This window comes from Arachis hypogaea, chromosome 16 (assembly GCF_003086295.3).
Source record: "Arachis hypogaea cultivar Tifrunner chromosome 16, arahy.Tifrunner.gnm2.J5K5, whole genome shotgun sequence".
In the NCBI taxonomy this organism is placed as follows: domain Eukaryota; kingdom Viridiplantae; phylum Streptophyta; class Magnoliopsida; order Fabales; family Fabaceae; genus Arachis; species Arachis hypogaea.
The window spans coordinates 66,031,689-66,165,326 of NC_092051.1; the positions used below are offsets into that span (position 1 = coordinate 66,031,689).

General features: G+C 40.6%; 63 non-coding genes and 32 pseudogenes across 63 annotated transcripts; 94 read left to right on the forward strand and 1 right to left on the reverse strand.

Moving 5' to 3' along the window:
* Window positions 1-13,003: 13,003 nt before the first annotated feature.
* Window positions 13,004-13,107, reverse strand: LOC112761389 (small nucleolar RNA R71). The gene has a single exon (XR_003181786.1). It is a non-coding gene; the product is annotated as a small nucleolar RNA R71 (small nucleolar RNA).
* An 8,372-nt stretch (window positions 13,108-21,479) lies between these two features.
* LOC112759748 (5S ribosomal RNA) lies at window positions 21,480-21,598 on the forward strand (annotated as a pseudogene).
* Window positions 21,599-21,775: 177 nt separating this feature from the next.
* LOC112759812 (5S ribosomal RNA) lies at window positions 21,776-21,899 on the forward strand (annotated as a pseudogene).
* Window positions 21,900-23,655: 1,756 nt separating this feature from the next.
* Window positions 23,656-23,774, forward strand: LOC112762067 (5S ribosomal RNA). The gene has a single exon (XR_003182425.1). It is a non-coding gene; the product is annotated as a 5S ribosomal RNA (ribosomal RNA).
* A 1,047-nt stretch (window positions 23,775-24,821) lies between these two features.
* Window positions 24,822-24,940, forward strand: LOC112759439 (5S ribosomal RNA). Its single transcript, XR_003180190.1, has one exon. It is a non-coding gene; the product is annotated as a 5S ribosomal RNA (ribosomal RNA).
* Window positions 24,941-25,120: 180 nt separating this feature from the next.
* On the forward strand, window positions 25,121-25,239 carry LOC112762172 (5S ribosomal RNA). The gene has a single exon (XR_003182522.1). It is a non-coding gene; the product is annotated as a 5S ribosomal RNA (ribosomal RNA).
* Window positions 25,240-25,421: 182 nt separating this feature from the next.
* LOC112762030 (5S ribosomal RNA) lies at window positions 25,422-25,540 on the forward strand. The gene has a single exon (XR_003182392.1). It is a non-coding gene; the product is annotated as a 5S ribosomal RNA (ribosomal RNA).
* Window positions 25,541-25,720: 180 nt separating this feature from the next.
* On the forward strand, window positions 25,721-25,839 carry LOC112761674 (5S ribosomal RNA). Its single transcript, XR_003182058.1, has one exon. It is a non-coding gene; the product is annotated as a 5S ribosomal RNA (ribosomal RNA).
* Window positions 25,840-26,021: 182 nt separating this feature from the next.
* On the forward strand, window positions 26,022-26,140 carry LOC112759416 (5S ribosomal RNA). Its single transcript, XR_003180171.1, has one exon. It is a non-coding gene; the product is annotated as a 5S ribosomal RNA (ribosomal RNA).
* Window positions 26,141-26,321: 181 nt separating this feature from the next.
* LOC112759572 (5S ribosomal RNA) lies at window positions 26,322-26,440 on the forward strand (annotated as a pseudogene).
* Window positions 26,441-26,619: 179 nt separating this feature from the next.
* Window positions 26,620-26,738, forward strand: LOC112762208 (5S ribosomal RNA). The gene has a single exon (XR_003182555.1). It is a non-coding gene; the product is annotated as a 5S ribosomal RNA (ribosomal RNA).
* A 152-nt stretch (window positions 26,739-26,890) lies between these two features.
* On the forward strand, window positions 26,891-27,009 carry LOC112759529 (5S ribosomal RNA). Its single transcript, XR_003180264.1, has one exon. It is a non-coding gene; the product is annotated as a 5S ribosomal RNA (ribosomal RNA).
* A 184-nt stretch (window positions 27,010-27,193) lies between these two features.
* LOC112759519 (5S ribosomal RNA) lies at window positions 27,194-27,312 on the forward strand. Its single transcript, XR_003180255.1, has one exon. It is a non-coding gene; the product is annotated as a 5S ribosomal RNA (ribosomal RNA).
* Window positions 27,313-27,490: 178 nt separating this feature from the next.
* LOC112759490 (5S ribosomal RNA) lies at window positions 27,491-27,609 on the forward strand. Its single transcript, XR_003180231.1, has one exon. It is a non-coding gene; the product is annotated as a 5S ribosomal RNA (ribosomal RNA).
* A 181-nt stretch (window positions 27,610-27,790) lies between these two features.
* LOC112759794 (5S ribosomal RNA) lies at window positions 27,791-27,909 on the forward strand (annotated as a pseudogene).
* Window positions 27,910-28,087: 178 nt separating this feature from the next.
* LOC112759789 (5S ribosomal RNA) lies at window positions 28,088-28,206 on the forward strand (annotated as a pseudogene).
* Window positions 28,207-41,436: 13,230 nt separating this feature from the next.
* Window positions 41,437-41,555, forward strand: LOC112759542 (5S ribosomal RNA; annotated as a pseudogene).
* A 180-nt stretch (window positions 41,556-41,735) lies between these two features.
* Window positions 41,736-41,854, forward strand: LOC112759801 (5S ribosomal RNA; annotated as a pseudogene).
* A 178-nt stretch (window positions 41,855-42,032) lies between these two features.
* On the forward strand, window positions 42,033-42,151 carry LOC112759364 (5S ribosomal RNA). Its single transcript, XR_003180129.1, has one exon. It is a non-coding gene; the product is annotated as a 5S ribosomal RNA (ribosomal RNA).
* Window positions 42,152-42,330: 179 nt separating this feature from the next.
* Window positions 42,331-42,449, forward strand: LOC112762302 (5S ribosomal RNA). Its single transcript, XR_003182642.1, has one exon. It is a non-coding gene; the product is annotated as a 5S ribosomal RNA (ribosomal RNA).
* A 181-nt stretch (window positions 42,450-42,630) lies between these two features.
* On the forward strand, window positions 42,631-42,749 carry LOC112759579 (5S ribosomal RNA; annotated as a pseudogene).
* A 160-nt stretch (window positions 42,750-42,909) lies between these two features.
* LOC112760575 (5S ribosomal RNA) lies at window positions 42,910-43,028 on the forward strand. The gene has a single exon (XR_003181008.1). It is a non-coding gene; the product is annotated as a 5S ribosomal RNA (ribosomal RNA).
* A 7,944-nt stretch (window positions 43,029-50,972) lies between these two features.
* Window positions 50,973-51,091, forward strand: LOC112762113 (5S ribosomal RNA). Its single transcript, XR_003182466.1, has one exon. It is a non-coding gene; the product is annotated as a 5S ribosomal RNA (ribosomal RNA).
* A 3,044-nt stretch (window positions 51,092-54,135) lies between these two features.
* On the forward strand, window positions 54,136-54,253 carry LOC112759511 (5S ribosomal RNA). Its single transcript, XR_003180248.1, has one exon. It is a non-coding gene; the product is annotated as a 5S ribosomal RNA (ribosomal RNA).
* Window positions 54,254-54,434: 181 nt separating this feature from the next.
* Window positions 54,435-54,553, forward strand: LOC112759525 (5S ribosomal RNA). Its single transcript, XR_003180261.1, has one exon. It is a non-coding gene; the product is annotated as a 5S ribosomal RNA (ribosomal RNA).
* A 178-nt stretch (window positions 54,554-54,731) lies between these two features.
* Window positions 54,732-54,850, forward strand: LOC112762236 (5S ribosomal RNA). The gene has a single exon (XR_003182582.1). It is a non-coding gene; the product is annotated as a 5S ribosomal RNA (ribosomal RNA).
* A 181-nt stretch (window positions 54,851-55,031) lies between these two features.
* LOC112762298 (5S ribosomal RNA) lies at window positions 55,032-55,150 on the forward strand. Its single transcript, XR_003182638.1, has one exon. It is a non-coding gene; the product is annotated as a 5S ribosomal RNA (ribosomal RNA).
* Window positions 55,151-55,333: 183 nt separating this feature from the next.
* On the forward strand, window positions 55,334-55,452 carry LOC112762124 (5S ribosomal RNA). Its single transcript, XR_003182477.1, has one exon. It is a non-coding gene; the product is annotated as a 5S ribosomal RNA (ribosomal RNA).
* A 181-nt stretch (window positions 55,453-55,633) lies between these two features.
* LOC112762316 (5S ribosomal RNA) lies at window positions 55,634-55,752 on the forward strand. Its single transcript, XR_003182656.1, has one exon. It is a non-coding gene; the product is annotated as a 5S ribosomal RNA (ribosomal RNA).
* Window positions 55,753-55,931: 179 nt separating this feature from the next.
* LOC112759636 (5S ribosomal RNA) lies at window positions 55,932-56,050 on the forward strand (annotated as a pseudogene).
* Window positions 56,051-56,229: 179 nt separating this feature from the next.
* Window positions 56,230-56,348, forward strand: LOC112759279 (5S ribosomal RNA). Its single transcript, XR_003180052.1, has one exon. It is a non-coding gene; the product is annotated as a 5S ribosomal RNA (ribosomal RNA).
* A 180-nt stretch (window positions 56,349-56,528) lies between these two features.
* On the forward strand, window positions 56,529-56,647 carry LOC112759624 (5S ribosomal RNA; annotated as a pseudogene).
* A 177-nt stretch (window positions 56,648-56,824) lies between these two features.
* On the forward strand, window positions 56,825-56,943 carry LOC112759816 (5S ribosomal RNA; annotated as a pseudogene).
* Window positions 56,944-57,123: 180 nt separating this feature from the next.
* Window positions 57,124-57,241, forward strand: LOC112759581 (5S ribosomal RNA; annotated as a pseudogene).
* A 186-nt stretch (window positions 57,242-57,427) lies between these two features.
* On the forward strand, window positions 57,428-57,545 carry LOC112759706 (5S ribosomal RNA; annotated as a pseudogene).
* Window positions 57,546-57,730: 185 nt separating this feature from the next.
* On the forward strand, window positions 57,731-57,849 carry LOC112759539 (5S ribosomal RNA). Its single transcript, XR_003180273.1, has one exon. It is a non-coding gene; the product is annotated as a 5S ribosomal RNA (ribosomal RNA).
* A 183-nt stretch (window positions 57,850-58,032) lies between these two features.
* LOC112759793 (5S ribosomal RNA) lies at window positions 58,033-58,151 on the forward strand (annotated as a pseudogene).
* Window positions 58,152-58,330: 179 nt separating this feature from the next.
* LOC112762103 (5S ribosomal RNA) lies at window positions 58,331-58,449 on the forward strand. The gene has a single exon (XR_003182457.1). It is a non-coding gene; the product is annotated as a 5S ribosomal RNA (ribosomal RNA).
* Window positions 58,450-58,632: 183 nt separating this feature from the next.
* Window positions 58,633-58,751, forward strand: LOC112759677 (5S ribosomal RNA; annotated as a pseudogene).
* A 176-nt stretch (window positions 58,752-58,927) lies between these two features.
* Window positions 58,928-59,046, forward strand: LOC112759813 (5S ribosomal RNA; annotated as a pseudogene).
* A 178-nt stretch (window positions 59,047-59,224) lies between these two features.
* Window positions 59,225-59,343, forward strand: LOC112759696 (5S ribosomal RNA; annotated as a pseudogene).
* A 182-nt stretch (window positions 59,344-59,525) lies between these two features.
* Window positions 59,526-59,644, forward strand: LOC112762187 (5S ribosomal RNA). Its single transcript, XR_003182536.1, has one exon. It is a non-coding gene; the product is annotated as a 5S ribosomal RNA (ribosomal RNA).
* A 181-nt stretch (window positions 59,645-59,825) lies between these two features.
* Window positions 59,826-59,944, forward strand: LOC112759780 (5S ribosomal RNA; annotated as a pseudogene).
* Window positions 59,945-60,123: 179 nt separating this feature from the next.
* On the forward strand, window positions 60,124-60,242 carry LOC112762218 (5S ribosomal RNA). Its single transcript, XR_003182565.1, has one exon. It is a non-coding gene; the product is annotated as a 5S ribosomal RNA (ribosomal RNA).
* Window positions 60,243-60,406: 164 nt separating this feature from the next.
* Window positions 60,407-60,524, forward strand: LOC112759818 (5S ribosomal RNA; annotated as a pseudogene).
* Window positions 60,525-60,706: 182 nt separating this feature from the next.
* LOC112759536 (5S ribosomal RNA) lies at window positions 60,707-60,825 on the forward strand. Its single transcript, XR_003180270.1, has one exon. It is a non-coding gene; the product is annotated as a 5S ribosomal RNA (ribosomal RNA).
* Window positions 60,826-61,010: 185 nt separating this feature from the next.
* LOC112759253 (5S ribosomal RNA) lies at window positions 61,011-61,129 on the forward strand. The gene has a single exon (XR_003180032.1). It is a non-coding gene; the product is annotated as a 5S ribosomal RNA (ribosomal RNA).
* Window positions 61,130-61,308: 179 nt separating this feature from the next.
* On the forward strand, window positions 61,309-61,427 carry LOC112762291 (5S ribosomal RNA). The gene has a single exon (XR_003182631.1). It is a non-coding gene; the product is annotated as a 5S ribosomal RNA (ribosomal RNA).
* Window positions 61,428-61,609: 182 nt separating this feature from the next.
* Window positions 61,610-61,728, forward strand: LOC112759419 (5S ribosomal RNA). Its single transcript, XR_003180174.1, has one exon. It is a non-coding gene; the product is annotated as a 5S ribosomal RNA (ribosomal RNA).
* A 174-nt stretch (window positions 61,729-61,902) lies between these two features.
* Window positions 61,903-62,021, forward strand: LOC112759478 (5S ribosomal RNA). The gene has a single exon (XR_003180221.1). It is a non-coding gene; the product is annotated as a 5S ribosomal RNA (ribosomal RNA).
* A 178-nt stretch (window positions 62,022-62,199) lies between these two features.
* On the forward strand, window positions 62,200-62,318 carry LOC112759471 (5S ribosomal RNA). The gene has a single exon (XR_003180214.1). It is a non-coding gene; the product is annotated as a 5S ribosomal RNA (ribosomal RNA).
* A 181-nt stretch (window positions 62,319-62,499) lies between these two features.
* On the forward strand, window positions 62,500-62,618 carry LOC112759756 (5S ribosomal RNA; annotated as a pseudogene).
* A 132-nt stretch (window positions 62,619-62,750) lies between these two features.
* Window positions 62,751-62,868, forward strand: LOC112759458 (5S ribosomal RNA). Its single transcript, XR_003180206.1, has one exon. It is a non-coding gene; the product is annotated as a 5S ribosomal RNA (ribosomal RNA).
* A 181-nt stretch (window positions 62,869-63,049) lies between these two features.
* On the forward strand, window positions 63,050-63,168 carry LOC112762142 (5S ribosomal RNA). Its single transcript, XR_003182494.1, has one exon. It is a non-coding gene; the product is annotated as a 5S ribosomal RNA (ribosomal RNA).
* Window positions 63,169-63,360: 192 nt separating this feature from the next.
* LOC112759412 (5S ribosomal RNA) lies at window positions 63,361-63,479 on the forward strand. Its single transcript, XR_003180167.1, has one exon. It is a non-coding gene; the product is annotated as a 5S ribosomal RNA (ribosomal RNA).
* Window positions 63,480-63,658: 179 nt separating this feature from the next.
* On the forward strand, window positions 63,659-63,777 carry LOC112759208 (5S ribosomal RNA). The gene has a single exon (XR_003179987.1). It is a non-coding gene; the product is annotated as a 5S ribosomal RNA (ribosomal RNA).
* A 181-nt stretch (window positions 63,778-63,958) lies between these two features.
* LOC112762233 (5S ribosomal RNA) lies at window positions 63,959-64,077 on the forward strand. Its single transcript, XR_003182579.1, has one exon. It is a non-coding gene; the product is annotated as a 5S ribosomal RNA (ribosomal RNA).
* Window positions 64,078-64,243: 166 nt separating this feature from the next.
* Window positions 64,244-64,362, forward strand: LOC112759740 (5S ribosomal RNA; annotated as a pseudogene).
* Window positions 64,363-64,540: 178 nt separating this feature from the next.
* LOC112761972 (5S ribosomal RNA) lies at window positions 64,541-64,659 on the forward strand. The gene has a single exon (XR_003182337.1). It is a non-coding gene; the product is annotated as a 5S ribosomal RNA (ribosomal RNA).
* Window positions 64,660-64,840: 181 nt separating this feature from the next.
* On the forward strand, window positions 64,841-64,959 carry LOC112762164 (5S ribosomal RNA). The gene has a single exon (XR_003182514.1). It is a non-coding gene; the product is annotated as a 5S ribosomal RNA (ribosomal RNA).
* Window positions 64,960-65,140: 181 nt separating this feature from the next.
* LOC112759724 (5S ribosomal RNA) lies at window positions 65,141-65,259 on the forward strand (annotated as a pseudogene).
* A 179-nt stretch (window positions 65,260-65,438) lies between these two features.
* LOC112759341 (5S ribosomal RNA) lies at window positions 65,439-65,557 on the forward strand. Its single transcript, XR_003180110.1, has one exon. It is a non-coding gene; the product is annotated as a 5S ribosomal RNA (ribosomal RNA).
* Window positions 65,558-65,739: 182 nt separating this feature from the next.
* Window positions 65,740-65,858, forward strand: LOC112759675 (5S ribosomal RNA; annotated as a pseudogene).
* Window positions 65,859-66,036: 178 nt separating this feature from the next.
* LOC112760748 (5S ribosomal RNA) lies at window positions 66,037-66,155 on the forward strand. Its single transcript, XR_003181173.1, has one exon. It is a non-coding gene; the product is annotated as a 5S ribosomal RNA (ribosomal RNA).
* A 181-nt stretch (window positions 66,156-66,336) lies between these two features.
* LOC112759236 (5S ribosomal RNA) lies at window positions 66,337-66,455 on the forward strand. Its single transcript, XR_003180015.1, has one exon. It is a non-coding gene; the product is annotated as a 5S ribosomal RNA (ribosomal RNA).
* Window positions 66,456-66,630: 175 nt separating this feature from the next.
* Window positions 66,631-66,749, forward strand: LOC112759627 (5S ribosomal RNA; annotated as a pseudogene).
* A 183-nt stretch (window positions 66,750-66,932) lies between these two features.
* Window positions 66,933-67,051, forward strand: LOC112759604 (5S ribosomal RNA; annotated as a pseudogene).
* Window positions 67,052-67,222: 171 nt separating this feature from the next.
* On the forward strand, window positions 67,223-67,341 carry LOC112759563 (5S ribosomal RNA; annotated as a pseudogene).
* A 180-nt stretch (window positions 67,342-67,521) lies between these two features.
* LOC112759652 (5S ribosomal RNA) lies at window positions 67,522-67,640 on the forward strand (annotated as a pseudogene).
* Window positions 67,641-67,818: 178 nt separating this feature from the next.
* Window positions 67,819-67,937, forward strand: LOC112761310 (5S ribosomal RNA). The gene has a single exon (XR_003181710.1). It is a non-coding gene; the product is annotated as a 5S ribosomal RNA (ribosomal RNA).
* A 180-nt stretch (window positions 67,938-68,117) lies between these two features.
* On the forward strand, window positions 68,118-68,236 carry LOC112759237 (5S ribosomal RNA). The gene has a single exon (XR_003180016.1). It is a non-coding gene; the product is annotated as a 5S ribosomal RNA (ribosomal RNA).
* Window positions 68,237-68,411: 175 nt separating this feature from the next.
* LOC112759532 (5S ribosomal RNA) lies at window positions 68,412-68,530 on the forward strand. Its single transcript, XR_003180267.1, has one exon. It is a non-coding gene; the product is annotated as a 5S ribosomal RNA (ribosomal RNA).
* Window positions 68,531-68,713: 183 nt separating this feature from the next.
* LOC112759605 (5S ribosomal RNA) lies at window positions 68,714-68,832 on the forward strand (annotated as a pseudogene).
* A 178-nt stretch (window positions 68,833-69,010) lies between these two features.
* On the forward strand, window positions 69,011-69,129 carry LOC112762224 (5S ribosomal RNA). Its single transcript, XR_003182570.1, has one exon. It is a non-coding gene; the product is annotated as a 5S ribosomal RNA (ribosomal RNA).
* A 180-nt stretch (window positions 69,130-69,309) lies between these two features.
* On the forward strand, window positions 69,310-69,428 carry LOC112759367 (5S ribosomal RNA). The gene has a single exon (XR_003180132.1). It is a non-coding gene; the product is annotated as a 5S ribosomal RNA (ribosomal RNA).
* Window positions 69,429-69,583: 155 nt separating this feature from the next.
* On the forward strand, window positions 69,584-69,702 carry LOC112759376 (5S ribosomal RNA). The gene has a single exon (XR_003180140.1). It is a non-coding gene; the product is annotated as a 5S ribosomal RNA (ribosomal RNA).
* Window positions 69,703-69,881: 179 nt separating this feature from the next.
* On the forward strand, window positions 69,882-70,000 carry LOC112762324 (5S ribosomal RNA). Its single transcript, XR_003182664.1, has one exon. It is a non-coding gene; the product is annotated as a 5S ribosomal RNA (ribosomal RNA).
* A 183-nt stretch (window positions 70,001-70,183) lies between these two features.
* On the forward strand, window positions 70,184-70,302 carry LOC112759261 (5S ribosomal RNA). Its single transcript, XR_003180040.1, has one exon. It is a non-coding gene; the product is annotated as a 5S ribosomal RNA (ribosomal RNA).
* Window positions 70,303-70,478: 176 nt separating this feature from the next.
* On the forward strand, window positions 70,479-70,597 carry LOC112759669 (5S ribosomal RNA; annotated as a pseudogene).
* A 178-nt stretch (window positions 70,598-70,775) lies between these two features.
* LOC112759273 (5S ribosomal RNA) lies at window positions 70,776-70,894 on the forward strand. Its single transcript, XR_003180047.1, has one exon. It is a non-coding gene; the product is annotated as a 5S ribosomal RNA (ribosomal RNA).
* A 181-nt stretch (window positions 70,895-71,075) lies between these two features.
* On the forward strand, window positions 71,076-71,194 carry LOC112759779 (5S ribosomal RNA; annotated as a pseudogene).
* Window positions 71,195-71,372: 178 nt separating this feature from the next.
* Window positions 71,373-71,491, forward strand: LOC112762261 (5S ribosomal RNA). Its single transcript, XR_003182604.1, has one exon. It is a non-coding gene; the product is annotated as a 5S ribosomal RNA (ribosomal RNA).
* Window positions 71,492-71,671: 180 nt separating this feature from the next.
* LOC112760656 (5S ribosomal RNA) lies at window positions 71,672-71,790 on the forward strand. Its single transcript, XR_003181086.1, has one exon. It is a non-coding gene; the product is annotated as a 5S ribosomal RNA (ribosomal RNA).
* Window positions 71,791-71,971: 181 nt separating this feature from the next.
* LOC112759403 (5S ribosomal RNA) lies at window positions 71,972-72,090 on the forward strand. Its single transcript, XR_003180160.1, has one exon. It is a non-coding gene; the product is annotated as a 5S ribosomal RNA (ribosomal RNA).
* Window positions 72,091-72,268: 178 nt separating this feature from the next.
* Window positions 72,269-72,387, forward strand: LOC112759606 (5S ribosomal RNA; annotated as a pseudogene).
* Window positions 72,388-72,573: 186 nt separating this feature from the next.
* On the forward strand, window positions 72,574-72,692 carry LOC112761699 (5S ribosomal RNA). Its single transcript, XR_003182081.1, has one exon. It is a non-coding gene; the product is annotated as a 5S ribosomal RNA (ribosomal RNA).
* A 183-nt stretch (window positions 72,693-72,875) lies between these two features.
* LOC112759238 (5S ribosomal RNA) lies at window positions 72,876-72,994 on the forward strand. The gene has a single exon (XR_003180017.1). It is a non-coding gene; the product is annotated as a 5S ribosomal RNA (ribosomal RNA).
* A 176-nt stretch (window positions 72,995-73,170) lies between these two features.
* LOC112759567 (5S ribosomal RNA) lies at window positions 73,171-73,289 on the forward strand (annotated as a pseudogene).
* A 181-nt stretch (window positions 73,290-73,470) lies between these two features.
* LOC112761948 (5S ribosomal RNA) lies at window positions 73,471-73,589 on the forward strand. The gene has a single exon (XR_003182315.1). It is a non-coding gene; the product is annotated as a 5S ribosomal RNA (ribosomal RNA).
* Window positions 73,590-73,769: 180 nt separating this feature from the next.
* On the forward strand, window positions 73,770-73,888 carry LOC112759240 (5S ribosomal RNA). The gene has a single exon (XR_003180019.1). It is a non-coding gene; the product is annotated as a 5S ribosomal RNA (ribosomal RNA).
* Window positions 73,889-74,075: 187 nt separating this feature from the next.
* Window positions 74,076-74,194, forward strand: LOC112762284 (5S ribosomal RNA). The gene has a single exon (XR_003182626.1). It is a non-coding gene; the product is annotated as a 5S ribosomal RNA (ribosomal RNA).
* A 176-nt stretch (window positions 74,195-74,370) lies between these two features.
* LOC112759474 (5S ribosomal RNA) lies at window positions 74,371-74,489 on the forward strand. Its single transcript, XR_003180217.1, has one exon. It is a non-coding gene; the product is annotated as a 5S ribosomal RNA (ribosomal RNA).
* A 6,945-nt stretch (window positions 74,490-81,434) lies between these two features.
* Window positions 81,435-81,553, forward strand: LOC112761662 (5S ribosomal RNA). The gene has a single exon (XR_003182047.1). It is a non-coding gene; the product is annotated as a 5S ribosomal RNA (ribosomal RNA).
* A 190-nt stretch (window positions 81,554-81,743) lies between these two features.
* LOC112762133 (5S ribosomal RNA) lies at window positions 81,744-81,862 on the forward strand. The gene has a single exon (XR_003182485.1). It is a non-coding gene; the product is annotated as a 5S ribosomal RNA (ribosomal RNA).
* A 178-nt stretch (window positions 81,863-82,040) lies between these two features.
* LOC112759214 (5S ribosomal RNA) lies at window positions 82,041-82,159 on the forward strand. Its single transcript, XR_003179993.1, has one exon. It is a non-coding gene; the product is annotated as a 5S ribosomal RNA (ribosomal RNA).
* The last annotated feature ends 51,479 nt before the right edge of the window (window positions 82,160-133,638 follow it).

Here is a 133,638-nt window from a genome sequence, read left to right on the forward strand (position 1 = left end):
AAAGTTTCTAAAAGATTTATGTATACATAAAGACAAAATTAATGAATTAGAAACTATTCCTTTAGGTAGTTCCATATCTGCTTTAATGGGAGTTTTACCTGAAAAGTGTAGTGACCCAGGTCCTTGTATAGTTAATTGTACTATTGGTGGTGTGATAATTTCTGATTGCATGTGTGATTTAGGAGCATGTGTGAGTATAATACGTTTGTCTATATATGATATTTTGAGGCTCCCTCCCTTAAAAAGGTCGGCAGCTCGTTTTGTGTTAGCAGATAAGAGCATTATTACAGTGGTTGGAGTTGCTGAAGATGTATTAGTGGGCATTAAGGGACTCACATTCCCCACTGATTTTTATATTCTGGAGATGCCCCAAATTGACTCAGAGAAGCCATCATCAATCCTACATGGAAGACCTTTCCTGAAGACAACAAAGTTCAAATTGGATGCTTTTTCAGGAACATACTCTTTTGAAATAGATGGCCGATTAGTAAGTTTCAACCTGAATGGAGTTATGAAGCACCCTCCAGAAGATCATTCTATCTTCCAGTGTGACATCATAGATGAAACTGTAGCTAAAGTTCACCAGGAGGAATTAGAGGAGAAGCACACAGGACAAGGTCCAAGTGTGGGGACATTCTCAGAGGACAATGACAGTTCTTTACCATTGTTACCAGCTCCAGACAACCCAGAGCCTGACCATGACCAGAAGTTAGAATTAAAATCCCTTCCTCCACACCTCAAATATGCTTACCTTGAGGACAAGCAAAAGTGTCCAGTTATCATTGCAAAGGAACTTACTTCTCAACAAGAAGAGCAGTTACTAAGTGTGCTGAGGAGGCACAAGAAGGCAATTGGGTGGAGTTTGGCAGATATAGTAGGCATCAACCCTCAAGTATGTGAGCACAGCATATTTTTAAAAGAGGGAGCAAGGCCCGTTCGTCAACCCCAAAGAAGACTGAACCCCACTATCTTAAAGGTTGTCAAAAAGGAAGTGACCAGATTACTGGAAGCAGATATCATCTATCCCATCTCAGACAGTGAATGGGTAAGTGATGAGTGGATAATTTATATGTTTTTTTTTGGCATTGTTTTTAGTATGTTTTTAGTATGATCTAATTAATTTTCATTATATTTTTATTAGTTTTTAATTAAAAATCACATTTCTGGACTTTACTATGAGTTCGTGTGTTTTTCTATGATTTCAGGTAATTTCTGGCTGAAATTGAGGGACTTGAGCAAAAATCTGATTCAGGCTGAAAAAGGACTGCTGATGATGTTGGATTCTGACCTCTCTACACTCGGAATGCATTTTCTGGAGCTACAGAACTCCAAATGGCGCGCTCTCAACTACGTTGGAAAGTAGATATCCAGAGCTTTCCAGCAATATATAATAGTCCATACTTTGAATAAGGATAGACGACGTAAACTGGCATTCAACGCCAGTTTCATGCTGCATTCTGGAGTCAAATGCCAGAAACATGTTGCAAAGTGGAGTTCAACGCCAGAAACAGGCTACAAACTGGCGTTCAACTCCAAGAGAAGCCTCTACACGTGTAAAGCTCAATGCTCAGCCCAAGCACACACCAAGTGGGCTCAAAAAGTGGATTTCTGCATCATTTACTCAATTCTGCAAACCCTAGTAACTAGTTTAGTATAAATTGGATATTTTACTATTATGTTTATATCTTTGGATCATCTTTGATTAGTTTTTATGCTATATTAGACTTTCATGGGGGCTGTCCATTTGGCCATGCCTGGACCATTATCACTTGTGTATTTTCAACGGTAGAGTTTCTACACATCATAGATTAAGGTGTGGAACTCTGCTGTTCCTCAAAGATTAATGCAAAGTACTACTGTTTTTCTATTCAATTCAACTTATTCCGCTTCTAAGATATTCATTCGTACTTCAATATGATGGATGTGATGATCGTGACAGTCATCATCATTCTCAACTTAGGAACGCGTGCCTGACAACCACTTCCGTTCTACCTTAGATTGAATGGATATCTCTTGGATATCTAATACAGGGGACCGAGTCCGAGTTATTAGTGTCTTCGTGGTATAAGTTAGAACCCATGGACGGCCATTCTTGAGAATCCGAAAAGTCGAAACCTTGTCTGTGGTATTCCGAGTAGGATTCAGGGATTGAATGACTGTGACGAGCTTCACACTCGCGAGTGCTGGGCGTAGTGACAGACGCAAAAGGATCAATGGATCCTATTCCAGTATGATCGAGAACCGACAAATGATTAGCCATGCAGTGACAGCGCATTGGACCATTTTCACTGAGAGGACAGGTGGCCATTGACAACGGTGATGCCTAACATACAGCTTGCCATGGAAAGGAATAGGAAGGATTGGATGAAGACAGCAGGAAAGCAGAGGTTCAGAGGGATGAAAGCATCTCTATACGCTTATCTGAAATTCTCACCAATGAATTATATAAGTACCACTATCCTATTTTATATTTTATTTATCTTTTACTTATCAATTCATAAAATCAGTTGAATCCGCCTGACTGAGATTTACAAGGTGACCATAGCTTGCTTCAAGCTGACAATCTCCATGGGATCGACCCTTACTCACGTAAGGTGATGCACATAAACGTGTTATGCTACGATTTAGGAAATTGCACGATCGGCAAAATTCCTTCCGGCAAGTGCACCGGTTATCGTCGTCAAGTAAAAACTCACAATAGAGTGAGGTCGAATCCCACAAGGATTGGTTGAGTGAGCAATTCGGATTAGAAGTGTGTTCTAGTTGAGCGGAATCAAGATTTGAGATGAGAATTGCGGAATGTAAAATTGGCGGGAAAAGTAAATGACAAGGAAATTAAATGGCTGAATCTTAAATTGCATGAATTAAAGAGCAGAATGTAAATTGCTGAAATAAAAAGGGAATGGGGATGATTGCAAGAATTAAATTGCAGAATGTAAAGAGAAAGTGGAAATCAGAAATGGGGAATTCATTGGGTTTAGGAGATATTGAAATCTCCGAATCAAAACATGTATATCTCTTCCTCAACCAATGCATTCATTGAATTTTGCTTGGCAATTTTATATGATTGGATCCCAATTCCTTGGTTCACCAATGCTCTCTAAAAACAAACAAATTCCCAATCCCTTGGTTTAAATGTTCATAAGAAGAGATGATGCTTGATCACTGATTATACCACACAATTTCATGAACCACAATTTGGTAGGATTACATGTCACAATATCCATCCAAACCCCAATCCAATCCACTGTGAGAAAGCTTCTCTAGCATGAATCCTCCATTCCTTTCCCAAGGCTCCGAAGGATTCCAAGTATGAGTAGTTTCTTTCCCAAGACAACTACTCAATGGAATTAGATCGAGAAGCTTTCTAACAAAATTCAAGAGAAAAGATTGAAGAAGAAGATAAACTATTATTGATTCATTGAATTACAATAGAGCTCCCTAACCCAATGAAAGGGGGTTTAGTGAATCATAGCTCTGAATTCAATTACAAAGAAAAGGAAAACTAGCTAAAAGTGAAGTAAAAGTTCCCATCAGGGGCTGGATTCCCCTTCAATCCCCCCCTCACTAAATGCAGAAACTAAGGCCTTTAAATAGGCTCCCTAAATTACAAAATGAAAATGAAATTCAAAGCAAATTACAATCAAATGAAAATAAACTATTCTAGATGATTCTTGTGGCCTTGATTTGGTGTTGTTGATGGGCCTTGCTTGCTTGAAGGGCTGAGTGACATAATTGATCCAAAAAGGATAATGATCCATTAAACTACACTCAAATGTTGCACCCCCTTTCTTGAGTCGTCACTTTGTTCTCTTGTCAACCTTGCCAATTTGATGCCAAATATATACTATTATACCTCGTTGGAAAGCTATGGATGTCAGCTTTCTAACGCAACTGGAAGCACCTCAATTGGATCTCTACAACTCGAGTTATACTCCATGGAAGGTGAAGAGGTCAGCTGGCCTGATTGCATGTTGGTACTATGCTCTTCTATGCACATTACGGGGCTGTTTTCTCCCTCAATTTTTAGTATCCACCATGCATGCCATATATGCTTGGAAAGCTCTAGATGTCTTCTTTCCAATGCATTTTGAATCACCTCATTTGGAGTTTTGTAGCTCAAGTTATTTATGTTTGAAGAAGGCATGGTCAAGCTGTTCCATATAACACGTTTAAGCTTCAGTTTAAGGTTAAACTGAAGCTTAAACGTGGATAAAGGAAGGGCAGCCCTGGAGGTCGAACACGTTTAACCTCCAGTTTGAGGTCAAACTGGAGGTTAAACGTGGAAGCTTAGAATGGTAGCCCTGGAGGTGTCGAACACGTTTAACCTCCAGTTTGAGGTCAAACTGGAGGTTAAACGTGGAAATGGAGAGAGCAACCCTGGAGGAGAAAGGCTGTCGAACACGTTTAAGCTCCAGTTTGAGGTCAAACTGGAGCTTAAACGTGGAAATGGCTCCCTGGTGCTATTCCCACTTCTGGCGTTTAACCTCCAGTTTGAGGTGAAACTGGAGGTTAAACGTGGAAATGCTTCTTTGGTGAGACCTTCCATTCTGGCGTTTAACCTCCAGTTTGAGGTCAAACTGGTGGTTAAACTTCATTTCCAGCATTTCTTATCCTTCATGATTTTTGGCGTTTAAGCTCCAGTTTAGGCTTAAACTGGAACTTAAACTCCACATGTGATATTCAAGCTTCCTTTATTGATTTTGTTGCTTCCTTGCCTAGCCTCTTCTTCCCTGAAATCATCCAAACAGTTGCATCAAAGTCTTGCTAAAATTCATGAGAATTCTTCCATTCATAGCATTCAAGGAATATAACTAAAAACTCATGGAATTTGCATAAAAATCTTCATGTTTGAATTATTTAAGACAAGCATGACTATTTGGCCCAAATGATTACTTAAGGCTCAAGAAAATGCATAAAACAACTAAAAATAAAAGAAAAAGGCTAGTGAAACTAGCCTAAGATGCCTTGGCATCACAACACCAAACTTAATCCTTGCTTGTCCCCAAGCAAGTTCTGAATTATTGAGAAGAAAGAATGAAACAGAAAGTAAATTCATTAGCCATATCAGTAAGTAATTGACATTGATTAATGGGGTGTTCATGCAGAAAGTTGTTGCAGCATCACTTTATTGTTTCTTAGGTAAGAATGTCACTTTTTATGTTTCCACTAAAACACTGCTATGGCCTCTTGTTATTCACATATCCTTGGCAAGTTTCTTTTCTTTGTTTTTTCTTTTTCTTTGAGCTTATTTGCTCCTTGTTGCTCAGTGTCATGTGTTGCACAAGCCTTTGGCATTTTCTTTTCTTATCAGTGCACTACACATATCCACTACAGGCATTTTAGTTCACATTTCTTCTTGAGACATTGGTACCCAGCACCTCTTTGTGTGACTAAATGTTTTGTATTTAGGTTGCTCTTGATAATGGACTTTTGGTTGATAATCCCGGGTTAGTTAACCCAAGTTACCAAGTGTTGAAACACTCCTCAGAACCTATTCATCCAAGCATATCCTTAATACATAAACACCACAGGCATTTGTCTCAGAAGTTCAAACCATTGGTGCCTAGCTTATTTTCTCAATTTTTTTTTTGCTTTTTGGTTGCCCTTTTTCAGTGGCTTTTTCTTCTTCTTCTTCTTTCTTTTTCATGGCCAAAGACATTTATTCATCAAGATCCATAGACAGCATCCTAATTTCCACTAAAAGTGACAATTCTAACTTTATTTCTTAGTGAGCTGACTATTCAATCAAACATGCATACCACCACTTAATCTTATTTGATTTCTTACCAAATGGAATTGAGTTACTTTTGTTCAAACATTTCTTTTATTTTATGGAAACAGAACAAGCATGGCAAGCATACATTTAAGAAGATGAAGTTTATCCAGACACTTAGACTATCACTTATTTGGAAATTAAACAAACAGACAAACAAAAACTGCAATGACTCAAACTTAAAGCAGGGGTGCATGCAAACTTCCAATATCAGCAATTCAAAGTACAAGCAATTAAGTGACAATACAACCTTTTAGCATCTTCTTTGTTGTTCATCATCCTTCCTAGCCTTGGTGTTCTCTTTGATGATGATGTATATTCCTTCCATGAGATTGATTGTCTTCCTGCAAAGCTATTAGAAGTTGCTTGTTCCCCAAGCACTTTGAGAATTGGTTAGCATGCATGTATGTTTGTAGGCCTCTGAACTTAGATTGGTGTGTGAACACCAAACTTAGTTCCTTGCCATATGCAGCAATTTGGATCATATGCAGAAAACCTCATGTGCTTTTATTAAGAAAATAACTATGAACTAGAAAAAGAAACTATGAACTAGAAATTAAACTATTGGTTAAGTAGTTTCCCTGATTGGTTGGAGCTAGTGACTAGTCATGCTGAGGTAGAAATGTGCTTTTAATGAAGTTTTTGGTGGAACACCAAACTTAGAATCTCACATTCACCCTTGAATTGTTTTGGTGTGCAACACCAAACTTAGCTCCTTGCAATACAGATAAATCTACTTAACTCTTTTATTGAAATAACTAGAAAAGAAAAACTACCTTTGGTTGGGTTGCCTCCCAACAAGCGCTTCTTTAACGTCATTAGCTTGACATGCTGTTCCTGACTTTCTTCCTCTTCCTCCAGTTTGTTAAGAGGAATGACTTCAAGTGGATAAAGGAGCTAGTTAGTGCCCCTTGTTGTGAATGCTTCTTTCCAGCAAGCTTTCCCTTGTGATTGGCTTGAGTGAACTTGCTTGTTGGCTCAGGAGTTGGATTGTTCTTCGACCTTCTCTTCTTCATGGATATGGTCCTTTGTTTCTCGGTCACAATCCTCATTTTGGTGCTTGTTTCTACTGCCTTCACATCCTTGATCTCAGAACTTGGTTGTTGTTGGACAGTTGGAGTATCCTGTTCATCAAAATCTTCCTGAATTTGTGGTTCAATAAACCCTTCCTCTTTGCAACTCTCTGTTTCATTGGAGTGTGATCTCCCTTGATTAACCTTCTCCATTTCTTGTTCTTCTGATTCCTCCCTTGGGTTTGCCATGGTCTCACTAGAAGAATTGTGGGTAGGGATTTGCTTTGATAGATATCCAATTTGTGCTTCTAGCTTTTGAATGGCAGCACCTTGATTTTGTAAGTTGGATATCAATTCTTCCTTAAAGCCTTTCAAATCGGTTATGTCTTGACTCATGGTTGCAAGCATTCCTTCTATCCTGTTTAATTGATCTTGAAATTGTTGGTTCGGATTAGGTTGATGAGGTTGATTATCTTGGCTGTGATATGGTGGCTGGGAGTATGTGTTTTGTGTGGGCTGATAGAGTCTTTGGTTGGAGTGTTGGTAGTGGTATGACTCTTGTGTGTAGTGGAATGAGTCTTGTGGATAGTGAAATGAATTGTATGAATTTGAGAAGAAATTTTGTGCTGAGAAATGCTCAAGTGATGAAGAATTTGGATATGTAAAACTAGGAGGTGAGGTTGGATAATTCAGAGGTGATGGCTCTTGATGAATGGGGTGTGAATAAGTGAAATCTCTTTGGTTTTGATCTTCCCAGCCACAACTTGAGTAGTGATCAAATTCACTAAAACATGGACCATTTTGTGGCTCTGGGAAGTACCCCTTTTCCTGTTCCTGATACTCCCACCCACCATGAGCATAATAACATGAATCATTCTGTGGTGGTGGAGAGTTTCTCATGAATTTTGATTGACCAAAAGATAATGGATACTCCTTTCTTTTTTGCAATGTGCCCAGTCTCAAACAATACTCATCCAAAGATAGTGGAAATCCCATAGTGAGGCAATATCACAAACAGCTAGTGGTTAGTATGCTAACAAGTGAATAGGCAAAGAAAACAAATTAAAATTTGCAGAAATTAGCAGTAATAAACTGAAACAAAAACTATTAACAAAAGCAAAGAAAAATTGCTCAATCTAGTTAACTTCCAATTTGAGAATTGTCAATCGAAAACCAATCCCCGGCAACGGCGCCATAAACTTGATGCACATAAACGTGTTATGCTACGATTTAGGAAATTGCACGATCGGCAAAATTCCTTCCGGCAAGTGCACCGGTTATCGTCGTCAAGTAAAAACTCACAATAGAGTGAGGTCGAATCCCACAAGGATTGGTTGAGTGAGCAATTCGGATTAGAAGTGTGTTCTAGTTGAGCGGAATCAAGATTTGAGATGAGAATTGCGGAATGTAAAATTGGCGGGAAAAGTAAATGACAAGGAAATTAAATGGCTGAATCTTAAATTGCATGAATTAAAGAGCAGAATGTAAATTGCTGAAATAAAAAGGGAATGGGGATGATTGCAAGAATTAAATTGCAGAATGTAAAGAGAAAGTGGAAATCAGAAATGGGGAATTCATTGGGTTTAGGAGATATTGAAATCTCCGAATCAAAACATGTATATCTTTTCCTCAACCAATGCATTCATTGAATTTTGCTTGGCAATCTTATATGATTGGATCCCAATTCCTTGGTTCACCAATGCTCTCTAAAAACAAACAAATTCCCAATCCCTTGGTTTAAATGTTCATAAGAAGAGATGATGCTTGATCACTGATTATACCACACAATTTCATGAACCACAATTTGGTAGGATTACATGTCACAATATCCATCCAAACCCCAATCCAATCCACTGTGAGAAAGCTTCTCTAGCATGAATCCTCCATTCCTTTCCCAAGGCTCCGAAGGATTCCAAGTATGAGTAGTTTCTTTCCCAAGACAACTACTCAATGGAATTAGATCGAGAAGCTTTCTAACAAAATTCAAGAGAAAAGATTGAAGAAGAAGATAAACTATTATTGATTCATTGAATTACAATAGAGCTCCCTAACCCAATGAAAGGGGGTTTAGTGAATCATAGCTCTGAATTCAATTACAAAGAAAAGGAAAACTAGCTAAAAGTGAAGTAAAAGTTCCCATCAGGGGCTGGATTCCCCTTCAATCCCCCCCTCACTAAATGCAGAAACTAAGGCCTTTAAATAGGCTCCCTAAATTACAAAATGAAAATGAAATTCAAAGCAAATTACAATCAAATGAAAATAAACTATTCTAGATGATTCTTGTGGCCTTGATTTGGTGTTGTTGATGGGCCTTGCTTGCTTGAAGGGCTGAGTGACATAATTGATCCAAAAAGGATAATGATCCATTAAACTACACTCAAATGTTGCACCCCCTTTCTTGAGTCGTCACTTTGTTCTCTTGTCAACCTTGCCAATTTGATGCCAAATATATACTATTATACCTCGTTGGAAAGCTATGGATGTCAGCTTTCTAACGCAACTGGAAGCACCTCAATTGGATCTCTACAACTCGAGTTATACTCCATGGAAGGTGAAGAGGTCAGCTGGCCTGATTGCATGTTGGTACTATGCTCTTCTATGCACATTACGGGGCTGTTTTCTCCCTCAATTTTTAGTATCCACCATGCATGCCATATATGCTTGGAAAGCTCTAGATGTCTTCTTTCCAATGCATTTTGAATCACCTCATTTGGAGTTTTGTAGCTCAAGTTATTTATGTTTGAAGAAGGCATGGTCAAGCTGTTCCATATAACACGTTTAAGCTTCAGTTTAAGGTTAAACTGAAGCTTAAACGTGGATAAAGGAAGGGCAGCCCTGGAGGTCGAACACGTTTAACCTCCAGTTTGAGGTCAAACTGGAGGTTAAACGTGGAAGCTTAGAATGGTAGCCCTGGAGGTGTCGAACACGTTTAACCTCCAGTTTGAGGTCAAACTGGAGGTTAAACGTGGAAATGGAGAGAGCAACCCTGGAGGAGAAAGGCTGTCGAACACGTTTAAGCTCCAGTTTGAGGTCAAACTGGAGCTTAAACGTGGAAATGGCTCCCTGGTGCTATTCCCACTTCTGGCGTTTAACCTCCAGTTTGAGGTCAAACTGGAGGTTAAACGTGGAACTCCTTCCTGAGTGGCATTATCATTCTGGCGTTTAACCTCCAGTTTGAGGTCAAACTGGAGGTTAAACGTGGAAATGCTTCTTTGGTGAGACCTTCCATTCTGGCGTTTAACCTCCAGTTTGAGGTCAAACTGGTGGTTAAACTTCATTTCCAGCATTTCTTATCCTTCATGATTTTTGGCGTTTAAGCTCCAGTTTAGGCTTAAACTGGAACTTAAACTCCACATGTGATATTCAAGCTTCCTTTATTGATTTTGTTGCTTCCTTGCCTAGCCTCTTCTTCCCTGAAATCATCCAAACAGTTGCATCAAAGTCTTGCTAAAATTCATGAGAATTCTTCCATTCATAGCATTCAAGGAATATAACTAAAAACTCATGGAATTTGCATAAAAATCTTCATGTTTGAATGATTTAAGACAAGCATGACTATTTGGCCCAAATGATTACTTAAGGCTCAAGAAAATGCATAAAACAACTAAAAATAAAAGAAAAAGGCTAGTGAAACTAGCCTAAGATGCCTTGGCATCATAAGGTTTATTACTTGGACGACCCAGTGCACTTGCTGGTTAGTTGTATGAAGTTGTGAAACAGAATTAAGAACATGAACGTGCGTATTGAGTTTTTAGCGCCGTTACCAAGGAAGGAATGATCACGATTTCGCACACCAAGTTTTTGGCGCCGTTGCCGGGGATTGTTCGAGTTTGGACAACTGACGGTTCATCTTGTTGTTCAGATTAGGTAACTTTATTTTAATTTTAACCTTTTTGTTTTTATTATTCTTATTTTCGAAAAAATAAAAAAATATATTTTTTTATTCAAAATTTTTAAGAATGAATTCTAGAGTTTCATGAAGCACGTTGAAGCCTGGCTGGCTGTAAAGCCTTGTCTAATTCATTTGGACTGAGGCTTCCACTTATCAGCATATGAAGTTGGATGAAGTATGAGCTGTTGTATGTCTGATTTGTATCTGCTGAAGCTTGGCTGGCCGTTGGCCATGTCTAGTGTTTTGGACCAGAGCTTTCACTGAAAGTTTGGCTGGCTAGTAAGCCATGTCTAATTCCTGGACTGGAGCTTTAGACTAACAGTGCAAGATTCCTGGAATTCCTATTAAAAATTTTGAAATCCTTATTTTTCTTTTTCCAATTAAATTTTTGAAAAAATATACAAAAAAAAATATTTAATAAAATCATAAAATCAAAAATATTTTTATGTTTCTTGATTGAGTATAGAGTCAATTTTTAAGTTTGGTGTCAATTGCATGTTTATCTCTTTCTTGCATTTTTCGAAAAATCATGCATGGTGTTCTTCATGATCTTCAAGTTGTTCTTGGTAAGTCTTCTTGCTTGATCTTTAAAATTTCTTGTTTGGTGTTGCTTCTTATTTTTCATATGCATTCTTGAATTATTAATGTCTAAAGAATAAAAAAAATTTTAAGTTTGGTGTCTTGCATGTTTTTCTTTTCTTAAAAATTTTCAAAAATAAGTCTTGATGTTCATCTTGATCTTCAAAGTGTTCTTGGTGTTCATCTTGACATTCAAAGTGTTCTTGCATATTTTTCTTGTCTTGATCCAAAATTTTCATGCATTGAGTCTTTGTGATGTTTTTCTCTTTCATCATTAAAAATTCAAAAATCAAAAAAATATCTTTCCCTTTTTCACTCATAAATTTTCAAAAATTTGAGTTGACTTTTTCAAAACTTTTTAAAATTTAGTTGTTTCTTATGAGTCAAATCAAATTTTCAATTTAAAAATTCTATCTCTTTCAAATCTTTTTCACTTTTTCTTTTATATTTTCGAACATTTCAATTTGATTCTCAAAAATCTTTTTCTTATTTTGTTTCATAATTTCAAAATCTTTACTAACAATTAATATGATTGATTCAAAAATTTTTCAAGTTGTTACTTGCCTATTAAGAAAGGTTCAATCTTTAAATTTCAAAATGATATCTTTTTGTTTCTTGTTAGTCAAGTAATCAACTTTAATTTTCAAAATAAAATCTTTTTAAATTTCTTTTTCAAATCTTTTTTCAAAATAAGTTTCAATCACATCTTTTTCAAAATCAATTTCAAAATCTTTTCTAACTTCTTATCTTTTCAAAAATTGATTTTCAAATCTTTTTCAATTAACTACTTGACTTTTTGTTTGATTTTAAAAGTTTACTATTTCAATCATATCTTTTTCAAAACTATCTAACTATCTCTTTCTTTCTAATTTTCGAAAATCCCTTCCCTCTTTTTCAAAATTCCTTTTTAATTAACTAATTGTTTTAACTTTTAATTTAATTTCATTTTTTTAAATTTTTCGAATTTTAATTTTAATTTTAAATTAAAAACAAAAATATTTTTCTTTTCTTTTCAATTATTTTCGAAAATTCCCTCTCTCATCTCCTTCTAATTATTTATTTATCTACTAACACTTCTCTTCTTCTTAAAAATTCGAACCCTCTCCCTCTTTCTGTGTTCGAATTTCTTTTCTTCTTCTACTCACATAAAAGAATCTCTATACTGTGACATAGAGGATTCCATATTTTCTTTTCTGTTTTCTTCTTTTTCATATGAGCAGGAACAAGGATAAGAACATTCTTATTGAAGCTGATCCTGAACCTGAAAGGACTCTGAAGAGGAAGCTAAGGGAAGCTAAAGCACAACTCTCTGGAGAAAATCTGACAGAAATTTTTGCAAAAGAAGGAGACATGGCCGAAAATAATAACAATGCAAGGAAGATGCTTGGTGACTTTACTGCACCTAATTCCAATTTACATGGAAGAAGCATCTCAATCCCTGCCATTGGAGCAAACAATTTTGAGCTGAAACCTCAACTAGTTTCTCTGATGCAACAGAATTGTAAGTTTTATGGACTTCCGTCCGAAGATCCCTTTCAATTCTTAACTGAATTCTTGCAGATCTGTGATACTGTTAAGACCAATAGGGTTGATCCCGAGGTCTATAGGCTTATGCTTTTCCCGTTTGCTGTAAGAGACAGAGCTAGAGTATGGTTTGAATCTCAACCTAAGGATAGCCTGAACTCTTGGGATAAGCTGGTCACGGCTTTCTTAGCCAAGTTCTTTCCTCCTCAAAAGCTTAGTAAGCTTAGAGTGGATGTTCAAACCTTCAAACAGAAAGAAGGTGAATCCCTCTATGAAGCTTGGGAGAGATGTAAGCAACTGACCAAAAAGTGTCCTTCTGACATGTTTTCAGAATGGACCATTCTGGATATATTCTATGATGGTCTATCTGAACTACCAAAGATGTCATTGGACCATTCTGCAGGTGGATCCATTCACCTAAAGAAAACGCCTGCAGAAGCTCAAGAACTCATTGACATGGTTGCTAATAACCAGTTCATGTACACTTCTGAGAGGAATCCTGTAAGTAATGGGATGCCTCAGAAGAAGGGAGTTCTTGAAATTGATACTCTGAATGCCATATTGGCTCATAACAAAATATTGACTTAGCAAGTCAATATGATTTCTCAGAGTCTGAATGGAATGCAAGTTGCATCCAACAGTACTCAAGAGGCATCTTCTGAGGAAGAAGCTTATGATCTTGAGAACCATGCAATAGCAGAGGTGAATTACATGGGTGAACCCTATGGAAACACCTATAATCCCTCATGGAGAAATCAACCAAATCTCTCATGGAAGGATCAACAAAAGCCTCAACAAGGCTTTAATAATGGTGGAAGAAACAGGTTTAGCAATAGCTAACCTTTTCCATCATCCACTCAGCAACAGACAGAGAATTCTGAGCAGAATCCATCTAGCTTAGCAAATATAGTCTCTGATCTATCTAAGGCCACTGTGAGTTTCAAGAATGAAACAAGGTCCTCCATTAGAAATTTGGAGGCACAAGTAGGCCAGCTGAGTAAAAGGGTCACTGAAACTCCTCCTAGTACTCTTCCAAGCAATACAGAAGAGAATCCAAAAAGAGAGTGCAAGGCCATTAATTTAACCATCATGGCCGAACCTACAAGGGAGGGAGAGGACGTGAATCCCAGTGAGGAAGACCTCCTGGGACGTCCAGTGATCAACAAGGAGTTTCCCTCTGAGGAACCAAAGGAATCTGAGGCTCATCTGGAGACCATAGAGATTCCATTAAACCTCCTTATGCCATTTATGAGCTCTGATGAGAATTCTTCTTTTAAAGAGAATGAAGATGTTACTGGACAGCAAGTTGCCAAGTACATTGGTGCAATCATGAAGTTGAATGCCAAATTATTTGGTAATGAGACTTGGGAAGATGAACCTCCCTTGCTCACCAATGAACTGAGTGATCTGAATCAACTGACATTGCCTCAGAAGAAACAGGATCCTGGAAAGTTCTTAATACCTTGTACCATAGGCACTATGACCTTTGAAAAGGCTCTATGTGACCTTGGGTCAGGGATAAACCTAATGCCACTCTCTGTAATGAAGAAACTGGGAATCTTTGAGGTGCAAGCTGCTAGAATCTCATTAGAGATGGCAGACAACTCAAGAAAACAGACTTATGGCCAAGTAGAGGACGTGTTAGTAAAGGTTGAAGGCCTTTACATCCCTGCTGATTTCATAATCCTAGACACTGGGAAGGATGAGGATGAATCCATCATCCTTGGAAGATCCTTCCTAGCCATAGCAAAAGCTGTGATTGATGTGGACAGAGGAGAGTTGATCCTTCAACTGAATGAGGACAACCTTGTGTTTGAAACTCAAGGATCTCCTTCTGTAATCATGGAGAGGAAGCATGAAAAGCTTCTCTCACTGCAGAGTCAACCAAAGCCCCCACAGCCAAACTCTAAGTTTGGTGTTGGAAGGCCACAACCAAATTCTAAGTTTGGTGTTGAACCCCCACAACCAAACTCTAAGTTTGGTGTTGGGAGGTCCCAACCTTGCTCTGATTATCTGTGAGGCTCCATGAGAGCTCACTGTCAAGCTATTGACATTAGATAACTACTTGTTGGGAGGCAACCCAATGTTATTTAATCATTTTTATTTTATTTTCTCTTTGTTATTTCATGTTTTATTAGGTTGATGATCATGTGGAGTCATAAAAACTACTTAAAAATCGAAAACAGAATGAAAAACAGCATTGAAAATAGCATAACCTGGAGGAAAGTAGTCTGGTGTTTAAACGCCAGAAACAAGCAACTGTCTGGTGTTTAACGCCAGAAATAGGCACCAAGCTGGCGTTTAACGCCAGAAACAAGCATCTACCTGGAATTAAACGCCAGAAACAAGCTACATTTAGGCATTTAACGCCAAAAACTGGAAGCAGTCTGGCGTTAAACGCCAGGATTACACAGCAAGGGCATTTTACACGCCTAATTGGAGCAGGGATGTTAAGTCCTTGACCCCAGTTGATCTGTGAACCCCACAGGATCCCCACCACTTCTTCTCTCCTCTTCACACCTTTTCATAACTCTCTTCCCCAAAATAACCTCCACCAATCACCTCCAATTCCCCTCCAAAACCATCATATACCCACCTACACCCATCCACTCAAATCCAAACCATCACTCCTTCCTTTTCACACATCATAACCACCTTAAACCCCCAGTGGCCAAACCATTCACACACCACCATCTCCTCCATCTCTTCGTCTTCTCATCCTTTCTTTCTTCTTTTGCTCGAGGATGAGCAAACATTTTAAGTTTGGTGTGGAAAAAGCATTGCTTTTTTGTTTTTCCATAACTACTAATGCCTCAAGGGATACACTTCCCTCCACAAAACTATTTGGAGAAAATCAACACCTCCCTAAGAGAATTAAGTTCCAACATGGGACAACTAAGGGTGGAGCACCAAGAGCATTCCATCATCCTCCATAAAATTAGAGAAGATCAAAGAGCTATGAGGGAGGAGCAACAAAGACAAGGAAGAGACATAGAGGAGCTCAAGAGCACCATTGGTTCTTCAAGAAGAGGAAGACGCCATCCTCACTAAGGTGGACTCATTCCTTAATCTCCTTGTCTATTTATTTTACCGTTTTTCAATTTTTGAGCTTTATGTTTTATTTATGTTTGTGTCTTCACTATATGATCATTAGTGTCTAAATGTCTATGCCTTAAAGTTATGAATATGAATCCATCACCTCTCTTAAATGAAAACTGTTCTAAAAACAAAAGAACAAGAAGTACATGGTTTCGAATTCATCCTTGAAACTAGTTTGATTATTTTGATGTGGTGACAATACTTTTTGTTTTCTGAATGAATGCTTGAACAGTGCATATGTCTTTTGAAGTTGATGTTTATGAATGTTAAATATGTTGGCTCTTGAAGAATAAGGAAAAAGGAGACATGTTATTTGAGCAAGGGTAATAAAAAGGGTCCAAGGCTTTGAGCATCAGTGGATAGGAGGGCCTAAAGGAATAAAATCCTGGCCTAAGCGGCTAAACCAAGCTGTCCCTAACCATGTGCTTGTGGCGTGAAGGTGTCAAGTGAAAACTTGAGACTGAGCGGTTAAAGTCGAGGTCCAAAGCAAAAGAAAGAGTGTGCTTAAGAACCCTGGATACCTCTAATTGGGGACTTTAGCAAAGCTGAGTCACAATCTGAAAAGGTTCACCCAGTTATGTGTCTGTGGCATTTATGTATCCGGTGGTAATACTGGAAAACAAAGTGCTTAGGGCCACGGCCAAGACTCATAAAGTAGCTGTGTTCAAGAATCAACATACTGAACTAGGAGAATCAATAACACTATCTGAATTCTAAGTTCCTATAGATGCCAATCATTCTGAACCTCAATGGATAAAGCGAGATGCCAAAACTATTCAAGAGGCAAAAAGCTACAAGTCCCGCTCATCTGATTGGAGCTAAGCTTCATTGATATTTTGGAATTTATAGTATATTCTCTTATTTTTATCCTATTTAATTTTCAGTTGCTTGGGGACAAGCAACAATTTAAGTTTGGTGTTGTGATGAGCGGATAATTTATACGCTTTTTGGCATTGTTTTTAGTATGTTTTTAGTATGATTTAATTAATTTTCATTATATTTTTACTAGTTCTTAATTAAAAATCACATTTCTAGACTTTACTATGAGTTTGTGTGTTTTTCTATGATTTCAGGTAATTTCTGGCTGAAATTGAGGTACTTGAGCAAAAATCTGATTCAAGTTGAAAAAGGACTGCTGATGCTGTTAGATTCTGACCTCTCTGCACTCGGAATGGATTTTCTGGAGCTACAGAACTCCAAATGGTGCGCTCTGAATTGTGTTGGAAAGTAGACATCCAGATATTTCCAGTAATATATAATAGTCCATACTTTGAATAAGGATAGACGACGTGAACTGGCATTCAAAGCCAGTTCCATGCTGCATTCTGGAGTCAAACGCCAGAAACAGGTTGCAAAGTGGAGTTCAACGCTAGAAACAGGCTACAAACTGGCGTTCAACTCCAAGAGAAGCCTCTACACGTGTAAAGCTCAATGCTCAGCCCAAGCACACACCAAGTGGGCCCTATAAGTGGATTTCTGCATCATTTACTCAATTCTGCAAACCCTAGTAACTAGTTTAGTATAAATAGGACTTTTTACTATTATGTTTATATCTTTGGACTCAATTCTGCATCATTTTTATCTGTTCTTACTACATGAGAATTGAATTAGTAGAATTTGATTTGTAATTATTTTGAAGAGCTTATTTATTATTGATCAAGTGGACAAAAAAAATCATATAGTTGCATTCATATATATAGGTTGCATTGCATTGCATGAGTTTTACATGTTCTTACTCATTTATTTTATCTCCTTCAACTAAGAATGAGGACATGCTAATGTTTAAGTGTGGGGAGGTTGATAAACCACTATTTTATGGTTAGCATGCTATTGTTTACCCACTTATTCATATGATTAGCATGCATTTATATTTCCTTCCTAAAATTATTACATGATTGAAAACTTGCTTCCTAGAGACTTTTAATTATGTATTTTAATTCTCCTTTATTCCATTTGATGCCGTGATCTGTGTGTTAAGTGTTTCAGGCTTTATAGGGCATGAATGAGTTGGAGATTGGAAAGGAAGCTTGCAAAAATGGAAGGAACACAATAAATTAAGGAGATGACCAGCGAGAAGTGACGCGGCCGCATGGCTCATGCGACCGCGCGGAAGAGAGGAAATCGCAGTGACGCGGTCGCATGGCCCACGCGACCGCGCGGATTGGAATAGCACAAGTGACATGGAGGCGTGGACGACGCGCCCGCATGGCAAAGCAAAACGCCGCATGACGCGTCCGCATAAATGACGCGATCACGTGACATGCGTGATCTGCATAATCTGCAGAATTCGCTGGGGGCGATTTTGGGCCCTGTTTTGACCCAGTTTTCGGCCCGGAAAAGCAGACTAGAGCCAGAGGACATACAGAAACCAAAAACAACATTCATTCTACACAATTTTAGTTTTTAGATCTAGTTTTACTCCTCCTCTAGGTTTTCTCTCTACACACTCATAGTTCTTAGGATTTTTATTTTCTATTGTTCTTTGCATTGGGATATCGAGAAGAGTTATTACCTCATCAAGACTTCGTCATTCTAGTTCATTTTCTTTACTTGGCTTTACTCTTCCATGTCCTTTAATTTACTCAATTTTACTATTGGATTATTTTAGAATTTATTAATACAAGAGTTACTTTTATTTTTAATTGATTCCTTTGAGTTTTATTTATCATGTCTTTCTTTAATTCCCTTTCCTATGTTATGAGTTCTACATTCACAATGAGCGAGTAGTTCCCTGACTTGATGGGGAGTTGATTGAAAGGAACCCTTGAGTTGGAATGTTCAAAGGAGAAATTGTTATTGGGTTTATTGTTGGATGGCTCTCTAGTCACTAACGCCAATCCTTCCAAGTAAGCGGATTGGGACTTGTGAGTAAAAACATCATTCCAACTTGTTTGACTTTCCCTTATTTAGTAAGGGATAACTAAACAGAACGACCTTCAATTATCAATTAATCTTGAGAGTACTGCAACAAGAATAGGGCTTCCAACTAATCTACTCCCAGTCAAGGATTTTATTTAAATTACTTGATTTCCCCAATTTAATTTCCTGTTTATTCAACTCAAACTCTTTCTGAAAATATCTGATTAATAAAATAGCACACCTTTCTGCAACTCGTTGGGAGACGACCTGGGATTCATACTCCTAGTATTTTAATTTTAATTTTTGTGACAACCTTTCTAAATTGATAAGCGGATTTCTGGTTAGTTAAAAACTATACTTGCAACGCACAACTTATATCAATTCTTAATTAGCCAATTTCCGCCACGTCAATCCACCTCTATTCCCTTGTTCGAAATTTTGTACCCAAGGACAATTCCTTCAGTCACCATAAAGTGACATTTCTCCCAGTTTAAAACCAGGTTAGTCTTTTGGCACCTTTTTAGAACAAGTGATAGATGGTCAAGACAGGAGCTGAATGAGTCACCAAATACTGAGAAGTCATCCATGAAGACTTTCAAAAATTTCTCTACCATATTAGAGAAAATAGAGAGCATGCACCTCTGAAAGGTTGCAGGTGCATTGTACAGGCCAAATGGCATCCTTCTGTAAGCAAATACCCCAGATGGACAAGTGAATGCTGTTTTCTTTTGGTCTTGAGGATCTACTGCAATTTGGTTGTAACCTAAATAGCCATCCAAAAAGCAGTAGTATTCATGGCCTGCAAGTATCTCTAGCATCTGGTCTATGAATGGTAAAGAAAAATGATCCTTCCTGGTGGCTGTATTGAGCCTTCTGTAGTCAATACACATACGCCATCCTGTAACTGTTCTTGTAGGAACCAGTTCATTCTTTTCATTATGAACCACTGTCATGCCTCCCTTCTTGGGGACAACTTGAACAGGGCTCACCCAGGGGCTATCAGAAATAGGATAAATAATCTCAGCCTCTAGTAACTTAGTGACCTCTTTTTGCACCACCTCCTTCATGGCTGGATTTAGCCGCCTCTGTGGTTGAACCACTGGCTTAGCATCATCCTCCAATAGGATCTTGTGCATGCATTTGGCTAGGCTAATGCCCTTAAGATCACTTATAGACCACCCAAGAGCTGTCTTGTGTGTCGTTAGCACCTGAATTAGTGCTTTCTCTTCCTGTGGCTCTAAACCAGAGCTTATGATCACTAGAAAAGTGTCCTCTTCTTCCACAAATACATATTTCAGGGAGGGTGACAGTGGTTTGAGCTCAGGTTTATGAGGCTTTTCCTCTTCTTGAGGAATTTTTAGAGGTTCTTCTGTTTTCTCTGGTTCCTCCAGATCAGGATGAATATCTTTAAAAATGTCCTCAAGCTCTGATTTGAGAATCTCAGTCATATTGACCTTTTTCACCAGGGAGTCAATAATTTCAGTGCTCATGTAGTCTTTTGATGTGTCTGGATGCTGCATAACTTTGACAGCATTCAACTTAAACTCATCCTTAACAAGAAAATACCAAACTTAAAATTTTTCAATCAAAATAATAAAATAGGACAAGTAATTCGAAAATTATAATTAAAAGGAAAAAGATTTGGAAAAATTTTATAAAAGATTTTCGAAAAAAAGAAAATTGAAAAAGAATTTGTTTTGAAAAATATTTGAAAAGATAAATTTTTAAAATTGAAATTTTAACTTGACTAACAAGAATCTACCAAATTTTAAAATTTTGACTAAGTCAACCTAAGGAATTCGAAAATGATGAGTAAATAAAGGAAAAGATATTTTTTTTATTTTAATGAGGAAAGATAAAAACAAGTAAAGGACACCAAACTTAGAATTTTTAGATCAAAACAAAGGAAACAAACAAGAAAACTTTGAATGTCAAGATGAACACCAAGGACACTTTGAAGATCAAGATGAACACCAAGAACAAATTTTGGAAAATCTTTAGGAAAATAAAGACACAAAGGACACCAAACTTAAAGATTTTTTTTTATACTTTAGACACTAATAATTCAAAAAATTGAAAGAAAAATAAAAATAAATAATAAAAAAGACGTGCAATTGACACGAAACTTGAAACATGAAACTAAACTCAAACAAAAGACTTCAAAGGAAAATTAAAGATTAATAAAGAAAAATAAAATTTTTGAAAAGAAAATAAAAGACTCAAATTTAGTGACTCTAAACCAAAAAGATAAATTTTTCCTAATCTAAGCAACAAGATGAACCGTCAGTTGTCCAAACTCGAACAATCCCCGGCAACGGTGCCAAAAACTTGGTGCACGGAATTGTGATCACACTTTTCACAACTCCGCACAACTAACCAGCAAGTACACTGAGTCGTCCAAGTAATACCTTAAGTGAGTAAGGGTCGATCCCACGGAGATTGTCGGCTTGAAGCAAGCTATAGTTATCTTATAAATCCTAGTCAGGAGATTAATGATAAAAATGATTTTTTTTTGTTTATGAAAAGTAAATAACATGAAATAAATGATACTTGTGATTCAGTAATGAGGAACAGGTTGAGGTTCTGGAGATGCTCTGTCTTCTGAATCTCTGCTTTCCTATTGTCTTCTTCTCCAAACACGCATGGTTTCCTTCCATGGCAAGCTGTATGATCCTCTCGGATGAAAAATACCAGGCACAGTTTCCGCACGGCTAATCAACTATCGGATCACTCGTCTTGGATGAAAAATACCAGCATTAATGCACCGGATCCCACCAGAACTCCGTAGTTAAACGTGCTTAGGCGAGAGTAGTATTAGGATGGGTTACCTCTTGGGAATTCCTCGTGTTGTACCTTTTTTTTACGTCGTGCTTACCCTCGTTCTTTAACCGATGCTATCTCGAATATTTAACCTAAAGCAAGCCTTAATGAACTGATTCTCGGCAGGCTCCCACGGGCCCAGCAGGGCTTCCCAGCTAGACTTACCCTATGTCGTGACACATGCTTATGGTAATTGTGTGTGTATACTTTAATAGGCGCAATCATACTAGCACTAATGCACCGGATCTCATCAGAACTCCACAGTTAAGCGTGCATGGGCGAGAGCGGTACTAGGATGGGTGACCTTCTGGGAAGTGATAAACCCCGATTGCGTGGTTTATCTTGTGCTTATTTTAGGGGGGTTTTATCACTTTTTTCCACATTAATTCAATGAAAAAGCATGGTTTTGTAATTCTCCCTTGAATTATGCTTAAGTGTAAAAACATGCTTTTTAGGCCTTTAAATTGGTGATTTTAATTCACTTTAATTCCATTCGATGCCTTGATGTGTTTGTTGAGTCATTTCAGGTTCATAAGGCAAGTATTGGATGGAAGAAATGAGGAGAAAGGCATACAAAGTGGAGAATGCATGAAGAAACAAAGACTAGGAATTCATCGATACACGAGCACGCGTACAAGGCGCGCACGCGCGAAAGTGGTTTTACATAGAGATGTGCACGCGTACATGCCGCAGCCGCGTGGATGAAGAAACAGCCAATCGACGCGCACGCGCACATGGCGCGTACGCGCCGATACTCTCACGTGACCCACTTAAAGGCAAAATGCTGGGGGCGATTTTTGAGCTGCCTAGGCCCAAATCCAACTTGTTTATGAGTGTATTTCATGCAGAATTGAAGTCCAAGCAAAGGAGGGGGCAATTAGTTAGTCAACACGAGCCTTTAGTTAGTTTTCTAGAGAGAGAAGCTCCCTATTCTCTCTAGAATTAGGTTAGGATTAGGGTAGATTATTATAGATCCATGTTTAATTCCTTGCTTTCATCTTGCTTCTTTTATAATTTCTCATGTCTATGTCTTGATCTCTTTAGTTGTAATGTTAATTCCTCATTTTGTCTTCTTTTGTGATGATGAACTCATGTTGGATTTGGTTTAAAATTAATGCAACTTGATGTTGATATTTCTTTCATGATTGATCTTTCTTGCCATTGTTAAGTTCTTGCTTATAATAGTCATGGTTCTCCTTAATTTTAGCAATTTGTGATGTTTACTTTTCTTGCCTACTAGGTGTTTGATAAAATGCTCCCTATAGTTTCTGAGTAGTTCTCTTGACCCTTGGCCTAGGCTAAGGAGATTGAATGATCTTGAGTCCTTGGGTTTTGTTGAATTGGTAATTTTAGAACCCTTGTGGATCAATTTGATAACCATTGACTCTAGCCTACTACTAAGTCAATTAGTAGCCAGGTTGGGACTTATGGATTGATGTTGATCAAGCCATTTGACGTACTCCAAGCCTAGGAGTAAACATTACGTACTTAAGGCTTTAGTGAGTAGACCTAATGAGCTCGGTTCCGCATGATTATCAATGTTTGAATTGTTGGCAAGGATAGTGATCTCAATTACCTAAGTCTTAGCCAAGAGCCCTTTATCCCGCTCATTTTAATTGCTTGTTTATTCTACACGTCTTGCTCATTTTATTGCTCCTTTTATCAACCAAAACCCCCCTTTTACCCCTTCATAGCTAATAATTGACCACTTCATTGCTATCCTCGTGAGACGACACTGAGTCTAAATACTTCGGTAACTTTTCATTGGGGTTTGTACTTGTGACAAAACCATATTCTTAATTTGATTTGAGGATTGACTATTGGTTTGGACTATACTAACAACGGAATTATTTTGTGGAATTCTGAACTGGTATAAATCCTTGTATCAGGAAGTCCTCGTGTTGCACCTTTTTTTTTTCTTTACGTTGTGCTTACCCTCGTTCTTTAAATGACGCTATCTCGAATCAGTTAGCTAAAGCGAGCCTTAATGACTTGACTTTCGACAGCCTCCTACGAGGCCCGTAGGGCTTCGCAGCTCAACTTACCCTTTGTCGCGATACATGCTTATGACGACTGTATGCACATACTTTAATAGGTATGATCATACCAGCACTAATGCACCGGATCCCACCAGAACTCCGTAGTTAAGCGTGCTTGGGCGAGAGTAGTACTAGGATGGGTGACCTCCTTGGAAGTCCTCGTGTTGCACCTCTCTTTTTTTTTTTACGTCGTGCTTACCCTCGTTCTTTAAACGATGCTATCTTGAATAGTTTAGCTAAACCGAGCCTTAATGACCTGATTTTCGGTAGGCTCCCATGGGCCCCACAAGGTTTCGTAGCTCGACTTACCCTATGTCGCGACACATGCTTATGATAATTGTGTGCAAATACTTTAATAGGTGCGATCATACCAGCAGTAATGCACCAGATCCCATCATAAATCCGCAGTTAACCGTGCTTGGGCGAGAGTAGTACTTGGATGGGTGACCTCCTCGGAAATGGGTTGGATTGGGCCCAAAATTAGCTGCAAAATTGCTGGGGGCGATTTAATTAAAGTGGACCCATGGACAGCATCGGCGCGCACGCATACATGGAGCGTGCGCGCCCATGAGCGCAAAGAAACATATGGAAAAATATATATCATTTTGAGCCCCGGATGTTAGCTTTCCAACGCAACTGAAACCGTCTCATTTGGACCTCTGTAGCTCAAGTTATGGTCGTTTGAGTGCAAAGAGGTCAAGCTTGACAGCTTTACGGTACCTTTATTTCTTCATGAGTTCTCCTACTTTGCAAGCTTTTTCTTCATTCCTTCCATCCAATACTTGCGTTATAAATCTGAAATCACTCAACAAATACATCAAGGCATCGAATGGAATTAAAGTGAATTAAAATCACCAATTTTAGGGCCTAAAAAGCATGTTTTCACATTTATGCACAAATCAAGGGAGAATTGAAAAACCATGCTATTTCATTGAATAAGTGTGGGAAAAGGTGATAAAATCCCCTAAAATAAGCATAAGATAAACCACAAAATCGGGATTTATCAGTGACCTCCTGGGAAGTCCTCGTGTTGTACCTTTTTTTTTTTTACGTCGTGCTTACCCTCGTTCTTTAAACGACGCTATCTCAAATAGTTTAGCTATAGTGAGCCTTAATGAACTGATTTTCGGCAAGCTCCCACGGGACCTGCAGGGCTTCGCAACTCGACTTACCCTACGTCGCAATACATGCTTATGATAATTGTGTGCACATACTTTAATAGGTGCGATCATACCAACACTAATGCACCGGATTCCACCAGAACTCTATAGTTAAGCGTGCTTGGGCGAGAGTGGTACTAGGATGGGTAACCTCCTTGGAAGTCCTCGTGTTGCACCTCTTTTTTTTTATGTCGTGCTTACCCTCGTTCTTTAAACGACGCTATCTCGAATATTTTAGCTAAAGCAAGGCTTAATGACCTGACTTCCGGCAGGCTCTTACGGGGTCCGCAGGGCTTCGCAGCTCAACTTACCCTATGTAGCGATACATGCTTATGACAATTGCATGCGCATACTTTAATAGGTGCGATCATACTAGCACTAATGCACCGGATCCCAGTAGAACTCTGCAGTTAAGCGTGCTTGGGCGAGAGTAGTACTACGATAGGTGACCTCCTGGGAAGTCCTCGTGTTGCACCTCTTTTTTTTCTTACGTGGTTCTTACCCTCGTTCTTTAAACGACACTATCTCGAATAGTTTAGCTAAAGCGAGCCTTAATGGCCTGACTTTCGGCAGGCTCTTACGGGGCCCACAGGGTTTCGCAGCTCGACTTACCCTATGTAGCGATACATGCTTATGATAATTTTGTGCACATACTTTAATAGGTGTGATCATACCAGCACTAATGCACCGGATCCCACCAGAACTCCGTAGTTAAGCGTGCTTGGGCTAGAGTAGTACTAGGATGGGTGACCTCCTGGGAAGTCCTCGTGTTGTACCTTTTTTTTTTACGTCGGGCTTACCTTAGTTTTTTAAACGGCGCTATCTCGAATAGTTTAGCTACAGTGAGCCTTAATGAACTGATTTTCGGCAAGCTCCCACGGGCCCTGCAGGGCGTCGCAGCTCGACATACCCTACGTCGCGATACATGCTTATGATAATTGTGTGCACATACTTTTACTAGGTGCGATCATACCAACACTAATGCACCGGATCCCACCAGAACTCCGTAGTTAAGCGTGCTTGGGCGAGAGTGGTACTAGGATGGGTGACCTCTTGGGAAGTCCTCGTGTTGCACCTCTTTTTTTTTTTATGTCGTGCTTACCCTCGTTCTTTAAACGACGATATCTCGAATATTTTAGTTAAAGCGAGGCTTAACGACCTGACTTCCGGTAGGCTCCTACGGGGCTCGCAAGGCTTCGCAGCTCGACTTACCCTATGTAGCGATACATGCTTACCACAATTGCATGCGCATACTTTAATAGGTGCGATCATACTAGCACTAATGCACTGGATCCCAGTAGAACTCTGCAGTTAAGCATGCTTGGGAGAGAGTAGTACTATGATGGGAGACCTCCTGGGAAGTCCTCGTGTTGCACCTCTTTTTTTTTTTCGTGGTTCTTACCCTCGTTCTTTAAACGACACTATCTCGAATAGTTTAGCTAAAGCGAGCCTTAATGACCTGACTTTCGGCAGGCTCTTACGGGGCCCGTAGGGTTTCGCAGCTCGACATACCCTATGTAGCGATACATGCTTATGATAATTGTGTGCACATATTTTCATAGGTGTGATCATACCAGCAGTAATGCACCGGATCCCACCAGAACTCCGTAGTTAAGCGTGCTTGGACTAGAGTAGTACTAGAATGGGTGACCTCCTGGGAAGTCCTCATGTTGTGCCTTTTTTTTTTACGTCTTGCTTACCCTCGTTCTTTAAATGATGCTATCTCGAATAGTTTAGCTATAGTGAGCCTTAATGAACTGATTTTCAGCAAGCTCCCACGGGCACTGCAGGGCTTCGCAGCTCGACTTACCCTACGCCGCGATACATGCATATGGTAACTGTGTGCACATACTTTAATAGGTGCGATCATACCAACACTAATGCACCGGATCCCATCAGAACTCTGTAGTTAAGCGCGCTTGGGCGAGAGTGGTACTAGGATGGGTGACCTCCTAGGAAGTCCTCGTGTTGCACCTCTTTTTTTTACGTCGTGCTTACCCTCGTTCTTTAAACGACGCTATCTCGAATAGTTTAGCTAAAGCGAGCCTTAATGACCTGACTTTCGGCAGGCTCCTACGGGGCCTGCAGGGCTTCACAGCTCGACTTACCCTATGTAGCGATACTTTAATAGGTGCGATCATACCTGCACTAATGCATCGGATCCCATCAGAACTCTGCAGCTAAGCGTGCTTTCGCGAGAGTAGTACTACGATCGGTGACCTCCTGGGAAGTCCTCGTGTTGCACCTCTTTCTTTTTTTTTACGTCGTGCTTATCCTAGTTCTTTAAACGACGCTATCTCAAATTGTTTAGCTAAAGCGAGCCTTAATGACCTGGCTTTCGGCAGGGACCTACGAGGCCCGCAGGGCTTCGCAGCTCGATTTACCCTATGTAGCGATACATGCTTATGATAATTGTGTGCACATACATTAATTGGTGTGATCATACCAGCACTAATGCACCGGATCCCACCAGAACTCTGTAGTTAAACGTGCTTAGGCGAGAGTAGTACTAGGATGGGTTACCTCCAGCGAAGTCCTCGTGTTGTACCTTTTTTTTTACGTTGTGCTTACCCTCGTTCTTTAAACGACGCTATCTCGAATAGTTTAGCTAAAGAGAGCCTTAATGACCTGACTTTCGGTAAGGTCCTACGAGACCCGCAGGGTTTCGCAGCTCGACTTACCCTATGTAGCGATACATGCTTATGATAATTGTGTGCACATACATTAATTGGTGTGATCATACCAGCACTAATGCACCGGATCCCACCAGAACTCCATAGTTAAATGTGCTTAGGCGAGAGTAGTACTAGGATGGGTTACCTCCAGGGAAGTCCTCGTGTTGTACCCTATTTTTTTTTATGTCATGCTTACCCTCGTTCTTTAAACGACGCTATCTCGAATAGTTTAGCTAAAGAGAGCCTTAATGACCTGACTTTCGGCAAGGTCCTACGAGACCCGCAGGGTTTCGCAGCTCGACTTACCCTATGTAGCGATACATGCTTATGATAATTGTGTGCACATACATTAATTGGTGTGATCATACCAGCACTAATGCACCAGATCCCACCAGAACTCCGTAGTTAAATGTGCTTAGGCGAGAGTAGAACTAGGATTGGTTACCTCCAGGGAATTCTTCGTGTTGTACCTTTTTTTTTACGTCGTGCTTACCCTCGTTCTTTAAACGACGCTATCTCGAATAGTTTAGCTAAAGCGAGCCTTAATGACCTGATTTTCTGCAGGGTCCTACGAGGCCCGCAGGGTTTCGCAGCTCGACTTACCCTATGTAGCGATACATGCTTATGATAATTGTGTGCACATACATTAATTGGTGTGATCATACCAGCACTAATGCACCGGATCCTACCAGAACGCCGTAGTTAAACGTGCTTAGGCGAGAGTAGTACTAGGATGGGTTACCTCCAGGGAAGTCCTCGTGTTTGATGAGCGGATATTTTATACGCTTTTTGGGGTTAATTTCATATAGTTTTTAGTATGATTTGGTTAGTTTTTAGTATATTTTCATTAGTTTTTAGGTAAAATTCATATTTCTGGACTTTACTATGAGTTTGTGTGTTTTTCTGTAAAAGGACTGCTGATGCTGTTGGATTCTGACCTCTCAACACTTGGAATGGATTTTCTGGACCTACAAGAGTCCAATTGGCGCGCTTCAAATTGCGTTGGAAAGTAGACATTCAGGGCTTTCCAAAAATATATAATAGTCCATACTTTGCTCAAGGATAGATGACATAAACTGGCGTTCAACGCCAGTTCCATGTTGCAGTCTGGCGTCCAGCGCCAGAAACAGATTACAAGTTGGAGTTCAACGCCAGAAACAGCTTACAACCTGGCGTTGAACGCCCAAAACAGCCCAGTAACATGAGAAGCTTAAGTCTTAGCCCCAGCAAACACCAAGTGGGCCCCAGAAGTGGATTTCTGCACTATCTATCATAGTTCACTCATTTTCTGTAAACCTAGGTTACTAGTTTAGTATTTAAACAACTTTTATAGATTTATTTTGTACCTCATGACATTTTAGATCTGAACTTTGTAATCTCTGACGACATGAGTCTCTAAACTCCATTGTTGAGGGTGAGGAGCTCTGCTGTGTTTCGATGAATTAATGCAATTATTTCTGTTTTCCATTCAAACATGCGTGTTCCAATCTAAGATATTCATTCACGCTTAATTATAGAGAAGGTGATGATCCGTGACACTCATCACCTTCCTCAATCCATGAACGTGTGTCTGACAACCACCTATGTTCTACATCAGATTGAATGAGTATCTCTTAGATTCCTTAATCAAAATCTTTGTGGTATAAGCTAGATTGATGGCAACATCCATGAGAATCTGGAAAGTCTAAACCTTGTCTGTGGTATTCTGAGTAGGATTCTGGGATTAGATGGCTGTGACGAGCTTCAAACTCGCGAGTGTTGGGCATAACGACAGACGCAAAAGGATCAATGGATCCTATTCCAGCATGAGTGGGAACCGACAGATGATTAGCCGTGTAGTGACAGCGCACGTGGACCCTTTTCACTGAGAGGACGGATGGTAGCAATTGACAACGGTGATCCACCAACACACAGCTTGCCATGGAAGGAACTTTGCACTTTTGCATGCATGAGGGAAGAGGAATACAAGAGAAAAGTTGAAATTCAGAAGATAAAGCATCTCCAAAACCCCAACATATTCTCCATTACTGCATAACAAGTAACCAAAAACTTCATGCTCTCTTTTTCATTTGCAAGTCAACTGATAACCACAAATTAATATCCTGACTAAGAGTTGCAAGATAACCATAGCTTGCTTCAAACCAACAATCTCCGTGGGATCGACCCTTACTCACATAAGGTATTACTTGGACGACCCAGTGCACTTGCTGGTTAGTGGTACGAGTTGTGAAAAGTGTGATTCACAATTCGTGCACCAAGTTTTTGGCGCCGTTGCCGGGGATTGTTCGAGTTTGGACAACTGACGGTTTATTTTTTTGCTTAGATTAGGAAAAATTTTTTCTTTTAAAATCCTTATTTTCTCTTTTTAAATTTTTTCGAAAATTTTATAAACTGATAATTGAGTTTTTCTGTTTGATCTTTAGTTTTTCTTGTTCTGTTTCTTTTCTTTTTTTTCTTGTGCCTTTTCAAAACTTTAGTTTTCGAAAAAAATTTTTATTCTTATTTATTTAAAACTACTTCTTCAAAACAAGTGTTACATTTACTGCCCAATTGGCTAGAGCGTTGGTCTATGTTCTTGGTAATTGGGTATCTTCTTTTTAAATTATTTTTTTTTTCAAAAATAATTTTTCTATTAAATCTTGTGCCAAACTTTAAGTTTGGTCTTTTCTTGTTGATTTTTCTTTGGTTTTCAAAAATTTTATTTTGGTTTTCAAAAAATTTTAAGTTTGGTGTTCTACCTTCATGTTCTTGTTATTCTTGTGACTCTTCGAGGTGTTCTTGAGTCTTCCTTGTGTTTTAATCTTAAAATTTTTAAGTTTGGTGTCCCTTGGTGTTTTCCCTCCAAAATTTTCGAAAACAAGGAGCATTAGATCTAAAAATTTTAAGTTGTGTGTCTTTTATGTATTTTTCTCTTTCATCATAAAATTCAAAAATAAAAAAAAAATCTTTTCTTCATTCCACTCATAATTTTCGAAAAATTAGCATTAAATTAGTCATCAAATTTAAAAATCATTTCTTTTTCAAATCATATCTTTTCCAATCAAATCCTGTCAATCATATCTTTTTCAAAACTTCCTAACAATATTTTTTTTCTTTTTCTCTCTCTTCATTTTTCGAAAATCTTTACCCATTTTTATTTATTTTATTTTAATTTATTTTCTAAATAAATAAATAAATAAATATGTTTTTTTCTCTATTTTACATCATCTCCCTTTCTCCATCATGGATCTAAGTGGAAATGAACAGTCCAGAAGGACTCTGGGGTCATATGCTAACCCCACTACTGCTTTATATAGGAGTAGTATCAGTATACCCTCCATTGGCCGAATTCAAAGAGAGACTACAAGATACAAGAATGGCTAATATAAATATGGAAGTACAATTAAAGCAAACAAAGCAGCAGCTGTCAAAACAAATAACAGAATAGTGCCAAGCAGTTCAAATGAGAAGTGGAAAAACATTAGATGCCCCACCTCAAGGTAGCAGCAATCCAAGAAATGAGCAAACCACCCAAAATCCATCTGAGGACAGTAAGATCCCAGAGAGGAATAATTCTGGCAATCAAACGCCAGAAATTGGGTGAAAAGCTGGCGTTAAACGCCCAAATCATGCTCAATCCTGGCGTTCAACGCCAGAAATAAGCAAGGAATTAGCGTTGAACACCCAAAAGAAGCACAGTTCTGGCGTTCAAACACCAGGAACAAGTAAGGAGTTGGCGTCCAACGCCCCTCCAGCTTCTGACTCTGGCAATCAAAGTCCTGTGAGGGATCAGACACACACCAGTGCTGATAACAACCCCTCTAAAAAGGCTTCTCCAACCACCTCTGTAGGGAGTAAACCTGCAGGAACTAAGGTTGAGGAATACAAAGCCAAGATGCCTTATCCTCAAAAACTCCACAAAGAGGAGCAGGATAAGCAATTTGCTCGCTTTGCAGACTATCTTCGGACTCTTGAAATAAAGATTCCGTTTGTAGAGGCACTTGAGCAAATACCTTCTTATGCCAAGTTCATGAAAGAGATCTTGAGTCATAAGAAGGATTGGAGAGAAACTGAAAGAGTTTTCCTCACTGAAGAATGTAGTGCAGTCATTTTGAAAAGCTTCCCAGAAAAGCTTAAGGATCCCGAGAGCTTTCTAATACCATGCACACTAGAGGGTAATTGCACCAAGACAACTTTATGTGATCTTGGAGCAAGCATCAATCTAATACCTGCATCCACTATCAGAAAGCTTGGTTTAACTGAAGAAGTCAAACCAACCCGGATATGTATCCAACTTGCTGATGGCTCCATTAAATGCCCATCAGGCGTGATTGAGGACATGATTGTCAGGGTTGGGCCATTCGCCTTTCCCACTGACTTTGTAGTGCTGGAAATGGAGGAACACAAGAGTGCTACTCTCATCCTAAGAAGACCTTTCCTAGCAACTGGACGAACTCTCATTGATGTCCAAAAGGGGGAAGTCACCCTGAGAGTCAATGAAGATGAGTTTAAGTTGAATGCTGTCAATGCCATGCAGCATCCAGACACACCAAAAGATTGCATGAAAGTTGATCTTATTGACTCTTATCGAAGATATCTTTAAAGATGTTCAGTCTGATCTTGAGGATTCAGAGGAATTGAAAGGGCCTCCAAAATTTCCTCAGGACGCGTAAAAACCTCCTAAACCCGAGCTCAAACCATTACCACAATCCCTGAAATATGCATTTCTGGGAGAAGGTGACACTTTTCCAGTGATCATAAGCTCTGCTTTAAATCCACAGGAAGAGGAAGCACTAATTCAAGTGCTAAGGACACACAAGACAGCTCTTGGGTGGTCCATAGGTGACCTTAAGGGCATAAGCCCAGCTAGATGCATGCACAAGATCTTATTGGAGGACAATGATAAGCCAGTGGTTCAACCACAGAGGCGGTTAAATCCAGCCATGAAGGAAGTGGTGCAGAAAGAGGTCACCAAATTACTGGAGGCTGGGATTATTTATCCTATTTCTGATAGCCCCTGGGTGAGCCCTGTCCAAGTTGTCCCCAAAAAGGGAGGCATGACAGTGGTTCATAATGAAAAAAATGAACTGGTTCCTACAAGAACAGTTACAGGGTGGTGCATGTGTATTGACTATAGAAGGCTGAATACAGCCACCAGAAAGGATCATTTTCCTTTACCATTCATAGACCAGATGCTAGAAAGACTAGCAGGTCATGATTATTACTGTTTTTTGGATGGCTATTCAGGCTACAACCAAATTGCAGTAGATCCCCAGGATCAAGAGAAAATAGCATTCACATGTCCATCTGGAGTGTTTGCTTACAAAAGGATGCCATTTGGGCTGTGTAATGCGCCTGCAACCTTTCAGAGATGCATGCTCTCTATTTTCTCTGATATGGTGGAAAAATTTCTGGAAGTCTTCATGGATGACTTCTCAGTATATGGAGACTCATTCAGCTCCTGTCTTGATCACCTGACATTGGTTTTGAAAAGATGCCAAGAGACCAACCTGGTTTTAAACTGGGAAAGATGTCACTTTATGGTGACTGAAGGGATAGTCCTTGGACATAAAATTTCAAACAAGGGAATAGAAGTGGATCAAGCTAAAATAGAAGTAATTGAAAAATTACCACCACCTGCCAATGTTAAGGCAATCAGAAGCTTTTTGGGGCATGCAGGATTCTATAGGAGGTTTATAAAGGATTTTTCAAAAATCGCAAAACCTCTAAGCAACCTGCTAGTTGCTGACACGCCATTTGTGTTTGACACAGAGTGCCTGCAGGCGTTTGAAACTCTGAAAGCTAAGCTGGTCACAGCACCAGTTATCTCTGCACCAGACTGGACATTACCATTCGAATTAATGTGTGATGCCAGTGATCATGCCATTGGTGCAGTACTGGGGCAGAGGCATGAAAAGCTTCTGCATGTCATTTATTATGCTATCCGTGTTTTAAATGATGCCCAGAAAAATTACACAACCACAGAAAAGGAATTACTTGCAGTGGTCTATGCCATTGACAAGTTTAGATCATACTTAGTAGGATCAAAAGTGATTGTGTACACTGACCATGCTGCTCTTAAACATCTACTCACAAAGCAGGATTCAAAACCCAGGCTCATAAGATGGGTGTTGCTTCTGCAAGAGTTTGATATAGAAATAAGAGACAGAAAAGGAACAGAGAACCAAGTGGCTGATCATCTGTCCCGGATAGAGCCAGTAGAAGGGACGTCCTTCCCCTCTCTTGAAATCTCTGAGACCTTTTCGGATGAGCATTTGTTTGCCATTCAGGAAACACCATGGTTTGCAGACTGATGAGAGAACTTTTGCGTGGTCTAGAAATTTACGGATAAATCCTTGTTGCAAGTATAGTTTCTAAACCTTCAAAAGTCCTTTCATACAAATATTTTGGTTGTCACAAGTAACAAACCCCTTTGAAATTGATAACCGAGTATTCAAACCTCGGGTCATCTTCTCAAAGAATTGCAGGGAGGTATGTTCTTATTATTGGTTATGAGTTTGTAAATTGGGGTTTTGGAAGTAAGGAGGGAATATGTTATATGACAAGTAAAATGAAATAATAATAATAAAATCTCTTGGCAAGGTATAAGAATTGGAATTCCTATCCTAGTTATCGTTATCAAGTGTGAAGAGAATTGGGTTTTAATCCCACTTGGTCAGCCTTTATTAAACAAAGGAATGTTAAGTGGACTGATTAGCTTGATTCTCAAGTCCTAGTCAACTCCTGTGGAGAGACTAGTGTTAGAGCAATCCTAGCTAAAGCAAAATCTGCCAATTTCAATCACTTGCTGTGTTTGATAACTCAAGTACTACCAATCACTTGACCAAAGCCAAAAGGGAGAAAAATATCTAAATTAAATTAAAAGCATCAATATAAGCAAAGCAATCTTAAATCTGAAAATACCTCGAATTGCATTAACAAAAGGAATTAAATCTGGCATAGATGTTCATAAATTAAATTGAGAAAATAAATAAAAATAAAAAACCTGGGATTGAGAGTCACTCCTAAAACTAAGAAATCCTAAATCCTAATCCTAAGAGACAGGAGAGAACCTCTCTCTCTAAAAACTACATCTACTCCTAAAATTGTGAATATGAGAGCCTCCTCATGAATGGATGTATTCCCCCACTTTATAACCTCTAATCTGTGTTTTCTGGGCTGCAAACTGGGTCAAAAACAGCCCAGAAATCGCTGGAGAAGAATTCAAACACGCTGATTTCCGTCACTGCGACGCAGCCGCATGGATCACGCGGTCGCGTCACCTAGCGTGAGGGAAATTATATAATATTATATATCAAATCGAAGCTCCGGACGTTAGCTTTCTAATGCAACTGGAACCGCGTCATTTGGACCTTTGTAGCTAAAGTTATAGCCATTTGAGTGCGAAGAGGTCAGTCTGGACAGCTTAGCAGTTTCTCCAATCTTCTTGTATTCCTTCCACTTTTGCATGCTTCCTTTCTATCCTCTGAGCCATTCCTGCCCTGTAATCTCTGAAATCACTTAACACACATATCAAGGCATCTAATGGTGATAAGAGAGGATTAATAATGAGCAAATATAAGATCAAAGAAGCATGTTTTCAATCAAAGCACATAATTAGGAAGGCAAATGTAAAACCATGCAAATAGTATGAATAAGTGGGTAAAGAGTAGATAAAAACCACTCAATTGAGCACAAGATAAACCATAAAATAGTGGTTTATCACAGACATTGCAAACTATAAAGCTGCAAGGTTCATACCCAAGGAGTACAGCAGGCAACAAAAGAAAAAATTAATTACTGATGCAAAGTACTACTTGTGGGATGAACCCTATCTCTTTAAGAGATGTGCAGACGGAATAATCCATAGGTGTGTGCCTAGAGAAGAAGCACAGAGGATCCTATGGCATTTCCATGAATCACAATATGGAGGCCATTTCGGAGGTGAGCGAACAGCCACCAAGGTCCTCCAATGTGGCTTCTACTGGCCTACCCTATATAGAGATTCCCGAGAGTTTGTACGTAACTGTGACAGCTGCCAAAGAGCTGGTAATCTGCCTCATGGTTATGCCATGCCTCAACAAGGGATCTTGGAGATTGAGTTGTTTGATGTATGGGGAATCGACTTCATGGGACATTTCCCACCATCATACTCAAACACTTATATTCTGGTGGCAGTTGATTATGTATCAAAATGGGTAGAGGCCATTACCACACCCACTAATGATACTAAGATAGTGCTGAAGTTCCTCCAGAAACATATCTTCATCAGGTTTGGTGTCCATGGAGTACCAATCAGTGATGGGGGCACTCACTTCTGCAACAAACAGCTTTACTCTGCCATGGTCCGGTATGGGATTAGCCACAAGGTGCCACTCCATATCATCTACAGACAAATGGGCAAGCTGAAGTTTCTAATAGAGAACTAAAAAGAATCCTGGAACGGACTGTAAGTACCTGTAGAAAGGATTGGGCAAGAGGCTTGGATGATGCTCTGTGGGCTTACAGAACAGAATTCAAAACTCCTATAGGGACCTCTCCATACCAGCTTGTATATGGTAAGGCCTGTCATCTGCCCGTGGAACTGGAACATAAGGCCTACTGGGCAACCAAATTCCTGAACTTTGATGCCAAATTAGCTGGAGAAAAAAGATTGCTCCAGCTAAATGAGCTAGAGGAATTTAGACTCACTGCTTTCGAAAATGCCAAGCTTTATAAGGAAAAATCAAAAAGATGGCATGACAGAAAGTTGTCATCAAGAGTCTTTGAACCCGGACAAAAGGTTTTGCTGTTTAACTCTAGGCTCAGGCTATTTCCTGGGAAACTGAAATCCCGGTGGAGGGGACCATATGTGATTACAAGTGTATCACCATATGGTTATGTGGAACTTCAAGACATTGATTCTGATAAGAAGTTCATTGTTAATGGATAGAGAATCAAACACTATCTTGAAGGTAATGTTGAGCAAGAGTGCTCAAGGCTGAGGCTAGATTAAAAGCTCAGCAAGGTCCAGCTAAAGACAATAAAGAAGTGCTTGCTGGGAGGCAACCCAGCCATTGAGAAAACTTTTTCTGTTGTTTTGCCCTATTCGTGATTTTATTTGTTTATATAAAGTTCACTATTAATAAGGCAAGAAGTCAATTGCATAGGTTCACAGGGTTACAGAAGGATTCAGCAATCAAAACAGAGAAAAAGAGCTCACTGGCAAGAAAACGCCAGTAAGAGGCACAACTGGGCATTAAACGCCCAAAAGGAGCATCTACTGGGCGTTTAACGCCAGTAATGATAGCCATCTGGGCGTTAAACGCCAGAAAGAAGCAGCTTCTGGGTGTTTAACACCAGATTGACAGCATCCTGGGCGTTCAAAAAAACGCCCAGTGACAAAGGAGTTCCTGGCATTCAACGCCAGAAAGAAGCAACAGCTGGGCGATGAACGCCCAGGAGAAGCAGCATTCGGGTGTTAAACGCCCAAAACATGCAGCATTTGGCCGTTTAACACTAGGATGGTGGGGAGGAGGTAAATTCGTTTTTATTTCACATTTTTTTTAATTTTCATGTTTCAATTCATGATTTCTTACATAAACATGTTACAAACCCTAATTTCTAAAAACCCTAATTTCTAAGAACCCTACTTTAAAAATATCAAATGTATCTTAATCCATAAACCCAAATTCTTTTTCAATCCAATCCAACTCTTTTTCAAATTTTCCAAAACAAATCTATCTCTTTTCCTTCTAAAATCTTTTCAACTTATCAATATCTTTTTCAAATCTCCACATTATCTTTTTCAAAATCCAAATTTATCCTTTTCAAATATCTTTCATATCTTTTCAATTTTAAATCACATCTTTTCATATCATACCTATTTTTTATAAATCATATCTTCTATCTTATCTTTTTTTTTATAAAAAAAATTTGAAAACCCACCCCCCCATCCCTTTTAAATCCACATTCGGCCTCCCTCCTCTCATCCACCATTCGACACTAGATCTCCTTCTATCCCTCTCCTTTCTTTTCTTTTGCTTGAGGACAAGCAAACCTCTAAGTTTGGTGTGTTTATCCGTGATCACTAAACTATACCCACTAAGATCATGGCTCCTAAAGGAAAACAACCCACTCCAAGAGGCAAGAAAGAGAGTATTCCAAAACCACTTTGGAATCAAGGGAAGTTCTTAACAAAAGAACATTCAGACCATTACTACAAAATAATGGGTCTAAGATCATCCTGGAAGTCAGGTTCGATCTGAAAGAAGATGAATATCTGGAGATCCAATAGCAGATTCGAAACAGGAACTGGAAAGTCCTAGCTAATCCTGAAACAAAAGTGGGAAGGATTATGGTTCAGGAGTTCTACGCTAATCTGTGGCAAACAGACAGGCAGAGAATATCTAGAACTGCCCTCTATGACTATCAGACTGTGGTCAGAGGAAAAGTTGTTCACATCCACCTTGACAAAATCAGGGAGATCTTTAAGCTACCTCAGCTGAAAGATGACCCAGACTCCTTCAATAGGAGAATGATGAGAACAAACAAGGGTCCGGATAAGATTCTAGAGGATATATGCATCCCTGGAGCTAGGTGGACCACCAGCAGCAAGGGTGTCCCAAATCAACTCAAAAGAGAATATCTCAAACCAGTCGCCAGAGGATGGCTGGACTTCATTGGGCGTTCTATATTGCCCACTAGCAACCGTTCTGAAGTCACCGTTAAAAGAGCAATGATGATCCATTGCATTATGTTGGGAAAAGAAGTGGAAGTTCATCAACTGATTCCATCTGAATTTTACATACTTGCAAACAAGAACTCCAAAGATGTCAGGTTGGCTTATCCAAGCCTAATCTCTATGCTCTGCAAAGATGCTGGAGTAAGGATGGGAATAACGGAATACATCTCAGTGGAGCTACCAATCACTAAAACCACAATAGAAAAACAACAAGTGCAGGATGACCCCATCAAGAGGAGGGCGCAAGAATTTCTCTCGGAAGTCCCTCAATTTGAATATTGGGAATAGTTGGAAGCATCTGTTACCAAGTTGCAAGAATCTATGGACCAAATAAAGGAAGAACAGCAAAATCAAAATAGTATGCTCTGCAAACTGCTCAGGGAACAAGAAGAGCAAGGGCGTGAATTAAAGGAATTGAAACGTCAGAAGTTATCTCTTGAAGGACCAAGCACCCCACAGACTAGAGGAACATCCACATCCCAAACTCAAGGTTGTTGAGTTCTAATCATAGCCTTAACTCTGTGATAATTGCTCTTATTTGAGTTTTACCTTAGAAGTTATAGTAGTAATTAGTAGTTATTTTATCTCCAATTAAGCTATAATTTATTTTTCTCATCATCATTAAACATGAATAAAATAGAAGATTTTCTTTAGAATAAGGAGGCAATAGTTTTCGAATTTTTATAAAACAAATTCTAATTGTTTACATGTGGTGGCAATGCTTTCTGCCTTCTGAATGAATGCCTGAACAGAGCATATGTCTTTCGAATTTGATGTTCTTGAATGTTAAATATGTTGGCTCTTGAGAGAATGATGAACATGAGACATGTTATTGATAATCTGAAAAATCATAAAAATGATTCTTGAAGCAAGAAAAAGCAGTGAATACAAAGCTTGCAAAAAAAAAAAGCAAGCAGAAAAAGCCAATAGCCCTTAAAACCAAAAGGCAAGGGTAATGAAAAGGACCCAAGGCTTTGAGCATCAGTGGATAGGAGGACCTAAGGGAATCAAATCCTGGTCTAAGCGGCTAAACCAAGCTGTCCCTAACCATGTGCTTGTGGCGTGAAGGTGTCAAGTGAAAACTTGAGACTGAGCGGTTAAAGTCAAGGTCCAAAGCAAAAAGAAGAGTGTGCTTAAGAACTCTGGACACCTCTAATTAGGGACTTTAGCAAAGCTGAGTCACAATCTGAAAAGGTTCACCCAATTATGTGTCTGTGGCATTTATGTATCCGGTGGTAATACTGGAAAACAAAGTGCTTAGGGCCACGGCCAAGACTCATAAAGTAGCTGTGTTCAAGAATCAACATACTGAACTAGGAGAATCAATAACATTATCTGAATTCTGAGTTCCTATAGATGCCAATCATTCTGAGCTTCAATGGATAAAGTGAAATGCCAAAATTGTTCGGAAGCAAAAAGCTACTAGTCCCGCTCATCTAATTAGAATCTGAGCTTCACTCAAGAACTCTGAGATATTATTACTTTGTGACTTATTTGTATTCTATTTTATTTGTCTAGTTTCTTGGGGACAAGCAACCGTTTAAGTTTGGTGTTGTGATGAGCGGATATTTTATACGCTTTTTGGGGTTAATTTCATATAATTTTTAGTATTATTTGGTTAGGTTTTAGTATATTTTCATTAGTTTTTAGGCAAAATTCATATTTCTGGACTTTACTATGAGTTTGTGTGTTTTTCTATAATTTCAGGTATTTTCTGGCTGAAATTGAGGGAGCTAAGCAAAAATCTGATTCAGGCTTAAAAAGGACTGCTGATACTGTTGGATTCTGACCTCTCAACACACGGAATGAATTTTCTGGAGCTACAAGAGTCCAATTGGCGCACTTCCAATTGCGTTGGAAAGTAGACATCCAGGGATTTCTAGCAATATATAATAGTCCATACTTTGCTCCAGGATAGACGACATAAACTGACGTTCAACGCCAGTTCCATGTTGCAGTCTGGCGTCCAGCGCCAGAAACAGGTTACAAGTTGGAGCTCAACGCCAGAAACAGGTTACAACCTGGCGTTGAACGCCGAAAACAGCCCAGGCACGTGAGAAGCTTAAGTTTCAGTCGTAGCACACACCAAGTGGACCCTAGAAGTGGATTTCTGCACTATCTATCATAGTTCACTCATTTTCTGTAAACCTAGGTTACTAGTTTAGTATTTAAACAACTTTTAGAGATTTATTTTGTACCTCATGACATTTTAGATCTGAACTTTGTAATCTCTGACGGCATGAGTCTCTAAACTCCATTGTTGGGGGTGAGGAGCTCTGCTGTGTTTCGATGAATTAATGCAACTATTTCTGTTTTCCATTCAAACATGCGTGTTCCTATCTAAGATATTCATTCGTGCTTAATTATAGAGAAGGTGATGATCCGTGACACTCATCACCTTCCTCAATCCATGAACGTGTGTCTGACAACCACCTCAGTTCTACATCAGATTGAATGAGTATCTCTTAGATTCCTTAATCAGAATCTTTGTGGTATAAGCTAGATTGATGGCAGCATCCATGAGAATCCGGAAAGTCTAAACCTTGTCTGTGGTATCCCGAGTAGGATTCTGGCATTGGATGGCTGTGACGAGCTTCAAACTCGCGAGTGTTGGGCGTAGTGACAAACACAAAAGGATCAATGGATCCTATTCCAGCATGAGTGGGAACCGACATATGATTAGCCGTGTAGTGACAACGCACGTGGACCCTTTACACTGAGAAGACGGATGGTAGTCATTGGCAACGGTGATCCACCAACACACAGCTTGCCATGGAAGGAACTTTGCACTTTTGCATGCACGAGGGAAGAGGAATACAAGAGAAAAATTGAAATTTAGAAGACAAAGCATCTCCAAAACCCCAACATATTCTCCATTACTGCATAACAAGTAACCAAAAACTTCATGCTCTCTTGTTCATTTGCAAGTCAACTGATAACCACAAATTAATATCCTGACTAAGAGTTGCAAGATAACCATAGCTTGCTTCAAACCAACAATCTCCGTGGGATCGACCGTTACTCACGTAAGGTATTACTTGGATGACCGAGTGCACTTGCTGGTTAGTGGTACGAGTTGTGAAAAGTGTGATTCACAATTCGTGCACCAGTGTTGTACCTTTTTTTTACGTCGTGCTTACCCTCGTTCTTTTAACGACGCTATCTCGAATAGTTTAGCTAAAGCGAGCCTTAATGACCTGACTTTCGGTAGGGTCCTACGAGGCCTGCAGGGCTTCGCAGCTCGACTTACCCTATGTAGCGATACATGCTTATGATAATTGTGTGCACATACATTAATTGGTGTGATCATACCAGCACTAATGCACCGGATCCCACCAGAACTCCATAGTTAAACGTGCTTAGGCGAGAGTAGTACTAGGATGGGTTACCTCCAGGGAAGTCCTCGTGTTGTAACTTTTTTTTTTTACGTCGTGCTTACCCTCGTTCTTTAAACGATGCTATCTCGAATAGTTTAGCTAAAGCGAGCCTTAATGACCTGACTTTCGGCAGGGTCCTACGAGACCCGCAGGGTTTCGCAGCTCGACTTACCCTGTGTAGCGATACATGCTTATGATAATTGTGTGCACATACATTAATTGGTGTGATCATACCAGCACTAATGCACCGGATCCCACCAGAACTCCGTAGTTAAACGTGCTTAAGCGAGAGTAGTACTAGGATTAGTTACCTCCAAGGAAGTCTTCGTGTTGTACCTTTTTTTTTACATCGTGCTTACCCTCGTTCTTTAAACGATGCAATCTCGAATAGTTTAGCTAAAGCGAGCCTTAATGACCTGACTTTCGGCAGGGTCCTACGAGGCCCGCAGGGTTTCGCAGCTCGACTTACCCTATGTAGCGATACATGCTTATGATAATTGTGTGCACATACATTAATTGGTGTGATCATACCAGCACAAATGCACCGGATCCCACCAGAACTCCGTAGTTAAACGTGCTTAGGCGAGAGTAGTACTAGGATGGGTTACCTCCAGGGAAGTCCTCGTGTTGTACCTTTGTTTTTCACGTCGTGCTTACCCTTGTTCTTTAAACGACGCTATCTTGAATAGTTTAGCTATAGTGAGCCTTAATGAACTGATTTTCGGCAAGCTCCCACGGGCCTTGTAGGGCTTCGCAACTCGACTTACCGTACGTCGCGATACACACTTATGATAATTGTGTGCACATACTTTAATAGGTGCGATCATACCAGCACTAATGCACCGGATCCCACCAGAACTACGTAGTTAAGCGTGCTTGGGCGAGAGTGGTACTAGGATAGGTGACCTCCTGGGAAGTCCTTGTGTTGCACCTCTTTTTTTTTTACGTCGTGCTTACCCTCATTCTTTAAACGACGCTATCTCGAATAGTTTAGCTGAAGAGAGCCTTAATGACCTGACTTTCGGCAGGGTCTTATGAGGCATGCAGGGTTTCGCAGCTCGACTTACCCTATGTAGCGATACATGCTTATGATAATTGTGTGCACATACATTAATTGGTGTGATCATACCAGCACTAATGCACCGGATCCCACCAGAACTCCGTAGGTAAACATGCTTAGGCGAGAGTAGTACTAGGATGGGTTACCTCCAGGGAAGTCCTCGTGTTGTACCTTTTTTTTTTACGTCGTACTTACCCTTGTTCTTTAAACGACGCTATCTCGAATAGTTTAGCTATAGTGAGCCTTAATGAACTGATTTTCGGCAAGCTCCCACGGGCCTTGCAGGGCTTCGCAACTCGACTTACCCCACGTCGCGATACATGCTTATTTTAATAGGTGCGATCATACCAGCACTAATGCACTGGATCCCACCAGAACTCCGTAGTTAAGCGTGCTTGGGCGAGAGTGGTACTAGGATGGGTGACCTCCTGGGAAGTCCTCGTGTTGCACCTTTTTTTTTTTTTTACGTCGTGCTTACCCTCTTTCTTTAAACGACTGACGTTAGGATTTTTGCCAGTAAAGAATGTCATAAAAACAGTCACGTTGTAGATATAGTCTCTAAACCGACAAAAATCCCTTCGTACAAACGTTTTGGTTGTCACAAGTAACAAACCCCTTTTAAAATTGATAACCGAGTATTTGAACCTCGGATCGTCTTCTCAAGGAATTGCAGGGAGGTATGTTCTTATTATTGGTTATAAGTTTGTAAATTGGGGGTTAGGAAGTAAGGTGGGAATATGTTGAATGATAAATAAATTAAAATAATAATAATAAAATAAACTCTTGGCAAGGTATGAAGAACTGGAAGTCCTATCCTTGTCAATTGCGATGAGAATTGGGTTTTAATCCCACTTTGTTAACCTCTAACTATGAAGGTAGATCAAGTGGATTAATTAGCTTAATCCTCAGGTCCTAGTCAATTCCTACGGAAAGACTAGAGTTATTGGAGCAACTCCCAATTTCAACCACTGCTTTATTTGACAGCTCAAGCGTTACCAATAAATCAACCAAAGCCAAAAGAGAAAAATCCAAATTATTTATATAATAAAAAGGAGCAATCATAAGTCTGAAATACCTCAAGATATATATTAAATAGAAAATCAATCTAAACATAGAGAGTCATAAACAAAATTGAGAAAAGAAATAAAAAGAACATTGAACCTGGGAAGAAGTTGAAATAATAAAGTTGAAATAATAATACATCTTAATTCCTTTAAGAGGAATCCTAATCCTAAATCCCAAGAGAGAGGAGAGAACCTCTCCCTCTAAAAACTACATGAAAAGTGAATTATGGAAGCGCTCTTATTAATGGATGCATTCCTCCACTTTATAGACTCTAATCTATGTTTTCTGGGCCGAGAACTGGGTCAAAAACAGCCCAGAATTCGCTGGTCTCGAATTCAAATGCGCTAATTTCCGTCGCTGCGACGCGGCCGCATGGATCACGCGGTTGCGTCGTCTAGCATCAGGGGAACTATATCATATTATATATAAAATCGAAGCCCCGGACGTTAGCTTTCCAACGCAACTAGAACCGCGTCATTTGAACCTCTGTAGCTAAAGTTATAGCTGTTTGAGTGCAGAGAGGTCAGGCTGGACAGCTTAGCAATTTCTCCAACTTCTTGCATTCCTTCCACTTTTGCATGCTTTCTTCCCATCCTCCAAGCCATTCCTACCTTATAATATCTGAAAACACTTAACACATATATCAAGGCATCTAATGGTAATAAGAGAGGATTAATAATAAGCAAATATAAGTCCAAAGAAGCATGTTTTCAATCAAAGCACATAATTAGGAAGGAAATATAAAATCATGCAAATAGTATGAATAAGTGGGTAAAGAGTTAATAAAAACCACTCAATTGAGCACAAGATAAACCATGAAATAGTGGTTTATCAATCTCCCCACACTTAAACACTAGCATGTCCTCATGCTAAGCTCAAGAGAAGCTATAAAGAAATGAAGAGGAATGGTAGAATGTATGAAATGTAACCTATGAATGCAACTACATGCTAAATGCTTTTACTTACTTGGTTAAGAGTAAATAAGTTCTCCAAGAATAAATATGAACTGGATTTCACTAATTCAAATCATAAAAATGAAGTACAAATAGACTTGCAAGAAGAAAATAGCTCATGAAAGCAGGGAACAAGGAATTGAGCATCGAACCCTCACTGGTAGTGTATACACTCTAATCACTCAAGTGTTTTAGGTTCGATTCTCTCGATTCTCTACTAACCTTGCTTTGTAAGTCTTGCTCTTCATCTAACAATCAACATAAATTTAATGCATAAATACACAAATCAGGAGGTCTTTTAAGGGTTGTAATGGGATTAGGGTCAAGGTAGGATTGTATTTGGTCAAGTGGACTAAAATCTGAATCCTTAATTAACTTAAACTTTTCCCACTAACTTAAACAATCCATGTAATCATAATACAACATCTAACCATCCATTAACCATGTTTTCCACATATTCATGCATTCTAATTTCAAGTACAACTCATATGCATTGCTTTCACTACTTACTTTGGGGCATTTTGTCCCCTTTTATTAATTTCTCTTTTTCTTTTCTTTTTCTCTCTCTTTTTCTTCTATTTCTTCTTTTTTTTTATTATTATTTTTTTTCTTTTATTTTTCTCAATGCATATGATTAATTTATTGAATGCATGAACATGTCCTATTTCTTTCACATTTTCATAAAGATATATAACACCCAATTCTTAAACCAAACATTTTCAAACCCACTTTTCCCACACTTAAATCATAAGCATTTTCATTAGTCTAAGCTAACTAAGGATTCAAATTAAGGACATTATTGTTTTTTCGCTTAGAGTTAGTGATGAGCTAAAGTAAAGAACAAAGGGTAAAATAGGCTCAACATTGGTTTACAAGGGATAATGAAAGGTAAGGCCATATGGGTATGTAAGCTTAGTGAAACAAAGGCCTCAATCATGTAAGTGCATGCATACATTAAACCATGGAAATATAGAATTAAGCAAGACAAAGATCACAATTTTAGAGAGAAAAATACACATCAAAAATAAAATATTGGTTGGTAAAATACAACCAATTCAAATAGGCTCAAAAATCTCACAGGTTTTGTGTGTTCGAGCTCTAAACCATGTTCCAGTATAATGTTTCTTCAAACAAGTGTAATATTAAATTTTATTCAAATTAGTGAAATGCTCTAAAAGGTTTCTTGAAAAAGAAAATATTACTTCAACCAAGTGGTAAAATATGCAAAAATCAAACAAACATGCAAATGCAACAACTAATCTACAAAGAAAATTTAAACATTGGTGTTTGAGACAAGAAAGTACTAACCCATGGAGATCGGTATTGACCTCCCCACACTTAAAGATTGCACCGTCCTCGGTGCATGCTGAGATGTGCAGGTGGACGGGTTACTCCAACTGACGCTTGTAGATGGAGGCGCCTTAGTTGGAGATCTCTTGGTTCCTTTCCTTACTGGTGTCTTGTCAGTGGCCTTATTTTTTCCTTTCTTGGTACCCATGCCTAAGGAAGAAGAAAAAGGAAGAGTGTGAAATATAGAAAACTAAGACCGGAAGGGAGGAAATTCCAAGTGATAAGGAATGCCAAAGGAAAGATGATAGTCCATCTACATGGTAACTACAACATGTAGGGAAGACAACAATAAAGATTAAAAAGGGCAATTCAAAATAATTAGATGCAAGAGGGTAAAAACATGCAAATAATAGGCATGAGAAGCATAGCTCAAGCATCAAGTAATAAATGTGCCAAATTAAAGAGCATGTGTAATGATGACAATTGTGAATGATAATCCCAAATACATTGAGCGTGCAAGTTAAAATAGGGATGAAAATAATGTAATCCAAATGTATATGAGAGCCATAAGTAAATGTCAATTGTCAAATCTCTTCTCCGAGTAGCCACGTGCTCAAATAAAATAAGGCACTTATCCAAATAAAACTCCAACACCAATGAGAATAATGCAATGAATGAAATATGCAAATAAATGAAGTAAAATAAAATGAGAGGGAAAAGGGATGAGAAGAAGAAAAAGAAAGTGAGAAAGGAGAGAGAAGGAAGAAATTAGGATTAGAAAAGAGAAGATAAGAAAATTGGCACCAATCTGGATAGGTTGTGCGACGCTGGCGACGCGGTCGCGTGGGTGACGCGGCCGCGTGGTGCGTGATAAGGTTGGGTGACGCGGACGCGTGGGGCACACGATCGCGTGACTTGATTTGTGCTAGTGGCGCGAGTGCAGCCTCGCGGTCGCACAACTTTCTGTTCAACTCTCAGTATTGCCAAAATCTAGGGTGACGCGATCGCGTGGTCGACGTGATCGCGCGGGTGGCCTTATTTCCAATATGACGCGGATGTGTGGGTGACGCATTCGCGTGGCAGGGCTTGTGCTACTAGCACGGGTCCAGCCCAATTCCAGCTCAACTTTCTGCCATACACCCTTTTTACGCCGATTTCAGGTCACGCGGCCGCGTGGGTGACGCGGTCGCGTGGGAGGCCATTATTCCCATATGACACGGTCGCGTCAGCGACGCGGTCGCGTGGGGTGATTTATGCCATTAGCACGCCTCCAGCGCTGCTCCTGCGAAACTTTCTGTTTATATTAATATTGTCTCCCATCTCCTTGCGACGCGGACGCGTCGCTGATGCGGTCGCGTTGCGTGCTCGCTCTCCTTCTCTATTTTTTTTGTAATCTGAAAAATGCAGAATGCAGTGTTAATATGAATGTGATGCAAAACTTTAGGTTCAATATAACAAAATAAAATAAAATTTAAAAACAAATAAAACTAAATAAAAATGAAAAAGGACGATCATACCATGGTGGGTTGTCTCCCACCTTGCACTTTTAGTTAAAGTCCTTAAGTTGGACATTTGATGAGCTTCCTGTTATGGTGGCTTATGCTTGAATTCATCCAGGAATCTCCACCAGTGTTTGTGATTCCAGTAACCTCCGGGGTCCCAAACTAAACATGTAAAGACCTTAAGAAGCTTCAAACAGATTCTTAGGCTCCCGGGGTAACAAGTGTCAGAGCAGATTCCAGGATCCCAAATCTTGCTTTTACACCCATCCATGTCGGGATCTGTATTTTTCCAACTGGGTGATAAGTGATTTGAATTCTCACTGTAGCTACCAAACAGCGTCCTAGACCCATTCAGTTGAGCTTTACACCAACCTTTGCATTTAAACTTTGAGCACACAACCATGTTGAACCTTGCTTGACAATTCTTATCACTGGCTATCTTCCTCTTACTCTTAATGCCACAAAGAGCTCTAAGTTGACCATCCGTCTCCAGTAGCCCATATTCAAGTGGGATTAGAAAGCTATGGGATATGAATTTTACCCACTTGAATGTTGTGAAGGATGATGGCAACTTAGGGGGAGGTATTTTTAATGAAATTGCAAGCTCCACTCCCTTGTGCTCTTTTCTGATAACTACCACTTCTTTGCAAGCTTCTTCAATTTCAACCTCTTCCTCTTGGTAGCTCTCTTTCAATTCAATCTCCTCTTCATTGCTTTCCAAGGGCATGAGAGGTTGTGCTTCTTCTTCTTGAATCTCCATCTCTTGATCAACCTCTTCCAAGTCTTCAACTATGATATGCTTTGGAGGTTGTACACCCTCCTCAGCATCAATTTCAACCATCTCGGAAGGAGGCTCTATGACTGGACTTTCCCATGGAGGTTCTGCATCTCCTAAGTCTTCAACCACTTCTTCTTCTTCTTGAACAATGACAGCTTCTTCTACTTGTTCTAGTACGAATTCATTCTCTGTCTTGTCCACTGGGGTTTCTGGTATCTCCTTCATGCTATGCTCTTCACTAGACTGTCCACATGGGGTTGTGGCTGATCCTTGTGTATTTAAGCGTCTAGAAGCCCATTGAATTAATACTTGCCCTAGTTGTTGAACGGTTGACTTAAATTTAATTACTGTTTCCCTTAGGCGATCCTCTGCTTCTCGGGTTGCCGGACTTGGACATGATACAAAAGAAAGTGGTGGTGGTTGGGAGTGATTGGATTGGAATTGGGGTGGTTCTATATAAGGTTCATATGGCTCATAAGGTGGTTGGTATGGTGGTTGAGGGTTAGGGTCATATGGAGGTGAATGGCGGAAAGGGGCTTGTGAGTATGGTGGTCCAAAGTCATGTTGAGGAAAGGGTTCATAGGCATATGGTGGTGGTTGTTGATAGTCCATTGGAGGTGGTTGTTGCCATGAGGGTTGATCAAATCCTTGTGGCTCCTCCCATCTTTGATTGTTCCAACCTTGATGCCTGTTCTCATTGTAATTTCTTCTTCCTGCAACATTATTGTAACCAGGCTCATAGCCAAAGGGGTGAGAGTTCATAGTAACAAATAAAAAAAATAAAAACAAATTTAAATTAAAAGGTTATTTAAATTTTGAAATTTGAATTTTAAATTTTTGAAATTTGAATTTTTGAAATTTGATTTTTGAAATAAGATAAGATAAGATAAAAATTTTAAAAATAAAAATCTGAAATTTTTTTTTTCGAAAAAATTAATTAAAAATATTTTTGAATTTAATGAGGAAAGAGAAAAACAATAAAATGACACCAAATTTCAAATTTTTAGATCAAAACGAAGAAAACAACTAAGAACAGCTTGAAGGTCAAGATGAACGCGAAGAACAACTTGAAGATCAAGATGAACACTAAGAACAAATTTAAAAAAAAAAATTTTTATAACTAAATAAAAACAAATAACCTCTTAATTTATGAAAAAGCAAAAATAAAAATAAAAACAAATAAACAAGCAAAAATCAAAAAAAATATTTACAATAACCAATAATAAGGCACACGTTTGCAATTCTCCGGCAACGGCGCCATTTTGACGTTAGGATTTTTGCCAGTAAAGAATGTCATAAAAACAGTCGCGTTGTAGATATAGTCTCTAAACCGACAAAAATCCCTTCGTACAAACGTTTTGGTTGTCACAAGTAACAAACCCCTTTTAAAATTGATAACCGAGTATTTGAACCTCGGGTCGTCTTCTCAAGGAATTACAGGGAGGTATGTTCTTATTATTGGTTATAAGTTTGTAAATTGGGGGTTAGGAAGTAAGGTGGGAATATGTTGAATGATAAATAAATTAAAATAATAATAATAAAATAAACTCTTGGCAAGGTATGAAGAACTGGAAGTCCTATCCTTGTCAATTGCGATGAGAATTGGGTTTTAATCCCACTTTGTTAACCTCTAACTATGAAGGTAGATCAAGTGGATTAATTAGCTTAATCCTCAGGTCCTAGTCAATTCCTATGGAAAGACTAGAGTTATTGGAGCAACTCCCAATTTCAACCACTGCTTTATTTGACAGCTTAAGCGTTACCAATAAATCAACCAAAGCCAAAAGGAAAAAATCCAAATTATTTATATAATAAAAAGGAGCAATCATAAGTCTGAAATACCTCAAGATATATTAAATAGAAAATCAATCTAAACATAGAGAGTCATAAATAAAATTGAGAAAAGAAATAAAAAGAACATTGAACCTGGGAAGAAGTTGAAATAATAAAGTTTAAATAATAATACATCCTAATTCCTTTAAGAGGAATCCTAATCCTAAATCCTAAGAGAGAGGAGAGAACCTCTCCCTCTAAAAACTACCTGAAAAGTGAATTATGGAAGCGTTCTTATGAATGGATGCATTCCTCCACTTTATAGACTCTAATCTGTGTTTTCTGGGCCGAGAACTGGGTCAGAAACAGCCCAGAATTCGCTGGTCTCGAATTCAAATGCGCTGATTTCCGTCACTGCGACGCGGCTGCCTGGATCACGCAATCGCGTCGTCTAGCGTCAGAGGAACTATAGCATATTATATATCAAATCGAAGCCCCGGACGTTAGCTTTCCAACGCAAGTGGAACCGCGTCGTTTGGATCTCTGTAGCTAAAGTTATAGCCGTTTGAGTGCAGAGAGGTCAGGCTGGACAGCTTAGCAATTTCTCCAACTTCTTGCATTCCTTCCACTTTTGCATGCTTTCTTCCCATCCTCCAAGTCATTCCTGCCTTATAATATCTGAAAACACTTAACACATATATCAAGGCATCTAATGGTAATAAGAGAGGATTAATAATAAGCAAATATAAGTCCAAAGAAGCATGTTTTCAATCAAAGCACATAATTAGGAAGGAAATATAAAACCATGCAAATAATATAAATAAGTGGGTAAAGAGTTAATAAAAACCACTCAATTGAGCACATGATAAACCATGAAATAGTGGTTTATCAACGACGCTATCTCGAATAGTTTAGCTAAAGCGAGCCTTAATGACCTGACTTTCGGTAGGCTCCTACGGGGCCCACAAGGCTTCGCAGCTCGACTTACCATATAAAGCCATACATGCTTATGACAATTGCATGCGCATACTTTAATAGGTGCGATCATACCAGCACTAATGTACCGGATCCCATCAGAACTCTGCAGTTAAGTGTGCTTGGGCGAGAGTAGTACTACGATTGGTGACCTCCTGGGAAGTCCTCGTGTTGCACTTCTTTTTTTTTTTTTTTACGTCGTGCTTACCCTCGTTCTTTTAATGACTCTATCTCGAATAGTTTAGCTTAAGCGAGCCTTAATGACCTGACCTTCGGCAGGGTTCTACGAGGCTCACAGGGCTTCGCAGCTCAACTTACACTATGTATGTGGAACATGGTTTATGAGCCAAAGAACACACAACCTGTGAGATTTTGAGCTTATTTATATGGTTACATAATTTAACCATAAATATATTTATTCTTGTGTGTTTTTTTCTCTATAATTGCAATGTTTGCTTTGTTCCATTCTATATGTCCATTATTTAGTATATTTACATGCTTGCACATGATTGAGGCCATTGTTTGATTTTAGCTCACTTATCCCAAATAAGCCTAACCTTTAAATCACCCTTGTCAGCCACTTTGAGCCTTTTAATCCCCATTTGTTCTATATTTTACCACATCACTAGCCTTAAGCGGAAAACAAATTAATTATCCCAATTGAATCTTTGGTTAGCTTAAGATAGAGATTGTGCATCAAATAAGTGTGGGGAAATTGTGGGAACATGGGTTAATAAGGGAATGTATCATGTTTCTAATTTATTTGAATATTGGGAATTTGGGAACCTACTCATGTAAAACTAGAAAAAAATAAAAAATAAAAAAAAATCCATGTGCATTGATAAGTTATGTTTATTTCTCTACAAAAAAAAAAGAGAAAAATCCAAAAAAATATTCAATAAATAAGTAAATAAATAAGGGGACAAAATTATCCCAATGCTAAGTTAATAAAAAGATCAATGCATATGTGATAAAAGTAAAGAAATATCAAAATTTTGGTACATGAGTATGGGAATCATACAAAAGTGGGAATTATGGGTAGCTATGTATGAATTTAAAAGTATATAGAGTATATGTATATTAGGTGAGAGCTTAGGATAATTAAAGATTCATATTATAGCTCACTTGGCCATACATATATCCTTTACCTTTACCTCAGCCCCATTACAACCCTGAAAAGACCTCATGATGTTTGCATTGGTACATTACATATTTGTTGATTGGTTAGATGAAGTACAAAGTTTTAGAAAGCATGACTAGAGAAGAGTAGAGTGATTGACCCTAGACACTTGAGAGTTAGAGTGATATACACTACCAGTAAGGGTTCAGTGCTTAATTCTATGTTCCCTGCTTTCATGAGCTATCTTCTTACAAGTTTACTTGTCTTTTATTGTATAATTTGAATTAGTGAAATTTGATTTATGTATATTCTTGGAGAATTTGATTTACTTTTAACCAAGAAGGTAGAATCATTTTGCACGTAGTTGCATTCATATAGGTAGGTTGCATTTCATACTCTCTATCATTCCTCTTCATCTTTATAGCTTCTCTTGAGCTTAGCATGAGAACATGCTAATGTTTAAGTGTGGGGAGGTTGATAAACCACTATTTTATGGTTTATCGCTCAATTAAGTGGATTTTATCAACTCTTTACCCACTTATTCATACTATTTGCATGGTTTTACATTTGCCTTCCTAATTATGTGCTTTGATTGAAAACATGCTTCTTTGGCTTTAAATTACCAAAAATTAATCCTCTCTTATTACCATTAGATGCCTTGATATGTGTGTTAAGTATTTTCAGAGATTACAGGGCAGGAATGGCTCAGAGAATAGAAAGGAAGCATGCAAAAGTGGAAGGAATATAAGAAGTTGGAGAAACTGCTAAGCTGTCCAGCCTAACCTCTTTGCACTCAAACGGCTATAACTTTAGCTACAGAGGTCCAAATGACGCGGTTTTAGTTGCGTTGGAAAGCTAACGTCCGGGGCTTCGATTTGATATATAATATGCCATAGTTTCCCTGAAGCTAGGCGACGCGACCGCATGCTCCATGCGGCCGCGTCGCAGTGCGAAAATCAGCGTGTTTGAATTCGCAACCAGCGAATTCTGGGCTGTTTCTGACCCAGTTTGCGGCCCAGAAAACACATATTAGAGGCTATAAAGTGGGGGAATGCATCCATTCACGGAGGAAGCTTTTCATATTCACAATTTTAAGATTTAGATGTAGTTTTTAGAGAGAGAGGTTCTCTCCTCTCTCTTAGGATTAGGATTAGGATTTCTCTTAGTTTTACGAGTAACTCTTGATCCCAGGTTCAAGGTTCTTTTTATTTATTTTCTCAATTTAATTTATGAACACCTATGCCAGATTTAATTTCTTTTGTTAATGCAATTCGAGGTATTTTCAGATTTAAGATTGCTTTGCTTTATTTATATTGATGCTTTTAATTTAATTTAGATATTTTTCTCCCTTTTGGCTTTGGTCAAGTGATTGGTAGTACTTGAGTTATCAAACTCAGCAAGTGATTGAAATTGGCAGATTCTGCTTGAGCTAGGATTGCTCTAACACTAGTCTCTCCACAGGAGTTGACTAGGACTTGAGAATCAAGCTAATCAGTCCACTTAACCTTCCTTTGTTTAATAAAGGCTGACCAAGTGGGATTAAAACCCAATTCTCTTCACAGCCGATAAGGATAACTAGGATAGGAATTCCAATTCTTATACCTTGCCAAGAGATTTTATTATTATTATTTTATTTTACTTGTCATATAACATATTCCCTCCTTACTTCCAAAACCCCAATTTCCAAACTCATAACCAATAATAAGAACATACCTCCTTGCAATTCCTTGAGAAGACGACCCGAGGTTTAAATACTCGGTTATCAATTTTAAAAGGGGTTTGTTACTTGTGACAACCAAAACGTTTCTAAGAAAGGTTGATTGCTTGGTTTAGTAACTATACTTGCAACGAGAGTTTACTACAACCTTTAAACCATCAATCTTCAGTTCTTCAGTTACCTCCAGGGAAGTCCTCGTGTTGTACCCTTTTTTTTTAAGTAGTGCTTACCCTTGTTCTTTAAACGACGCTATCTCGAATAGTTTAGCTATAGTAAGCATTAATGAACTGATTTTCGGCAAGTTCCACGGGCCTTGCAGGGCTTCGCAGCTCGATTTACCCTACGTCGCGATTAATGCTTATGATAATTGTGTGCACCTACTTAAATAGGTGCGATCATACCAGCACTAATGCACCGGATCCCACCAGAACTCCGTAGTTAAGCGTGCTTCGGCAAGAGTGGTACTAGGATGGTGACCTCCTGGGAAGTCCTCGTGTTGTACCTCTTTTTTTTTTACGTCGTGCTTACCCTCGTTCTTTAAACGATGCTATCTCAAATAATTTAGCTAAAGCGAGCCTTAATGACCTGACTTTCGGCAGGCTCCTACGGGGACCGCAGGGCTTTGCAGCTCAACTTACCCTATGTAGCGATACATGCTTATGATAATTGTGTGCACATACTTTAATAGGTGTGATCATACCAACACTAATGCACCGGATCCCACCAGAACTTCGTAGTTAAGCGTGCTTGGGCTAGATTTGTACTAGGATGGGTGACCTACTGGGAAGTCCTCGTGTTGTACCTTTTTTTTTACGTCGTGCTTACCCTCCTTATTTAAACGATGATATCTCGAATAGTTTAGCTATAGTGAGCCTTAATGAACTGATTTTCGGCAAGCTCCCATGTGCCCTGCAGGGCTTTGCAGCTCGACTTACCCTACGTCGCGATACATGCTTATGATAATTCTATGCACATACTTTAATAGGTGCGATCATACCAGCACTAATGCACCAGATCCCACCAGAACTCCATGGTTAAGCGTGCTTGGGCGAGAGTGGTACTTGGATGGGTGACCTCCTGGGAAGTCCTCGTGTTGCACCTCTTTTTTTTTTATGTCGTGCTTACCCTCGTTCTTTAAACGACGCTATCTCGAATATTTTAGCTAAAGCGAGGCTTAATGACCTGACTTTCGGCAGGCTCCTACAGGGCCCGCAGGGCTTCGCAGCTCGACTTACCCTATGTAGCGATACATGATTATGACAATTGCATGAGCATACTTTAATAGGTGCGATCATACCAGCACTAATGCACCGGATCCCATTAGAACTCTGCAGTTATGCGTGCTTGGGCGAGAGTAGTACTACGATGGGGGACCTCCTGGGAAGACCTCATGTTGCACCACTTTTTTTTTTTTACGTCGTGCTTACCCTAATTCTTTAAATGATGCTATCTCGAATAGATTAGCTAACGCGAGACTTAATGACCTGACTTTCGGCAGGCTCCTACGGGGCCCGCAGGGCTTCGCAGCTCGACTTACCCTATGTAGCGATACATGCTTATGATAATTGTGTGCACATACTTTAATAGGTGCGATCATACCAGCACTAATGCACCGGATCCCACCAGAACTCCGTAGTTAAGCGTGCTTCGGCGAGAGTGGTACTAGGGTGGGTGACCTCTTGGGAAGTCCTCGTGTTGCACCTCTTTTTTTTTTACGTCATGCTTACCCTCATTCTTTTAATGACGCTATCTCAAATAGTTTAGCTAAAGCGAACCTTAATGACCTGACTTTCGGCAGGCTCCTACGGGGCCCGCAGGGCTTCGCAGCTCGACTTACCCTATGTAGCGATACATGCTTATGATAATTGTGTGCACATACTTTAATAGGTGTGATCATACCAGCACTAATGCACCGGATCCCACCAGAACTCCGTAGTTAAGCGTGCTTGGGCTAGATTTGTACTAGGATGGGTGACCTACTGGGAAGTCCTCGTGTTGTACCTTTTTTTTTACGTTGTGCTTACCCTCGTTCTTTAAACAAATGATATCTCGAATAGTTTAGCTATAGTGAGCCTTAATGAACTGATTTTCGATAAGCTCTCATGGGCCCTGCAGGGCTTTACAGCTCAACTTACCCTACGTCGCGATACATGCTTATCATAATTGTGTGCACATTCTTTAATAGGTGCGATCATACCAGCACTAATGCACCAGATCCCACCAGAACTCCGTGGTTAAGCGTGCTTGGGCTAGAGTAGTACTAGGATAGGTGACCTACTGGGTAGTCCTCGTGTTGTGCCTTTTTTTTTTACGTCATGCTTACCCTCGTTCTTTAAACGACGCTATCTCGAATAGTTTAGCTATAGTGAGCCTTAATGAACTGATTTTCGGCAAGCTCCCACGGGCCCTGCAGGGCTTCGCAGCTCGACTTACCCTACGTCGCGATACATGCTTATGATAACTGTGTGCACATACTTTAATAGGTGGGATCATACCAATACTAATGCACCGGATCCCACCAGAACTCCGTAGTTAAGCGTGCTTGGGCGAGTGTGGTACTAGGATGGGTGACCTCCTGGGAAGTCCTCGTGTTGCACGTCTTTTTTTTTATGTTGTGCATACCCTCGTTCTTTAAACGACGCTATCTCGAATATTTTAGCTAAAGCGAGGCTTAAGGACCTAACTTCCGTCAGGCTCCTACGGGGCCCGCAGGGCTTCGCAGCTCGACTTACCCAATGTAGCGATACATGCTTAGGATAATTGTGTGCACATACATTAGTTTGTGTGATCATACCAGCACTAATGCACCGGATCCCACCAGAACTCCGTAGTTAAACGTGCTTAGGCGAGAGTAGTACTAGGATGGGTTACCTCCAAGGTAGTCCTCGTGTTGTACCCTTTTTTTACGTCGTGCTTACCCTCGTCCTTTAAACGACGCTATCTCGAATAGTTTAGTTAAAGCGAGCCTTAATGACCTGACTTTCGGCAGGGTCCTACGAGGCCCGCAGGGTTTCGCAGCTCGACTTATCCTATGTAGCGATTCATGCTTATGCTAATTGTGTGCACATACATTAATTGCTGTGATCATACCAGCACTAATGCACCGGATCCCACCAAAACTCCGTTGTTAAACGTGCTTAGAAGAGAGCAGTACTAGGATGGGTTACCTCCAAGGAAGTCCTCGTGTTGTACCTCTTTTTTTTTACGTCGTGCTTACTCTCGTTCTTTAAACGACGCTATCTCGAATAGTTTAGCTAAAGCGAGACTTAATGACCTGACTTTCGGTAGGCTCCTACACGGCCCGAAGGGCTTTGCAGCTCGACTTACCCTACGTCGCGATACTTGCTTATGATAATTGTGTGCACATACTTTAATGGGTGCGATCATACCAGCACTAATGCACCAGATCCCACCAGAACTCCGTAGCTAACCGTGCTTGGGCGAGAGTAGTACTACGATTGGTTACCTCTGGGAGGTCCTCGTGTTGCACCTCCTTTTTTTTCTTTTTACCTCGTGCTTACCCTCGTTCTTTAAATGACGCTATCTCCATTAGTTTAGCTAAAGCGAGCCTTAATGACCTGACTTTCGGTAGGCTCCTACGGGGCCCGCAGGGCTTTGCAGCTCGACTTACCCTATGTAGCGATACATGCTTATGATAATTGTGTGCTCATACTTTAATAGGTGCGATCATACCAGCACTAATGGACCGATCCCACCAGAACTCCGTAGTTAACCGTGCTTCGGCGAGAGTGGTACTAGGATGGGTGACCTCCTGGGAAGTACTCGTGTTGCACCTCTTTTTTTTTTTCTTACGTCGTGCTTACCCTCGTTCTTTAAATGACGCTATCTCGAATAGTTTAGCTAAAGCGAGCCTTAATGACCTGACTTTTGGCAGGCTCCTACGAGGCCCGCAGGGCTTCGAAGCTCGACTTACCCTATGTAGCGATACATGCTTATGATAATTGTGTGCACATACTTTAATAGGTGCAATCATACCAGCACTAATGCACCGGATCCCACCAGAACTCCGTGGTTAAGCGTGCTTCGGCGAAAGTGGTACTAGGATGGGTGACATCCTGGGAAGTCCTCGTGTTGCACCTCTTTTTTTGTTTTAAGTCGTGCTTACCCTCGTTCTTTAAACGATGCTATCTCGAATAGTTTAGCTAAAGCGAGCCTTAATGACTTGACTTTCGGCAGGCTCCTACGGGGCCCGTAGGGCTTTGCAGCTCGACTTACCCTATGCAGCGATACATGCTTATGATAATTGTGTGCACATACTTTAATAGGTGTGATCATACCAGCACTAATGCACCGGACCCCACCAGAACTTCGTAGTTAAGCGTGCTTGGGCTAGATTTCTACTAGGATGAGTAACCTCCTGGGAAGTCCTCGTGATGTAGCTTTTTTTTTTACGTCGTGCTTTCCCTCGTTCTTTAAACGACGCTATCTCGAATAGTTTAGCTATAGTGAGCCTTAATGAACTGATTTTCGGCAAGCTCCTATGAACCCTACAGGGCTTCAAAGCTAGACTTATCCTACGTCGCGATACATGATTATGATAATTGTGTGCACATACTTTAATAGGTGCGATCATACTAGCACTAATGCACCGGATCCCACCAGAACTCCATAGTTAAGCGTGCTTGGGCGAGAGTGGTACTAGGATGGGTGACCTCCTGGGAAGTCCTCGTGTTGCATCTCTCTTTTTTTTTTACGTCATGCTTACCCTCGTTCTCTTAACGACGCTATCTCGAATAGTTTAGCTAATGCGAGCTTTAATAACCTGACTTTCGTCAGGGTCCTACGAGGCCCGCAGGGCTTCGCAGCTCGACTTACCCTATGTAGCGATACATGCTTAGGATAATTGTGTGCACATACATTAATTGGTGTGATCATACCGGCACTAATGTACCGGATCCCACCAGAACTCCGTAGTTAAACGTGCTTAGGCGAGAGTAGTACTAGGATGGGTTACGTCCAAGGAAGTCCTCGTGTTGTACCTTTTTTTACGTCGTGCTTACCCTCGTCCTTTAAACAATGCTATCTCGAATAGTTTAGCTAAAGCGAGCCTTAATGACCTGACTTTCGGCAGGGTCCTACGAGGCCCGCAGGGTTTCGCAGCTCGACTTATCCTATGTAGCGATTCATGCTTATGATAATTGTGTGCACATACATTAATTGGTGTGATCATACCAGCACTAATGCACCGTATCCCACCAAAACTCCGTTGTTAAACGTGCTTAGGCGAGAGTAGTACCAGGATGGATTTCCTCCAAGGAAGTCCTCGTGTTGTACCCTTTTTTTTAAGTAGTGTTTACCCATGTTCTTTAAACGACGCTATCTCGAATAGTTTAGCTATAGTGAGCCTTAATGAACTGATTTTCGGCAAGCTCCCACGGGCCTTGCATGGCTTCGCAGCTCAACTTACCCTACGTCGCGATAAATGCTTATGATAATTATGTGCACATACTATAATAGGTGCGATCATACCACCACTAATGCACCGGATTCCCCCAGAACTCCGTAGTTAAGCGTGCTTCGCCGAGAGTGGTACTAGGATGGGTGACCTCCTGGGAAGTCCTCGTGTTGTACCTCTTTTTTTTTTTACGTCGTGCTTACTCTCGTTCTTTAAACGACGCTATCTCGAATAGTTTAGCTAAAGCGAGCCTTAATGACCTGACTTTTGGCAGGCTCCTACGGGGCCCGCAGGGCTTCGCAGCTCGACTTACCCTATGTAGCGATACATGCTTATGATAATTGTGTGCTCATACTTTAATAGGTGCGATCATACCAGCACTAATGCACCGGATCCCACCAGAACTCCGTAGTTAACCGTGCTTCGGCGAGAGTGGTACTAGGATGGGTGACCTCCTGGGAAGTCCTCGTGTTGCACCTCTTTTTTTCTTACGTCGTGCTTACCCTCGTTCTTTAAACGACGCTATCTCAAATAGTTTAGCTAAAGCGAGCCTTAATGACCTGACTTTCGGCAGGCTCCTACGGGGCCCGCAGGGCTTCGCAACTCGACTTACCCTATGTGGCGATACATGCTTATTATAATTGTGTGCACATACTTTAAAAGGTGTGATCATACCAGCACTAATGCACCGGACCCCACCAGAATTTCGTAGTTAAGCGTGCTTGGGCTAGATTTCTACTAGGATGAGTGACCTCCTGGGAAGTCCTCGTGTTGTATCCTTTTTTTTTACGTCGTGCTTACCCTCGTTCTTTAAACGACGCTATCTCGAATAGTTTAGCTATAGTGAGCCTTAATGAACTGATTTTCGGCAAGCTCCCATGGGCCCTGCAGGACTTCGCAGCTCGACTTAACCTACGTTGCGATACATGCTTATGATAATTGTGTGCACATGATTTAATAGGTGCGATCATACCAGCACTAATGCACCAGATCCCACCTGAACTCCGTAGTTAAGCGTGCTTGGGCGAGAGTGGTACTAGGATCGGTGACCTCCTGGGAAGTCCTCGTGTTGCACCTCTTTTTTTTTATGCCCTGCTTACCCTCGTTCTTTAAACGATGCTATCTCGAAAATTTTAGCTAAAGCGAAGGTTAATGACCTGACCTCCGGCAGGCTCCTACGGGGACCGCAGGACTTCGCAGCTCGACTTACCCTATGTAGCGATACATGCTTATGACAATTGCATGCGCATACTTTAATTCACTAATGCACCGGATCCCACCAGAACTCCATTGTTAAGCGTGCTTCGCGAGAGTGGTACTAGGATGGGTGACCTCCTGGGAAGTCCTCGTGTTGCGCCTCCTTTTTTTTTTACGACATGCTTACCCTCGTTCCTTAAACGACGCTATCTCAAATAGTTTAGCTAAAACGAGCCTTAATGACCTGACTTTCGGCAGGCTCCTAAGGGGCCCGCAGGGCTTCGCAGCTCGACTTACCCTATATAGCGATACATGCTTATGATAATTGTGTGCACATACTTTAATAGGTGCAATCATACCAGCACTAATGCACCGGATCCCATTAGAACTCTGCAGTTATGCGTGCTTGGTCGAGAGTAGTACTACGATGGGTGGCATCCTGGGAAGTTCTCATGTTGCACCTCTTTTTTTTTTTTTTATGTCGTGCTTTTCCTCGTTCTTTAAATGACGCTATCTCGAAAAGTTTACCTAAATCGAGCCTTAATAACCTAACTTTCAGCAGGCTCCTACGGTGCCTGCAGGACCTCGCAGCTCGACTTACGCTATGTAGCAATACATGCTTATGATAATTGTGTGCACATACTTTAATAGGTGGGATCATACCAGCACTAATGCACCGGATCCCACCAGAACTCCGTAGTTAAGCGTGCTTCGGCGAGAGTGGTACTAGGATGGGTGACCTCCTGGAAAGTCCTCGTGTTGCACCTCTTTTTTTTAAGTCGTGCTTACCCTCGTTCTTTAAACGAGGCTATCTCGAATATTTTAGCTAAAGCGAGCCTTAATGACCTGACTTTCGGCAGGCTCCTATGGGGCCCGCAGGGCTTCGCAGCTCGACTTACCCTATGTAGCGATACATGCTTATGACAATTGCATGCGCATACTTTAATAGGTGCGATCATACTAGCACTAATGCACCGGATCCCATTAGAACTCTGCAGTTATGCGTGGTTGGGCGAGAGTAGTACTACGATGGGTGACCTCCTGGGAAGTCCTCGTGTTGCACCTCATTTTTTTTTTTACGTCGTGCTTACCCTCGTTCTTTAAATGACGCTATGTCGAATATTTAGCTAAAGCGAGGCTTAATGACCTGACTTTTGGCAGGGTCCTACGGGGCCCGCAGGACTTCGCAGCTCGACTTACCCTATGTAGCGATACATGCTTATGATAATTGTGTGCACATACTTTAATAGGTGCGATCATACCAGCACTAATGCACCGGATCCCACCAGAACTCCGTAGTAAAGCGTGGTTTGGCAAGAGTGGTACTAGGATGGGTGACCTCCTTGGAAGTCCTTGTGTTGCACCTCTTTTTTTTTTACGTCGTGCTTACCCTCGTTCTTTAAACGACGCTATCTCGAATAGTTTAGCTAAAGCGAGCCTTAATGGCCTGACTTTCGGCAGGCTCCTACGGGGCCTGCAGGGCTTCGCAGCTCGACTTACCCTATGTAGCGATACATGCTTATGTGTGCACATACTTTAATAGGTGTGATCATACCAGCACCAATGCACCGGACCCCACCAGAACTTCGTAGTTAAGCGTGCTTGGGCTAGATTTGTACTAGGATGGGTGACCTCCTGGGAAGTCCTCGTGTTGTACCTTTTTTTTTACGTCGTGCTTATCCTCTTTCTTTAAACGACGCTATCTCGAATAGTTTAGCTATAGTGAGCCTTAATAAACTGATTTTTGGCAAGCTCCCATGGGCCCTGCAGGGCTTCGCAGCTCGACTTATCCTACGTCGCGATACATGCTTATGATAATTGTGTGCACATACTTTAATAGGTGCGATCATACCAGCACTAATGCACCAGATCCCACCAGAACTCCGTATTTAAGCGTGCTTAGGGGTGAGTGGTACTAGGATGGGTGACCTCCTGGGAAGTCCTCATGTTGCACCTCTATTTTTTTTATGTCGTGCTTACCCACGTTCTTTAAACGACGCTATCTCGAATAGTTTAGCTAAAGCGAGCCTTAATGACCTGACTTTCTGCAGGCTCCTAAGGGGCCCACAGGGCTTCGCAGCTCGACTTACCCTATGTAGCGATACATGCTTACGATAATTGTCTGCACATACTTTAATAGGTGTGATCATAGCAGCACTAATGCACCGGATCCCACTAGAACTCCGTATTTAAGCGTGCTTGGGCTAGATTTGTATTAGGATGGGTGACCTCCTGTAAAGTCCTCATGTTGTACTTTTTTTTACGTCGTGCTTACCCTCGTTCTTTAAACGACGCTATCTCGAATAGTTTAGCTATAGTGAGCCTTAATGAACTGATTTTTGGCAAGCTCCCATGGGCCCTGCAGGGCTTCGCAGCTCGACTTATCCTATGTCGCGATCATACCAGCACGAATGCACCAGATCCCACCTGAACTCCGTAGTTAAGCGTGCTTGGGCGAGAGTGGTACTAGGATCGGTGACCTCCTGGGAAGTCCTCGTGTTGCACATCTTTTTTTTTATGTCTTGCTTACCCTCGTTCTTTAAACGACGCTATCTCGAATATTTTAGCTAAAGCGAGGCTTAATGACCTGACTTCTGGCAGGCTCATACGGGTCCCGCAAGACTTCGCAGCTCGACTTACCCTATGTAGCGATACATGCTTATGACAATTGCATGCACATACATTAATAGGTGCGATCATACTAGCGCTAATGCACCGGATCCCGTTAGAACTCTGCAGTTATGCGTGCTTGGGCGAGAGTAGTACTATGATGGGTGACCTCCTGGGAAGTCCTCGTGTTGCACCTCTTTTTTTTTTTTTTTTTTTTTACGTCGTGCTTACCCTTGTTCTTTAAATGACGCTATCTCGAATTGTTTAGCTAAAGCGAGTCTTAATGACCTGACTTTCGGCAGGCTCCTACGGGGCGTGCGGGACTACGCAACTCGACTTACCCTATGTAGCGATACATGCTTATGATAATTGTGTGCACATACTTTAATAGGTGTGATCATACCAGCACTAATGCACCGGATTCCACCAGAACTCCGTAGTTAAGCGTGCTTGGGCTAGATTTGTACTAGGATGGGTGACCTACTAGGAAGTCCTCGTGTTGTACCTTTTTTTTTTACGTCGCGCTTACCCTCGTTCTTTAAACGACGCTATCTCGAATAGTTTAGTTATAGTGAGCCTTAATGAACTGATTTTCGGGAAGCTCCCATGGGCCCTGCAAGGCTTCGCAGCTCGACTTATCCTACGTCGCGATACATGCTTATGATAATTGTGTGCACATACTTTAATAGGTGTGATCATACCAGCACTAATGCACCAGATCCCACCAGAACTCCGTAGTTAAGCGTGCTTGGGCGAGAGTGGTACTAGGATCGGTGACCTCCTGGGAAGTCCTCGTGTTGCATCTCTTTTTTTTTTATGTCGTGCTTACCCTCGTTCTTTAAACGACGCTATCTCGAATATTTTAGCTAAAGCGAGGCTTAATGACCTGACTTCCGATAGGCTCCTATGGGGCCCGCAGGGCTTCGCAGCTCGACTTACCCTATTTAGCGATAGATGCTTATGACAATTGCATGCGCATACTTTAATAGGTGCGATCATACCAGCACTATTGCACCAGATCCCACCTGAACTCCGTAGTTAAGCGTGCTTGGGCGAGAGTGGTACTAGGATGGGTGACCTCCTGGGAAGTCTTCGTGTTGCACATCTTTCTTACCCTCGTTCTTTAAACGATGCTATCTCGAATAGTTTAACTAAAGCGAGCCTTAATGACCTGACTTTTGGCAGGCTTCTACGGGGCCCGCAGGACTTCACAGCTCGACTTACCCTATGTAGCGATACATGCTTATGATAATTGTGTGCACATACTTTAATAGGTGTGATCATACCAGCACTAATGCACCGGATCCAACCAGAACTCCGTAGTTAAGCGTGCTTGGGCAAGATTTATACTAGGATGGGTGACCTCCAACGAAGTCGTCGTGTTGTACCTTTTTTTTTACGTCGTGCTTACCCTCATTCTTTAAACGACGCTATCTCGAATAGTTTAGCTCTAGTGAGCCTTAATGAACTGATTTTCGGCAAGCTCCCATGGGCCCTGCAGGGCTTCGCAACTCGACTTATCCTACACCGCGATACATGCTTATGATAATTGTGTGCACCTACTTTAATAGGTGCGATCATACCAGCACTAATGCACCAGATCCCACCTGAACTCTGTAGTTAAGCGTGCTTGGGCGAGAGTGGTACTAGGATGGGTGACCTCCTGGGAAGTCCTCATGTTGCACCTCTTTTTTTTTTATGTCGTGCTTACCCTCGTTCTTTAAACGACGCTATCTCGAATATTTTAGCTAAAGCGAGCCTTAATGACCTGACTTCCGGCAGGCTCCTACGGGTCCCGCAGGGCTTCGCAGCTCGACTTACCCTATGTAGCGATACATGCTTATGACAATTGCATGCGCATACTTTAATAGGTGTGATCATACCAGCACTAATGCACAGGATCCCATTAGAACTCTGCAGTTATGCGTGCTTGGGCGAGAGTAGTACTACGATGGGTGACCTCCTGGGAAGTCCTCGTGTTGCACCTCTTTTTTTTTTACGTCGTGCTTTCCCTCGTTCTTTAAAAGACGCTATCTCGAATAGTTTAGCTAAAGCGAGCCTTAATGACCTGACTTTCGGCAGGCTCCTACGGGGCCCGCAGGGCTTCGCAGCTCGACTTACCCTATGTAGCGATACTTGCTTATGATAATTGTGTGCACATACTTGAATAGGTGTGATTATACCAGCACTAATGCACCGGATCCCATCAGAACTTCATAGTTAAGCGTGCTTGGGCTAGATTTGTACTAGGATGGGTGACATCGTGGGAAGTCCTCATGTTGTGCCTTTTTTTTTTACGTCGTGCTTATCCTCGTTCTTTAAACGACGCTATCTCGAATAGTTTAGCTATAGCGAGCCTTAATGAATTGATTTTCGGCAAGCTCCCATGGGCCCTGCAGGGCTTTGCAGCTCGACTTACCCTATGTAGCGATACATGCTTATGATAATTGTGTGCACATACTTTAATAGGTACGATCATACTAGCACTAATGCACCGGATCCCACCAGAACCCCGTAGTTAAGCGTGCTTCGGCGAGAGTGGTACTAGGATGGGTGACCTCCTGGAAAGTCCTCGTGTTGTACCTCTTTTTTTTTTTACGTCGTGCTTACCCTCGTTCTTTAAAAGACGCTATCTTGAATAGTTTAGTTAAAGCGAGCCTTAATGACCTGACTTTTGGCAGGCTTCTACGGGGTCCGCAGGGCTTCGCAGCTCGACTTACCCTATGTAGCGATACATGTTTATGATAATTGTGTGCACATACTTTAATAGGTGTGATCATACCAGCACTAATGCACCGGATCCAACCAGAACTCCGTAGTTAAGCGTGCTTGGGCTAGATTTATACTAGGATGGGTGACCTCCAATGAAGTCCTCGTGTTGTACCTTTTTTTTTACGTCGTGTTTACCCTCATTCTTTAAACGACGCTATCTCGAATAGTTTAGCTCTAGTGAGCCTTAATGAACTGATTTTCGGCAAGCTCCCATGGGCCCTGCAGGGCTTCGCAACTCGACTTATCCTACGCCGCGATACATGCTTATGATAATTGTGTGCACATACTTTAATAGGTGCGATCATACCAGCACTAATGCACCAGATCCCAACTGAACTCCGTAGTTAAGCGTGCTTGGGCGAGAGTGGTACTAGGATGGGTGACCTCCTGGGAAGTCCTCGTGTTGCACCTCTTTTTTTTTTATGTCGTGCTTACCCTCGCTCTTTAAACGACGCTATCTCGAATATTTTAGCTAAAGCGAGCCTTAATGACCTGACTTTTGGCAGGCTCCTACGGGGCCCGCATGGCTTCGCAGCTCGACTTACCCTATGTAACGATACATCCTTATGAAAATTGTATGCACATACTTTAATAGGTGCGATCATACCAGCACTAATGCACTGGATCCCACCAGAACTCCGTAGTTAAGCGTGCTTCAGCGAGAGTGGTACTAGGATGGGTGACCTCCTGGGAAGTCCTCGTGTTGCACCTCTTTATTTTTTTATGTCGTGCTTACCCTCGTTCTTTAAACGACGCTATCTCGAATAGTTTAGCTAAAGCCAGCCTTAATGACCTGACTTTCGGCAGGCTTCTAAGTGGCCCGCAGGGCTTCGCAGCTCGACTTACCCTATGTAGCGATACGTGCTTATGTGTGCACATACTTTAATAAGTGTGATCATAGCAGCACTAATGCACCGGATCCCACCAGACCTCCGTAGTTAAGCGTGCTTGGGCTAGATTTGTACTAGGATGGGTGACCTCCTGGAAAGTCCTCGTGTTGTACCTCTTTTTTTTTTTTTTTTACGTCGTGCTTACCCTCGTTCTTTAAATGACGCTATGCCGAATAGTTTAGCTAAAGCGAGCCTTAATGACCTGACTTTTGGCAGGCTCCTACGGGGCCCGCAAGGCTTCGCAGCTCGACTTACCCTATGTATACATGCTTATGATAATTGTGTGCACATACTTTAATCGGTGTGATCATACCAGCACTAATGCACCGGATCCCACCATAACTCCGTAGTTAAGCGTGCTTGGGCTAGATTTGTACTAGGATGGGTGACCTCCTAGGAAGTCCTCGTGTTGTACCTTTTTTTTTACGTCGTGCTTACCCTCGTTCTTTAAACGACGCTATCTCGAATAGTTTAGCTATAGTGAGCCTTAATGAACTGATTTTCGGCAAGCTCCCATGGGCCCTGCAGGACTTCGCAGCTCGACTTAACCTATGTAGCGATACGTGCTTATGTGTGCACATACTTTAATAAGTGTGATCATAGCAGCACTAATGCACCGGATCCCACTAGACCTCCGTAGTTAAGCGTGCTTGGGCTAGATTTGTACTAGGATGGGTGACCTCCTGGAAAGTCCTCGTGTTGCACCTCTTTTTTTTTTTTTACGTCGTGCTTACCCTCGTTCTTTAAATGACGCTATGCCGAATAGTTTAGCTAAAGCGAGCCTTAATGACCTGACTTTTGGCAGGCTCCTACGGGGCCCGCAAGGCTTCGCAGCTCGACTTACCCTATGTATACATGCTTATGATAATTGTGTGCACATACTTTAATAGGTGTGATCATACCAGCACTAAAGCACCGGATCCAACCAGAACTCCGTAGTTAAGCGTGCTTGGGCTAGATTTATACTAGGATGGGTGACCTCCAATGAAGTCCTCGTGTTGTACCTTTTTTTTTACGTCGTGTTTACCCTCATTCTTTAAACGACGCTATCTCGAATAGTTTAGCTCTAGTGAGCCTTAATGAACTGATTTTCGGCAAGCTCCCATGGGCCCTGCAGGGCTTCGCAACTCGACTTATCCTACGCCGCGATACATGCTTATGATAATTGTGTGCACATACTTTAATAGGTGCGATCATACCAGCACTAATGCACCAGATCCCACCTGAACTCCGTAGTTAAGCGTGCTTGGGCGAGAGTGGTACTAGGATGGGTGACCTCTTGGGAAGTCCTCGTGTTGCACCTTTTTTTTTTTATGTCGTGCTTACCCTCGCTCTTTAAACGACGCTATCTCGAATATTTTAGCTAAAGCGAGCCTTAATGACCTGACTTTTGGCAGGCTCCTACGAGGCCCGCATGGCTTCGCAGCTCGACTTACCCTATGTAACGATACATCCTTATGAAAATTGTATGCACATACTTTAATAGGTGCGATCATACCAGCACTAATGCACTGGATCCCACCAGAACTCCGTAGTTAAGCGTGCTTCAGCGAGAGTGGTACTAGGATGGGTGACCTCCTGGGAAGTCCTCGTGTTGCACCTCTTTATTTTTTTACGTCGTGCTCACCCTCGTTCTTTAAACGACGCTATCTCGAATAGTTTAGCTAAAGCCAGCCTTAATGACCTGACTTTCGGCAGGCTTCTAAGTGGCCCGCAGGGCTTCGCAGCTCGACTTACCCTATGTAGCGATACGTGCTTATGTGTGCACATACTTTAATAAGTGTGATCATAGCAGCACTAATGCACCGGATCCCACCAGACCTCCGTAGTTAAGCGTGCTTGGGCTAGATTTGTACTAGGATGGGTGACCTCCTGGAAAGTCCTCGTGTTGCACCTCTTTTTTTTTTTTTTTTACGTCGTGCTTACCCTCGTTCTTTAAATGACGCTATGCCGAATAGTTTAGCTAAAGCGAGCCTTAATGACCTGACTTTTGGCAGGCTCCTACGGGGCCCGCAAGGCTTCGCAGCTCGACTTACCCTATGTATACATGCTTATGATAATTGTGTGCACATACTTTAATCGGTGTGATCATACCAGCACTAATGCACCGGATCCCACCATAACTCCGTAGTTAAGCGTGCTTGGGCTAGATTTGTACTAGGATGGGTGACCTCCTAGGAAGTCCTCGTGTTGTACCTTTTTTTTTACGTCGTGCTTACCCTCGTTCTTTAAACGACGCTATCTCGAATAGTTTAGCTATAGTGAGCCTTAATGAACTGATTTTCAGCAAGCTCCCATGGGCCCTGCAGGGCTTCGCAGCTCGACTTATCCTACGTCGCGATACATGCTTATGATAGTTGTGTGCAGATACTTTAATAGGTGCGATCATACCAGCACTAATGCACCGGATCCCACCAGAACTCCGTAGTTAAGCGTGCTTCGGCGAGAGTGGTACTAGGATGGGTGACCTCCTGGAAAGTCCTCGTGTTGCACCTCTTTTTTTTTAAGTCGTGCTTACCCTCGTTCTTTAAACGAGGTTATCTCGAATATTTTAGCTAAAGCGAGCCTTAATGACCTGACTTTCGGCCGGCTCCTATGGGGCCCGCAGGGCTTCGCAGCTCGACTTACCCTATGTAGCGATACATGCTTATGACAATTGCATGCGCATACTTTAATTGGTGCGATCATACCAGCACTAATGCACCGGATCCCATTAGAACTCTGCAATTATGCGTGCTTGGGCGAGAGTATTACCATGATGGGTAACCTCCTGGGAAGTCCTCGTGTTGCACCTCTTTTTTTTTTTTTACGTCGTGCTTACCCTCGTTCTTTAATTGACGCTATCAAGAATAGTTTAGCTAAAGCGAGACTTAATGACCTGACTTTTGGCAGCTCGACTTACCCTATGTAGCGATACATGCTTATGATAATTGTGTGCACATACTTTAATAGGTGCGATCATACCAGCACTAATGCACCGGATCCCACCAGAACTTCGTAATTAAGCGTGCTTCAGCGAGAGTAGTACTAGGATGGGTGACCTCGTGGGAAGTCCTCGTGTTGCACCTCTTTTTTTTATGTTGTGCTTACCTTCGTTCTTTAAAGGACGCTATCTCGAATATTTTAGCTAAAGCGAGGCTTAATGACCTGACTTCCGACAGGCTCCTACGGGTCCCGCAGGGCTTCGCATCTCGACTTACCCTATGTTGCGATACATGCTTATGACAATTGCATGCGCATACTTTAATAGGTGCGATCATACCAGCACTAATGCACCGCATCCCATTAGAACTCTGCAGTTATGCGTGCTTGGGCGAGAGTAGTACTACGATGGGTGTCCTCCTGGGAAGTCCTCGTGTTGCACCTCCTTTTTTTTTTTACGTCGTGCTTACCATCGTTCTTTAAATGACGCTATCTCGAATAGTTTAGCTAAAGCGAGCCTTAATGACCTGAGTTTCAGCAGGCTCCTACGGGGCCCGCAGGGCTTTGCAGCTCGACTTACCCTATGTAGCGATACATGCTTATGATAATTGTGTGCACATACTTTAATAGGTGCGATCATACCAGCACTAATGCACCGGATCCCACCAGAACTCCGTAGTTAAGCATGCTTCGGCGAGAGTGGTACTAGGATAGGTGACCTCCTGGGAAGTCCTCGTGTTGCACCTCTTTTTTTTTACGTCGTGCTTACCCTCGTTCTTTAAACGAAGCTATCTCGAATAGTTTAGCTAAAGCTAGCCTTAATGACCTTTCGGTAGGCTCCTACGGGGCCCGCAGGGCTTCGCAGCTCGACTTACACTATGTAGCGATACATGCTTATGATAATTGTGTGCACATACTTGAATAGGTGTGATTATACCAGCACTAATGCACCGGATCCCATCAGAACTTCGTAGTTAAGCGTGCTTGGGCTAGATTTGTACTAGGATGGGTGACATCGTGGGAAGTCCTCATGTTGTGCCTTTTTTTTTACGTCGTGCTTATCCTCGTTCTTTAAACGACGCTATCTCGAATATTTTAGCTATAGTGAGCCTTAATGAACTGATTTTCGGCAAGCTCCCATGGGCCCTGCAGGGCTTTGCAGCTTGACTTACCCTATGTAGCAATACATGGTTATGATAATTGTGTGCACATACTTTAATAGGTGCGATCATACTAGCACTAATGCACCGGATCCCACCAGAACCCCGTAGTTAAGCGTGCTTCGGCGAGAGTGGTACTAGGATGGGTGACCTCCTGGGAATTCCTCGTGTTGCAGCTCTTTTTTTTTTACGTCATGCTTACCCTCGTTCTTCAAAAGACGCTATCTCGAATAGTTTAGCTAAAGCGAGCCTTAATGACCTGACTTTTGGCAGGCTTCTACGGGGCCCGCAGGGCTTCGCAGCTCGACTTACCCTATGTAGCGATACATGCTTATGATAATTGTGTGTACATACTTTAATAGGTGTGATCATACCAGCACTTATGCACCGGATCCAACCAGAACTCCGTAGTTAAGCTTGCTTGGGCTAGATTTATACTCTGATGGGTGACCTCCAATGAAGTCCTCGTGTTGTACCTTTTTTTTTACGTCGTGCTTACCCTCATTCTTTAAACGACGCTATCTCGAATAGTTTAGCTCTAGTGAGCCTTAATGAACTGATTTTCGGCAAGCTCCCATGGGCCCTGCAGGGCTTCGCAACCCGACTTATCCTACACCGCGATATATGCTTATGATAATTGTGTGCACATACTTTAATAGGTGCGATCATACCAGCAATAATGCACCAGATCCCACCTGAACTTCGTAGTTAAGCATGCTTGGGCGAGAGTGGTACTAGGATGGGTGACCTCCTGGGAAGTCCTCGTGTTGCACCTCTTTTTTTTTATGTCGTGCTTACGCTCGTTCTTTAAACGACGCTATCTCGAATATTTTAGCTAAAGCGAGCCTTAATGACCTGACTTCCGGCAGGCTCCTACGGGTCCCGCAGGGCTTCGCAGCTCGACTTACCCTATGTAGCGATACATGCTTATGACAATTGCATGCGCATACTTTAATAGGTGCGATCATACCAGCACTAATGCACCGGATCCCATTAGAACTCTGCAGTTATGCGTGCTTGGGCGAGAGTAGTACTACGATGGGTGACCTCCTGGGAAGTCCTCGTGTTGCACCTCTTTTTTTTTTACGTCGTGCTTACCCTCGTTCTTTAAATGACGCTATGTCGAATAGTTTAGCTAATGTGAGCCTTAATGACCTGACTTTTGGCAGGCTCCTACGGGGCCCGCTGGGCTTCGCAGCTCGACTTACCCTATGTAGCGATAAATGCTTATGATAATTGTGTGCATATACTTTAATAGGTGTGATCATACCAGCACTAATGCACCGGATCCCACCAGAACTCCGTAGTTACGCGTGCTTGGGCTAGATTTGTACTAGGATGGGTGACCTCCTAGGAAGTCCTCGTGTTGTACCTTTTTTTTTACGTCGTGCTTACCCTCGTTCTTTAAACGACTCTATCTCGAATAGTTTAGCTATAGTGAGCCTTAATGAACTGATTTTCGGTAAGCTCCCATGGGCCATGCAGGGCTTCGCAACTCGACTTATCCTACGTCGCGATACATGCTTACGATAATTGTGTGCACATACTTTAATAGGTGCGATCATACCAGCACTAATGCACCAGATCCCACCAGAACTCCGTAGTTAAGCGTGTTTAGGCGAGATTGGTACTAGGATTGGTGAACTCCTGGGAAGTCCTCGTGTTGCACCTCTTTTTTTTTTTTTTATTGTCGTGCTTACCCTCATTCTTTAAACGACGCTATCTCGAATATTTTAGCTAAAGCGAGGCTTAATGACCTGACTTTCGGCAGGCTCCTATGGGGCCCGCAGGGCTTCGCAGCTCGAGTTACCCTATGTAGCGATACATGCTTATGACAATTGCATGCGCATACTTTAATAGGTGCGATCACACCAGCACTAATGCACCGGATCCCATTAGAACTCTGCAGTTATGCGTGCTTGGGCGAGAGTAGTACTACGATGGGTGACCTCCTGGGAAGTCCTCGTGTTGCACCTCTTTTTTTTTTTTACGTCGTGCTTACCCTCGTTCTTTAAATGACGCTATGTCGAATAGTTTAGCTAAAGCGAGCCTTAATGACTTGACTATTGGCAGGCTGCTACGGGGCCCGCAGGGCTTCGCAGCTCGACTTACCCTATGTAGCGATACATCCTTATGAAAATTGTATGCACATACTTTAATAGGTGCGATCATACCAGCACTAATGCACTGGATCCCACCAGAACTCCGTAGTTAAGCGTGCTTCAGCGAGAGTGGTACTAGGATGGGTGACCTCCTGGGAAGTCCTCGTGTTGCACCTCTTTTTTTTTTTTACGTCGTGCTTACCCTCGTTCTTTAAACGACGCTATCTCGAATAGTTTAGCTAAAGCCAGCCTTAATGACCTGACTTTCGGCAGGCTTCTACGGGGCCCGCAGGACTTCGCAGCTCGACTTACCCTACGTAGCGATACGTGCTTATGTGTGCACATACTTTAATAAGTGTGATCATAGCAGCACTAATGCACCGGATCCCACCAGAACTCCGTAGTTAAGCGTGCTTGGGCTAGATTTGTACTAGGATGGGTGACCTCCTGGAAAGTCCTCGTGTTGTACCTTTTTTTTTTTTACGTCGTGCTTACCCTCGTTCTTTAAACGACGCTATCTCGAATAGTTTAGCTATAGTGAGCCTTAATGAACTGATTTTCGGCAAGCTCCCGTGGGCCCTGCAGGGCTTCGCAGCTCGACTTATCCTACGTTGCGATACATGCTTATGATAATTTTGTGCACATACTTTAATAGGTGCGATCATACCAGCACTAATGCACCAGATCCCACCTGAACTCCGTAGTTAAGCGTGCTTGGGCGAGAGTGGTATTAGGATGGGTGACCTCCTGGGAAGTCCTCGTGTTGCACCTCTTTTTTTTTATGTCTTGCTTACCCTCGTTCTTTAAACAACGCTATCTCGAATATTTTAGCTAAAGCGAGGCTTAATGACCTGACTTCCGGCAGGCTCCTACGGGTCCCGCAGGGCTTCGCAGCTCGACTTACCCTATGTAGCGATACATGCTTATGACAATTGCATGCGCATACTTTAATAGGTGCGATCATACCAGCACTAATGCACCGGATCCCATTAGAACTCTGCAGTTATGCGTTCTTTGGCGAGAGTAGTACTTCGATGGGTGACCTCCTGGGAAGTCCTCGTGTTGCACCTCTTTTTTTTTTTTTTTTATGTCGTGCTTACCCTCGTTCTTTAAATGACGCTATCTCGAATTGTTTAGCTAAAGAGAGCCTTAATGACCTGACTTTCGGCAGGCTCCTACGGGGCCCGCAGGGCTTCGCAGCTTGACTTACCCTATGTAGCGGTATATGCTTATGATAATTGTGTGCGCATACTTTAATAGGTGCGATCATACCAGCACTAATGCACCGGATCCCACCAGAACTCCGTAGTTAAGCTTGCTTCGGCGAGAGTGGTACTAGGATGGGTGACCTCCTGGGAAGTCCTCGTGTTGCACTTCTTTTTTTTTACGTCGTGCTTACCCTCGTTCTTTAAACGAAGCTATCTCGAATAGTTTAGCTAAACCGAGCCTTAATGACCTTTCGGCAGGCTCCTACGGAGCCCGCAGGGCTTCGCAGCCCGACTTACCCTATGTAGCGATACATGCTTATGATAATTGTGTGCACATACTTTAATAGGTGTGATCATACCAGCACTAATGCACCGGATCCCACCAGAACTCCGTAGTTAAGCGTGCTTGGACTAGATTTTTACTAGGATGGGTGACCTCCTGGGAAGTCCTCGTGTTGTATCTATTTTTTTTTACGTTGTGCTTACCCTCGTTCTTTAAACGATGTAACGGCCAAGCGCCGAAGAAACGGCGCTTTTTCTGGATCAAACGGAATTTTTACAGAATTTTTAGAAATTTCTATGCATATGAGCACCTCCACTGCACAGGTGCTGCGTCATCAAGCTGCTGAGTCAGCATCTTGATTGCACAGGACACCTCTCCTGATCTAAGTAGGCACGTCGCAAAGAGTTGCGTTTTTGAGCCACTTTGGGCCCGAATTTCAAAATTCTAATTTCCGTGGTTAGTCTCTATGTGACGAGCCGGTCAGGAATTTCGAGAAAAAAATTATATTAATATAATATTCATATATTATTATTTTATTCAAAATATTATATTATTATCTTCTCTACTGTGATTAATGTTGATCTATGTTTAGTAATATAATAACTGAGCTTGAAATCGACCGGTAACGGATAATACCAGCATTCTTAGATGAACTTAGCACTGCTAATGCTTCATCATATATCTTTTATTCTTATGATTATCCAGTTACTAGTGTCATTTACTCTAAGTAACTTAATGTTTATCCATTAGTAGTGTAATTACTTAAGTTCTAATACATCTAGCTTTAGTAATTATCCTTTCCTGAGATATTTTGACAAGTAACTTTTGGATAATCATCATCCAAAAGCCACGACCTTCCTTGGACAGCTTGGCTATCATTTTTGTTCTTGGAAAAGCTTAGAACACCATGAAAGAAAACCATGAAGTTTCCATGAACACCTGAGCTACTTTCTCCGTTCTTTTTCAAACCGAAACCCCTATCAAAAATCTAATCTTACCAAAGTGTTCACCTCTTCCTCCTCTTCATTTCTATGTCACTTTTCATGGAGTAAATCAAGGTATGAAGGCTGCTCCTCCTCCTTGAAGATTCGGCCATGGTGGTTCCTTAAGTTAATGATGTTTTCTTCATGTTCTTTCTTAGGATCTCTTATTCAATCACCAAAAGCTCCAAGAAAACGTGATTTCTAGTTACCTTAAGGTGAGGAAAACCTTCTTTTCATCATCATGAAGCTTCAGCCTTCATGGTTCATAAGATTCTAAAGTTGTTTTTGATGTTAAAATAGGCGTAAAAGTGCTTCTGGAAGCTTGTTTTTGGTGCGATCTCGGACAGCAGCAAAGGAGGTAAGGTTTGGTAACTTAGTCAATGATTGGCTGTGTTCTTGAAGTGTTAAACCAGATCTTGTTGCTTGAGATTTGATTTTGGGTGTTTGTGTGATGGTTTGATCATGGAAACTTGTTTAATGCTTGAAAATCATGTTTATGATGGTTTTGAAGTGGCTGTTGGTGCTGCTGGAAAACGTGACATTCTAGCCATGAAAATCATGATTTTTGATGCTTATTTGATGTGTATTTGATGGCTGAAAAGTTTCTCTTTGGTTTGATAAAAATCGGGTTCAAATCGGTTTCCGAAAAGATTGAAAAACTAGCTGAAAATCAAGCAGAAATCTGATGAACTTTTAAAAAAAAATGTTTTTGGTTTTTGGAAGAATATGAAAACGTGTATTCAAGGAGTTTTGGGGTCAAAATGCAATTATTAAAAAGTTTGGGGTTGAAAATTAATTAATCAAAAGTTGAGGGGCTAAAGTGCAAATATTAAAAGTTATAGGGGTCAAAGTACAATTTCCAAGAAGTCCGGGGGTCAAAATGCAATTTTTGAAAGTTAAATAAAATATTATTATTTTAATAATAAAATATTAATATATTATTTTATTAATAATATTATTTTAAAAATAATATTATTTTATTAATAATAATAAAATATTGATAAAAAGACAGTTTTCCCTGAAAGCCTCAGGAAGGCAGATTTGAGTCTAGAATTCTCTAATTTCCTTTACTAAACACCTAAGAAGAGGTATAAGAGAAGATATAGAGGTATATGAGGTAAAGAAACAAGATTTTGAAACCTGTGTTTAAGTTAAAAAGAAAAGGAGTTAAAAGTGATATAGCTGTGTACCTGACCTTACAGAGTAAACAGAGAATTGTAAAATGAGCTTTCTGTGATGTTGTAATGCTTAATTTATGATGATTGCTAAATGATGGAAAGTATGGTTATATGTGAATTATGAGCCTTCAGGCAATGCTTGTGAATGTTGTGTGGGGACGCCCGTATTGTGATGTTGCTTCCCAGACAGGCTGCGGTAGAGGCCTGACTTGCATAACTGCGGTATATTGAGACCTGAGCAAATACCAGCCCTGCAAGTCGAGAGCACTTGGTAGAGGGTATGCGGTACTTAATCTGGGATTAAGTTCTGGGAAGGCCTTATCTGACTTGGAGGGTCGGATTGCGTCGAGTGCGGGTCGAAACCGACAAATGAGCTCATTACCTGCAGTAGGGACAGACATGCATCATACTTGTTTGTGCATTATTTATTGCTTATCTTCTTGTGTTCTTGTTCTATTCCTTGTTTGTTTGAGCATAACTGTGTGATTGCATATTAATGTGTGAATGTGCATTTACTTCCTATTTTCTCTCTTGTTCATGTGTTAGTTTATGTTGCTGTTATGTACATATTACTCTATATTTATTTATACTTCTATGACCACGGACAGTATAAACGAACTTAACTGTAAACCCCGACCTTACTAAGAACTCCCCAGTTTTTACCCCTTACACCTCTACAGATGGACACGGGAGTCCTATTCTATGATATTGATCCACCGTACATCCACGAGGACCCGGTGCGTGGCGAGTATTACATCTACTGTGCGGTACCTCGTATCCGTAATTATGTAGTTCGTGGTAGATCTTTCCAGTACCCTATTAGGACAGCATACTTTAATCCTGATGCACCCTATGACTTTCCTTTATCTTGGTTACACCCCGGCGGACCTGGGATACCTCATCCTGAGGAGCAGATGCCACCTCCACCTGACTATCCTCCTCCACCTGAACTTCCTCTACCTGATGAGCCTATACCTGCCCAGCATATCCATGAGGCACCTCCTGCACCCTTTGTCCTTGATGAGTGGGGTGTTCCTGTGTTACCACCTGAGCTTGATCCTTTACCTGAGCCGATCGAGCCTCCTGTCTTTGATGAGCAGCAGGGACATGAGTATGATCAGATCATGGAGGTGCCACCTCCTTCTCCCGACTGTATTTTGTTTAGTATCTATCCTTTTTATGGTTCCTGTGGCCAGCAGTGGTTCCTCTGCTATCACTCCGGAAGAAGAAGAGGACGAGGAAGAAGAAGATCTAGAGGAAGATCCTAACTTCATAGTTATCTCCTCTGACAGTGATGACGATGAGCCAGATAAGGTGCCAGTAGGCGAGCATCACCATTCGCCCGGTGATTTTCTGTGAGGTACTCTAGACCAGGATTGAGGAGACTTTTTGAGACGCCTAGTCTAACTTCAGTACATTAGAGTGTCTCCCTCACTTTTGTTAGCATGATTAGAGGGAATAGGCATATATCAGAGTTAGGCTAGCCTGGGTGCCAGCTTAGGGGCTTTTGGTCAGGCCAGGCCCTGGGGCGTCTTATGTACATATATGTATATACTATATGAGTCACTGACTTAGGGGTGCTGTACCATAGCTCTATGCTTATATAACTGAACCACTTCTGTAACATGATGTATATTATAGTGTGTTGTTCCATATTCTGTTATCTTTTGTCTTATGTATGTGAATGTTTAATTATCCCTTGATATATGGAAGGTATGCGACTTTAAATTATTCTTGTTAAAAAAAATTACTTGTAAAATTCGCGGGGTTTTAACAACGTACAGGCTTATATTTATTAATTAATAATACAAAAAGGAAAAACAAGTTGGTAACATTCGATTTCTAGTATGATCTAGACATGCTGGAAGTTGGGTCGTTACAATTTTGTATCAGAGCGGTTCTTCCTGTTAGAGCCTGGGGAATGGACTGAATCATGCTTTATTGCATGCTCTGTGGTGTGTCTCATGCTTATAGGGTATCTATGTGATATGTGTTGCATGAATGTCTTTGTGCTTTCATTCTGATAATGTTCACGCCCAACCTGAGGTATTAAGACTGATCACCTTGGTATTGATTGTTTGGTATGAACAGAATCAGGATGCCTCCACAGAGATGTAGCGATCGGGAAGGGTCTACTGTTAACAATCCGCCACGAAATGATGATAATCTGTTTGCTGCGATTCACGCTATGGCTGAGGCTGTGCGTGAAATGGCGACTGCTACTACCCGAGCAGTTAACCGTCTGGGGGAACGTAATGGAGAGCGTAACAATGACCGTAATGGTGAGAATGGTGGGAATGGTGATGGAGATAACATGAATCATGATAGGCCTATGACATTAGCTGCTTTCTTGAAAGTTAATCCACCGAAGTTCAAGGGTACGACTGTAGCAACTGAAGCTGATAATTGGTTCCGAGGCATAGAAAGGTCCTTGAGGGCACAGCATGACCCGGAAGAACAGTATGTAGAATTTGCTACTTATATGTTGGAAGGGGATGCTCAGGACTAGGGGCAGGGCATTCAACGTTTATTGCAGCAAGATGAGGGTAATATTTTGTGGGATGTTTTTAAAGAAGAGTTCTATAAGAAGTACTTTCCTAGAGCTACTCATGAGGCAAAGGAGATGGAGTTGATGCAGTTGAAACAGGGAAGTATGTCCGTTGCTGAGTATACAAGGAAGTTTGAAGATTTATATCATTTTTCCAAGGTTTGTCAAGGGAATCCAGCAGATTTTGAAGAGTGGAAATGTTTGAAATTCGAAGGGGGACTCCGTGATGATTTGTTGAACTCAGTGGTTCCATTGGAAATACAGATTTTTGCGGAGTTGGTTAATAAGAGTCAGCCATATATGTATCCTTACCCTTACCTTGGCCCCATTACAACCTTGAAAAGACCTCATGATGTTTGCATTAATATATTAAATGTTGTTGATTGGTTAAGAGAAGAACAAAAAAATTAGAAAGCATGATTAGAGAAGGATCGAGTGATTTCCCTATACACTAGAGAGATTAGAGTGTACATACATCATCAGTGAGGGTTCAATGCTTGAATTTCTATGTTCCCTGCTTTCATGAGCTGCCTTCTTGCATTTTTATCTGTTCTTACTGTATAGGAATTGAATTAGTGGAGTTTGAATTGTGATTGTCTTGAAGAGCCTATTTACTTTGATCAAGTAGACAAGAATCATATAGTTGCATTCATATATATAGGTTGCATTGCATTACATGAGTTCTACATGTTCCTACTCATTTATTTTATCTCCTTCAACTAAGCATGAGGACATGCTAATGTTTAAGTGTGGGGAGGTTGATAAACCACTATTTGTGCTTAATTGTATGGTTTTATCAATTCTTTACCCACTTATTCATATGATTGGCATGCATTTATTTTTCCTTCTTGAAATTATTACATGATTGAATACTTGCTTTCTAAAGACTTTTAATTATGTATTTTAATTCTCCTTTATCCCATTCGATGCCGTGATCTGTGTGTTAAGTGTTTCAGGCTTTATAGGGCATGAATGACTTGGAGATTGGAAAGGAAGCTTGCAAAAATGGAAGGAACACAAGAAATTGAGGAGATGACCAGCGAGAAGTGACGTGGACGCATGGCTCACGTGACCGCGCGACATAGAGGAAATCCCAGTGACGCGGACGCATGGCTCACGCGACCGCTCGGATTGGAACTGCACAAGTGACACGGAGGCGTGGACGACGCGCACGCATGGCAAGGCAAAACGCTGAATGACGCGTCTGCTTGAATGACGCGATCGCGTGACATGCGCGATCTACAGAATCTCCAGAATTCACTGGGGGCGATTTTGGGCCATTTTAACCCAATTTTCGGCCCAGAAGAGCAGACTAGAGCCAAGGAACATGCAAAAACGAAAACAACGATTCTTTACAGAGAATTCTCAGTTTTAGATCTAGTTTTTACTCCTCCTCTAGGTTTTCTCTCTACACATTCATAGTTCTTAGGATTTTATTTCTATTGCTTTTTACATTGGGATATTGAGAAGAGTTATTACCTCAGCAAGACTTCGTCAATCTAGTTTGTTTTCTTTACCTGTCTCTTACTATTCCATGTCCTTTATTTACTCAGAGTTACTCTTAGATTATTTTTAGGATTTATTAATACAAGAAATATTTTTATTTTTAATTGATCCCTTTGATTATTATTTATCATGTCTTTCTTTAATTTCCTTTCCTATGTTATGAATTCTACATTCACAATGAGCGAGTAGTTCCATAACTTGGATGGGAGTTGATTGAAAGGAAAACCTTGAGTTGGGATGCTTAAAAGAAAAATTGTAATGGGGTTTATTGTTGGATTGCTCTCTAGTCACTGACACCAACCCTTCCAAGTAAGCGGATTGGGACTTGTGAATAGAAATAGCTTTCTAACTTGCTTGACTTTCCCATACCTAGTAAGGGATAACTAAATAGAACAACCCTCAATTATCAATTAATCTTGAGAGCACTCCACAAGAATAGGGCTTCCAACTAATCTACTCCCAGCCAAGGCTTTTATTTAAAATTACATAATTTCTCTAATTTAATTTCCTGTTATTCAACTTATACCATTTTTTGAATACATCTGATTAATAAAATAGCACACTTTTCTGCAACTCGTTGGGAGACGACCTGGGACTCATACTCCTAGTATTTTAATTTAAATTTTGTGAAAACCTTCAAAATTGATAAGCGGATTTCTGGTTGGTTAAGAACTGTACTTGCAACGTATTCCTTATATTAATTTCTTAACTCACCAATTTCCGCCACGTCAAAGTCCTCGTGTTGCACCTCTTTTTTTTTATGTCGTGCTTACCCTCGTTCTTTAAACGACGCTTTCTCGAATATTTTAGCTAAAGCGAGGCTTAATGACTTGACTTCCGCAGGGCTTCGCAGCTCGACTTACCCTATGTAGCGATACATGCTTATGACAATTGCATGCGCATACTTTAATAGGTGCGATCATACCAGCACTAATGCACCGGATCCCATTAGAACTCTACAGTTAAGCATGCTTGGGCGAGAGTAGTACTACGATGGGTGACCTCTTGGGAAGTCCTCGTGTTGCACCTCTTTTTTTTTTTTTTTTTTACGTCGTGCTTTCCCTCGTTCTTTAAATGACACTATCTCGAATAGTTTAGCTAAAGCGAGCCTTAATGACTTGACTTTCGGCAGGCTCCTACGGGGCCCGCAGTGCTTCACAGCTCGACTTACCCTGTGTAGCGATACATGCTTTATGATAATTGTGAGCACATACTTTAATAGGTGTGATCATACCAGCACTAATGCACCGGATCCCACCAGAACTCCGTAGTTAAGCGTGCTTGGGCTAGAGTAGTACTAGGATGGGTGACCTCCTGGGAAGTTCTCGTGTTGTGCCTTTTTCTTTACGTCGTGCTTACCCTCGTTCTTTAAACGACGCTATCTCGAATAGTTTAGCTATAGTGAGCCTTAATGAACTGATTTTCGGCAAGCTCCCACGGGCCCTGCAGCGCTTCGCAGCTCGACTTACCCTACGTTGCGATACATGCTTATGATAACTGTGTGCACATACTTTAATTGGTGCGATCATACCAACACCAATGCACCGGATCCTACCAGAACTCCGTAGTTAAGCGTGCTTGGGCGAGAGTGGTACTAGGATGGGTGACCTCCTGGGAAGTCCTCGTGTTGCACCTCTTTTTTTTTTCGTCATGCTTACCCTCGTTCTTTAAACGACACTATCTCGAATAGTTTAGCAAAAGCTAGCCTTAATGACCTGACTTTCAGCAGGCATGATGGGAGCGGAAATTGGCGAGTTAAGAATGATTATAAATATGCGTTGCAAGTATAGTTCTCAACCAACCAGAAATCCGCTTATCAATTTAGAAGGGTGTCACAGAAATTAAAATCAAAATACTGGGAGTATGAATCCCAGGTCGTCTCCCAACGAGTTGCAAAAAAGTGTACTATTTTATTAATCAGATGTTTTCAAAAAGGTTTGAGTTGAATGGCAGAAAACTAAATTTGAGAATTTATATAATTTTAAATAAAAGCCTTGACTGGGAGTTGATTAGCTGGAAGCCCTATTCGTGTTGGAGTACTCTCAAGATTAATTGACAATTGAGGGTTATTGTGTTTAGTTGTCCCTTACTAAGTAAGGGTAAGTCAAACGAGTTGGAATGCTGTTCTATCCACATGTTCCAATCAACTCTTGAGAGGATTGGTGTTAGTGAATAGAGAGCAATCCAACAATAAACCCAATTACAATCTCTCTCTTGTGCATCCTAACTCAAGGGTTCCTTTCAATCAACTCCCCATCAAGTTAGGAAACTACTCGCTCATTGTAAATGTAAAATTCATAACATAAGAAAGGGAATTAAAGAAAGACATGATAAATAATGATCAAAAGATTAATTAAAAATAAAAGTAATTCTTATATTAATAAATGCTAAAATAATCCAATAGTAAAATTAAGTAAATTAAAGAACATGGAGGAGTAAGAGACAAGTAAAGAAAACGAACTAGAATGTCGAAGTCTTGACGAGGCAATAACTCTTCTCAATATCCCAATACAAAAACAACGAACATAACAAATCCTAAAAACTATGAATGTGTAGAGAGAAAACCTAGAGGAGAGGAAAACTAGATCTAAAAACTAAAAACTATGCGGAATGAATTTTGTTGTCGGTTTCTGCATGTTCTCTGGCTCTAGTCTGCTTTTCTGGGCCGAAATCGCCCCCAGCGATTTTGCAGATTATGCAGATCGCGCATGTCACGCGGTCGCGTCATCCATGCGGCCGCGTCATTCGGCTTTCTGCTTTTCCACGCGGTCACGTCATCCATGCGGCCGCGTCGCTTGTGCTATTCCATGCCGCGCAGTCGCGTCATCCATGCGACCGCGTCGCTGCGATTTCCTTTCTTTCGCGCGGTCGCGTCATTCATGCGGCCACGTCACTTCTCGCTGGTCATCTCCTCAATTTCTTGTGTTCCTTCCATTTTTTGCAAGCTTCCTCTCCAATCTCCAACTCACTCATGCCCTATAAAGCCTGAAACACTTAACACACAGATCACGGCATCGAATGGAATAAAGGAGAAATAAAATATATAAGTAAAAGTCTCTAGGAAGCAAGTTTTCAATCATGCCATAACTTTAGGAAGGAATTATAAATGCATGCTTATTTAACGAATAAGTAGGTAAAGATCATGATAAAACCACATAAATAAACACAATATAAACCATAAAATAGTGGTTTATCAACCTCCCCACACTTAAACATTAGCATGTCCTCATGCTTAGTTGAAGGAGATAAAATGAATGAGTAAGAACATGTAAAACCTATGAAATGCAATGCAACCTATATATATGAATGCAACTATATGATTTTTGTACACTTGATCGAAAGTAAGTAAGCTCTTCAAAACAATTTCAAATCAAATTCCACTAACTCAATTCTTATACAGTAAGAACAGATAAAAATGCAAGAAGATAGCTCATGAAAGCAGAGAACATAGAAATTCAAGCATGGAACCCTCACTGATGATGTATGTACACTCTAGTCTATCTAGTGTATAGGGTCATCACTCTATCCTTCTCTAATCATGCTCTCTAATTTTTGTTCTTCTCCTAACCAATCAACAACATTTAATATACCAATGCAAACATCATGAGGTCTTTTCAAGGTTGTAATGGGGCCAAGGTAAGGGTAAGGATATATATATGGCTAAGTAAGCTTATAAATTGAATCTTTAATTAACCCAAGCTTTAACATAACCTATATATATATATATATATATATATTCTATATAACCTTAGAATTCATACCTAGCTACCCAGAAATCCCTTTCACATCCATACTCATGTATCAACCTTTTATTTTGATTTTATCATACATGCATTGATCCTTGAATGCTTGACTTAGCATTGGGGTAATTTTGTCCCCTTATTTATTTATTGAGTATTTTTGGATTTTTTTATAAACATAGAAACATAAAAATAACACAGCTTATCAATGCACATAGATTTTTAATTCTTATAGTTTCACATGAGTAGGTATCCAAATTCCCATAATATTATCATCACTCATTCCCTTATTATCCTTTGTTCCCACAATTTCCCATACTTAAATAACACACAATTTTATATTAAGCTAACCAAAGATTCAATTTGGGATATATAATTGTTTTTCCACTTAAGGCTAGTATTGTAGTAAAATATAGAACAAATGGGATTTAAAGGCTCAAAGTGGCTAACAAAGGTAATTGAAAGGGTATGGTTTATTTGGATAAGTGAGCTAAACAATTAATGGCCTCAATCATATGCAAACATATAAATATAATAAACATTGGACATATAAGATGAAACAAAATTAGATTACAGTCATAGAGAAGTAAACACACAAGAATAAAATAATTATGGTTAAATAATGTAACCATTCATAAAGGGCTCAAATCTCACAGGTTGTGTGTTCTTTAGCTCAAAAATCATGTTCCAAATACAACTTCAAGACAAATTTAACATAAAATTTTTGATTAAAATTAGTGAAATTTTGTTCCAAAGATAGGGTCTTAGAAGAAATTTATTTTCTTTTCAATCAAGTAGAACATGCATGCAATTAACCTATTACTATGCAATTTATCCTATTCTATAAAAGAAAAATCTAACTAAATATCCTAATTTATTGGTGCTAGGGAAGAGAAATTACCTCCGGAAGTCAGGTACTGACCGACCTCCCCACACTTAAGGCTTTGCACCGTCCTCGGTGCCATCTGTCAAGAACAAAGGTGGGCTGGTAGCAGTATCTCCACAGTTGGGACCATCATGGCTCCCTGTGCTGGTAAAGGAAGTGGAGTCCGGGGTGTCTGAGTCCTTGAATTTTCCCATGATCAGCTCCTTGAGGTATGTGAATCGGCGCTTGTTACGGCGCTCTCTCATCTTAGCTTTGTGTTCTTGCCGATCCAACTTTTCAAGTATCTGCTGGAGCAGCTGATCAGTAGTGGGTGCTTGTGGTGTTGAAGAAGGAATATCTTCAACTGGTTCAGTAGGCTGGCTGATAGTGGCTGCTGGAAGTCTAAGGTACTTCCCGTTAGGGACATACTGATCATCCCGGGGAAGCATGGCTTTGGTGTCCCCAGCTCTGTAGGAGACTCCGACTGCTGAGACAAGATCTGAGACTAGGGCGAGAAAAGGTAAGTTGCCCGCGATTTGTACGTGTCCCATGGCATTTTGGATATGTCTTGGTAGATTCAGAGGTTGGTCTGTAAGGATGCACCATAGTAGGACGGGCATGTCCGTAGTGAAGGAGGATTCGTGAGTGCTCGAAAAGACGTAATGGGACATAATCTGTGCCCATACGCGAGCCTCCAAGGTAAGTGCTGAAGCCGAAATTCCCTTAGGGTGGGTACAATGGTATCCGTAGATCCATCGGCTGCCAGGTAGTGCGATAACTCTGAGAACGGCATCCCAGTCAAATTGGTGCATCTGGCGCTTGAGTGCGGCTTCTTGAAAGGCATCCAATCCTTCTAGAATAGGGGGAAGACTTAGAACTTTTTGAATGGCCTCTTCTGTAATGGGGACTTGCTTCTGACGGACATAGACAGACTGCAGGGTCGGCAGGTGGAAGTTGGAGTAGAACTCGACTACCCAAGAAAGATTGACCTGCCTTGGATGTCTTTGTAGGAAACCCCATTGTCTTCGGGCAATCTACGGCTCAACAAATGTAGCAATGTGGTTTGGGAGGAGAAGAAGGTATTCGTTGTTGTAACTCCTTTCTACCAGGATGGGGAACATCTGCTCACAGTAGCGATCAGGGAATCTGATGAGTATTTTTGGTGAAACAATGAATTTCTCCCAAAACACACAAATCTAACCGGCAAGTGTACCGGGTCGTATCAAGTAATAAAAACTCACGGGAGTGAGGTCGATCCCACAGGGATTGAAGGATTGAGCAATTTTAGCTTAGTGGTTAATTTAGTCAAGCGAATCAAGATTTGGTTGAGTGTTTTGTGATTTGTAGAAATTAAATTGCATGGAAGTAAAGAGAACAGGGAATTAAAGTGCTGAATCTTAAAGAACAAGAAATTAAATAGCAGAAACTTAGAATGCAAGAAATGTAAATTGCGGAATCTTAAAGTGCAAGAAATGTAAACGGCTGGAATTGTAAAGGGAATTGGGGATTGGATTTGCAGAATTTAAACAAGGAAAAGTAAATTGCATCAAGCAGAGAAGTAGAAGAAGGTTTGGGTTAGATTGGATCTTGAAGCAGAAAAGTAAATGAACATGAAAACAGTAAACAGAATGTAAATTGGAATTTCAGATCTCAGGGGTCCAGAGACTAGAAAACCAGGTCTAGATCTCACTACCTTCCTTGATCCAACAAGAACAATTGCAAGGGAAAAGTAAATTGCAAAGAAAATAGATGAAGAACAATTAACCCAAACTGAAATTCAATTAAGCAGTAAATAAACAGAGAGATCCAAGGATGAGATTGAAACAGAATTTCTTCAATTCTTCAACCCAAGATCCAAGACAATTGTAATAGAAATTGAAAGCAATAAAACTGAGAGGAAGAGAAGTGAATTCTCCTTCCCCAAGACAAAGAAATTAAAGATCACTCAATATCCAAAGCTCTCTGAAAACTATTATGAAAATTCCCAAAAGAAAGCTCTCCGAAGAACTTGAATTCTATCCTATTTATACACTTTCTTCCAATGATCTTCAAGCCTTGAGTTGGGCCTTTGCTCTTGGTGGAATTGGGTTGAAAGAGGCCTTGGTTGATTGCTCTTGAAGTTTGGAGAAGAACCAAAGTGAACCAATTGAACCGGGTTGGAGTTTTGCAAAAGATGGACCAAAAGTTTGAGCAAAAGTTAGGGGCTAACTTTTGCCCAAACTTTTCATATCAGCACCCATATCCAGTTGATACCAACGTTGGTGCCAAAGTTAGGGGTCTAACTTTGGCTTCAACGTTGGCCTTACCTTGTGCACTTGTGGCGCCAACGTTAGCCACCAAGTTAGGGGCTAACGTTGGCGCAAACTTTTGCTCCTCCCCTTGTGATTTTCATGTGCCAACGTTAGCCACCAAGTTAGGGGCTAACGTTGGCGCAAACTTTTGGTGCCCAGGGAGGTTTTCTTCATGCCAACGTTAGCCTCAAAGTTAGGGGCTAACGTTGGCGCAAACTTTTGGTGCCCAGGGGTGATTTTCATGTTCCAACGTTAGCCCAAAAGTTAGGGGCTAACGTTGGGGCTAACTTTTCACCCAAAAGTGTGTGCAAAAGTTTGAGGCTAACTTTAGGTCCAGCTTTTTGCTTCCTGGTTCAATTTCACTTATTCCATTGTCTTCTCTTTACTCCTAGCTATTCCTTCTTGCTTCAACCTTTCTCCAAGCTTTCTTCACCTATCATTAATCAACCAAACACATCAAAGCTATGCTTAAAATCATGAGATATTCATTCTTTCATAATATGTAACAATTATAGTATAAAACGTCATGAAATAGCATGAATTCATACATGGTTGATTAAATCAAAGGAAACATGAAAATCTACCCAATTAGCTTGCTTATGGCTCAAGAAAGTGCATAATTCTAATGAAAACAAAAGAAAAAGACTAGTTAAAATTGGCTAAGATGACTTGTCATCACAACACCAAACTTAAAGCTTGCTTGTCCTCAAGCAAGAAATAAATTTATGCTCCAAGGTTCTTTCAATTAAGATGGATTGAAGAATGACTTGTAAAGTCCAGTGAGTGAAGTGATCAAGTACAGTGGGGTGAACTCTAAATCATGTGCTCTTGCAAGGGCTTCAGTGCTCACTAGTCCTCACATATTGGGAGTCTTAGGTCATAGGATTTTCATCCAAATGGTATCATGGAGATCTCTTTATATGTAGTCACCTTGAAGCAGCTTATAATTTCAGTGCTTTGGCCTCGACTCTAAGTGTCATGTCTCAAAGCGGCTCTTTAGATAAGCTTTCAATCAATACTCCTAAACCAGTTGGTTTTAAGGTATTAGGTGTTGAAGCACCCCTAAGGATTTACTTGCTCAAGCCTCTTTCCTTGACACAGCTCAACCACAAGCATTTACTAGGCTAACAACTCTTTGATTTTTGTTTCTTCTTTCTTTTTCTGCCTAGTAATTGATGCTCAGAGCCTTGGGCCATGTTCTTTTTGCTTTTGTATTTTCTTTATTTTCTTTTGTTTTGTTTGCTGCTTCTTGGATCAATAGATTTTTGAGAATCTCTACAATACTTCTTTGAACTTCATGTCCCGCCTATGAGCTCCCATGCAAGTTTTCACAAGCATGCAACCTCAATACATAATCATACAACTAGAACCACCACTTCTCCTAATCTTTTGCTTGCCTCAAAATTGTTTAATTCCTCAATCCTTCTTTTCAAAGAACTTTCATGTGATGCATTCTTGAAAATTGAGTGCAAACAAGTTTTGAAGATAAGAATGTTGTGAATGATCAAACATCTTGCTTATTGAATTATAAAGAAAAACTATGCTATGCATGCAGGCAGGGGTATATAAAAAAAAACTATACTATGCAGACAGGCAGGGCAAATAAGGATACAATCCAACTTGCAATAGCAGCAATATTTGATGTAAACAATCACTTAACAATACAACCTGTTGGAGTTCACTTACTTTCCTTCTCATCACCATTGCTGGCCTTTTTGTTCATCTTTTGTTTCTTTGGTTGATGATGCTTAATCCCTCCAAAGGCTTGTATGACATTCTGCAATGATATTAAAAGTTGCTTGTTCCCCAAGAACTTGGAAACAATGGTTAATCTGCATGATTTATTTGTGGGCTTTTTGAACTTACTTTGGTGTGGGAACACCAAACTTAGTACCTTGCCAATGGTTCTCATACATCAGATTAACCATGTGTGAAACTCTTTTTTTTTCTTTTTCAAAAGTGATAGAACTAAAAACTAGAAAATAGCAGAATAATTAACTAGTTTGTCTAGATGCTCGAAGCTAGCATTATTGCAGAAAGTGAGAATGTGTTTTTGGTGGAACACCAAACTTAGAATTCTTCATTCTCCTTTATATTGTTTTGGTGTGTAACACCAAACTTAGCTTCCTGCAATCTAGATAAAGCTAGTTAACCTTTTTATTGAAATAGATATGGAAAGATAGTTACCTCCGGTTGGGTTGCCTCCCAACAAGCGCTCTTTTATTGTCACTAGCTTGACATCCTTCACTCTGTTCTCATGGAAGTTGAGGCTTCTGTTGCCTTAGGGCTCTTGCTATGGGCTTCCTTCCCTCTGTTTCTCTTTCCATAGCCCTCTTACTTTCCTCCATGACTCCCTTCTCTTTCAACACAGCATCCTTTTCATGGCTCTTTGGGTTCAGAGTCCCCTCCTTCTCACTTAATTCAGCAAGGTTTTGAACTAGTTATTCCATTTGCCTTTCAAGTCTTCTGAGTGAAGCCTCCTGGTTCTTGCTTATCATCTCTTGATGTTTCTTTATTTCTTCCCGCTCTATTACCATCATTTCTTGAATTTTTATGGACCTCTCCATCAACATTTCTAGAATATAGATTCTTTGAAAGGTTGGAAGTGGTTGTGGCTGTGTCAATTGTGGTGGTTGATGAAGGTCATTTTGAGCGAATGGTGAGGTAGGACGGGGTTGGAAGTGTGTGTGATTGTTGTTGTGGGGGTGTGTTTTAAGCTGGTTTTTGAAGCTGGGATTGTTGCAGTTGAAGTCCCTTGGTTTTTGGTTTTGGTTCTCAACCCCCCTCCCATTAGAATGAGTTCTCCAAGGTGGATTGTACACATCATTCTGAGGCCTGTGTTGGAGCATGCTAGAGTGATTGCTTGGAGATTGTAGCTGCTCATAATTCTGTTGCTCATGGTTAATGACCCCAAAACTGTGTTCAGCTTGATTACTCCCATATGAGCTTTGAGTCAGGTTGTATGTATGTATTACAGCATGTCTCAACTCAGTGATTTTCCTAGCCATCATGTCCAGTTGTTGTAGAGTCTGCTGATGTATCTGCTTGTTTTGGCTTATTACTGCACGAGCACCTTCAATTTCTTTCTCTTGTGTGAATGGATGCACTTCTGCCTCTGTCTTAACAATTCTCTGTGATGGGTTCAATTTGACTAAGAGTCCATTCATCAGTTCTTCCCATCCGATAATGCTTCCTTGTGGAAAAGCTTCAAACCATTGGGCAACATCATTCATGGCTATGGATAGTTGCTTCGAACTATGGGTTACATTATCATCCAAGGTGGGGATATTACTCTCATGATTGCTAGAATTTGTTGAGTTCCCCTCCATGATCTGCACAGTCACAAAAATTCAAGTGATTATTGAATATTTTCAAGCTCAGAATGTGATTCAGAAGGTTAGCTGGCACAAAGTATCAAACAGTTGATGGACTTGGGAGATTAGTGGCATAAATTGCTTCTCTTGTGTAAGCAAGAGCATTGTATAGAGCCAGAAATTTCCCAGAAAACTTCACTTTGTTGCTAAAGCGAAGTTTCAGTCATCTCAGGCAAAAATTCAAACAGTTAGTGGGTTAGTCAAAATTAAAGAAAAAGTGCTTGATCTAGATTACCACCTCACTTAATCATTGTCAATCTAATCAATCCCCGGCAACGGCGCCAAAAACTTGATGAGTATTTTTGGTGAAACAATGAATTTCTCCCAAAACACACAAATCTAACCGGCAAGTGTACCGGGTCGTATCAAGTAATAAAAACTCACGGGAGTGAGGTCGATCCCACAGGGATTGAAGGATTGAGCAATTTTAGCTTAGTGGTTAATTTAGTCAAGCGAATCAAGATTTGGTTGAGTGTTTTGTGATTTGCAGAAATTAAATTGCATGGAAGTAAAGAGAACAGGGAATTAAAGTGCTGAATCTTAAAGAACAAGAAATTAAATAGCAGAAACTTAGAATGCAAGAAATGTAAATTGCGGAATCTTAATGTGCAAGAAATGTAAACGGCTGGAATTGTAAAGGGAATTGGGGATTGGATTTGCAGAATTTAAACAAGGAAAAGTAAATTGCATCAAGCAGAGAAGTAGAAGAAGGTTTGGGTTAGATTGGATCTTGAAGCAGAAAAGTAAATGAACATGAAAATAGTAAACAGAATGTAAATTGGAATTTCAGATCTCAGGGGTCCAGAGACTAGAAAACCAGGTCTAGATCTCACTACCTTCCTTGATCCAACAAGAACAATTGCAAGGGAAAAGTAAATTGCAAAGAAAATAGATGAAGAACAATTAACCCAAACTGAAATTCAATTAAGCAGTAAATAAACAGAGAGATCCAAGGATGAGATTGAAACAGAATTTCTTCAATTCTTCAACCCAAGATCCAAGACAATTGTAATAGAAATTGAAAGCAATAAAACTGAGAGGAAGAGAAGTGAATTCTCCTTCCCCAAGACAAAGAAATTAAAGATCACTCAATATCCAAAGCTCTCCAAAAACTATTATGAAAATTCCCAAAAGAAAGCTCTCCGAAGAACTTGAATTCTATCCTATTTATACACTTTCTTCCAATGATCTTCAAGCCTTGAGTTGGGCCTTTGCTCTTGGTGGAATTGGGTTGAAAGAGGCCTTGGTTGATTGCTCTTGAAGTTTGGAGAAGAACCAAAGTGAACCAATTGAACCGGGTTGGAGTTTTGCAAAAGTTGGACCAAAAGTTTGAGCAAAAGTTAGGGGCTAACTTTTGCCCAAACTTTTCATATCAGCACCCATATCCAGCTGATACCAACGTTGGTGCCAAAGTTAGGGGTCTAACTTTGGCCCCAACGTTGGCCTTACCTTGTGCACTTGTGGCGCCAACGTTAGGCACCAAGTTAGGGGCTAACGTTGGCGCAAACTTTTGCTCCTCCCCTTGTGATTTTCATGTGCCAACGTTAGCCACCAAGTTAGGGGCTAACGTTGGCGCAAACTTTTGGTGCCCAGGGAGGTTTTCTTCATGCCAACGTTAGCCTCAAAGTTAGGGGCTAACGTTGGCGCAAACTTTTGGTGCCCAGGGGTGATTTTCATGTTCCAACGTTAGCCCAAAAGTTAGGGGCTAACGTTGGGGCTAACTTTTCACCCAAAAGTTTGTGCAAAAGTTTGAGGCTAACTTTAGGTCCAGCTTTTTGCTTCCTGGTTCAATTTCACTTATTCCATTATCTTCTCTTTACTCCTAGCTATTCCTTCTTGCTTCAACCTTTCTCCAAGCTTTCTTCACCTATCATTAATCAACCAAACACATCAAAGCTATGCTTAAAATCATGAGATATTCATTCTTTCATAATATGTAACAATTATAGTATAAAACCTCATGAAATAGCATGAATTCATACATGGTTGATTAAATCAAAGGAAACATGAAAATCTACCCAATTAGCTTGCTTATGGCTCAAGAAAGTGCATAATTCTAATGAAAACAAAAGAAAAAGACTAGTTAAAATAGGCTAAGATGACTTGTCATCAGAATCGCGCAGTGTCCTTTGCTGGGAAGGCTCATTCTTTATCATCAACCTTTATGATCCTCTTAATTTTCTTTGTTGAGGGCTTAACCGCAGTTGAAGAAGGCTGATAAACCACTATTTTATGGTTTATATTGTGTTTAATTGTGTGGTTTTATCATGATCTTTACCCACTTATTCATTAATGTAGCATGCATTTATATTTCCTTCATGAAATTATTACATGATTGAAAACTGCTTCCTAGAGACTTTTAATTATGCATTTTAATTCTCTTTTATTCAATTCGATGCCGTGATCTGTGTGTTAAGCGTTTCAGGCTTTATAGGGCATGAATGAGTTGGAGATTGGAAAGGAAGCTAGCAAAAATGGAAGGAACACAAGAAATTGAGGAGATAACCAACGAGAAGTGACGCGGCCGCATGGCTCACACGACCGCGCGGAAGAGGAGAAATCACAATGATGTGGCCGCATGGCTCACGCGACCGCGCAGAATGGAAAAGCACAAGCGACGCAGAGGCGTGGACGATGCGAATGCGTGGCATGGAAAAACGCGAATGACGCGTCCGCATGGATGACACGATCGCGTGACATGTGCGATCTGCATAATCTGCAGAATTCACTGGGGGCGATTTTGGACCCTATTTTGACCCAGTTTTCGGCCCAGAACAGTAGACTAGAGCCAGAGAACATGCAGAAACCAAAAACAACATTCATTCTACACAGTTTTAGTTTTAGATCTAGTTTTACTCCTCCTCTAGGTTTTCTCTCCATACATTCATAGTTCTTAGGATTAAATTTTCTCTTACTTTTTGGCATTGGAACACTGAGAAGAGTTATTACCTCATCAAGACTTCGTCATTCCAGTTCGTTTTCTTTACTTGGCTTTACTCTTCCATGTTCTTTGCTTTGTTTAATTTTACCATTGGAATATTTTTAGGACTATTTAATACAAGGATCACTTTTATTTTTAATTGACTATTTTGATTTTTATTTACAATGTCTTTCTTTAATTCCTTTTCATATGCTATGAATTTTACATTCACAATGAGCGAGTAGTTCCCTAACTTGATGGGGAGTTGATTGAAAGGAACCCTTGAGTTGGAAAGCTTAAAAGAAAGATTGTAATTGGGTTTATGGTTGGATTGCCTTCTAGTCATTAACACCAATCTCTTTTAATTAAGTGGATTGCAACTTGTGAACAGACGTAGCATTCCAACTTGTTTGACTTTCCCTTACCTAGTAAAGGATGACTAAACAGGACAAACTTTAATTGTCAATTAATCTTGAGAGTATTCCAACAATAATAGGGATTCCAACTAACCAACTCCCAGTCAAGGCTTTTATTTACATTATTCAAATTCACCAATTTAATTTCTTGTTTACTCAACTCAAACCTTTTTGAAAACATCTGATTAATAAAATAGCACACTTTTCTAGAATTCGTTGGGAGACGACCTGGGACTCATACTCCCAGTATTTTAATTTCAATTTTCTGTGACACCTTTTTAAATTGATAGGCAGATTTCTGACGAGTTAAGAACTATACTTGCAACGTATATAAATTAACAATTTTTAATTCGCCAATTTCTGCCCGCATCAATTTTTGGCGCTGTTGCCGGGGAGTTGCAATAGAGTGCTAAAGTTATTAATTAGAATTTATTTGTTTGCATTTTATTTTATTTTGCTACTATGAGCTGCATGTTTCTTTCGTCAAATGACGCGTTCACTTCCTGATCCAAGCCTGCGAATATTCGATCCTGAAATTGAAAGGACTATTTCACGAATAAGGCGAGCTCGGCATCGGTTAGTCCTCTCTGAGGACGGATCTGAAACGTTAGTTGAAGAAGAAACCAGCCCCCATTCTACTGATTTGGTTGATTCACGTGCAGAAGACATGGCATCTAGGAGAGTTACCATCCAGGAGGAAGGAGCCCCTGATTTTACAATGCAACCATTTCAAGCGCATCACCCAGCAGTGGCTACAGATTTTGAAATAAAGACCGCACTGCTCAATTTGATGCCCAAGTTTCATGGCTTACCTGCTCAAGAGCCTATCAAGCACCTGAGAGATTTCCAAGCAGCCTGTTCTACTGTCAGGCGTGATGGTGTTGATGAAACTTCAATTTTGCTGAAAGCTTTTCCGTTTTCTCTTTAGGGAAAAGCAAGAGAGTGGTACTACACTCAACCCCTAGCAAATGTATCCAACTGGGATACGCTCGGAAAAGAGTTTTTGGAGAAATTCTTTCCATCTGAAGTTACTGATAAACTGAGGAAAGACATTTCCACGATTGTTCAAGATGACAACGAGACTCTCTTTGAATACTGGGAATGCTTCAATAATCTTCTGGAAGCATGCCCCCACCATATGATTGACAAGATAGTGTTACTCAGCTATATCACACAGGGTATGAGGTCCCAAGATAAGACCACATTGGAAAGTGCTAGCAATGGGTCTATGAAGAAGTACAAGACCACTGATGAGGCATGGCAATTGATCAGTGACTTAGCTGAATCTACTAGGAACCACATGCAGAAACAAGGCCGTTCAAAAGCCGTTGCAGAAGTATCCTCTAGCAGAGAGACTGCTGCTCTAGCTCAGAGTATCTGTGAAATGACCAACTTACTGAAGCAGATGCAATTGAATCAACAACAAGTTCAGCAAGCTCAACCTTCTCCAGCACAGCAAAGCCAACAGTTAGTCCCACAGAGAGTCTGCGGAATTTGTGCTGATTATAGCCATTATACTAATGAATGCCCGCAGCTCCAGCAAGAAGACAACATGGTGGCATCCACTCATAACTTCTATGAACGCCCTAACCAAGGGTACAATCAAGGTGGAAATCATAACCATGGATGGCAGGACAATTCTAACCAGAATTGGAAGGACAACAATAACAGAGGAGGCAGAGACAATCAGGGAAATCAGAGGTGGAATAATAACAACAACAGGCAGCAGAACCAACCTTATAGAGCACCTCACCTGAGGCAATCCCAATGACCACAGAATACCCAATAGCAGACCTCTCAAATTACTTATCCTTCTTCATCTCCTAATGATGAGTTACTACAATCTATTGATAGGAGACAACAGGCCATGGAAAATAACCTTAGTGCCACTCTAAATGGTCTGACCTCTGCTGTACAAGCTCTCGCCTCACAGATTGGATCAATGAATAACTCCAGTAACCAACCTTTGAGCTCCACTGGAATTCCCTCTCAACCATTACCCAATCCAAAGGGAGGCATTAATGCCATCACCCTAAGGTCCGGAACCACACTGCAGGAAAGGAATCAGGAGGAGCCAAGCCCACCAGAACACGCCTCAGCTGAAGAGGTAGTAGAAATAAAAGATGTCGAAGAGGAAGAGGACATATAGAACATAGCTGAAAAAGAAGAAGCCCAACCACAGGAGGAAGCACCAAAAGGTGCAGACACTACAGAAAACACCTTTCCCATTCCATTTCCACAACTTGCAAGGAAGCCCAGGAAGCAGCTGGAACCCGATCCCAAAATTGTAGAAATATTCAAAAAGGTTGAGGTAACTGTTCCTATTTTTGATGTTATTCAACAGGTACCAAAATATGCAAAGTTTCTAAAAGATTTATGTATACATAAAGATAAAATTAATGAATTAGAAACTATTCCTTTAGGTAGTTACATATCTGCTTTAATGGGAGGATTACCTGAAAAGTGTAGTGACCCAGGTCCTTGTATAGTTAGTTGTACTATTGGTGGAGTAGTAATTTATGATTGCATGTGTGATTTAGGAGCATGTGTTAGTATAATGCCTTTGTCTATATATGATATTTTGAGGCTCCCTCCCTTAAAAAGGTCGGCAGCTCGTTTTGTGTTAGCAGATAAAAGCATTATTACAGTGGCTGGAGTTGCTGAAGATGTTTTGGTGAACATTAAAGGGCTTACGTTTCCCACTGATTTTTATATCTTGGAGATGCCCCATAATGACTCAGATAAGCCATCATCAATCCTACTTGGAAGACCATTCCTGAAGACATCAAAATTCAAATTGGATGCTTTTTTAGGAACATACTCTTTTGAAATAGATGGCCGAATAGTAATCTTCAATCTGAATGGAGTCATAAACAACCCTCCAGAAGATCATTCTATCTTCCAGTGTGATGTCATAGATGAAACGAGGAAGAATTAGAAGAATGGCACACTGGACAAGGTCCAATTGTGGGGATCCTCTTGACTAACAATGAGGGTACTTCGGCATTTTCACAAGCTCCAGACAATCCAGAGCCTGCCCATGATCAGAAGTTAGAGTTGAAACCTCTTCCTCCACATCTCAAATATGCTTATCTTGAAGATGAGCAAAAGTTTCCAGTTATCATTGTAAGGGAACTCACTTCTCAACAAGAAGAGCAGTTACTTGATGTACTGAGGAGGCACAAGAAAGCAATTGGGTGGAGTTTGGCAGACATAGTAGGCATCAACCCTCAAGTATGTGAGCACAGAATATTTTTAGAAAAGGGAGCAAGACTTGTCCATCAACCCCAAAGAAGATTGAATCCCACTATCTTGGAAGTTGTCAAAAAGGAAGTGACCAGACTGTTGGAAGCAGGTATAATCTATCCTATTTCAGACAGTTAATGGGTTAGCCAAGTACAAGTGGTGCCCAAGAAGTCTGGAGTCACTACAGTAAAGAATGAGCATGGAGAGCTCATAGCAACTAGGGTTCAGAATGCTTGGAAAGTCTGCATTGATTACAGGCGTCTCAACGAAGCCACCCGTAAGGATCACTACCCACTTCCATTCATTGATCAAATGCTGGATCGCCTGTCAGGTAAATCACATTATTGTTTTTTAGATGGTTACACAGGTTATTTCCAGATTCATATAGCTCCTGAGGATTAGGAAAAGACCACTTTTACATGTCCTTTTGGGACTTATGATTACAAGAGAATGCCCTTTGGCTTGTGCAATGCACCAGCTACTTTCCAAAGGTGCATGATGAGTCTTTTCTCTGATCTTATTGAAGACTGTATGGAGGTTTTTATGGATGATTTTAGCGTTTATGGTGATTCTTTTAGCCTTTGCTTAGATGGATTTTATTCCTTTAGGCCCTCCTATCCACTGATGCTCAAAGCCTTGGATCCATTTTATTACCCTTGCCTTTTGGTTTTAAGGGCTATTGGCTTTTTGCTCTTGCCTTTTGGTTTAAAAAGCTTTTGGCTTTTTCTGCTTGCTTTTTCTTTTTCTTGCTCTCTTTTTTTTTCGTATTTTTTTTGCAAGCTTTGTTCTTCACTGCTTTTTCTTGCTTCAAGAATCATTTTTATGATTTTTCAGATTATCAAATAACATTTCTCCTTTTTCATCATTCTTTCAAGAGCCAACAATTTTAACATTCATAAGCAACAAATTCAAAAGACATATGCACTGTTCAAGAATTCATTCAGAAAACAAAGAGTATTGCCACCACATCAAAATAATTAAACTATTTTAAAATTCGAAATTCATGTACTTCTTTTTCTTTTTCGGAAAATAATTTTCATTTAAGAAAGGAGATGGATTCATAGGACATTCATATCTTTAAGACATAGACACTTAGATACTAGTGATCATATAGTAAAGACACAAACATAATTAAACATGAAGCATAGTAAACAAAAAACAGGAAAATAAGAACAAGGAGATTAAGGAATGGGTCCACCTTAATGAGGGTGGCGTCTTCCTCTTCTTGAAGAACCAATGGTGCTCTTGAGCTCCTCTATGTCTCTTCCTTGCCTTTGTTGCTCTTTCCTCATAGCTCTTTGATCTGCAGTCAATTGCTCTACCACTGAATTATGGAAAAACAAAAGCAATGCTTTTACCACACCAAACTTAAAAGGTTTGCTCGTCCTCGAGCAAAAGAAAAAAGAAGTGGAGAAGATGGAGGAGATGGAAGTGTGTGAATGGGTGGGTTTGGGAGGGAAATGGTTTGAATTTGAATGGTGAGGTAGGTGGGGATCCTGTGGGGTCCACAGATCCAGTGGGGTCAAGGATTTAGCATTCCTGCTCCAATTATGCGTACAAGATGCCCTTACTGTGCAATCCTGGTGTTTAACGCCAGACTGCTGCCTGTTTCTGGCGTTAAATGCCCAAATGTAGCCTGTTTCTGGCGTTTAACGCCAGATTGATGCTTGTTTCTGGCGTTAAACGCCAGCTTGGTGCTTGTTTCTGGCGTTAAACGCCAGACAGATGCTTGTTTTTAGCGTTTAAACGCCAGAATGATCTTCCTCCAGGGTGTGCTATTTTTCATGCTGTTTTTCATTCAGTTTTTGATTTTCCATTTGTTTTTGTGACTTCACATGATCATCAACCTAAAGAAAACATAAAATAGCAATGGAAAATAAATAGATATAATTAAATAACATTGGGTTGCCTCCCAACAAGCGCTTCTTTAATGTCAATAGCTTGACAGTGAGCTCTCATGGAGCCTCACAGATAATCAGAGCAAGGTTGGGACCTCCCAACACCAAACTTAGAGTTTGGTTGTGGCCTCCCAACACCAAACTTAGAGTTTGACTGTGGGGACTTTGGTTGACTCTGTAGTGAGAGAAGCTTTTCATGCTTCCTCTCCATGGTTACAGAAGGAGAACCTTGTGTCTTATAGTTTGCAATGTCTTCAAACCATAGAGCTTCCTGAATAGCAAACAATTGCTCATCCGGAAAGGTTTCAGAGATCTCAGTAGGAGGGAGGGATGCTCCTGCTACTGGTTCTATCCGGGACAGGTGCTCAGCTTCTTGATTCTCTGTCCCTTTTCTGTCTCTTATTTCTATATCAAACTCTTGCAGAAGTAACACCCATCTTATGCGCCTGGGCTTTGAATCCTGCTTTGTGAGTAGATATTTAAGAGCAGCATGGTCAGTGTACACAATCACTTTTGATCCTACTAGGCATCATTTAAAACACTGCTAGCATAATAAATGACATGCAGAAGCTTGTTATGCCTCTGTCCCAATACTGCACCAATGGTATGGTCACTGGCATCACACATTAGTTCAAATGGTAATATCCAGTTTGGTGCAGAAATAACTGGTGCTGTGACCAGCTTAACTTTCAGGGTCTCAAACGCCTGCAGACACTTTGTGTCAAACACAAATGGCGTGTCAGCAGCTAGTAGATTACTCGGAGGTTTTGCGATTTTTGAAAAATCCTTTATAAACCTCCTATAGAATCCTGCATGCCCCAGAAAGCTTCTGATTGCCTTAACATTGGCAGGTGGTGGTAATTTTTCAATTACTTCAACTTTAGCTTGATCCACCTCTATTCCCTTGTTTGAAATTTTATGCCCAAGGACAATCCCTTCAGTCACCATAAAGTGACATTTTTCCCAGTTTAAAATTAGGTTGGTCTCTTGGCATCTTTTCAGAACAAGTGCTAAATGGTTAAGGCAGGAGCTGAATGAGTCTCCAAATACTGAAAAGTCATCCATGAAGACTTCCATAAACTTCTCTACCATATCAGAGAAGATAGAGTGTATGCACCTCTGAAAGGTTGCAGGTGCATTACACAGACCAAAAGGCATCCTTCTGTAGGCAAACACTCCAGAAGGACATGTGAATGCTGTTTTCTCTTGGTCCTGAGGATCTACTGCAATTTGGTTGTAACCTGAATAGCCATCCAAAAAGCAGTAATATTCATGACCTGCTAGTCTCTCTAGCATCTGGTCTATGAATGGTAAAGGAAAATGATCCTTCCTGGTGGCTGTATTGAGCCTTCTATAGTCAATACACATACGCCACCCTGTAACTGTTCTTGTAGGAACTAGTTCATTCTTTTTATTATGAACCATTGTCATTCCTCCCTTCTTAGGGACAACATGGACAGGGCTCACCCAGGGGCTATCAGAAATAGGATAGATAATCCCTGCCTCTAGTAACTTAGTGACCTCTTTCTGCACTACCTCCTTCATGGCGGGATTTAGCCGCCTCTGTCGTTGAACCACTGGCTTAGCATCATCCTCCAATAGGATCTTGTGCATGCATCTGGCTGGGCTAATGCCCTTAAGATCACTTATGGACCACCCAAGAGCTGTCTTGTGTGTCCTTAGCACCTGAATTAGTGCTTTCTCTTCCTGTGGCCCTAAAGCAGAGCTTATGATTACAGGAAAAGTGTCACCTTCTGCCAGAACTGCATATTTCAGGGATGGTGGTAGTGATTTGAGCTCGGGTTTAGGAGGTTTCTCCTCTTCTTGAGGAGTTTTTAGAGGTTCTTTTATTTCCTCTGGTTCTTCCAGATCAGGCTGAACATCTTTAAAAATGTCCTCTAGCTCTGATTCGGGACTCTCAGTCATATGGACCTCTTCCACCAGGGAGTCAATAATATCAACGCCCAGGCAGTCGTCTGATGTGTCTGGATGTTGCATAGCTTTGACAACATTCAACTTAAACTCATCCTCATTGACTCTCAGGGTTATCTCCCCTTTTTGGACGTCAATGAGGGTTTGTCCAGTTGCTAGGAATGGTCTTCCTAGAATGAGAGTTGCACTCTTGTGCTCCTCCATTTCCAGCACTACAAAGTCAGTAGGGAAGGCAAATGGCCCAACCTTGACAATCATGTCCTCAATTATGCTTGATGGGTATTTAATGGAGCCATCAGCAAGTTGAAGACAGATCCGTGTTGGTTTGACCTCTTCAGTCAAGTCAAGCTTTCTGATAGTGGATGCAGGGATTAGGTTGATGCTTGTCCCAAGATCACATAGTGCTGTCTTGGTGCAGTTACCCTCTAATATGCATGGTATCATAAAGCTCCCGAGATCTTTAAGCTTTTCTGGGAAGCTTTTCAGAATGACTGCACTGCATTCTTCAGTGAGGAGAACTCTTTCAGTTTCTCTCCAATCCTTCTTATGACTCAAGATATCTTTCATGAACTTGGCATAAGAGGGTATTTGCTCAAGTGCCTCTGCAAACAGAATCTTTATTTTAAGAGTCCTGAGAAAGTCTGCAAAGCGGGCAAACTGCTTATCCTGCTCCTCTTTGTGGAGTTTTTGAGGATAAGGCATCTTGGCTTTGTATTCCTCAACCTTAGTTGCTGTAGGTTTATTCCCTACAGTGGTGGTTGAAGAAGCCTTTTTAGAGGGGTTGTCATCAGCACTTGTGTGTGTCTGATCCCTCACTGGCAATTGAGTGCCAGAGTTAGAAGCTGGAGTGACGTTAGACGCCAACTCCTCCTCTGTTCCTGGCGTCTGAACACCAGAACTGTGCTTCTTTTGGGCGTTCAACGCCAGTTCCTTGCTTGTTTCTGGCGTTGAACGCCAGTCCTGAGCATGGTCTGGGCGTTCAGCGCCAGCCTTCCACCCAATTTCTAGCGTTTTAACGCCAAAATTATTTTTTCCCGGGCTCTTACTGTCCTCAGATGGATTTTGGGTCGTTTGATCATTTCTTGGCTTCCTGCTTCCTTGAGGTGGGATATTTAATATTTTCCCACTTCTTAATTGAACTGCTTGGCATTCTTCTGTTATTTGTTTTGACAGCTACTGCTTTGTTTGCTTCAATTGTTCTTCCATATTTATATTAGCCATCCTTGTCTCTTGTAGTCTATTTTTGAATTTGGCTAACTGCTGTGTTAGAAAATCCAATTGCTGATTGAATTCAGCAGCTTGTTCTACAGAACTGAATTCAGCAGTTACTGTTTTGGCCTCTTCTTTCATGGAAGGGTCACTGTTTAGGTACAGATGCTGATTTCTGGCAACTGTATCAATGAGTTCTTGAGCTTCTTCAATTGTTTTTCTCATGTGGATAGATCCACCAGCTGAGTAATCTAGAGACATCTGAGCTCTTTCTGCAAGCCCATAATAGAAGATGTCTAACTGAACCCACTCTGAAAACATTTCAGAGGGGCATTTTCGTAGCATCTCTTGTATCTCTCCCAGGCATCATAAAGAGATTCATTATCTCCTTGTTTAAAGCCTTGGATGTCCAGCCTTAGCTGTGTTATCCTTTTTGGAGGAAAGTATTGATTCAGGAATTTTTCTGTCAGCTGTTTCCATGTCCTTATGCTAGCCTTAGGTTGGTTATTTAACCACCTCTTGGCTTGGTCTTTTACAGCAAATGAAAACAGTAATAATCTGTAAACATCCTGATCTACTTTCTTATCATGTACTGTGTCAGCAATTTATAAAAACTGTGCCAGAAACTCAGTAGGTTCTTCATGTGGAAGACCGGAATACTGGCAGCTTTGCTGCACCATGATAATGAGCTGAGGATTCAACTCAAAGCTACTGATTCCAATGGAGGGTATGCAGATACTACTCCCATATGAAGCAGTAGAGGGGTTAGCATATGACCCCAGAGTCCTTCTGGACTGTTCATTTCCACTTAGATCCATGATGGAGAAAAGGAGATGATGTAAAAAAATTATTTTTATTTATTTATTTATTTATTTCAAAAATAAAATAAATTAAAAAAATAAATAAAAATGGGTGAAGATTTTCGAAAAAATGAGGAGAGAGAAAGTGGTTAGAAAGTTTTGAAAAATATATGATTCTTTTTTTTTGAAAAGGGTTTTAAATTTTGAAATAAAAAATCTAAATTTTAAAATTGATTTTCGAAAAATTGCTTTAAAATAGAGGGAAAAGATATTTTTGAATTTAATGAGGAAAGAGAAAAATAATAAAATAACACAAGATCTAAAATTTTTAGATCTAATGCTCCTTGTTTTCGAAAATTTTGGAGGGAAAACACCAAGGAACACCAAACTTAAAAATTTTAAGATCAAGACACAAGGAAAACTCAAGAACGCCTTGAAGACTCACAAGAACAACAAGAACATGAAGAAGGAACACCAAACTTAAAATTTTTAGAAAACCAAGCTAAAATTTTCGAAAAACAAAGAAAAATCAACAAGAAAACACCAAACTTAAAGTTTGGTACAAGATTTAATAGAAAAAATTATTTTTTGAAAAAGAAGATTTTGAAAAGAAAATATCCAATTACCAAGAACATAGACCAACGCTCTAGCCAACTGAGTTATGGATATAACAATTGTTTTGAAAGAGTAAATTTTTTTTTTATAACTAAGAACAAAAATTTTTTGAAAATTAATGTTTTGAAAAGGCACAAGAAAAACAAGAAAAGAAACAGAACAAGAAAAATTAAAGATCAAACAAGATAAATAATATTTTTTTTTGAAAAATTTTTGAAAAGAAAATAAAAGACTCTGACCCAAAAGACAAACATTTCCTAATCTAAGCAACAGGATTCACCGTTAGTTGTTCAAACTCAAACAATCCCCGGCAACGGCGCCAAAAACTTGGTGCACGAATTGTGAATCACACTTTTCACAACTAGTGCCACTAACCAGCCAGTGCACTGGGTCGTCCAAGTAATACCTTACGTGAGTAAGGGTCGAATCCCACGGAGATTGTTGGTTTGAAGCAAGCTATGGTTATCTTATTATTCTTAGTCAGGATGCCAACAACAGTGTTTTTCAACTTCAATTGTAAAGAGTCAAATGGCATAAATATAAATACTTATTGTGCAATGATGGAGAATATGTTGGGGTTTTGGAGATGCTTTGTCTTCTTTATTTCAGTTTTTCTCTTGTACTCCTCTTCACACACGCAAGGCTCCTTCCATGGCAAGCTATATGTAAGGTGTCACCGTTGTCAATGGCTACTTTCCGTCCTCTCAGTGAAAATGGTCCAAATGCTCTGTCACAGCACGGCTAATCATCTGTTGGTTCTCGATCATGTCGGAATAGAATCCCTTGATTCTTTTGCGTCTGTCACTATGCCCAACAATCGCGAGTTTGAAGCTCGTCACAGCCATTGAATCCTTGAATCCTACTTGGAATACCACAGACAAGGTTTAGACTTTCCGGATTCTCATGAATGCCGCCATCAATTCTAGCTTATACCACGAATATTCTGATTAAGAAATCTAAGAGATACTCATTCAATCTGATGTAGAATGGAGGTGGTTGTCAGGCACACGTTCATGGATTGAGGAAGGAGATAAGTGTCACGGATCATCACCTTCTTCATAGTGAAGCGCGAATGAACATCTTAGATAGGAACAAGTGTGTTTGAATGGAAAACAGAGATAATTGCATTAATTCATCAAGACGCTGCAGAGCTCCTCACCCCCAACAATGGAGTTTAGAGACTCATGCCGTCAAAGAGTACAAAGTTCAGATCTAAAAATGTCATGAGGTACAAAATAAATCTCTAAAAGTTGGTTAAATACTAAACTAGTAACCTAGGTTTACAGAAAATGAGTAAACTATGATAGATAGTGCAGAAATCCACTTATGGGGCCCACTTGGTGTGTGCTGGGGCTGAGACTAAAGCTTCTGGGCTGTTTTGGGCGTTCAACGCCGGGTTGTAACCTGTTTCTGGCGTTGAACTCCAACTTGTAACCTGTTTCTGGCGCTGGACGCCAGACTACAACATGGAACTGGCGTTGAACGCCAGTTTACGTCATCTATCCTTGAGCAAAGTATGGACTATTATATATTTCTAGAAAGCCCTGGATGTCTACTTTCCAACGCAATTGGAAGCGCGCCATATGGCCTCCTATAGCTCCAGAAAATCCATTTCGAGTGTAGGGAGGTCAGAATCCAACAGCATCAGCAGTCCTTTTTCAGCCTGAATCAGATTTTTGCTCAGCTCCATCAATTTCAGCCAGAAAATACCTGAAATCACAGAAAAACACACAAACTCATAGTAAAGTCCAGAAATGTGATTTTTAATTAAGAACTAATAAAAATATACTAAAAACCAACTAAATCATACTAAAAACTAAGTAAAAACAATGCCAAAAAGCGTATAAATTATCCGCTCATCAGAGGGTTCAATGCTTGAATTTCCATGTTCCCTGCTTTCATGAGCTATCTTCTTGCACTTTTATCTGTCTTACTGTATAATGATAGAATTAGTGGAATTTGATTTGCAATTGTTTTGAGGAGCCTATTTACTTTTGATCAAGTGGGCAAGAATCATATAGTTGCCTTCATATATATAGGATTGCATTGCATTGCATGGATTTCTACATGTTCATACTTATTTATTTTATCTCCTTCAATTAAGCATGAGGATATGCTAATGTTTAAGTGTGGGGAGATTGATAAACCACTATTTTATAGTTTATATTATGTTTAATTGTATGGTTTTATCATGATCTTTACCCACTTATTCATTAATTTAGCATGCATTTATATTTCCTTCCTGAAATTATTACATGATTGAAAACTGCATCCTAGAGACTTTTAATTATGCATTTTAGTTATTCCATTCGATGCCGTGATCTGTGCGTTAAGCATTTCAGGCTTTATAGGGCATGAATGAGTTGGAGATTGGAAAGGAAGCTAGCAAAAATGGAAGAAACACAAGAAATTGAGGAGATAACCAGCGAGAAGTGACGCGGCCGCATGGCTCACGCTACCGCGCGGAAGAGGAGAAATCGCAGTGATGCGGCCGCATGGCTCACGCGACCGCGCAGAATGGAAAAGCACAAGCGACGCGGAGGCGTGGACGACGCGAACGCGTGGCATGGAAAAACCCGAATGACGTGTCCGCATGGATGATGCGATCGCGTGACATGCGCGATCTGCATAATCTGCAGAATTCACTGGGGGCAATTTTGGACCCTATTTTGACCCAGTTTTCGGCCCAGAATAGCAGACTAGAGCCAGAGAACATGCAGAAACCAAAAACAACATTCATTCTACACAGTTTTAGTTTTAGATCTAGTTTTACTCCTCCTCTAGGTTTTCTCTCCATACATTCATAGTTCTTAGGATTAAATTTTCTCTTACTTTTTGGCATTGGAACACTGAGAAGAGTTATTACCTCATCAAGACTTCGTCATTCTAGTTCGTTTTCTTTACTTGGCTTTACTCTTCCATGTTCTTTGCTTTGTTTAATTTTACCACTGGAATATTTTTAGGACTATTTAATACAAGGATCACTTTTATTTTTAATTGACTATTTTGATTTTTATTTACAATGTCTTTCTTTAATTCCTTTTCATATGCTATGAATTTTACATTCACAATGAGCGAGTAGTTCCCTAACTTGATGGGGAGTTGATTGAAAGGAACCCTTGAGTTGGAAAGCTTAAAAGAAAGATTGTAATTGGGTTTATGGTTGGATTGCCTTCTAGTCACTAACACCAATCTCTTTTAATTAAGTGGATTGCAACTTGTGAACAAACGTAGCATTCCAACTTGTTTGACTTTCCCTTATGATGGCAAGTGAATGCAAGGTGTTTATTGGCATGCCGCAAAGGGCATGAGTAGCATAGATCAAGCATCACTCGTAACAAACTATCACGTTTGTATTGACAATTAAATTAAATGAATAAAATAGTAAAGGGAATTTGTGAAAAGCAAGCATTGAATATTAGAGTAGAAAAATGTAGAGAAGTTCATAATGCCATATGGGCTTTTTCACAAACACATAGCATGCATGTAGAAGAAGCTTTTGAAAATAAGGATTTAAACATGCAAGTAATCCTTTAAAAAACAATATAATTGTCAAACAAATTTACAACAATCCACAAGCATATAATAATAAATAGTGACTCATATAAATTGATAACACTAAGTAAAAGAGAAAAGAAAAAAAAGAAAATATGAATAATGAAGGGAAAAAAAAAAGAAAAGAAGATGATATATAAAAATAAGAAGAATAATAGAAAAGAAAGGAGGGAAGGAGAAAGAAAAACCTTGTTAATGGGGGTGAGAGAGAGTAAAAGGTGAGAAAGAAGGAAGAAGGGAAGAAGGGAGGGAGAAGAAATAAGGAGGGAAAAAAGAAAATAGGATTTGGGGAGAAAATGATATGATAATTGCCAAATTATGAAAACTGTGCGGTGCAAGCGATGCGGTCGCGTGGGGCACGCGGTCGCGCACCTTGCACTTAAACTTAATGACGCGATCGCGTCGGTCACGCGGTCGCGTGACCCGTTTTAGGCTAATGGCGCGAGGGTAGCCTCGCACTCGCACAACTCTGTGTTCAAAATCATATTAGTGCCAAATTTTGGGTGACGCGATCGCATGGGGCATGCGATCGCGTGAGTGGGCAAATATTAGGATGTGACGCGGCCGCGTGAGGCACGCGGTCGCATGAGATGGACTGCGCGTCCAGCACCAGTCTAGCACCACTCTAGCACAACTTTTGGCTGTGCACCCTTATTACGTCAAAATCCAGGTCACGCGGCCGCGTGGGAGGCCATTATTCCCATATGACGCGGTCGTGTGGGACGATTTGTGCTATTGGCAAGCCTCCAACCCTGCTCCTGTGTAGCTCTCTGTTCATATTATTATTGTCTCCCAGCTCCCTGCGACGCGGACGCGTCAATGAGGCGGTCGCGTCGCGTGATTTTTTTTTTTTTGTAAAAATATGTGAATGCAAATGCACGAAATGCACTAATGAAGAGAAGAGTTATTGAATTAGAAAATTAAAAATTAGGAAAAGAACGATCATACCATGGTGGGTTGTCTCCCACCTAGCACTTTGCTTTAACGTCCGTAAGTTGGACGCTCCACTAGCTCAGTCTTCGGCTCTGTGGGGATCTTCCAAGAGGAAGATCTCAATCTCCTTGTTTTTCTTTAGCTTCTCGCCATGGTACAGCTTTAAACGATGTCCATTAACTTTGATAGGTTCAGAGCTTGAAGGATGGCTTAGGTGATAAACTCCGTACGGTTCGGCCATCTCTACTCTGTATGGACCTTCCCATCTTGATCTCAACTTGCCTGGCATGAGCCTCAGTTGAGATTTGTAAAGGAGGACTAAGTCCCCAGGTTGGAACTCTTTCCTCTTGATGTGTTGATCATGTATTGCCTTCATCTTCTCCTTGTATAGTCTTGAGTTCTCATAAGCTTCTAGGCGAAGGCTTTCTAGTTCCTGTAGTTGCAACCTTCTTTCAGCTTCGGCTTTTCCAATCAATTCCCATGTTGCATTCCTTTACTGCCCAAAAGGCTTTATGCTCTATTTGAACAGGGAGATGACAAGCTTTTCCATAAACTAAGCGGAAAGGACTCATCCCGATGGGTGTTTTGTATGCTGTTCTGTATGCCCAGAGTGCATCTTGTAGCCTGGTGCTCCAGTCTCTTCTATGAGGTTTGACTATCTTCTGCAAGATACACTTTATCTCTCTATTTGACACCTCGGCTTGCCCATTAGTCTGAGGATGGTAGGCTGTTGCAACTTTATGAATTATCCCATGCTCCTTCATTAGTCCTGTTAGTCTCCTGTTACAAAAATGGGTGCCTTGATCGCTCACGATTGCTCGTGGTGATCCAAAGCGACAAATAATATGGTTTCTCACAAAGGAAACAACAATGTTAGCATCATCATTGCGGGTAGGAATTGCTTCCACCCATTTGGAAACGTAATCCACAGCTAACAATATATAGAAATAACCATTAGAATTTGGAAATGGACCCATGAAGTCAATGTCCCAAACATCAAAAATTTCACAGAAAAGTATAATCTGTTGAGGCATCTCATCCATCCTGGATATATTACCAAATTTCTGTCATGGAAAACAAGATCTACAAAATTCAGCAGCGTCCCTAAAAAGAGTAGGCCACCAGAATCCACAGTCAAAGATTTTTCTAGCAGTTCTTTGAGGGCCAAAATGTCCTCCACTCTCAGATGAGTGACAGGCCTTTAAGATGGACTAGAATTCTGATTGAGGCACACACCGTCTTATTACCTGGTCAGCGCCACATCTCCATAAATATGGGTCATCCCATATATAATATTTAGACTCGCTTTTCAGCTTGTCTCTTTGATGCTGAGAAAAGTTTGGAGGAAAGGTGCGGCTAACTAGATAATTAGCTACAGGTGCATACCAAGGGACTATCTCAGATACTGCTTGCAGGTTATCAAATGGGAAATTATCGGCTATAGGAGTGGAGTCGTCTGTAATATGTTCAAGGCGACTCAAGTGGTCTGCCACTAAATTCTGGTTACCACTCATATCCTTAATTTCTAAATCAAATTCTTGTAATAGCAGTATCCAACGTATAAGCCTTGGTTTGGACTCCTTTTTAGATAATAAATACTTTAGAGCTGTGTGGTCTGAATACACTACTACTTTAGTACCAAGTAAATAGGCTCGAAATTTATCCAGAGAAAAAATAATAGCAAGAAGTTCTTTCTCAGTAGTAGTGTAATTCGACTGAGCTGCATCTAAAGTTTTAGACGCGTAAGCAATAACAAAAGGATCCTTACCTTCACGCTGAGCCAGTACTGCTCCTACTGCATGGTTGGAAGCATCACACATTATTTCAAATGGTTGGCTCCAATCTGGTCCTCTCACAATTGGGGCTTGAGTCAGTGCGGTCTTCAGTTTATCAAATGCTTGTTTGCAATTTTCACTGAACTCGAACTCAATATCTTTCTGCAGTAATCTGGATAAGGGAAGTGCTACCTTACTGAAGTCCTTAATGAATCTCCTGTAAAAACCTGCATGGCCAAGGAAAGAACGGACCTCCCTCATAGAAGAGGGGTAAGGTAAACTAGAAATAACATCCACCTTTGCTGGATCTACAGAAATGCCCAGTATTAGACACAACATGTCCTAGTACAATCCCTTGTTTAACCATAAAATGACATTTTTCAAAATTTAATACCAGGTTTGTACTGACACATCTATCTAATACTCTAGATAATCCATCTAAGAAAAGGCTAAAGGAATCACCATAAACACTAAAATCATCCATAAAAACCTCTATACAGTCCTCAATAAGATCAGAGAAAAGACTCATCATGCACCTCTGGAAAGTGGCTGGTGCATTGCACAAGCCAAAGGGCATTCTCTTGTAAGCATAAGTCCCAAAAGGACATGTAAAAGTGGTCTTTTTCTGATTCTCAGGAGCTATATGAATCTGGAAATAACCTATGTAACCATCTAAAAAGTAATAATGCGATTTACCTGACAGGCGATCCAGCATTGGATCAATGAATGAAAGAGGATAGTGATCTTTACGGGTTGCTTGGTTGAGGCGTCTGTAGTCAATGCAGACCCTCCAAGAATTCTGAACTCTAGTTGTCAGGAGCTCTCCATGCTCATTCTTCACTGCAATAACTCTAGACTTCTTTGGCACCACATGTACTGGGCTTACCCATTCACTGTCTGAGATGGGATAGATGATATCTGCCTCTAGTACTCTGGTCACTTCCTTTTTGACAACCTCTAGGATGGTGGGGTTCAGTCTTCTCTGGGGTTGACGGACAGGTCTTGCTGCCTCTTCTAAAAATATCCTATGCTCACAAACTTGAGGGTTGATGCCTACTATGTCTGCTAAACTCCAACCAATTGCCTTCTTGTGCCTCCTCAGCACACCAAGTAGCTGTTCTTCCTGTTGAGAAGTGAGTTCCCTTGCAATGATAACCGAAAACTTCTGCCCGTCTTCAAGGTAAGCATATTTGAGGTGTGGAGGAAGGGGTTTTAATTCTAACTTCTGATCATGTTCAGGCTCTGGGTTGTCTGGAGATGGTAACAGTGGTAAGCCAATGTCATTGTCCTCTGAGAATGTCCCCACACTTGGACCTTGTCCTGTGTGCTTCTCTTCAAATTCATCCTGGTGAACTTTAGCCACGGTTTCATCTATAATGTCACACTTGAGGATAGAGTGATCCTCTGGAGGATGCTTCATAACTCCATTCAGATTGAAGATTACTACTCTGCCATCTATTTCAAAAGAGTATGTTCCTGAAAAAGCATCTAATTTAAACTTTGAGGTCTTCAGGAATGGTCTTCCGAGTAGGATTGATAATGGTTTATCTGAGTCATTTTGGGGCATTTCCAGGATATAAAAATCAGCGGGGAATGTGAGTCCCTTAATGCCTACTAGTACATCTTCAGCAACTCCAACTATTGTAATAATGCTTTTATCTGCTAACATAAAATGAGCTGCCGACCTTTTTAAAGGAGGGAGCCTCAAAACACCATATATAGACAAAGGCATTATACTCACACATGCTCCTAAATCACACAGGCATTCAGAAATTATCACACCACCAATAGTACAATTAACTATACAAGGACCTGGGTCACTACACTTTTCAGGTAAACCTCCTATTAAAGCAGATATGGAACTCCCTAAAGGAATAGTTTCTAAGTCATTAATTTTGTCTTTATGGATACATAAATATTTTAGAAACTTTTCATACTTAGGTACCTGTTGAATAACATCAAATATAGAAACAGTTACCTTAACCTTTTTGAATATCTCTACCATTTTTGGATAAGGTTCCAGCTGCTTCCTGGGCTTCCTTGCAAGTTGTGAAAATGGAATAGGAATGGTGTTTTCTACAGTGTCTGTGCCTTTTAGTGCTTCCTCTCGTGGTTGCACTTCTTCTTCTTCAGCCATGTCATGTATGTCCTCTTCTTCTTCAACATCTTCTATTTCCACTACCTCTTCAGCTGAGGCGTGTTCTGGTGGGTTTAGCTCCTCCTGGTTCCTCTCCTGCAGTGTGGTTCCGGACCTCAGGGTGATGGCATTAATACCACCCTTGGGATTGGGTAATGGTTGAGAGGGAATCCCACTGGAGCTCAAAGGTTGGTTATTGGAGTTATTTATTGATCCTATCTGGGAGACAAGAGCCTGCAAAGTAGCGGTCAGACCATTCAGAGTGGCATTAATGTTATTTTTCATGGTCTGCTGTCTCCGATCAATAGATTGTAGTAAGTCATCATTGGCAGATGCAGAAGGATAGGGAAATTGAGAGGTCTGCTATTGGGTATTCTGTGGTCCTTGGGACTACCTTAGGTGAGGTGCTCTATAAGGCTGATTCTGATTCTGCTGCCTGTTCTTGTTGTTATTCCACCTCTGATTTCCCTGATTATCTCTGCCTCCTCTGTTGTTGTTGTCCCTCCAATTCTGGTTAGAATTTTCTTGCCATCCGTGGTTGTAATTGCCACCTTGATTGTACCCTTGGTTGGGGCGGTCATAGAAGTTATGTGTGGCTGCCACGGTGTTGTCTTCCTGCTGGAGCTGCGGACACTCATCAGTATAGTGGCCATAATCAACGCAAATTCCACAAACTCTTTGTGGGACTAACTGTTGGTTTTGCTGTGCTGGAGAAGGTTGAGCTTGCTGAACTTGTTGTTAATTTAATTGCATTTGCTTCAGCAAATTGGTCATTTCACAGATACTCTGAGTTAAAGCAGTAGTCTCTCTGCTAGAGGATACTTCTGCAACGGCTTTTGAATGGCCTTGTTTCTGCCTGTGATTCCTAGTAGATTCAGCTAAGTCACTGATCAATTGCCATGCCTTATCAGTGGTCTTGTACTTTTTCATAGACCTATTGCTAGCACTTTCCAATGTGGTCTTATCTTGGGGCCTCATTCCCTGTGTGACATAACCGAGTAACACTATCTTGTCAATCATATGGTGGGGGCAAGTGGTGCACGAAATTGTGATGTCAATGTTCACATTACTCTCTTACAATTTCGCACAACTAACTAGCAAGTGCACTGGGTCGTCCAAGTAATACCTTACGTGAGTAAGGATCGATCCCACGGAGATTGTTGGCTTGAAGCAAGCTATGGTTATCTCGTAACTCTTAGTCAGGATATAATATCAATAATAATTCTTAATTTGAATTGTGAAAAGTAAGAAGGGCAGAACACAAATTATACTTGTATGCAGTAATGGAGAATATGTTGGAGTTTTGGAGATGCTTTGTCTTCTGAAATTCTGCTTTCCTCTGTTTCTGATTCACGCACGCCCGTCCTCCTATGGCAAGCTGTGTGTTGGTGGATCACCGTTGTCAATGGCTACCATCCATCCTTCCAGTGAAAAGGGTCCAGGTGCGCTGTCACAGCACGGCTAATCATCTGCAGGTTCTCAATCGTACCGGAATAGGATTTACTATCCTTTTGCATCTGTCACTACGCCCAGCACTCGCGAGTTTGAAGCTTGTCACAGTCATTCAATTCCTGAATCCTACTCGGAATACCACAGACAAGGTTTAGACTTTCCGGATTCTCTTGAATGCTGCCATCAATGTAGCTTATACCACAAAGATTCTGATTAAGAGATCCAAGAGATATTCATTCATTCTACGGTGAACGGGAGTGGTTGTCAGGCACGCGTTCGTGGGGGAATGATGATGATTGTCACGTTCATCACATTCATGTTGAAGTGCGAATGGATATCTTAGATAGGAACACACATGTTTGAATAGAAAACAGAAATACTTGCATTAATTCATTAGGACACAGCAGAGCTCCTCACCCCCAACAATGGAGTTTAGAGACTCATGCCGTCAAAGAGTACAAAATTCAGATATAAAATGTCATGAGATACAAAATAAATCTCTAAAAGTTGTTTAAATACTAAACTAGTAACCAAGGTTTACAGAAAATGAATAAACTATGATAGATAGTGCAGAAATCCACTTCTGGGGCCCACTTGGTGTGTGCTGGGGCTGAGACTAAAGCTTCTCACGTGCCTGGGCTGTTTTGGGCGTTCAACACCAGGCTGTAACCTGTTTCTGGCGTTGAACTCCAACTTGTAATGTGTTTCTGGCGCTGGACGCCAGACTGCAACATGGAACTGGCGTTGAACGCCAGTTTACGTCATCTATCCTTAAGCAAAGTATAGACTATTATATATTTCTGGAAAGCCCTGGATGTCTAATTTCCAACGCAATTGGAAGCGCGTAAATTGGGCTTCTGTAGCTCCAAAAATTCCATTCGGAGTGCAAAGAGGTCAGGATCCAACAGCATCAGCAGTCCTTTTTCATCCTGAATCAGATTTTTGCTCAGCTCCCTCAATTTCAGCCAGAAAATACCTGAAATTACAGAAAAATACACAAACTCATAGTAAAGTCCAGAAATATGAATTTTGCCTAGAAACTAATGAAAATAAACTAAAAACTAACTAAAACATACTAAAAACTATATGAAATTAACCCCAAAAAGCGTATAAAATATCCGCTCATCACAACACCAAACTTAAACTGTTGCTTGTCCTCAAGCAACTAGATAAATAAAATAGAATACAAATGAGTCAAGAAACAATAATATCTCAGAGTTTTTGAGTGAAGCTCATATTCTAATTAAATGAGCGGGGCTAGTAGCTTTTTGCTTCCGAACAGTTTTGGCATCTCACTTTATCCATTGAAGCTCAGAATGATTGGCATCTATAGGAACTTAAAATTCAGATAGTGTTATTGATTCTCCTAGTTCAGTATGTTGATTCTTGAACACAGCTACTTTTATGAGTCTTGGCCGTGGCCCTAAGCACTTTGTTTTCCAGTATTATCACCGGATACATAAATGCCACAGACATATAATTGGGTGAACCTTTTCATATTGTGACTCAGCTTTACTAAAGCCCCCAATTAGAGGTGTCCAGGGTTCTTAAGCACACTCTTCTCTTTGCTTTGGACCTTGACTTTAACCGCTCAGTCTCAAGTTTTCACTTGACACCTTCACGCCACAAGCACATGGTTAGGGACAGCTTGGTTTAGCCGCTTAGACCAGGATTTGATTCCCTTAGGTCCTCCTATCCACTGATGCTCAAAGCCTTGGATCCTTTTTATTACCCTTGCCATTTGGTTTTAAGGGTTATTGGCTTTTTCTGCTTGCTTTCTCTCTTTTGTTTTTTTTTTTGTATTCACTGCTTTTTCTTGCTTCAAGAATCATTTTTATGATTTTTTAGATTACCAATAACATGTCTCATGTTTATCATTCTTTCAAGGGCCAACATATTTAACATTCAAGAACATCAAATTCCAAAGACATATGCACTGTTCAAGCATTCATTCAGAAGGCAGAAAGCATTGCCACCACATGTAAACAATTAGAATTTGTTTTATTAAAAACTTGAAAATTATTACCTCCTTGTTCTAAAGAAAATCTTCTATTTTATTCATGTTTAATGATGATGAGAAAAATAAATTATAGCTTAATTGGGGATAAAATCAAAATATAAATACTAATTGCCATTATATGACTCCTAAGGTGAAACTCAAATAATAGAAAAAAAGTTATCACAGGGTTAAGGTTAAGATCAAAACTCAAAAACTTTGACTTTGGGAAGCGGATGCCCCTTTAGTCTGTGGGGTGCTTGGTCCTTCAAGAGATAGTTTCTGACGCTTTAGTTCTCTTAATTCACGCCCTTGCACCTCTTGTTCTCTGAGCAGTTTGCAAAGCATGCTGTTTTGATTTTGCTATTCTTCCTTCAATTGGTCCATGGTTTCTTGCAACTTAGTGACAGATGCCTCAAGATGCTCCCAGTATTCAAATTGAGGGAGTTCTGGTAGGAATTCTTGCGCCCTCCTCTTGATGGGGTCATCCTGCATTTGTTGTTTTTCCATTGTGATTTTAGTGATTGGTTGCTCCACTGAGATATACTCTGTTATTCCCATCTTTACTCCAGCATCTTTCCAGAGCATAGAGATTAGGCTTGGATAAGCCAACCTGGCATCGTTGGAGTTCTTGTTGACAAGTATGTAGAATTCAGATGGGATCAGTTGATGAACTTCTACTTCTTTTCCCAATATAATGCAATGGATCATCACTGTTCTTCTAATATTGACTTCAGAACGGTTGCTGGTGGGCAATATAAAATGCCCAATGAAGTCCAGCCATCCTCTGGCGACTGGTTTGAGATCTTCTCTCTTGAGTTGACTTGGGGCACCCTTCGTGCTGGTGGTCCACCTGGCTCCAGGGATGCATATATCCTCTAGAATCTTATCCAGGCCCTTGTTTGTTCTCATCATTCTCCTATTGAAGGAGTCTGGGTCATCTTTCAGCTGAGGTAGCTTGAAGTTCTCCCTGATTTTGTCAGGGTGGATGTGAACAATCTTTCCTCTGACCACAGTCCTGTAGTCATAGAGGGCAGCTCCAGATATTCTCTACCTGTCTGTTTCCCACAAATTAGCGTAGAATTCTTGAACCATATTCCTTTCCACTTTTGTTTCAGGATTAGCTAGGACTTCCCAGTTCCTGTTTCGAATCTGCTCTTGGATCTCCGGATATTCATCTTCTTTCAGATCGAACTTGACTTCCGAGATCACAGATCTTAGACCCATTATTTTGTAGTAATGGTCTGAATGTTCTTTGGTTAAGAACCCCCTTGATTCCAAAGTGGTTTTGGAACACTCTCTTTCTTGCCTCTTGGAGTGGGTTGTTTTCCTTTAGGAGCCATGATCTTTAGTGGGTATGGTTTAGTGATCACGGATAAACACACCAAACTTAGAGGATTGCTTGTCCTCAAGCAAAAGAAAAGAAAGGAGAGGGATAGAAAGAGAGTTAGTGTTGAATGGTGGATGAGAGGAAGGAGGCCAAATGTGTTTTTAAAAGGGAGGGGGTGGGTTTTTCGAAAATAGGGAGAAAGATAAGATAGAAGATATGATTTAAAAAGAGATAAGTATGATAAGAAAAGATATAATTTAAAATTGAAAAGATATGAAAGATATTTGAAAAATATAAATTTGGATATTTTTTTTTTGAAAAAGATAATATGGAGATTTGAAAAAGATATTGATTAGTTGAAAAGATTTTTGAATGAAAGGAGATAGATTTGTTTTGAAAATTTTGAAAAAGAGTTGAATTGGATAAAAAAAGGATTTGTGCTTATGGATTAAGATACATTTGATATTTTTAAAGTGGGGTTTTTAGAAATTAGGGATTTTAGAAATCAGGGTTTGTAACATGTTTATGCAAGAAATCATGAATTGAAACATGAAAATTAAGATTAAAATGAAAAATATGAAGAAAAAACGAATTTACCTCCTCCCCACCATCCTGGCGTTTGAACGCCCAAACCCTGCATGTTTTGGGCGTTCAACGCCCAACTGCTGCTTCTCCTGGGCGTTCAACGCCCAGCTGTTGCTTCTTTCTGGCGTTGAACGCCAGGAACTCTTTTGTCACTGGGCATTTTTCTGAACGCCCAGGACGTTGTAAATCTGGCGTTAAACGCCCAAATGGCTATCCTTACTGGCGTTCAACGCCCAGTGGATGCTTCTTTTGGGCGTTGAACGCCCAAAACAGACTTTTACTGGCGTTTTCTTGCCAGTGAGCTCTTTTTCTCTGTTTTGTGTGTAGAATCTTTCTGTAACCCTGTAAACTTATACAATTGACTCTTTACCTTAGTATCAATGAACTTTATGTAAACAAATAATGTCAAGAATAGGGCAAAATGCTTAGAGGAAGTGATGCCCCCTGGCTGGGTTGCCTCCCAGCAAGCGCTTCTTTATTGTCTTTAGCTGGACCTTGCTGAGCTTTTAATCTAGCCTCAGCCTTGAGCACTCTTGCTCAATATTGCCTTCAAGATAGTGCTTGATTCTCTGTTCATTAACAATGAACTTCTTATCATAATCAATATCTTGAAGCTCCACATAACCATATGGTGATACACTTGTAATCACATATGGTCCTCTCCATCGGGACTTCAGTTTCCCAGGAAATAGCTTGAGCCTAGAGTTAAACAACAGAACCTTTTGTCCTGGTTCAAAGATTCTAGATGACAGCTTTCTGTCATGCCACCTTTTTTATTTCTCTTTGTAAAGCTTGGCATTTTCGAAAGCAGTGAATCTGAATTCCTCTAGCTCATTCAGCTGGAGCAATCTTTTCTCTCCAGCTAATTTGGCATCAAAGTTAAGGAATCTGGTTGCCCAGTAGGCCTTATGTTCCAGTTCCATGGGCAGGTGACAAGCCTTACCATACACAAGTTGGTAAGGAGAGGTCCCTATGGGAGTCTTGAATGCTGTTCTGTAAGCCCACAGAGCATCATCTAAGCTTCGTGCCCAATCCTTTCTATGGGTACTTACAGTCCATTCCAGGATTCTTTTTAGTTCTCTGTTAGAGACTTCAGCTTGCCCATTTGTCTGTGGATGATATGGAGTTGCCACCTTATGGCGAATCCCATACCGGACCATGGCAGAGTAAAGCTGTTTGTTGCAGAAGTGAGTGCCCCCATCACTGATTAGTACCCTAGGGACACCAAACCTGCTAAATATATGTTTCTGGAGGAATTTCAGTACTGTTTTGGTATCATTGGTAGGTATGGCAATGGCCTCTACCCACTTTGATACATAGTCAACCGCCACCAGAATATAAGTGTTTGAGTATGATGGTGGGAAAGGCCCCATGAAATCAATACCCCATACGTCAAACAACTCAATCTCCAAGATTCCTTGTTGAGGCATGGCGTAACTGTGAGGCAAATTACCAGCTCTCTGGCAACTGTCACAGTTACGTACAAACTCTCTGGAATCTCTATAAAGTGTAGGCCAGTAGAAATCACATTGGAGGACTGGTGCACGAATTGTGAATCACACTTTTCACAACGCGTACCACTAACCAGCAAGTGCACTGGGTCGTCCAAGTAATACCTTACGTGAGTAAGGGTCGAATCCCATGGAGATTGTTGGTTTGAAGCAATCTATGGTTATCTTGTAATTCTTAGTCAGGAAGTCAATTATATTTATCAGTTGAATAGCGAATGAACAAGAGAGCATGGGTTAAAGGTTACTTGTTATGCAGTAATGGAGAATATGTTGGAGTTTTGGAGATGCTTTGTCTTCTGAATCTCTGCTTTCCTCTGTCCTCTGATTCACGCATGCACGTCCTCCTATGGCAAGCTGTGTGTTGGTGGATCACCGTTGTCAATGGCTACCATCCATCCTTCCAGTAAAAATGGTCCAGGTGCGCTGTCACCGCATGACTAATCATCTGCAGGTTCTCAATCGTACCGGAATAAGATTTACTATCCTTTTGCGTCTGTCACTATGCCCAGCACTCACGAGTTTGAAGCACGTCACAGTCATTCAATCCCAGAGTCCTACTCGGAATACCACAGACAAGGTTTAGACTTTCCAGACTCTCATGAATGCCGCCATCAATCTAGCTTATACCACGAAGATTCTGATTAAGAGATCTAAGAGATACTCATTCAATCTAAAGTAGAACGGAAGTGGTTGTCAGGCACACGTTCATAGGGAATGATGATGATTGTCACGTTCATCACATTCAGGTTGAAGTGCGAATGAATATCTTAGATAGGAACACGCATTTTGAATAGAAAACAGAAATACTTGTATTAATTCATCGAGACACAGCAGAGCTCCTCACCCCCAACAATGGAGTTTAGAGACTCATGCCGTCAGAGAATACAAAGTTCAGATCTAAAAATGTCATGAGATACAAAATAAGTCTCTAAAAGTTGTTTAAATACTAAACTAGTAGCCTAGGTTTACAGAAAATGAGTAAACTATAGCAGATGGTATAGAAATCCACTTCTGGGGCCCACTTGGTGTGTGCTGGGGCTGAGATTTAAGCAATTCACGTGCAAAAGGCCATTTTGGGCGTTCAACGCCAGGTTTGGATCCATTTCTGGCGTTGAACTCCAACTTTTAATCCTTTTCTGGCACTGGACACTAGAATTGGGCAGAGAACTGGCGTTGAACGCCGGTTTATGTCGTTTATCCTTGAGCAAAGTATGGACTATTATATATTTCTGGAAAGCCCTGAATGTCTACTTTCCAACGCAATTGAAAGCACGCCATTTCGAGTTCTGTAGCTCCAGAAAATCCACTTTGAGTGCAGGGAGGTCAGAATCCAACAGCATCAGCAGTCCTTTTTCAGCCTGAATCAGATTTTTGCTCAGCTCCCTCAATTTCAGCCAGAAAAATACCTGAAATTACAAAAAAACACACAACTCATAGTAAAGTCCAGAAATATGAATTTTTCTAAAAACTAATGAAAATAAACTAAAAACTAACTAAAACATACTAAAAGCTATATGAAATTAACCCCAAAAAGCGTATAAAATATCCGCTCATCAAAACACCAAACTTAAACTGTTGCTTGTGCTCAAGCAACTAGACAAATAAAATAGAAGACTAATAGGTTGAGAAGCAATAATATTTCAGAGTTTTTGAGTGAAGCTCAGATTCTAATTAGATGAGCGGGACTAGTAGCTTTTTGCTTCTGAACAGTTTTGGCATCTCACTTTATCCATTGAAGCTCAGAGTGATTGGCATCTATAGGAACTTAGAATTCAGATAGTGTTATTGATTCTCCTATTTCAGTGTGATGATTCTTGAACACAGCTATTTTATGAGTCTTGGCCGTGGCCCTAAGCACTTTGTTTTCCAGTATTACCACCGGATACATAAATGCCACAGACACATAATTGGGTGAAACTTTTCAGATTGTGGCTCAGCTTTGCTAAAGCCCCCAATTAGAGGTGTCCAGGGTTCTTAAGCACACTCTTCTTTTTGCTTTGGACCTTGACTTTAACCGCTCAGTCTCAAGTTCTCACTTGACACCTACACGCCACAAGCACATGGTTTGGGACAGCTTGGTTTAGCCGCTTAGACCAGGATTTTATACCTTTAGGCCCTCCTATCCACTGATGCTCAAAGCCTTGGGATCCTTTTTATTTGCCCTTGCCTTTTGGTTTTAAGGGTTATTGGTTTTTTGCTCTTGCCTCTTGGTTTTAAGAGCTTTTAGCTTTTTCTGCTTGCTTTTTCTTTTTCTTTCTATTTTATTTTATTTTTTTTCACCTATTTTATTATATATATTTTTTTTTCTGCAAGCTTTGTTCTTTGCTGCTTTTTCTTGCTTCAAGAATCATTTTTATGATTTTTCAGATTATCAATAACATGTCTCATGTTCATCATTCTTTCAAGAGCCAACATATTTAACAGTCTTAAACAACAAATTCAAAAGACATATGCACTGTTCAAGCATTCATTCAGAAGACAGAAAGCATTGCCACCACATGTTACTAATTAGAATTTTTCTTATTAAAAACTCGAAATTTTATTGCCTCTTATTCAAAAGATCTACTATTTTATTCATGTTTGCTGATGATGAGAAAAATAGACTATAACTTAATTGGGGATAAAATCAAAATAGACACTAATTACTACTAATGATCATGTAATGAAGACACAAACATAGATAAGCACTTAACATAGAGAAAACGAAAAACAGAGAGTAAGAACAAGGAACGAGTCTACCTTAGTGATAATGGCATTTCCTTCTTGAGGAACCAATGATGTTCTTGAGCTCTTTTATGTCTCTTCCTTGCCTTTGTGGCTTGATTCCTAGTGATTTTTGGTATTTCTATCCTCAGTTGCTTCCAATAATTATGTGGAGGGAAGTGCATCCCCTGAGGTATCTCAGGGATCTCTTGATTTGCAGCCACATATTCTACCACTGAGCTATAGATCCTTCACATAATTGTTTTACCACACCAAACTTAGAATGTTGCTCGCCCTCGAGCAAAAGAAGAAGGAATAGATGAAGAAGAAGATGTGGAAAAAAAAACTAGGATTATGAGGAGGGAAGGTGGGGATCCTGTGGGGTCCACAGATCTTGAAATGATCCTGTAAGGTCCACAGATCTTGAGGTGTCAAGGCATTTACATCCCTGCACCAATTTAGGCATGCAAAATGCCCTTGCACACAACTCTGGGCATTCAGCGCCAGGTTGGTGCCCATTTTCGGCGTTTAACGCCCATTTACTAGCCATTTCTGGCGTTGAACGCCAGAACCATGCTTGTTCTAGGCGTTCAGCGCCAGGATGTTGCCCATTTTGGGCGTTCAGCGCCAGAACCATGCTCTGTTCTGGCGTTGAACGCCAGACAGGTGCTTCCTCCAGGGTGTGATTTTTCTTCTGCTGTTTCTTATTCCGTTTTCAATTTTTAATATTTATTTTGTGACTCCACATGATCATGAACCTAATAAAACATGAAAAACCATGAAAGTAAATAAAAGTTGGGTTGCCTCCCAACAAGCGCTTCTTTAATGTCCTTAGCTGGACCTTGCTGAGCTTTTAATCTAGCTTCAACCTTGAGCACTCTTGCTCAACATTGCCTTCAAGATAATGCTTGATTCTCTGTCCATTAACAATGAACTTCTTGTCAGAGTCAATATCTTGAAGCTCTACATAACCATATGGTGATACGCTTGTAATCACGTATGGTCCCCTCCACCGGGATTTCAATTTCCCGGGAAATAGCCTGAGTCTAGAGTTGAACAGTAGAACCTTCTGTCCTGGTTCAAAGATTCTAGATGACAGCTTTCTGTCATGCCACTTTTTTTATTTCTCTTTATAAAGCTTGGCATTTTCGAATGCTGTGAATCTGAACTCCTCTAGCTCATTTAGCTGGAGCAATCTTTTTTCTCCTGCTAATTTGGCATCAAAGTTTAGGAATCTGGTTGCCCAGTAGGCCTTATGTTCCAGTTCCACGGGCAGGTGACATGCCTTACCATACACGAGTTGGTATGGAGAGGTCCCTATAGGGGTCTTGAATGCTGTTCTGTAAGCCCACAGAGCATCATCCAAGCTCCGTGCCCAATCCTTTCTACGGGTATTTACTGTCCGTTCCAGGATTCTCTTTAATTCTCTGTTAGAGACTTCAGCTTGCCCATTAGTTTGTGGATGATATGGAGTAGCCACCTTGTGGCGAATCCCATACCGAACCATGGCAGAGTAAAGCTGTTTATTGCAGAAGTGAGTGCCCCCATCACTGATTAGTATTCTAGGGACACCGGACCTGCTAAAGATATGTTTCTGGAGGAACTTCAGCACCGTTTTAGTATTATTGGTGGGTGTGGCAATGGCCTCAACCCATTTTGATACATAATCAACTGCCACCAGAATATAAGTGTTTGAGTATGGTGGTGGGAAAGGTCCCATGAAGTCAATTCCCCATACGTGAAACAACTCAATCTCCAAGATTCCTTGTTGAGGCATGGCGTAACCATGAGGCAGATTGCCAGCTCTTTGGCAACTGTCACAGTTACGTACAAACTCTCGGGAATCTTTATAGAGTGTGGGCCAATAGAAGCCACATTGGAGGACCTTGGTGGCTGTTCGCTCACCTCCGAAATGGCCTCCATATTGTGATCCATGGCAATGCCATAGGATCGTCTGTGCTTCTTCTCTAGGCACACACCTACGGATTATTCCGTCTGCACATCTCTTAAAGAGATAGGGTTCATCCCACAAGTAGTACTTTGCATCAGTAATTAATTTCTTCTTTTGTATCCTGTTGTACTCCTTGGGTATGAACCTTGCAGCTTTATAGTTTGCAATATCGGCAAACCATGGTGTTTCCTGAATGGCAAATAAATGCTCATCCGAAAAAGTCTCAGAGATCTCAAGAGAGGGGAGGGGCGTCCCTTCTACTGGCTCTATCCGAGACAGATGATCAGCCACTTGGTTCTCTGTCCCTTTTCTGTCTCTTATTTCTATATCAAACTCTTGTAGAAGCAACACCCATCTGATGAGCCTGGGTTTTGAATCCTGCTTTGTGAGTAGATATTTAAGAGCAGCATGATCAGTATACACAATCACTTTTGATCCTACTAAGTATGATCTGAACTTGTCAATGGCGTAAACCACTGCAAGTAATTCTTTTTCTATGGTTGTGTAATTTTTCTGGGCATCATTTAAAATGCGACTAGCACAATAAATGACATGCAGAAGCTTGTCATGCCTCTGTCCCAATACTGCACTAATGGCGTGATCACTGGCATCACACATTAGCTCAAATGGTAATGTCCAGTCTGGTGCAGAAATGACTGGTGCTGTGACCAGCTTAGCTTTCAGAGTTTCAAACACCTGTAGGCATTCTGTGTCAAACACAAATGGCATGTCAGTAGCTAGCAGGTTGCTTAGAGGTTTTTCAATTTTTGAAAAATCCTTTATAAACCTCCTATAGAATCCTGCATGCCCCAGAAAGCTTCTGATTGCCTTAACATTGGCAGGTGGTGGTAATTTTTCAATTACCTCTATTTTTGCTTGATCTACCTCTATTCCCTTGTTTGAGATTTTATGCCCAAGGACAATCCCCTCAATCACCATGAAGTGACATTTTTCCCAGTTTAAAACTAGGTTGTTCTCTTGGCATCTTTTCAGAACAAGTTTCAGGTGATCAAGACAGGAGCTGAATGAGTCTCCATATACTGAGAAGTCATCCATGAAGACTTCCAGAAATTTTTCTACCATATCAGAGAAAATAGAGAGCATGCATCTCTGGAAGGTTGCAGGCGCATTACATAGCCCAAATGGCATCCTTCTATAAGCAAACACTCCAGATGGACATGTGAATGCTGTTTTCTCTTGATCTTGGGGATCTACTGCAATCTGGTTATAGCCTGAGTAGCCATCCAAAAAGCAGTAATAATCATGACCTGCTAGTCTTTCTAGCATCTGGTCTATGAATGGTAAAGGAAAATGATCCTTTCTGGTGGCTGTATTGAGCCTTCTGTAGTCAATACACATGCGCCACCCTGTAACTGTTCTTGTAGGAACCAGTTCATTTTTTTCATTATGAAACACTGTCATACCTCCCTTTTTTGGGACAACTTGGACAGGACTCACCCAGGGGCTATCAGAAATAGGATAAATAATTCCAGCCTCTAGTAATTTGGTGACCTCTTTCTGCACCACTTCTTTCATGGCTGGATTTAGCCGCCTCTGTGGTTGAACCACTGGTTTGGCATTATCCTCCAATAAGATTTTGTGCATGCATCTAGCTGGGCTTATGCCCTTAAGGTCACCTATGGACCACCCAAGAGCTGTCTTGTGTGTCCTTAGCACTTGAATAAGTGCTTCCTCTTCCTGTGAATTTAAAGCAGAGCTTATGATCACTGGAAAAGTGTCACCTTCTCCCAAAAATGCATATTTCAAGGATGGTGGTAATGGCTTGAGCTCGGGTTTAGGAGGTTTTTCCTCTTCCAGAAGAAATTTCAGAGGCTCTTTCATGTCCTCTGAGTCCTCCAAATCAGGCTGAACATCTTTAAAGATATTTTCCAACTCTGATTCGAGACTCTCAGCCATGTTGATCTCTTCTACCAAGGAGTCAATAAGATCAACTTTCATGCAGTCTGTTGATGTGTCTGGATGCTGCATGGCTTTGACAGCGTTCAACTTGAACTCATCATCATTGACTCTCAGGGTTATTTCCCCATGTTGGACATCAATGAGGGATCTTCCAGTTGCTAGGAAGGGTCTTCCTAGAATGAGAGTAGCACTCTTATGCTCCTCCATTTCCAGCACAACAAAGTCAGTGGGAAAGGCGAATGGCCCAACTCTGACTATCATGTCTTCAATCACGCCTGATGGGTATTTAGTGGAGCCATTAGCAAGTTGGAGACATATCCGGGTTGGTTTAACTTCGTCAAGTAAGCCAAGCTTTCTGACAGTGGATGCAGGTATTAGGTTGATGCTTGCCCCAAGATCGCATTCTTCAGTGAGGAGAACTCTTTCTGTTTCTCTCCAATCCTTCTTATGACTCAAGATCTCTTTCATGAACTTGGCATAAGAAGGTATTTGCTCAAGTGCTTCTGCAAATGGAATCTTTATTTCAAGAGTCCTGAGATAATCTGCAAAGCGAGCAAATTGCTTATCCTGCTCCTCTTTTCGGAGTTTTTGAGGATAAGGTATCTTGGCTTTATATTCCTCAACCTTAGTTGCTGCAGGTTTATTGCCTACAGAAGTGGTTGAAAAAGCCTTTTTAGAGGGGTTGTTATCAGCATTTGTGTGTGTCTGATCCCTCACTGGCAATTGAGTGTCAGAGTTAGAAACTGGAGTGACGTTAGATGCCAACTCCTTGTCTGTTCCTGGCGTCTGAACGCCAGAACGGTGCCCATTTTGGGCGTTCAGTGCCAGATCTTGCCCAATTTGGGCGTTCAACGCCAGATCCTTGCCCATTTCTGGCGTTGAACGCCAATCTTGCCTTGTTTCTGGCGTTGAACGCCAATTTTGGGCATGGTCTGGGCGTTCAGCGCCAGCCTTCCACCAATTTTCTGGCATTTTAGTGCCAGAATTATTTTTCCCTGGGCTCTTACTGTCCTCAGGTGAATTTTGGGTGGTTTGCTCATTCCTTAGCTTTTTGCTGCCTTGAGGTGGGGTATTTAATGTTTTCCCACTTCTTAATTGAACTGCTTGGCATTCTTCTGTTATTTGTCTTGATAGCTGCTGCTTTGTTTGCCTAAACTGTTCTTCCATATGTATATTAGCCATTCTTATCTCTTGTAGCCTGTCTTTAAATTCGGCTAGCTGCTTTGTTAGAAAGTCCAATTGCTGATTGAATTCAGCAGCTTGTTTTACAGGACTGAGTTCAGCAGTTACTGTTTTAACCTCTTCATTCATGGAAGGGTTGCTGCTTAGGTACAAATGCTGATTCCTGGCCTCTGTATCAATGAGCTCTTGAGCCTCTTCAATTGTCTTTCTCATGTGGATAGATCCACCAGCTGAGTAATCTAGAGACATCTGAGCTCCTTCTGCAAGCCCATAGTAGAAGATGTCTAACTGAACCCACTCTAAAAATATTTCAGAGGGGCATTTTTGTAGCATCTCTCTGTATCTCTCCCAGGCATCATAAAGAGATTCATTATCTCCTTGTTTAAAGCCTTGGATGTCCAGCCTTAGCTGTGTCATCCGTTTTGGGGGAAAGTATTGATTCAGGAATTTTTCTGTCAGCTGTTTCCATGTCCTTATGCTGGCCTTAGGTTAGTTATTTAACCACCTCTTAGCTTGATCTTTCACAGCAAATGGAAACAGTAATAGTCTGTAGACATCCTGATCTATTTCCTTATCATGTACTGTGTCAGCAATTTGTAACAACTGTGCCAGAAACTCTGTAGGTTCTTCCTGTGGAAGACCGGAATACTGGCAATTTTGCTGCACCATGATAATGAGCTGAGGATTCAACTCAAAGCTACTGACTCCAATGGAGGGTATGCAGATGCTACTCCCATATGAAGCAGTAGAAGGGTTAGCATATGACCCCAGAGTCCTCCTGGACTGTTCATTTCCACTTAGATCCATGATGGAGAAAGGGAGATGATGTAAAATAAAAAAAATATTTTTATTTATTTATTTATTTATTTATTTATTTAATTATTTCGAAAATAAAATAAATTAAAATAAAATAAATAAAAATAGGTGAAGATTTTCGAAAAAAAAAATTGAGGAGAGAGAAAGTGGTTAGGAAATTTTGAAAAAGATATGATTTGGAAAAGATTTTAAATTTTAAAAAAAATCTGAAATTTTTTTTTAAAAAATAATTTTCGAAAATTTGTTTTAAAAATAGAGAGAAAAGATATTTTTGAATTTAGTAAGGAAAGAGAAAAACAATAAGATAGCACAAGATTTAAAATTTTTAGATCTAATGCTCCTTGTTTTTGTAAATTTTGGAGGGAAAACACCAAGGAACACCAAACTTAAAAATTTTAAGATCAAGACACAAGAAAAACTCAAGAACACTTTGAAGACTCACAAGAACACAAGAACATGAAGAAAGAACACCAAACTTAAAATTTTTAGAAAATCAAACCAAAATTTTCGAAAACCAAAGGGAAATCAACAAGAAAACACCAAACTTAAAGTTTGGCACACAATTTAATAGAGAAATTATTATTTATGAAAAAGAAGGTTTTGAAAAGAATATAAAAGATTCTAACCCAATTACCAAGAACACAGATTAACGCTCTAGCCAAATGAGTTATGAATGTAACACTTGTTTTGAAGAAGTATATATATATTTAACCAAGAACAATAATAAGAGACTCTAAACCAAAAAGAAAAATTTTCCTAATCTAAGAAACAAAATAAACCGTCAGTTGTTCAAACACGAACAATCCCTGGCAACGGCGCCAAAAACTTGGTGCATGAATTGTGAATCACACTTTTCACAACGCGTACCACTAACCAGCAAGTGCACTGGGTCGTCTAAGTAATACCTTACGTGAGTAAGGGTCGAATCCCACGGAGATTGTTGGTTTGAAGCAATCTATGGTTATCTTGTAATTCTTAGTCAGGAAGTCAATTATATTTATCAGTTGAATAGCGAATGAACAAGAGAGCATGGGTTAAAGGTTACTTGTTATGCAGTAATGGAGAATATGTTAGAGTTTTGGAGATGCTTTGTCTTCTGAATCTCTGCTTTCTTCTGTCCTCTGATTCACGCATGCACGTCCTCCTATGGCAAGCTGTGTGTTGGTGGATCACCGTTGTCAATGGCTACCATCCATCCTTCTAGTGAAAATGGTCCAGGTGCGCTGTCACCGCACAGCTAATCATCTGCAGGTTCTCAATCGTACCGGAATAGGATTTACTATCCTTTTGCGTCTGTCACTATGCCCAGCACTCACGAGTTTGAAGCACGTCACAGTCATTCAATCCCAGAGTCCTACTCGGAATACCACAGATAAGGTTTAGACTTTCCGGACTCTCATGAATGCCGCCATCAATCTAGCTTATACCACGAAGATTCTGATTAAGAGATCTAAGAGATACTCATTCAATCTAAAGTAGAACGGAAGTGGTTGTCAGGCACACGTTCATAGGGAATGATGATGATTGTCACGTTCATCATATTCAGGTTGAAGTGCGAATGAATATCTTAGATAGGAACACGCATGTTGAATAGAAAACAGAAATACTTGTATTAATTCATCGAGACACAGCAGAGCTCCTCACCCCCAACAATGGAGTTTAGAGACTCATGCCATCAGAGAATACAAAGTTCAGATCTAAAAATGTCATGAGATACAAAATAAGTCTCTAAAAGTTGTTTAAATACTAAACTAGTAGCCTAGGTTTACAGAAAATGAGTAAACTATAGCAGATGGTATAGAGATCCACTTCTGGGGCCCACTTGGTGTGTGCTAGGGCTGAGATTTAAGCAATTCACGTGCATAAGGCCATTTTGGGCGTTCAACGCCAGGTTTGGATCCATTTCTGGCGTTGAACTCCAACTTTTAATCCTTTTTTGGCGCTGGACGCCAGAATTGGGCAGAGAACTAGCGTTGAACGCCAGTTTACGTCATCTATCTTTGAGCAAAGTATAAACTATTATATATTTCTGAAAAGCCCTGGATGTCTACTTTCCAACGCAATTAGAAGCACGCCATTTCAAGTTTTGTAGCTCCAGAAAATCCACTTTGAGTGCAGGGAGGTCAGAATCCAACAGCATCAGCAGTCCTTTTTCAGCCTGAATCAGATTTTTGCTCAGCTCCCTCAATTTCAGCCAGAAAAATACCTGAAATTATAGAAAAACACACAACTCATAGTAAAGTCCAGAAATATGAATTTTTCCTAAAAACTAATGAAAATAAACTAAAAACTAACTAAAACATACTAAAAGCTATATGAAATTAACCCCAAAAAGCGTATAAAATATCCGCTCATCAAGGACCTTGGTGGCTGTTCGCTCACCTCCGAAATGACCTCCATATTGTGACCCATGGCATTGCCATAAGATCCTTTGTGCTTCTTCTTTAGGCACACACCTACGGATTATGCCGTCTGCACATCTCTTAAAGAGATAGGGTTCATCCAACAAGTAGTATTTTGCATCAGTAATTAATTTTTTCTTTTGTTGCCTGCTGTACTCCTTGGGAATGAACCTTGCAGCTTTGTAGTTTGCAATATCTGCAAACCATGGTAATTCCTGAATGGCGAACAAATGCTCATCCGGAAAAGTTTCAGAGATCTCAATAGAGGGGGAGGACGCCTCTTCCACTGGTTCTATCCGGGACAGATAATCAGCCACTTGGTTCTCTGTCCCTTTTCTGTCTCTTATTTCAATATCAAATTCTTGCAGAAGCAACACCCATCTTATGAGTCTGGGTTTTGAATCCTGCTTTGTGAGTAGATATTTAAGAGCAGCATGATCTGTGTACACAATCACTTTTGATCCTACTAAATATGATCTAAACTTGTCAATGGCATAAACCACTGCAAGCAATTCTTTTTCTGTGGTTGTGTAATTTTTCTGGGCATCATTCAAAACACGGCTAGCATAATAAATGACATGCAGAAGCTTGTCATAGCTCTGCCCCAGTACTGCACCAATGGCGTGATCACTGGCATCACACATTAATTCGAATGGTAATGTCCAGTCTGGTGCAGAGATAACTGGTGCTGTGACCAGCTTAGCTTTCAGAGTTTCAAACACCTGTAGGCATTCTGTGTCAAACACAAATGGCATGTCAGTAGCTAGCAGGTTGCTTAGAGGTTTTGCAATTTTTGAAAAATCCTTTATAGACCTCCTATAGAATCCTGCATGCCCCAGAAAGCTTCTGATTGCCTTAACATTGGCAGGTGGTGGTAATTTTTCAATTACCTCTATTTTAGCTTGATTCACCTCTATTCCCTTGTTTAAAATTTTATGCCCAAGGACAATCCCTTCAGTCACCATAAAGTGACATTTTTCCCAGTTTAAAACCAGGTTGGTCTCTTGGCATCTTTTCAAAACCAGTGTTAGGTGATCAAGACAGGAGCTGAATGAGTCTCCATATACTGAGAAGTCATCCATGAAGACTTCCAGAAATATTTCCACCATATCAGAGAAAATAGAGAGCATGCATCTCTAAAAGGTTGCAGGCGCATTACACAGCCCAAAAGGCATCCCTCTGTAAGCAAATACTCCAGATGGACATGTGAATGCTGTTTTCTCTTGATCCTGGGGATCTATTGCAATTTGGTTGTAGCCTGAATAGCATCCAAAAAGCAGTAATAATTATGACCTGCTAGTCTTTCTAGCATCTGGTCTATGAATGGTAAAGGAAAATGATCCTTTTTGGTGGGTATATTGAGCCTTCTGTCATCAATACACATGCGCCACCCTGTAACTGTTCTTGTAGGAACCAGTTCATTTTTTTCATTATGAACCACTGTCATGCCTCCCTTTTTAGGGACAACTTGAACAGGACTCACCCAGGGGCTATCTAAAATAGGATAAATAATCCCAGCCTCCAGTAATTTAGTGACCTCTTTCTGCACCACTTCCTTCATGGTTGGATTTAGCCGCCTCTGTGGTTGAACCACTGGCTTAGCATTGTCCTCCAATAAGATCTTGTGCATGCATCTAGCTGGGCTTATGCCCTTAAGGTCACTTATGGACCACCCAAGAGCTGTCTTGTGTGTCCGTAGCACTTGAATTTGTGCTTCCTCTTCCTGTGGATATAAAGCAGAGCTTATGATCACTGGAAAAGTATCACCTTCTCCCATAAATGCATATTTCAGGGATGGTGGTAATGGTTTGAGCTCGGGTTTAGGAGGTTTTTCCTCTTCCTGAGGAAATTTCAGAGACTCTTTCAATTCCTCTGAATCCTTTAGATCAGGTGGAACATCTTTAAAGATGTTTTCTAGCTCTGATTCGAGACTTTCAGCCATGTTGATCTCTTCTACCAAAGAGTCAATAAGATCAACTTTCATGCAGTCTTTTGGTATGTCTGGGTGCTGCATGGCATTGACAGCATTCAACTTAAACTCATCTTCATTGACTCTCAGGGTGACTTCCCCCTTTTGGACATCAATGAGAGTTCGTCCAGTTGCTAGGAAAGGTCTTCCTAGAATGAGAGTAGCACTCTTGTGCTCCTCCATTTCCAACACTACGAAGTTAGTGGGAAAGGCGAATGGCCCAACCCTGACAATCATGTCCTCAATCACGCCTGATGGGTATTTAATGGAGCCATCAGCAAGTTGGAGACATATCCGGCTTGGTTTAACTTCTTCAGTTAAACCAAGCTTTCTGATAGTGGATGCAGGTATTAGGTTGATGCTTGCCCCAAGATTGCATAAAGCTGTCCTGGTGCAATTTCCCTCTAATGTGCATGGTATTAGAAAGCTTCCGGGATCTTTAAGCTTTTCAGGAAAGCTTTTCAGAATGACTGCACTGCATTCTTCAGTGAGGAAAACTCTTTCAGTTTCTCTCCAATCCTTCTTATGACTCAAAATCTCTTTCATGAACTTGGCATAAGAAGGTATTTGCTCAAGTGCCTCTGCAAACGGAATTTTAATTTCAAGAGTCCTGAGATAATCTGCAAAGCGAGCAAATTGCTTATCCTGCTCCTCTTGGCGGAGTTTTTGAGGATAAGGTATCTTGGCTTTATATTCCTCAACCTTGGTTGCTGTAGGTTTATTTCCTACAGAAGTGGTTGAAGAAGCCTTTTTAGAGGGGTTGTCATCAGTACTTGTGTGTGTCTGATCCTTCACTGGCATTTGAATGCCAAGGTTGGAAGTTGGAGTGACGTTAGATGCCAACTCCTCAGCTGTTCCTGGCGTCTGAACACCAGAACTGTGCTTCCTTTGGGCGTTCAACGCCAGTTCCTTGCTTGTTTCTGGCATTGAACGCCAGTCCTGAGCATGGTCTGGGCGTTCAGCGCTAGCCTTCCACCCAATTTCTGGCATTTTACTGCCAGAATTATTTTTTCCTGGGCTCTTACTGTCCTCAGATGGATTTTGGGTGGTTTGCTCAATTCTTAGCTTCCTGCTGCCTTGAGGTGGGGTATTTAATGTTTTCCCACTTCTTAATTGAACTGCTTGGCATTCTTCTGTTATTTGTTTTGAAAGCTGCTGTTTTGTTTGCTTCAATTGTTCTTCCATATTTATATTAGCCATCCTTGTCTCTTGTAGTCTATATTTGAATTCGGCTAACTGTTGTGTTAGAAAGTCCAATTGCTGATTGAATTCAGCAGCTTGTTCTACAGGACTGAGTTCAGCAGTTACTGTTTTAGCCTCTTCTTTCATGGAAGGGTAACTGCTGAGGTACAGATGCTGATTTTTGGCAACTGTATCAATGAGCTCTTGAGCTTCTTCAATTGTCTTTCTTATGTGGATTGATCCACCAGCTGAGTAATCTAGAGAGATCTGAGCTCTTTCTGTAAGCCCATAATAGAAGATGTCTAACTGAACCCACTCTGAAAATATTTCAGAGGGGCATTTTCGTAGCATCTCTCTGTATCTCTCCCAGGCATCATAAAGAGATTCATTATCTCCTTGTTTAAAGCCTT